The sequence below is a fragment of the Eutrema salsugineum genome, unplaced genomic scaffold (genome assembly GCF_000478725.1).
Source record: "Eutrema salsugineum unplaced genomic scaffold, Eutsalg1_0 scaffold_4, whole genome shotgun sequence".
In the NCBI taxonomy this organism is placed as follows: Eukaryota; Viridiplantae; Streptophyta; class Magnoliopsida; order Brassicales; family Brassicaceae; genus Eutrema; species Eutrema salsugineum.
The window spans coordinates 5,992,683-6,133,600 of NW_006256686.1; the positions used below are offsets into that span (position 1 = coordinate 5,992,683).

General features: G+C 38.6%; 12 protein-coding genes and 4 non-coding genes across 24 annotated transcripts; 11 read left to right on the top strand and 5 right to left on the bottom strand.

The window, feature by feature from the left end:
* Window positions 1-6,272: 6,272 nt before the first annotated feature.
* On the top strand, window positions 6,273-12,159 carry LOC18013747 (probable serine incorporator). 6 transcript variants are annotated; one of them, XM_006418683.2, is made up of 12 exons: window positions 6,273-6,439; window positions 9,572-9,978; window positions 10,069-10,142; window positions 10,240-10,399; window positions 10,507-10,531; window positions 10,616-10,705; window positions 10,799-10,970; window positions 11,068-11,141; window positions 11,269-11,338; window positions 11,418-11,647; window positions 11,777-11,850; window positions 11,960-12,159. In XM_006418683.2, exons 2-12 carry the CDS (start codon window positions 9,768-9,770, stop codon window positions 12,019-12,021), a joined length of 1,242 nt encoding a protein of 413 aa, XP_006418746.1. In that variant the 5' UTR covers window positions 6,273-6,439; window positions 9,572-9,767; the 3' UTR covers window positions 12,022-12,159. The 6 variants fall into 6 exon arrangements, with proteins under 6 accessions (XP_006418746.1, XP_024009682.1, XP_024009680.1 ...); XM_024153914.1 differs by lacking the exon at window positions 6,273-6,439 and adding an exon at window positions 8,923-9,017; XM_024153912.1 differs by lacking the exon at window positions 6,273-6,439 and adding an exon at window positions 8,947-9,072.
* A 1,976-nt stretch (window positions 12,160-14,135) lies between these two features.
* On the top strand, window positions 14,136-14,711 carry LOC112084415 (putative G3BP-like protein). Its single transcript, XM_024153543.1, has one exon. The coding sequence runs from the start codon at window positions 14,136-14,138 to the stop codon at window positions 14,709-14,711; it is 576 nt and encodes a 191-aa protein (XP_024009311.1).
* A 19,739-nt stretch (window positions 14,712-34,450) lies between these two features.
* LOC18013528 (heavy metal-associated isoprenylated plant protein 8) lies at window positions 34,451-35,850 on the top strand. Its single transcript, XM_006418684.2, has 3 exons — window positions 34,451-34,774; window positions 35,151-35,226; window positions 35,633-35,850. Exons 1-3 carry the CDS (start codon window positions 34,547-34,549, stop codon window positions 35,755-35,757), a joined length of 429 nt encoding a protein of 142 aa, XP_006418747.1. The 5' UTR covers window positions 34,451-34,546; the 3' UTR covers window positions 35,758-35,850.
* A 1,447-nt stretch (window positions 35,851-37,297) lies between these two features.
* Window positions 37,298-39,843, top strand: LOC18013539 (VIN3-like protein 1). Its single transcript, XM_006418685.2, has 3 exons — window positions 37,298-37,967; window positions 38,045-38,337; window positions 38,451-39,843. Exons 1-3 carry the CDS (start codon window positions 37,543-37,545, stop codon window positions 39,581-39,583), a joined length of 1,851 nt encoding a protein of 616 aa, XP_006418748.1. The 5' UTR covers window positions 37,298-37,542; the 3' UTR covers window positions 39,584-39,843.
* A 308-nt stretch (window positions 39,844-40,151) lies between these two features.
* On the bottom strand, window positions 40,152-41,580 carry LOC18013540 (putative inactive serine/threonine-protein kinase At5g11400). The gene is made up of 6 exons (XM_006418686.1): window positions 41,508-41,580; window positions 41,209-41,426; window positions 40,960-41,098; window positions 40,739-40,872; window positions 40,554-40,659; window positions 40,152-40,459 (listed from the first exon to the last, which is right to left on the bottom strand). Exons 1-6 carry the CDS (start codon window positions 41,578-41,580, stop codon window positions 40,152-40,154), a joined length of 978 nt encoding a protein of 325 aa, XP_006418749.1.
* A 6,181-nt stretch (window positions 41,581-47,761) lies between these two features.
* LOC18013555 (probable esterase KAI2) lies at window positions 47,762-50,033 on the top strand. Its single transcript, XM_006418687.2, has 2 exons — window positions 47,762-48,197; window positions 49,378-50,033. The coding sequence occupies exons 1-2, from the start codon at window positions 47,809-47,811 to the stop codon at window positions 49,808-49,810; spliced, it is 822 nt and encodes a 273-aa protein (XP_006418750.1). The 5' UTR covers window positions 47,762-47,808; the 3' UTR covers window positions 49,811-50,033.
* A 5,199-nt stretch (window positions 50,034-55,232) lies between these two features.
* Window positions 55,233-58,598, top strand: LOC18013556 (proline-rich receptor-like protein kinase PERK2). The gene is made up of 8 exons (XM_006418688.1): window positions 55,233-56,112; window positions 56,486-56,995; window positions 57,074-57,160; window positions 57,250-57,320; window positions 57,414-57,490; window positions 57,728-57,875; window positions 57,963-58,124; window positions 58,251-58,598. Exons 1-8 carry the CDS (start codon window positions 55,233-55,235, stop codon window positions 58,596-58,598), a joined length of 2,283 nt encoding a protein of 760 aa, XP_006418751.1.
* A 566-nt stretch (window positions 58,599-59,164) lies between these two features.
* On the bottom strand, window positions 59,165-61,616 carry LOC18013557 (tryptophan--tRNA ligase, cytoplasmic). 2 transcript variants are annotated; one of them, XM_024153827.1, is made up of 11 exons: window positions 61,576-61,616; window positions 60,976-61,263; window positions 60,710-60,895; window positions 60,555-60,606; window positions 60,318-60,470; window positions 60,077-60,169; window positions 59,885-59,965; window positions 59,715-59,786; window positions 59,487-59,546; window positions 59,295-59,414; window positions 59,165-59,215 (listed from the first exon to the last, which is right to left on the bottom strand). In XM_024153827.1, exons 1-11 carry the CDS (start codon window positions 61,614-61,616, stop codon window positions 59,165-59,167), a joined length of 1,197 nt encoding a protein of 398 aa, XP_024009595.1. The 2 variants fall into 2 exon arrangements, with proteins under 2 accessions (XP_024009595.1, XP_024009596.1); XM_024153828.1 differs by having other exon boundaries at window positions 59,885-59,961; window positions 60,073-60,169.
* A 2,757-nt stretch (window positions 61,617-64,373) lies between these two features.
* On the top strand, window positions 64,374-68,119 carry LOC18013548 (3-hydroxyisobutyryl-CoA hydrolase-like protein 4, mitochondrial). 3 transcript variants are annotated; one of them, XM_006418691.2, is made up of 10 exons: window positions 64,374-64,717; window positions 64,804-64,905; window positions 65,090-65,154; window positions 65,872-66,006; window positions 66,081-66,177; window positions 66,459-66,588; window positions 66,748-66,926; window positions 67,196-67,326; window positions 67,410-67,511; window positions 67,866-68,119. In XM_006418691.2, exons 1-10 carry the CDS (start codon window positions 64,465-64,467, stop codon window positions 67,965-67,967), a joined length of 1,296 nt encoding a protein of 431 aa, XP_006418754.1. In that variant the 5' UTR covers window positions 64,374-64,464; the 3' UTR covers window positions 67,968-68,119. The 3 variants fall into 3 exon arrangements, with proteins under 3 accessions (XP_006418754.1, XP_006418753.1, XP_024009594.1); XM_006418690.2 differs by lacking the exon at window positions 65,090-65,154 and adding an exon at window positions 65,450-65,502 and having other exon boundaries at window positions 64,389-64,717; XM_024153826.1 differs by lacking the exons at window positions 64,374-64,717; window positions 64,804-64,905 and adding an exon at window positions 65,450-65,502.
* Window positions 68,120-68,764: 645 nt separating this feature from the next.
* LOC18013549 (syntaxin-32) lies at window positions 68,765-70,920 on the bottom strand. Its single transcript, XM_006418692.2, has 5 exons — window positions 70,473-70,920; window positions 69,857-70,107; window positions 69,560-69,732; window positions 69,142-69,354; window positions 68,765-69,045 (listed from the first exon to the last, which is right to left on the bottom strand). The coding sequence occupies exons 1-5, from the start codon at window positions 70,720-70,722 to the stop codon at window positions 68,886-68,888; spliced, it is 1,047 nt and encodes a 348-aa protein (XP_006418755.1). The 5' UTR covers window positions 70,723-70,920; the 3' UTR covers window positions 68,765-68,885.
* Window positions 70,921-71,395: 475 nt separating this feature from the next.
* LOC18013778 (SNF2 domain-containing protein CLASSY 4) lies at window positions 71,396-75,500 on the top strand. The gene is made up of 3 exons (XM_006418693.2): window positions 71,396-73,069; window positions 73,184-73,303; window positions 73,410-75,500. Exons 1-3 carry the CDS (start codon window positions 71,603-71,605, stop codon window positions 75,258-75,260), a joined length of 3,438 nt encoding a protein of 1,145 aa, XP_006418756.1. The 5' UTR covers window positions 71,396-71,602; the 3' UTR covers window positions 75,261-75,500.
* Window positions 75,501-76,163: 663 nt separating this feature from the next.
* LOC112084416 lies at window positions 76,164-79,433 on the top strand. The gene is made up of 5 exons (XM_024153545.1): window positions 76,164-77,126; window positions 77,236-78,006; window positions 78,297-78,499; window positions 78,611-78,695; window positions 78,807-79,433. The coding sequence occupies exons 1-5, from the start codon at window positions 76,164-76,166 to the stop codon at window positions 79,431-79,433; spliced, it is 2,649 nt and encodes an 882-aa protein (XP_024009313.1).
* A 12,130-nt stretch (window positions 79,434-91,563) lies between these two features.
* On the bottom strand, window positions 91,564-91,669 carry LOC112084840. The gene has a single exon (XR_002898499.1). It is a non-coding gene; the product is annotated as a small nucleolar RNA R71 (small nucleolar RNA).
* A 16,592-nt stretch (window positions 91,670-108,261) lies between these two features.
* Window positions 108,262-108,368, top strand: LOC112084736. The gene has a single exon (XR_002898397.1). It is a non-coding gene; the product is annotated as a small nucleolar RNA R71 (small nucleolar RNA).
* Window positions 108,369-130,677: 22,309 nt separating this feature from the next.
* Window positions 130,678-130,784, bottom strand: LOC112084744. The gene has a single exon (XR_002898405.1). It is a non-coding gene; the product is annotated as a small nucleolar RNA R71 (small nucleolar RNA).
* A 2,253-nt stretch (window positions 130,785-133,037) lies between these two features.
* On the top strand, window positions 133,038-133,143 carry LOC112084886. Its single transcript, XR_002898542.1, has one exon. It is a non-coding gene; the product is annotated as a small nucleolar RNA R71 (small nucleolar RNA).
* The last annotated feature ends 7,775 nt before the right edge of the window (window positions 133,144-140,918 follow it).

Here is a 140,918-nt window from a genome sequence, read left to right on the forward strand (position 1 = left end):
CGTGTGTCTCCTGTTTATCAGATATTTGTGGCGACAATTACATCCACAACCGATCCTGTTTACTACAAAGATGCGGTTGGCATCAAAATCTGGGATGACGCAATGGACACTGAGATGACAGCACTTGAGAAACAGGGTACTTGGGACGTCACAGATTTGCCTCCAGGAAAGGTTGCAATCGGCTGCAAATGGGTTTATCGTACCAAATACAAATCAGATGGCACTATTGAGCATTACAAAGCTCGACTGGTTATCTTGGGAAATCGACAGAAAGAGGGTGTTGATTTTAAAGAGACGTTTGCACCGGTGATCAAGATGACAACGGTTCAGATCCTTCTTAATATCTCTGCAGCCAAAAATTGGGCGCTTCACCAAATGGATGTTCATAACGCCTTTCTCCATGGTGACCTAGCTGAAGAGGTTTACATCAAATTACCTCCAGGTTTTAAAGTTGATGGTCCCAACAAAGTTTGCAAATTGAAGAAATCGCTTTACGGATTACGCCAAGCGCTGAGATGTTGGTTTGCAAAATTGTCTACTGCGCTCAAAGCTTTTGGTTTCAAGCAAAATTATTCAGACTACTCCTTATTCACGCTTCAAAAAGGGAGTTCTATTGTCTATGTGTTAGTTTACGTCGACGACCTCATTATCGGAGGCAATGATTCGGCTCTCATTTCCAACTTCAAAGCTTATCTCGATCGCACATTTCACATGAAGGACCTTGGAGCTCTGAAATATTTTCTTGGGATCGAGGTGTCTCGCAGCAAAGATGGTATTTACTTGTCTCAGCAGAAATATGCGTTGGACATTATATCAGAATGTGGTCTCCTTGGTTCAAAGCCGATTGATATACCGATAGAGCAGAATCATTCTCTGGCCCGGGAAACTGGTGAATTTCTCTCTGATCCATCCCCTTACCGCCGTTTAGTAGGACGTCTGGTCTATCTAACCGTAACCAGACCCGATTTGAGTTACGCTGTGCACACCTTAGCACAGTTCATGCAGAAACCCCAAATGAAGCATTGGAGTGATGCCTTGCGTGTGGTGCGTTATCTGAAGAAGTCTCTTGGTCAGGGTGTTCTTCTCAGTTCCAAGAATGATCTTTCCTTATCTGCTTATTGCGACTCTGATTGGACAGCTTGTCCACTTACCAGACGATCACTCACCGGCTACATTGTTTTACTTGGGCAATCTATCATTTCGTGGAAAACCAAGAAGCAACAGACAGTGTCCAGATCAACCGCTGAGCCCGAATACCGGTCAATGGCGATCACTTTGTGTGAGCTTAAATGGATCATCGAGCTCATGCGTAGCTTGGGCATTCAACAGCAGACGCCAATACCTCTGTTTTGTGACAGTGAAGCGGCGTTACACATTGATGCAAACCCTGTTTTTTACGAAAGGACGAAGCACATTGAGGTCGATTGTCATTTCATACGTGACGTGGTTCAGGATGGTTCGATAGTTACTAGCCTTGTTAAGACAACCGAGCAGCTGGCGGATATACTAACCAAGTCACTGGGCTGACAACAGTTCACATATCTTTTGTGCAAGATGGGCGTTCGTGACCTTTATGCACCACTTTGAGGAGGAGTATTAGAGATAATGATAGCACATTAGCATATTCTTTGTGATAATATCAAATCTTGGATAGATAGGATCGGATCTCCCATTTGTTAGGGATTTACTTTTATCCGCTAATGTGTATATAAGCTTGTACTTGGTCGATGGTATAACATAACAGAGAATTCACATATTTACAAATAGGAATCCAAAATACATGACAAAATACCTGAGTAGCAATCAGAAAGATAATAAGCAGAATCGAGATGATGATCTCTTTTGTTAATTTTCAAAAAGATTTGTAATGTGAGATTTGTTAGCGATAATTAAGGATCTCAGGATATGACTGCTTATTTTCTCAAAAAAAAGTGTCAACATTACTTGTCATCGATTCTGTTATTGAACTAAACTTATGATCAGGGTACCCTTGCAGTGTCCTCTAACTACAAGTCGATTTCAGAAACAGTGATTTACCAAGTGTGTCACTAGCAGAGCCATGCCTTCCCTTGTTCAAAAAAGGCATTTGCCTTAGGGCATCTCCAAAGACAACTTCAAATCTTCAAATATGAGGTTTTGTTCACTCCAAAGGCAACTTTAAAACCTCAAATTTTGAGGTTTTGAACAGTAGAACCTTATATTTGTGGTTTCACTGTTCAAAACCTCTAATTTGAGGTTGCAGCTTTTTATTTACATTTTAGTCTTTAAAATTATGTATTTCATAAATAATCATTTTATTTTTAATATTTATCATTTTAATCCAACAATTTTATATCTCATTAATATTATACATTTATCTTTATAAATTTTATATTTGCATATAAAATAAATTAAAAATAGAAATTAAAACTAAAATTGATCATATTTGAAAGCATTATGAAAATAGTTTTGTTGAATAATTTGGTGAAATATAATCATTTATAATTTAGTTTGTGTGTTTTCATTATTATGTTTTTGTAATTTTATCTTATAATGTAATGTTTCTGTGGTTTGTGATATTTTTTATGTATGTTTTCGGTTATTTATAAAGTTATATGATTTTTATTGATAATGATTAAAAGTAGGGATTATAGTACGATATTTTAAATTTTATGAGATTAGATTTGAGGTTTTGCCTTTGGAGACAAACATCATCAAACCTCAAATTTGAGGTTTGACCAACCTCAAATTTGAAGTTGCATTTGGAGATGCTCTTAGGCCACCAACAAATTTCTATACTTGAAGGCCACATCTTTATATACAAATAGATTATCTAGTAGGTTGAATTAATTGTATAGTTTGTTTAACCATTATTAGTTGATAAATTGTATGATTAAGTTGTAGGATTAATAATTCTAGGAAAGTTTCTTAACAAAATTGTATGTTTTCATGATTTCTTTTAAACTAAAAATTATAAACTTTTACATTTAAAGACTTATATCATATTTACAAATACACATGTAAAATTAAATAAATGATTTAATGTTAAGTACATAAAAATAATGTTCTGAAGTTATAATTTTGTGAAATAAAATTTGTAATACTGCTAATAAATAAAATTTATAGAAAATATGTGGTTAAAAAAATACAAAGTTCCTTAGAGCATCTCCAAGAGACACTTCATATCTTCAAATTTGAAGTTTTATGCACTCCAAGAGAGACTTCAAATCTTCAAATTTTGAAGATTTAAACAGTGACACTCTATATTTGAAGTTTTACTATTCAGATCTTCAAATTTGAAGATTCATCTTTTTTATTGCATTTTAGTCCTTATAATTAACTATCTTTATAAATATTGTCTTTATTTATGTGTCTTTATCATTTTAATTTTATAATATATCTGATAATTATTTCATATATATTTTTATAATTGTAATTTCAAATTAAAGAAAACAACTTCAAATTAAAACATCACATAAAAACATTACAAAAAATAAACTACAAATAGATATAAATAAAACATAATATTATTATAAAGATTTATTAATACAACATAAAATTCTTAAAAAAAAATTACAAGCACACATAAATATTACACAAATTAAAATACTACAACAATACCAATAATCATGCAAATTTGATCCTGAACCTCTAAGACCACCAAAATGTTGTCCATATATATTTGGAGTTGGAAGTTGTTGTTGTTTTTGAGTTCTTTTTTGTATGATTTTTGTTTGTTCAGATCGAATAAACTCACGAATATTACTATCAACAATAGAGTCTAAATTTGTTAGCGATCCCCAAGGTCCAAAGAAAAAATTGTTTGCAGCAAGACAAGAAGCATGCCGGAAAGATGTTGAACGTGCATTTGGAGTTTTACAATTCAAGTTTGCTATCATAGCTGAATCATCACGTTATTGGAAAAAAGAGGTTTTGCATGATATAATGACAGCGTGCATTATAATGCATAACATGATAATTGATGATGAATGTGATATCACCGCACCGATTAAAGACGCAAGAGCAGCACCAGAGGTTACAGTTGAAATGACAGTCAATGAGAATACCCGATTTCAACAATTTTTAGCTCGTAATCTACAAATAAAAAATAAAAAATCACATTTATCACTTCGAAAGACATTGATTGATCATATATGGGAGTATTACAGAAACAATGTTAGTGAATAATTTAGTATTCTATTTTGCTATTTCTAATTATGTTTGTGTGTTTTTTATAATATTAATGATGTTTAATTAATTAATATTATCTGTAATTTTTTAATGTGTGTTTTATTGTTATTTATATTATTTAATGAGTTTAGCTAATTATTCTGAAAAGTAATGATTATAATGCAAAATATAAAGTTTTTAAAGTTTATTTTGAAGTGTCACTCTTGGAGAGAAACAGCTAAAACTTCAAATAAACTTCAAATTTGAAGTTTCTGGATCTTCAAAAATGAAGTCTCTCTTGGAGATGCCCTTAGGCCTCTAAAAAACTAGGCACGGCACTGGTTACTAGCTAATTTTTCTTTTCTAAGTTTAATTAGAAAGAACTAGATTTTAATCAGATTACACAGAATGAGAGTCTTCAAGTATCTCTGCTTCTTTATCAAGAAAGTACGAGTCTGGAGCGAACCTTTCTATTTCGTTAGGGCATCATCAAAATTAGAGTTATTGGAACTTTATATATATAACATAATTATGTTCATGATCCATATATTCAAAACAGTCGACAAGTACTATATAAAAGTTATCAAATATTGAAATTGATATCCTGGTTAGAGAAAGTTACGTTGTATGATCTTACTAGGTCCAGGATGTAATTTTTGATCATTCCTTTTTTTTTCTCTCTATGTATTTTTCAGTTTACTTTATAAAATTTCTCTATTCAAATATTTTTTCTTCATTTTATTCATTTTCTCTTTACTCTTTTTTTGTTTGGATCGAACTCATTTCCTCTTTACTCTAATTCTTCTTGTAGTGCCTAAAATTCCACAAGCTAAGAAAGTCTCCACATTATAAAAGATAACGAGTAACATTAACATTTAAATCGATCGTAATTTTATGAGAAAAAGAATGAAACAAAAATGCCTTGCTAGTTAAAAAATTCAACATATCTAACTACAGCTAGGAGGAGTCGCCAATTACCAAATCTTCTCAACAGAATCCTACAAGCTCTTTTGCTTTCCATTTCGCAGGTAGGAAACATCCCTATCTGGTGGCATGATTTAAGCATGTGGTTCTCAGCCTCTATGATCTTGAAGCAACTTAGACCGAAGAGAGACAAAGCGTTGTTTGGAGTCGGATTGTTTGGTTTCCCCAAGGGGTTCTAAACTTTTTCTTCAATCACATGGCTTGCTGTTCGTGATCGGTTATTGACCGCTGTGAGAGTATGCATGCCTTTATACATTCATACATACATAATGTTTATTGTGATAGAGTTGAAAAAAATTAGCATTGAATGCATTTGTGAAGAATCCCAACTAGTAGTCAGCCTTCCAATCTGAACTCCAGGTCCTCAGTGAATTGAAACTGAGGCTCACAAGTCACAGGTTTGATCTTATTTTCTATTTGGGATAATGAGACTCTTATATGTAAGGTTTTTTTTTTAGTTTCCTATTTATTTTGTTTATTTTTACTGGAATGGTTTGCCACGGAACCTAAAAAAACTTAAGAAAATCAATAAGCGTCGGAAGAAAGATTTATATACCAAAAAATAAAAATTTAATTTTATCTGACACCACAAGAAAATAAGAAAAAAGTCGAGATATAAGGAACAATAAATTATCACAGAGCACGTTCACGTCTGATAATAGAATTATAAAGAACAAATCTGAAGTCAGACCTAATAGTTTAATGATTTTTGGTAATTAATTGTATGTTTATTACTTATATTGGTTATGACTTTAATACCATGCATGACTAACCACTGTCATTAAATTAGAAAGAAACTAACCAAAACATATTACAGATTTTTTTCAACAATAATTAATTACACCTTAGAATTATGAAACAGATTATTAATTTATTATTACTTGTTTTACTAATTTATCAAATATATTGTTATATATATATTTTTGTTATTATTGGTTTTTCTTTCTTAAAAAGATACGAGAGGATGTAGCGGAAAGAGGAAGCTAACGGCGGGAAAGCAAGAAATAAAGAAAATATAAAACAAATTATAAAGAAAACAAAAATCAGCAGAAAAATAGATCTTCACAAAAAAAGCAGTCTTGTGTATGTATATAAGTACAAGAACTGTTTTCTAAAAAAACCTGAAACAATTCTCTTTTCGTTTTCACATTCCTCTCTCTCTCTCTCTCTCAGATTTTTGTTTATCTTCTTCTTGTTTGATTTGATTTCACATTAGAAGAAGCTTGTGGAGTAAAAACACACAAAATTCTCCACATTATCTCCAGATCTGATCTTGCTTCAAGAACTTCTACATGATCAATCACAGGTTTCTCCTCTCTCTTCTCTGTTCTTCGTCCTCTTTTTTTTTTCTTGGATCTCTGAGATTTACAAACATGTGCGTGTTCTTACTTGTTATGACTTATTACTAATACTTAATTATATGTCTCGCGATTTTCTCGGAAACGCAAATGGCAATAAAGTCTGTGAATCTGTGATGCAATCAAATGAAAATTCATTCGAATTTTCCTCTGTTTTCGCGTAATTTTTTCCTCTGTTTTCTAAGAATCCAAAGTTCTGAAACATCAAAAGATAATCGGTAGAGACATAGAGGGACCCACTCGTTCCTCACTTTTCCTTTTTTTCTTCTTTGCTTTCTGCTAATTATCTCACTTTGCTAAAAGAATTAGCCGTAACTCAAGCTTAATTAGGAGTTTAATCATGTTTAGCTAATGTTTATGCCGAAAACACATAAGAGTAAGTAAGAACCTAGAGAACAAGCTATTTGACGGTTTATTTATTTATTTTATTTGTCAAATTTAAGTCGTTAAGAAATTAATGTTGTTTGACTTGTGTAATTAATTAATTAAGTATTGTTTTACGTTTGGTTTTTTTCCGTCTTTTACTAACCAACTCACTTCCTGCGGCCGCTAAATAATCTTCTAATTTTCTCGTCGTTGAGTCAAAAAAGAACACAAAACAAAAGACTGTGTGGAGTCAATAAAAACATACTCGCAGATGTTGTTGATCAAAAAGTAAAAATACATAAACGTGATTATATATTTTTTCTGATTTATGGTCTTTAACAAAAAAAGGTATTATGGTTTAATACTCACTTCATGGTGCAAGATTGGTTATTTCGGGGTTTGTTATCTAATTTAGGTGAAACGAAAACGATTTGTTTTTGGTTTCAAGAGTTGTCTTTTTTGGCACGAAATATTTGATGAGGCCCATATTAAAATGGAACCTGATTTGGCTACCTAATATAGGCCAGATACCCAAGTAAAATTTGGGTAAACATTCTAATGATAAAATTTACTATGTACATAGATTACAAATGCCAATATTATACTCCTTCACATGCTACATCCATCTTAGGGTCGAATTTGCCATTATTTTGTCCCTCTAGATTTCATATTATTATGTATTTCATTATGGCAAGGCCATGGGTCATTACTCCTAGTCTCTTAGTGTGTATGAACGTGGAAACATGAGATGAGCCATAATTGATCACAAGATATACAAATTTTTTAATCTTACTTATATAGATATATATAGAAGTTTCATAGCAAAGTTAATCCGCCTTTGTTTAACCCGTAATCCGTTTTATATCAGTTTTAAACATTAGATAAGTCAATCTTAATCTGTCTTATGCAATCATACGTCCGGGGCCTTTGCCTATTAACCCCGGATTCCTACAGTTTTGATTTTCTATTGTTATTTTTTTAGTTGTAGGAGCACAATTTTATGTATTACAATATGGTGGACAATAACATCAATTTACTGAATCATTTATTTTGTTCGTTCAAAAAAGACTATTTTCTAAACTCTATGTTTTTAAATAAAAACTTTAAAATTTTGTTAATTTTAATTTAAACATCAATAGCAATCCACTATAAGCGCGGTTAGCATGTTAGAATGGTCGTTTATAATGGACCTAATATGTGAAATTCACTTTTCTAAAATTTTAGAAATTAGGTTCATGGTAGAATGGATATATCAATCTATGTTTTTATGACGTCCATTTCTCGGAAGTACAAGAGTAATCCAGATAAACCAAAACAATTTAGTCTGAAGTTTTTTTTTTATTTGTTTAAAATGGTTTTACGTTTTAGATATTCGAAAAATAGAAACCAAACTGAAAAAGGAAAAACAGTCGAATCCAAACTTAAATTCTTTTGAAAATCAAAAATATATTTAAATGAAAAGCTGCATTCTAACCAAACATAAAATCACATAAACCGATCTACATTAGATTCGGGTTTACATTCGTTACTATAAACTAAAAAAAAACAACAAAGAAAGAAAGGATAACCCAAACCAAACAAAAACCAAAACCGTACCAAAATTGGGATTGAATACCCCAACTTGAAAGTTTAAGATTAATTAGATGATGATTTAAGGGAAAGTAAAGAGAATATCAATCTCAATGCAATGAGACTTTAAAGATTTTATAATTTATGTTATCCCAAATTCCCAATCTTGTAGATGACGTTTTTCTTTATTAGATTTTTTGGGTGGATAGTTCTATCAACCATCCCACTTTTTTTCTTTCAAATAGTTTTAAGTGGAGGCATGTGTCTCCACTCCATTAAGTGGACCTGTGAAGCCCAAAAAAGGGTATCTGATGTTGCTGCTTAGCATAACCCATTCAGATTCGTAAAAGGAAAAGATTCGTTTGCCCATTTGTTTCCGTACCAACACGTTTCTTTCTCGAGTCCCCATTTACATAAACTTCCAGATTTTTCATTATATATCTCTCTATCAGATATTGATTCTTTTTCGTTTTCTCTTTTGATCTCTTAACCTTTTGTTTCCTTATGTAATAAAGTTGTTTTGGGTGCTTCTTTGTTTATCCACGCCTCTCTTTTTGCATGAGGGAAAAATTTTTAGTTACTATCCAAAAGGTTTCTTCCTTTTTTTCATGATTTTAAGTTCTTGCCAAATCTTTGACTTTGGGAGGTTTAAGTCTTGAGAACTCTTGACTGTCCACAGATTTTAGCTTGATTTTTAGGTTTGGTATGTTTTATCTTTTTGCCCTTTATAATTCACATGGTTAAGATACAAAGTTGCAGTCTTGGATTAAAATGAGCCATCTATTGTGGATTCTCGTTGACGCTTATAAAGGTTGCTTTTTTAGTTTAGGCAAAAATAAGGCAAGGAGTTTACTTGCACTGTACGTATTCTCTGTCATGTTCGGTAGAACAAAAAAGAAACGAGATGCTTTCTGTTGAAAAAACGGATTTTGTGTGATTTTTGTTTTTGAGAATACACTTCAGATGTTTCTCATGTAAAACATGAATTTTTCCTCTTCAAAACTACAAATTGCGTCTTAGATTTGTATGATCCTTATCTCGTTTATTTTTTGATAACGGAATTGGATTCTCATGCTTTGCTTCACTCTTATGTCTTCTTGTTACCTTCTCTGTTTTGGTAAATTCTTGAATTTTCATTTTCATAGGTTTTGATCTGAAGGAAGAGAGAGCGACAAGGCGGATTTCACGCTCCTGTCTTGAGCCTTTTTAGCGTTCTTGATCATTTCTAAGAAACTGATATCTGATGCAAAATCCTCCCCCATGGAATGATCTGTTTCTTGAATTTTTCAAACTTCTAATGTCATGAAGAGGAGGAGAGAGTCTTGGTAAGTTTAGAGAGTTATGGAGACCGGTACAAGCAGCGTTGGCAACAGCGGAAGCAGCAGAAACGAGAGCTATGAAGCAATCAAGAATGGATCATGGTTTAATCAGTTCCGCAATGGCTGCAATCCATGGATGGCTAGATATGTATACGGTCTGATATTCCTCATCGCGAATCTACTAGCTTGGGCTGCTCGTGATTATGGTCGGCGTGCCTTAACAGAAGTGACAAGTATGTGCCACTAAATCAGGTTTCATTCTCGTTTCCTTGTCTTACAAGTTGAACGATGCTGATACAACTCCTCTGTTGTTAAAACTGCAGAATTCAAGAATTGTAAAGGCGGAGCAAACTGTTTGGGGACCGAAGGAGTCTTAAGAGTTAGCTTGGGATGTTTTGTATCCTTCTTGGTTCAGTCTTGAATACTATATGTTTACTCAGTCATCTTACAACACTTTATCATAAAATGTTTTCTGCTTAACCATGAATCCTCAGTTGTTCTATTTCGTTATGTTTCTATCAACACTTGGGACGTCCAAAACGCATTCGTCAAGAGATAGATGGCATTCTGGATGGTGGTCTGCTAAGCTTATTATGTGGCCTGCTTTAACCATCATTCCTTTCTTGCTTCCTTCTACCATTATTCGCCTTTACGGTATAATTAAGGCTTGATAAGAAAGGTTCCTTTGATAATAATTTCTCTAATTCAACTGGCATGACGAGTAATCAAAAACGTTTTCTTTTCTTTGGTGTAATTTGCAGGAGAGATTGCCCATTTTGGTGCAGGGTAAGATTGATCTGTCCCTAAACTGAACAAAATGTATATATGATGTGAAAATCCCAAAGCTTATAATTGTTGTTTTCTTTATAGGGTATTTCTACTGATACAACTAATTAGTGTAATCAGTTTCATTACATGGCTCAACGAATGCTATCAATCCCAAAAAGATGCAGAACGATGGTTAGTTTTGAATACACATGGAAGTTTTAGTTTTTTCTTTTTTTCTTGAAGTTTATTACTAATCAAGCAACAACACACTCTTCATGTTTGTAGCCATGTCCATGTGATGCTACTAGCAACTACTTCATACACAGTGTGTATAGTTGGGTTGATTCTGATGTATATATGGTACGCGCCAGATCCTTCATGTCTTCTCAATATATTCTTCATAACTTGGACTTTGTTCCTCATTCAGCTCATGACAAGCATCGCTCTCCATCCTAAAGTAAGTTATCCATTAGTATCCTTCATTGTTTCATGAGTGTGTACGTTTAAATGTTTGAAGTTATAAAGGTTTTTATTGTGGTTGCCAACTCCAATAGGTTAATGCTGGTTACTTGACTCCGGCTCTTATGGGACTCTATGTTGTGTTTATCTGTTGGTGCGCCATTAGAAGGTATGTTATTTTTTTTTCATTTATTTCTCTGTTTTCTTAAGATTCTTGAACTATTAGTGGAGAGCTATTTTATGTTGCAAAAGACTATAATTGTGAATTGATTTATCTCCAAAAAAATGTTGTGCAGTGAACCAGTGGGTGAAAGTTGCAACAGAAAAGCAGCAGCCTCAGACAGAACAGACTGGCTTACCATCATTGTAAACTCTTTTTAATCTCTCAACTATTTGTTTCATCTAAAAGTAGTATGTTTTGATTCTGAAATATAACGTTGCGCAGAGCTTTGTGGTTGCACTACTTGCAATGGTTATTGCGACTTTTTCTACGGGAATAGACTCTCAATGTTTCCAATTCAAGAAAGATAAGAACAATCAAGGAGAAGAAGAAGAAGAAGAAGAGGAAGATGGTGTTCCATATGGATATGGCTTCTTCCACTTTGTTTTCGCCACAGGAGCAATGTACTTCGCTATGCTACTCATCGGATGGAATACTCATCACCCCATGAAAAAGTAAAGTTTTTCTTAAATATCTTTATACATACATTGAATGCATAAACTAGTGAGAGTGTTTCTTTAGAATTTGTATGTATTTTAAAAGTTTGAGAACTCAAACTTATATTGTTTTGTTTTTGTATTCAGGTGGACGATTGATGTGGGATGGACGAGTACTTGGGTAAGGATTGTGAACGAGTGGCTTGCGGTTTGCGTATACAGTAAGTGAAAAGAATTGAATCATAAGACACATTTTGAAGGCTTCATCCTCAAAACTCTGAGATTGCGAGACAGATCTTTAATGTATTGTTTGATGAAATACTGTGATAGTTTGGATGCTGGTGGCTCCAATCGTACTCAAGAGCAGAAGACAAACGACAAGTGGGACATGAGAGATTGAAATGTTTGGGAAACGACAGAAAACTTTGTCGTTTTTGATCTCTGTTCATCATGTGTGGGCATACAACTAAACCGCTTTTTTCACCTACGACCAGGACGGAACGCAAACATGCTCTCATGGATTTGGTGGGAAAAAATAGTATAGACGGTTAAAGATTGGGGAATGGTCGGAAATCAAATCTTTGTAAGTAGATTGTTGTAGGAAGTTTGATACAAATATATAGTTATGGTTATTATTTTGTTCTCTCATTTGTGATCTTCAAGGGTTTGGATGATCGCAATTCGCATGATGGACAGTGTCCATATACTGCTTGTTACACAAAATTACAAGCATTATAGTGTAGGAATGTAAAAGAATAGCCATAGAGGAGCAAAAGGTATCGAGGTTTAAAACCTAGATTGGAGTTTGGACAAAAGATCAAAGAACAAAGGAAGTTCTTGATCTTATGGACTAGAGGAGAAGAAAAAAAAAAAGTAAAAGAGGAGAAGAAATGTGAAAGGAAGGTAGGTACCATTGGGACGTTTAAGTAAAATTTGTTCCATATGTAGCTATAGGTTTGTTAATTAATATAAGAAGAACAGAAAAATTATGATTGTACCTAAATATAATGTCTCAAACTATCGCTAGCCCTGTTCAAATTATTTATTAAACGTTTATTCAATATGGTATATATATATATTTAAGTATTGTATATTATATACATAGAGCTAGGGCTGGAACGGAGCCGGATATCCGGACTTTTCAAAGTATCCGGATCCGGCTCCGGATTTGACGGATAATCAATTTTATTATCCGAATCCGGATCCGAAAACTCCGGATATCCGGAGACCGAATATCCGGTTTGAACCGAAGATTTACGGATATCCGACCGGATATCCGGTTTCGTTGATTTAAAAAAAAACTTCAATTTTTAAAATTATAATGAGATAACATATATAATTAAAATATATCATTATAGCAAAAATTACAAATACCAAAAATTTAAAAGCATTCAAGTAGCATTCAAATAATACAAAGTTTAAAAATTTACATAGCAAAAAAGAAAATAGTAATAGAGAAGTTAATTTATCTTCATATCCTTGTGTTATCTATTTTCATGGTCTTCTCTCACAATCTGAAATAGAAAATTATCATGCAATATAAATTTCAATCATGTGTAAAAGAGTTAAACCAAAAACAATTTTCAAACATAATTAAAACAAAAAATTAAATACATATCCAAAGATTTCAAAATTTTCAAAATCTTAATAAACGGATAACGGATAACGGATATCCGAGTTTAAAATTTTCTATTATCCGGATCCGTATCCGAAATAACCGAATACTTAATTTCACTATCCGGATCCGGATCCGAACTACACGAATATCCGATTTTTACGGATCGGATAGGATCGGATACCAGATCGGATAACAGATACCGGATAATAATTCCAGCCCTACATAGAGCTAGCTCAACCAAGCAAGTTACTAGTTACTGCCATAAAAGAGCTCAACCAAGAACATAATTTCTTGGGTTTTAAAGTAAGTTTAAAGGGGTTTTAACCCCAAGTTCAACCTTTTTCATCATCTAAATTATACAAATTATAGGATTATATATGGTTTTAGTTAACTTGAAACAAACCCTTAAACATGAGCCTGAAAAAACCCATAACGGTGTTGAATGTTGACTTTAGTCATTGACCGTTTAAGAGGAAGTTTTCTGGTCACCTTCATCATCTCCAATGAGTTTTATGATCCACCTTCAAGTCTTAGGTTGAAGATTTTGATTTACATTATAAAAAAAAAAAAAAATCGGATTTGGTTCACTAAACCAGATCAAATGACTTTTCTAAACCGGTTTAAGTTTTGGACCGAGTAGGTAAAACCGGTTGGTAGTCCAAATATAAACAAAATCATAGGTAACTTCTTTAAAGTTAATATGGTTTAGGAGTTAGAAGTCGAGAAGGATTAGGATTTAGTTTGATTTGAGAGTCCTCATCACTATATAAAGTGGTGGAGAAATTAGGTCAAAAATCATTCTTCAGTCAGTTTTTGAAATTTAGTTGGAAATTTATTTATTCTGTTCTCAAAACTTCTGTCGTCAGATCTCTCTCAGTCCCTGGAGATATGTCAGAGGAGGAGACTAATTATGCAGAGATTTTTAGTCGTGCCTTTGTGAAGCAATATTATCAAACTCTTAACGAATCACCTCAGTTTCTTCATATGTTCTACAGTGATTACTGTCTGTTTAACCGTCTTTATCCTGAAACACATGTCAAAAAAACTATTTGGACTAAGGAAGAGGTGAAAGATGAGTTTCTTGCTGTGAGATTCGAAGATTTCACCGCCGAGATTGAAACTTCACTTGGTGTACCATATCCTATGGAACATGGTTATGTTATTGTATATGTCAAAGGTTACTTGACAAAGAAGAGAGACAACGTTGGTAACAAGTTTACGCAAACGTTTCTTCTAATTCAGCAAGACACCGGCTTCTGTATCGTTAACGATATATTCAGGTATGAAATAGAGCAGACACAGATCCAGACCTGTCTTAAAGAGTTGAGGTTGGAGCCTGAGCCGGTTGCTTCAAGTCAGCCACTTCCTCACGATCACGAACTAGCAGCAACGAAGACCTCAGTTTGCCTTTTCCAAAAATCTTTATGCAAAGGAGAAGTTCATGATGAATGGTTTATGGTTTAGGAATCTAGACTTATGTGAGCCAGGTTCAGTTTTGTGTTAGGTTTCTCGGTTTAGGGATTCTAGAAATTGAATCGAAAGATCAAAGATGTAGATCCTGACAAAAAATATATCGGTCGGTTTTCTTTGTTTTTATAAATTTCATTGTTATAATATTATAGGCTGTTGAAAAAATGGAAAATTTTATTAAAAACTAAATAAAAATCACGATATATTTTCATAGCAATATACAATTTTTTTTTGAATAGTAGAGTTTAGGTTTAAATGTTAATCTCCTTTAAGCTCGTATATATTTGTACCCGTTTAAGCCCACTTAGTTTGAACGTGGGGATTAAAGGAGAGCTTAAAGGAGATTAACATTTAAACATTATAACTAAAATATTCTATTAACTCTACTATTAAAGGAGCTTAAAGGAGCTTAAAGGAGATTAACATTTAAACATTAACTCTACTATTAAATGTTAAACGAGGCCACCCGTTTAAGCTCGTATATATTTGTACCTGTTTAAGCCCACTTAGTTTGATTTCCCTGGTGCTTAAACCAGTTCGTTTAGGTTTTTTTTTTTTTCATTTTATGTTACATTTGAGTTATGTCCTAAAATTAAAATGCACTAGATTGTTAACCCACGCTTCCGTAGGGAAAGTTTTTTTTTGTTATGTGAATCTATATATTACTACACAACTAATTATATATATAAAATTTTATATAGTGTTAATATATATATATATATATATTGTGTTAAATGAGTTAACTCATGCCTCAAATTTATTTTTAATAAACCAATCCGTAAAGATCACTGATTATAAAAATATTATTCTAATTTGTGCATTTTTATTATTGTATAATATAAATTTGAATATATAAATTAACTCTAAACTATTCACTATTTTTTAAGATACATTAAAAAGTAATTTTTGAATTTTTTTGATAAGTAATATATTACCTAGATTTGAGGAAATTCTAAATAATCTAAATTAATATTAGAATTTTCGAAATTAATTATAAATATAAGATAAAATCCATTTTTTATTAATATTTGATTTGATTTTTTTGTTAACTGAAACAGATTTTATCCAGAAAACTTATCATAATATAAAGTACTTCTTGTTAAAGTTAATATTAAAATAGTTTCCAAACAGAATTTCTAAAAAACCTAGAATGTTTGGATGCAATAATTAAAATATTCTCTCTAGAATTCAAATGTGTATCACTTTTAATAATATAGATAGATGTTACCTTTTTATTTACATATTTTGTTGAAAATAATGTTTTAAAGAAAGAAAGCAATCTTGTAATTTTTTTGAAAAAACTAGTACACATCATCAACGAAATCCAATAGGCTTCATAGGTAATAGCAAAATCCAATACAAAATCTAACAGAAACGTTTTGTTTTAAAAACACAAAATAAAAGAAATGTTTGTAGAGGTCATTTTGGACTCAAACTTAATATTTTTCTTCAGCCTAAACTGCAAATAAAATTCAGAAATAGCACTTAATTCATCAACCAAGATAATTTATAAACAAGTTTCAAACACAAAAAGATTTCAGAAATACCTTTGTTACGTTCTCATGGCATGTTTGAATCTCTTGATCTTTTTTTTAGCCAACGAATCTCTTGATTTTTTTCCTTCTATTCCTGAGCTACTCAGCTCTTTCTAGCATCTTCAATGTTAGCCTCATTAGTATCCTCTATGGTGCCGACAATTCAAAGTGCCAATTAGTTTAAAAGAACTTTTAACTATAATATTTTTTTTGTAAATCTTAAAATTTTACCTGCATATTTTGCAAAACCACATCGCCAACTGCGAGTTTAGATTAAAACTTGAATTTTCTTTGAAAGCAAGCGATTTCTGTACAAAATCAAACTTCAAACTCCAATGCTAAAAGCTGATTCTGATGCTATTAGTGTAATTGGAATTGTGAGAAAATCACATGTCATTTCACCTAAACCTCTATAAGTCGATGTTGATTATCTTTTCAGTGGCTCAAAACATCCAAATCTGGAAAAGAACTTCACGCTAGCCTCCGTTCATCCAAATAAATATCCAAATGTGTCTTTATGTTGCTCACACCAGCTTCAATGCTTCTTTGTAACTCAAAAAGGCAAAAGTGAGAACTTGCTGCTCTCATCCTCTCTTTCAAATGCAAGTTTTAATTGTAGTTAGCTTTTTCTTAAACCAAAGCTTAGATCTGATTGCTATAATATGGTAGATATTGGTTAGGGTTTGCTATTCATTTATGATTGATGGTTGTTTGGGAGAAAAGTATAGAATATGGATTTAAGAACTATGGAACATTGTTTGATAACCTGTTTAAATATCTTCTTTCTATAACTTGTTATCGAATGTGCATACTAGATGAATGAAGAATTAATATTAAAACTAGTATTAATTGTTGATTGTTAAGGATACTGATATACTAGAACTGTTTAGGAACCTGCCACAGGAGACCCCTAAGGGTCGGGCTTGCTTGTTGGTTCTGTGTGACCTCTGTGTGACTGTGTCAGCAGTATACAACGTCGAGAGGTTATGTCAAACCTCAAGATTGTCTATGTGACCTGGTTAAAGAATGGTGGCAGATCGACTGGCGAGTCTTAATTATAGGAGGGTTGGGTGTCACGGGTGGCAAGACCGTTTTGTCTGTCTTTGGGGAAGATTTAGATTCGGGTGACATGGGTGGCAGGTCATCTGTCCTTGGGAAAGATTTGGATTCAGGTGTCATCTTCTGTAGAGTATTTTTCTCTTGTTTGAAAATTGAGTTGATGATTAATTTTGGGAAAAAATAGAATTAGGATTAACTCATGTACTTGAGCTTGTTTTAGGATTAGACTTTCATAGGGTTAACTCATGTACTGTTACATGGTGAATTGTGAGCCTCTTTAAGGTTATCCTCACTGAGTTATCCCCATTATTCACCCCTTCTTCATCTCTTTGTTTCTTTCAGGTTTGATGGATTAGCATTAAGTATATGTTGTTGTTGTTACCTAGGCATTTTTCTTCCTGGCAGACTTGAGGGTCATCAAGGGACGAAACCAAGTATTTAACTGAATAGGGTTAAATTACCAACCTAGCATGCCGATTCTCTACCTTTCTAGGAAGTAGGGGATAGGGATATTACACTTTTTAAGTAAGTTAGAGGAGTCAAACAAAAATCAACTTCTAACTCAAAGCAATCACAAAATAAGCTAGAGGAGAAGAGTAAGTCACAGTAGTTATGTAAGTTAAAGAAGAATAGTAAGTCACATTTTTTAAATCATTAAAAACTAGAAATCAAATACCAAAATTTTTACTTACATTACAAATAAAAAAATTAAGAAAGAAAAACATCTTTAAGATTAGAATAAGAAAATTAAACAATATATAAAATCTTAAAAAGAAAATGAATAAAAAGCAAAACATTTTATTAAAAATATATATTTCAGTTTAGAATAAAAAAAATCTTTTTATTATATAAAACTGAATGTTTTATGGCTTTGAATGGTAGCAATGCAGATCAATTTATGCAGATTAAAAAAATATTATTAAAAAAATAAATTAGAACTGGATGCAGAACTGGGTGGACTGCTCATATTTTAGAGCAGTTTTGGGAGAAATTTTTTTCTTTGGTTTTTAGGCAAGTAAATATCTGCATGCAGATTTTCCAATTTTATATTAATTTTTAATCTGTGAATGGTAAAAAATTGCAGATCATTTTAAATACAGTTTAACTGCAATTATTCTGCATTTATTCTGCATTCCATTCAAAGCCTAAAGTTACTAACTCACCTGATTACAACATGTTTCAAGTCAAAGTTGAAAAAGTTTTATAATCAATTAATAAAAAGCATAGAAATTCTAAAAATTTAATAACAAATTCATGCATGATCTTAAAAGGTAAAGTTACTAAAAAAAATAAAAAAAAATTATATCCTGAAAACAAAATTAGTAGAAAAGAAGAAAAACTTCTGTAGTTTTTTTTCCATTTAGATTAAGCAAATTAATCACACAAAAAAAATTCTATTTTTTTTACCTCTATATAAACCTTATATATACAACAACAAAAAAATAGAAAAGTTCAATAATTGCATCCTAAGATATTTACTGCATATGTTTCACCAAAACTTTTCTTTTACGATATATATTTATTTTATCGGAAACACTATTTAAAATTTTATGTATTATATTTATTTTACGAATGATCTAATTTTTTTTCTAAATTTATGTATTAGTGCATCGAGAAATGTCAGAGAACATTTAGGATGGAAGAGTAGGATTCTCCCTTCTCAGTAACAATTATGGTGAACTAAACAGTGAAGACAAAGTGACAAACGCTAGAAAAGAGTGGAGAATGGCGAAAGTGAAGGGCAGCGTGAATCTGGAAGATCCGACTAGTGAAAAGACATGAGTAATAGTATCTGAGTCGGGATCTTGGATGTAAAGCAAAACGAATTACACTATTACCAATATTTACGATGGAGGAAGGACAGCAAATACGGCTTGAAACGCTGGAATGCTGGAATGCTGGAACAACAATTAGTTCTTCAACAAATTTAATTTTCGATTAAAACTTTTTTATTTACGTATAATCCCCGGCCAATAACAAAATTTTATATTGTTTATGAGTTTTTGCATTCTCTATTCCAAGTTTTTGTTTTTTTTTCTCATTTTTTTAAATTTTCACAATCCCATCAATCTTTACTACATTATACATTTAGACTTGAAATATATAAAAAATTAATGTAAAGACAAAGGGAGATAAAACAAAGCTAAAACAAATAATAAAACACGTCAAAACAAAATATGGACCGTAGACAAGATAACAAACATATATACCAAATTTTAATCAAACCTTTTTATTGACGATGATTTATTCTATCTATTAAATTAATCAATATTAAGGAATCTCCAAGTTGTAGGTTGAAATTCAGCATCGGTAACCCCGTCCAGGTTTTGAGCATTCACATTTTCTTTCGGAAGAACCGTCTTTCCCGACGACTTTACATACTCCTTCTTTATATTTTTGTGTGCAAACTTGTTGGCAAAACAGCTCATCTTTTGGTCCCTTGCAGGTAAGACCGATTTCTGCTGTACATGGTATAATAGGAAGCTTTTCTGGTTGCACTGATTTAAGAATAATAGATAAGTCAGAAATATTAAGATATTTTTGATAAATGCACATTTTAGTTTTAACTAGATCTTTATGAATACCTTTTATTAACTATTATCTATTGTTTAGCTAAAAGTAAACAGTTAAAGTCAATTGTGGTTGCGCTTAGGTTTTAAAAATGTCAAAAAAGAAATTTAAAAATAAGGACAGAACAATTAATCATATATTTGATAATTTCTTTAAAAATAAAAATAGTATAAGTCGGTCCTAAATTTTAAGTGGCCGCAAGTTAAAGTAAAAAATAGACCGTTTTATAAAAAAAACATAGGTTTAAACTGATTCACTAAAAAAATTTACAAAATTAATATTTTAATTCAAGAAGTCTCAAATACTAAGTAAGATCAACTTTACAGTATACCACTAGACTACAAAGATTTTTAAGGATTTGAGAACCAAAAAAATTATATAAAAAATAGGGTTACAAGCCCATGCTTGAACTGTTTGCCTTCACGCCCGGCTCTGTGTAACACATAAATACTTAATCCAACAAAAATGAAGAAGAAAGGTTTGTTTGAGTTACTGTTTACAGTTATTCATTAAAAAATTGTTTTATTTATTCGACAAGTCAAACGAATATACAAATAAATAATGAATAAATAGTGAAATGACTTTTTTTGGGTCAAAATAGTGAAATGATCATATGTCATATTATTTAGTGAAAATTCCTCAGACTAACCTTTAAGGTTAATGAAATGACAAACATAGCCTAACATATTGAGGGGCTTACTAGACTAACCTTACAAAGTTGGTTTAAATCCATTTTATCCAGATGTTGAATATTATTACGAAAATGCCATTATGATTTTTTTTTTATAAATTTTTTTTTTCGAAAAAACTTTAATTTTGAAAAAAACTTTTTAAAAAATCGAAATTTTTTTTGACGAAAAAAACATTTTTTTTAAACGAAAAAAGCAAAAAAAAGAAAAAAAAAATACAAAACCAAAAACTAAAAAAAAAGAAACCCTAATTCATCTTCTTCTCTCTCTCTTTCTCATGTGCCGTTTTTTTTTCTCCCATGGAGCTGCTCTTCTTCTTAATCTTTTCATTCCTCTCTTGCTCTCCTCTTTATCTTTTCTTTTGTTTTGTTAAATTTTGTTGTATGAATATGTATTCTTTATGAACTTCAAAGCTTCAATGTTTCAGATCGAGAAAAACACAACTAGTTCTACCGATTTTTTGTATCAAGAAGCCTCCAACGTTTCCAAGCTCGGAGATCTAGATCTCCCATGGTTTCTACAATTTATTCTGCTATTATGTGAGTTTTTTTTCATTTTTTTCGAATTCTTTGATTTTTTTCTAGATCTGGGTTTTTGGATCTAATATCAACGATAAACTATGGAGATGTGGCGGTTGGCGGTGACTCTTAAGCAGCATTCTCGCTGCGTCGCGCACAACCGCAGTGGATAGACGTTGTTCGATGGAATGGTGGTGTTGTGGAGGTTGTCGGCGGCATAAATTTTTTTTTTCAGGTACGTTTGGTAGATATATTTGGAAATCGATTTTGTATTTTTTTGGTTGTAAAGTTCATAATGTGTGATGGTAGATTTATTTGAAAAACGGTATGTAATTTGGTAGATTATTAGTTATTTGATGGTAGATATATTTAGAAAACGAAATGTAGTTTGGTAGATTTATTAGTTATTTGATGGTAAAATTATTTTAAAAAACGATGTCATTTGGTAGATTTATTAGTCATCTAATGATAGACTTATTTGTAAAACGATGTGATTAGGTAGATTTATTAGTCATTTAATGGTAGCTTATTTGAAAAATGATATGTGTTTGGTAGATTTATTAGTTATTTATGGTAGATTTATCAGTCGTATATATTTGAATTTTATATATGAATAGCAATACTTGTTTATTTTTTTCTGACAGATTATGGGCTTTGCCATGGTGAACAAATCTTTGAAGGGATATCCAGCACCGATCCGACATGTTTTACTATGAATTGTAGATTTACATTTGATAGATTTGTTTTGTATATCTATATTTGAATTTGTAAAAATGATAATTAGATTTTGAATGATAATATTTTTGTTTTCAAATTATATTTGTCGTAAAACATTGATACAGACATTTCACATTTTTATCACATTTGCTAGTAATGTTATTATTCAATTTAATTTATTTCTTTATTTTCACTATGATGTATATCATAACTGAAATCATTTGACATTGTGATGTTGTAAAAGTTTATGTAAATAGAGTTAAATGTAACAAATATTCAAAAATAAAAATCAAAAGATCATAAGTTAAGAGAAAACGTCAATGGTAACAAAACCAAGTCAAATATAACCATGGAACAAGTTTACCATATGTACGAAACCTGTTTAACATACAACATTCCAAAACAAGTCTACCAAACCGCTGGTTTTTTCGTAGATAAGAGAATATATTTAGGACAAAAAAGTAATTTCAATCCAAAAAGTCAAATGTCTGCCAAACATTAACAACTAAGTTTACCTCAAGCATGAAAAATAACTCTACCATATAAACAAGTCTACCATAAGCATGTCATATGTCTACCAGATCAAGGTTATCTCTGTAAATACCAAACTTAATTAATCTACCACATTATTATTTCAAGGAGTCTACAATACGGTCGATAAGTCTACCAGATTACATAAACTCTACTAAACATACAAACAAATCTACCAACATCTTGTAAGTCTACTTCATGTCATTATTAATCTACCACAAATCAGAATGAAATTTATTTAAAATATAAGTCTACCACAAAACAAACATATCTACCACAAAACAAATAAATCTACCAACAGTTTTTAAGTCTACATCATGTAACATATAATCTACCACTCACTGGAATGAATTTTAAGTGATATAAGTCTACCACAAGTCAAACAAATCTACTACAATAGCGAAAACTCTACCAACTATATAACACTCTACCATTAAACAGATATATCTACCGCACGTATTGACAACTTTTTTCACATAAATCTACCGCTAAAGGAAATAAGTCTACCAACTCAGAAAATAAATCTACTTCATTGTCAATAAATCTACCGAAAAAGTCAACTATGCGAGAAAGTCAACGCTTTTTTTAACAAGTCTACCAAAACTTTTGACAAGTCTGCCATTCATAACAACAAATCTACCGAAACATAATAAATCTACCTCTCATCGTCAAAACTCTACCAAAAAAAGTCTACCAACAGTTAAAAACTCTATCAACTCTTGAATAAATCTACCATCGCCCTAATAACTCTACCAACAAAATTTCTGCGTTGACCAAATTTTCATAAGTTTACCGCCATTGCTTGGTAGACTTATTAATTTTTGAGCGCATAAATCTGCCTACGTGGCATTAAAAAAGTAATGGCATTTTTGTAATAAGGTTTTTTTCAACAAAGGCGAAAAGGGTGTTTTGGGTATGCTAGATTAGTTTTGTAAAAAAAATAAAAGTGCGTCGAATAAGTAATATAGATACGTTCTAAGGTTAGTGTAGTAATACTTCCTATTATTTATTACCTGTTGAAATGAACATGGCGATAATCACAAAGATGACGAAGTTAGAAAGTTGTACACCCGTGGCCATTTTTCTTGTTTTTTTTTTTTAAATATCTCTTTCGTTTTTTTATGGGATGTTTTGCGTATGTAATCGTTCGAACTTCGAATGCATGTTATATATAAAGGGTTTTGATTTATATTTTAAGAGGAGTTATCCGTAATAAATGCCTATAGAACAGGCAAAGAAAATAAATAGTAAAAATCTGATGATCTCCATTCTTTTGCTATATTTGGTGTAGAATAAATAGTATGCAACTATATAATATTTTTCTTTCTAAACACAATATTTTATTCGCATAAACTTATAATGCGCATATTTATAAAAAATCATATTTTCATTTAAAAGTTTAATTCGATGAAAGAGACACTTGTGGTCTACCAGCGTAAAAATATCGATTGTGTTTTTATAAAAGATTTGGTGAAATGGAGTTTGTATTGAATTGAGTTTTGGATTCACAAATTTCCAAAGAGGATCGACTTTGAATGAATGTTCACTTATATTTCTTGATAGATAACCAAGAAATTCTAAATTATCTTTACTCCTCGATCTTGCGAGCCTTGATTGATTTGTTAGCAGAGTTTCGCACATACTCAGGGTTAGATATGGATCCTGCAAAATGTGAATTCTTTTCTCTGGTTATGTAGATGCTGCAACTTCAGGTCTTCAGCTATGTGCAGAACGATATTACTCTCGAAAGCTTTCCCACTTGGTATCTTGGCCTTCTTTTATCTCCTTCCAAGTTGGCATCCACGGTTCTCTAACCATTCTTCAAAATAATTATTAATAAGCATTTCTGGATTTCTAAGTTCCTCTCTTTCGCAAGAAAGGTACACATCATCTCATCTGTTATCTATGGAATGATCCCTAAGTACTTGTACTTCCAAAGAAGTTCTATGAGATGGTGGATTCACTGTACTCCAGGTTCTTGGAAGAATCCTACAATCTCTGCCTCAGGTGCACGTGTAGCATGGCTTGATAAGTGCAAGCAAAAAAGCATAGGTGGTTTGGGAATTCTACCTTTGAAGGATTTTAAAGTAGTTTTCATTTGAAGCTGATTTAGAACCTCTTCACAAGATCAGGCCCCTTATGGATGGCTTGGGTAAATGAAAATATGTTTGGAAAGAAGAGTGCTTTTGAGATTTCTGAAGTACGAAGTTAAAGATGAAAAATTTACCTCATTATGGTTGGACTTATCTTGGGCCGTTAATCTCTTATCTAAGTGAAAATGGACCACCTCAGCTCAGGGTCCACACTAGGCTAAAATCTTTGTCTATTGATCTATTTATTTTTGGGGCCTCTAAGTTATAGGTTGAAATTCAGCATCAAAAACTTCTTTTAGGTTTTGAGCATTTGTATCGGCGAATGACCCTTCCCCACTCCAAAAAAAAATTACATTTTGTTTTTTTTTAAGGAAGGACAAAAAGCCTGACCGTCAAACCAACTTAGTGCAATGCACGTCTTTGCACCACCAGTTCAATGCCGTCTGAATGACCTAAGATTACAAATAGGATATTATAATTTCCAAAACGAACTAATCCTTATGCGTTGAGTGAAGCAACTAAGCAGTAAAAAACTACGTTTTTCCTGTAAGCTGTAACTTGTAAATCCTTTAAACAAGTTGTACGTGTAGATATTGTAAAATTGAATTAACCAATCAAGATTTGACCCCCAATAAACAACCAATCGAGGACAATAAAACGTTTTTCAGAAATGATATTTGTTATCTCTATATAAATCAATATTGGTTTATGGTCGGTTTGCATCCATGATTAAGCAGCATATCGAACTGGTTTGATTCCAGAAGTTATGAGAAATTGGTTCTTATAATTTCTATAAATGAAGAATTGTAACTTTACAAATTGTGTTACAAATTGTGTTATATATATGAGACATTGTAGAGAGAAGAATGTGTCTGTTTACACCATTTGGTGATTGTTGGTAAACAAAGAAATTACATAGGAGAGAAAAAACATTTTTAGAGAGAGAAAGCTTGGAGAGATCAATTGGAAGGACATTTGAACGGTGATAAGTAGTTGATTTTCATATGTGATCTCTTTTCCGATCTCTGCGAATCATATTCATCACTAAACCAGGCAAATATATGTGTTTGGTTTAAATGCTTCCGCATAAAACTCTTACAATCATGCTGCAATTTTCAAATATTATCTAGGTCAATTATTAAGATTAGTCAGGGATTGATATGAGGTTGGTGTTCAACCAAAAAAAATATATATGAGATTGGTTTTCAGTATCTTTTTAATTATGTTTGATGAATGCTAAAAAAAATGTAAAAATGTATTGTTCTATAGGTTTTGTGTATTTTTCTTATTTTCTTAGAAATATAAAGAGTGCTTTTAAATGTATTAATCGGCGGCCTAGAACAACACAAATGTGAACTCAAAAAGCACCACTAGACACCAATATTGATGGTTGATTTGCTAAAACTGAACATTTAAACACTTTGTTTTTAACAGAAGTTTATATCTTTGGTAGGGTCACCTATTGTGTGGTAAGGCCTCATCAGTCCTACGTAGTTAAGAATCTCTCCGGCAGCAGTGAACTATAAGCAACAGACGAGACAGAACACTTTGGTAGTCACTCAGCTATAGTGTTCGATATGGCCCATATGCATTCATTTAAACAAAAGTTGTGACATTTCAATTTGGAAAAATTAATATATATTTTCTTAAAAAATTATAGTGCGATCCTACATCCTGTAATGAATATGGTTTCTATCTGATTTATATAAACGTGACAGTAGATTCTTCAAACAGTCCAGACAATTACCGTGTAAGTATAGTCTTCCCCGGGTCTCAAAATTAGCTTTTAGATACTTCGATTTTTTTTTTAAAGGAAGTTTAAAATACGAAACATAAGAGAATCAGTGCCGTGCCAAGACTTATAGAGATCTAAGACAAACATTTTATCTTTGTTTTTTTTTTGTTTAAACATGTTTTTTAATAATTTATGTATAATTATAAGCTAAATTCTATTTTTAAATAAGAATTTAGTCATTTATTCCATTCTACGTGTGTATTAATATACTGATATAGGTCTATAAATGTAAAAGTGTATGATATTTTGTTCAGTATCTTAAAATTTAATCATAGAATCCTAAAACTACATATAAAAATTAACTCAACCTATTAAATCAGATTACTTGTTACAAAGGTGTGGCTCTTAATTTTAGAAATTTTGTTAATAGCCTAAAGCAAATGCCTTTTGTTGAAGATCTGTGACGGTCAACGCTTGTTAGAGACTTTCTCTTAACCGGTTCTGGTTAATTAGAATTAGTCTGGTACAGAGTTAGATTGGTAGTTATTGGTTATTAGCTGGAACTGGTTTGATTCAGGTTGTACCGGGTATTTTCCTTAGCATATAAAAGGAAAGGAGATTAAGGTTTGTTCGGTGTGCTAGAGAGTTGTGTTACGAGAGAGAGAGAGAAATCGGATTGTGATCGTTCTCGGAAATTCTCAGGTGTACATTCTTGATCTAGTGGATTGCTTGGTGCCACCAAGCCCCAGACGTAGGGATCTCGTTTTGGATCCTGAACTGGGTAAACAAATTGTGTGTGTCGTTGTTCTTTCAATCTCTTTTTTGATTCTTTACAATCGCGATCGATCCTGAGTGAAATTGGTGAGCTGAGTGCGCGGAGCAAGGAGCTTGATTTCACTACAATTGGTATCAGAGCTTAGGTTGCTGAATCGGAGAAGATGACGAAGATATCGAAAGTCGAAGTTGAATGATTCGACGGGACTGGAGATTTCTCCATGTGGAAGAAAAGAATGATGGCTCACTTGAGCGTCATGGGACTGAAGGATGTGCTTAGCGAAGCACCGACGGTAACGATTCCGGCAGATGAATTCGAAGAAGATAAAAGCAAAGAATCCACGATGAGAAGTCGAGGCTTGAAAGATGCGATAAGGCGATGAATCTTATCTTCATCAACGTTGGAGATCAAGTTCTAAGGAAGCTCGATGCCTGTACAACCGCAGCATCCACGTGGTCTACCTTAGAAAGGTTGTATCAATCCAAATCTTTACCTAATCGCATCCATTTACAACACAAGTTATATACATTTAGGATGGCTGATTCTAAAAGTATAGATGATAATATAGATGATTTCTTGAAGATAGTATCTGCACTGAGTAGTGTAAATGTTTCTGTGACAGATGAAGTCTAGGCTATCTTGCTGTTGAACTCTCTATTACCTCAATACAGTCAACTCAAGGAGACGTTAAAATACAGATGAGGGAAGGAGACACTCTCATTGGACGAAATCATAGAAGCAGCAAGATCAAAAGAAACTGATCTTAAGGAGACGACTGGACCTGCGAAAAGCAGGGAGGCTTACGCTGTATGAGGAAGATCTGAGAAGAAGGATCAGCACAGCAACCATGGTCGGAGTAGATCCAGGTCAAAGACAGGGTCGAAGGTCACATGCTGGTACTGCAAGAAAGAAGGCCATGTAAAGAAGGATTGCTTTGCTCGCAAAAAGAAAATGGAGAGCGAAGATCACGGGGAAGCAGCAGTAATGGTGGACAGGCTGCATGAGATTGATGCACTAACAATCTCAGAACAGAATCCAATAGATCGTTGGATTATTGACTCCGGATGCTCATATCACATGACCTCCATGAAAGAATGGTTTCATACATTCGAAGACATCACTGGAGGACAAGTTCTGCTAGCAAATGACATAGCTGTCTCAGTTCAAGGGATCGGGACTATTCACATCAACCCAAAAGGAGGAACAGTCAAACAACTGATAAACATCAGGTATGTTCCAAACCTTAAAAGAAATTTAATATCTGTTAGCACTCTTGACTTGCAGGGTTTCAAGCACGAAGGCTCAGGTGGAAAAACCAAATTCTTCAAAAACGGAAAGCTGGCACTTCAGGGTACTCTGAGTGGGAGTCTGTATCTACTTGACGGTGATACAGTAACTGCTGGATCTCTCTCTGTGGTGTCCAAGGACAAAACGGCTTTGTGGCACAGTCGATTAGGCCACATGAGCATGAAGAATCTGAAAATCTTGGCAGAAAAGGGGTTTCTAGAGAAGAAAAAGATTAGTAGTCTAGATTTCTGTGAGAGCTGTGTAATGGGTAAAAGCAAAAGGCTCAGTTTCAACATTGGAAAGCATACTACAGAAGAGGTCCTCAAATACGTGCACGCAGACTTGTGGGGTTCTCCAAATGTGCATCCGTCATTATCTAAGAAGCAATACTTCCTATCAATAATCGACGATCACTCAAGGAAAGTATGGGTGTTCTTCTTAGCTACAAAAGATGAAGCCTTCAGTAAATTCTGTGAGTGAAAGCTACTGGTGGAGAACCAAGTAAATAAAAAAGTGAAGTATCTGAGGACGAATAACGGCCTAGAGTTCTGCAACTCTGAGTTTGACAGTTTCTGCAAGAAACATGGGATTGAGAGGCATAGAACTTGCACATATACGCCACAACAGAACGGGGTGGCAGAGCGTATGAATCGCACCATCATGGAAAAAGTGATGTGTCTTCTAAACGAGTCAGGCCTTGAGGAAAAGTTCTGGGCAGAAGCTGTTGCTACTTCAGTATATGTGATAAACAGAACACCATCATCTGCAAATGACAGTAATATTCCCGAGCAAGTCTGGTTAGGCAAAGAACCAGGATATTCACATCTGAGAAGATTTGGATCGGTGGTTTATGTTCATACGGATCAAGGCAAACTGAAGCCTCGGGCTTTGAAGGGCATATTTGTAGGATACCCTCAAGGGGTAAAAGGATACAAGATATGGTTGCTCGAAGATCGGAAGTGTGTGATAAGCAGGAATGCCGTGTTTTCTGAAGACAAGATGTACAAAGATCTTCTCAAGGAAAAGAAAGAAACTGATGAAGGTACTGCAAGTGGAAACAAGGGGTCTACAAGTGTGATCATTGAGACAGAGGAAGAATCTCAAGATTAAGAAGGTATTCTAGAAGATTCAGACGGTGAAGCTGAAGGTGGAGTTACCGAGACTATTCCAGGCAGTGAAGAAGAATCAGATAATGAAGAGGAAGATCTTACAAACTACCAACTTGCAAGAGATAGACCTAGAAGGACAATTCATGCTCCTGCAAGATTCACAGATGATAATGTTCTTGCATTTGCCTTGTCTGTGGCTGAAGAGGTGATCTCTGAGGAACCGAAGGACATTCAAAAGGCACGAAAGAGCAAGAATTGGGATAAGTGGGAATGAGCATGCGATGATGAAATGGAATCCCTAAGGAAGAATCGCACATGGGACCTTGTAAAGAGACCTAAGAATCAGAAAGTCATCGGTTGTAAGTGGGTCCTGAAGCTAAAACCGGGTATTCCTGGAGTGGAAGAACCACGATACAAAGCGAGGTTAGTCGCGAAGGGATACTCACAGCGTGAAGGTATTGACTATCAAGAGATATTCTCTCCGGTCGTCAAACATGTCTCTATAAGACTTATGCTGTCACTAACCGTGAACTTTGATTTTCATCTGGAGCAACTTGACGTGAAGACCGCGTTTCTCCATGGAGACATAGAAGAAGATATCTACATGAGTCAACCGGAAGGATATGAAGTAAAAGGAAAGGAAGAACTTGTTTGTCACCTGAGGAAATCTCTGTATGGGCTAAAGCAAGCTCCTCGACAGTGGAACAGGTGCTTTGATAGATTCATGATGAAGCATGGGTTTAGAAAGAGTGCCTACGATAGCTGCATATATTTTAAGGAGTTTGAAGAGCACAAGTATATCTACTTGTTTCTATATGTTGACGACGTGTTACTTGCATCTGAGAGTATGACAGAGATTCAGAAGGTCAAGGTGTTGCTAAACAGTGAGTTTGAAATGAAGGACTTAGGTCTAGCCAAGAGAATATTGGGGATGGATATAGAAAGAGATCGAGCAGGTGGAGTTCTCACACTTTCTCAATCTTCTTATAGTAAAAAATTCTTTCAAGTTTTCAGGATGGATGAGGCAAAGAGTGTTTCGACACCCGTTGGAGCTCATTTCAAACTTGCGAGTATAAAGGAAGAAGAAGAAGAAGCACAGCGCGAGGTTCCTTATTGCAATGCTGTAGGGAGTGTTATGTACGCGATGATCGGAAGTAGACCAGATGTGGCATACGCAGTGGTTCTGGTAAGTAGATTTATGAGTAGCCTTGGAGCTGTTCACTGGTCTGCTGTTCAATGGTTACTCATGTACTTGAGGTTCTCAGAATAAGAAATTGGTATTCATAAAGGGTTCAGGCTTCAGAGTCGAAGGATATTCAGACTCAGACTTTGCTGGTGATCTAGATCGTCGAAGGTCTACAACAGGTTACGTGTTTACTGCAGGAGGGAATACAGTGAGTTGGAAGTCAGGGTTGCAACAAGTGGTGGCCTTGTCTACAACAGAAGCTGAATATATAGCGTTATCAGAAGTAGTAAAGGAGGGAATCTGGCTTAAGGGACTAACTGAGGAACTGGGCTATAAGCAGGAGGAGATAGTCATTTGGTGTGACTCTCAAAGCGCGATTTGTCTGGCTAAAAATAATGTGTTTCACGAAAGGATGAAACACGTAGCTGTGAAGTACAATTTCGTCAGAGATGCGATTGATGCTGGAACAGTGAAGGTTCAGAAGATTCCGACCTCAAGAAATACTGCGGATATGCTCCCAAAAGTTATTTCTGTCCAGAAGTTTGAGCAGGCTTTGGCCTTGCTCAAAGTGACCAGGTAGTTGTATTGGTCATGCTTGGTGGTACTTAAGTAGAACGAACCCTATGAAGAACTGCGTTGACGTCAAGGTGGAGATTGTTGAAGATCTGTGACGGTCAACGCTTGTTGAAGATTTTCTCTTAACCGGTTCTGGTTAATTAGAATTAGTCTGGTACAGAGTTAGATTGGTAGTTATTGGTATTAGATGGAACTGGTTTGATTCAGGTTATACCGGGTATTTTCCTTAGCATATAAAAGGAAAGGGGATTAGGGTTTGTTCGGTGTGCTAGAGAGTTGTGTTATGAGAGAGAGAGAGATCGGATTGTGATCGTTCTCGGAAATTCTCAGGTGTACATTCTTGATCTAGTGGATTGCTTGGTGCCACCAAGCCCCAGACGTAGGGATCTCGTTTTGGATCCTGAACTGGGTAAACAAATTGTGTGTGTCGTTGTTTTTTCAATCTCTTCTTTGATTCTTTACAATCGCGATCGATCCTGAATGAAATTGGTGAGCTGAGTGCGCGGAGCAAGGAGCTTGATTTCACTACACCTTTTTTAAACAAGGGAAGGCACGGCTCTCTGAAGAGAATAAACATAATTTCTGCATGTTCGATTTCATTTTTGTCGACCTTAATGATCTTCAACGCAGCGGTATATATGTAGCTCGAGCTACCTCTCATCTGTATATATGTTTCCACAATTCCATTTCTCTTGTCTCTCTATTATGCCAATTCCGGCAATGAGTATTTATGATATCTCTTTTCGATCCAGATTTTTTTTCTTTTTTTTTTTTGGTAAAGTCTGATTTCTTTTTCTTATTAGTATTTTGTTTCAGCGGGAGAGCTTTCCATATTAGCGAGAGTCAACTATGTTTAAATGCGTGGAATGTCGAAATAGGAGGATTGAGGAGTATATCATCAATTTCTATAAAAAATTTGTTTAGAGAAAACTTGCGATATATTTACCAAATTGATTAACCGTGTTAAGAAGGAAAAGGAGAACCAAATGGTTTCTGTTTTTGTTTTTTCTTTTACTTTTTCTTTTTCTGGCACGACCGAATATAATAAAATGTTCATGCCATGCAAGTATGCTACGGAGAAATGTTAAAAGGAAATCTAATAAACATAAAATAAAATAGTTGGGTGGACCAAGTGTTGCCATGCCTCTCCAAATCTCCAATAATTGGGGCGGTGCCGATGCCAACTTTTTATAAATAAGAATTAGTATTAGTGACATATTTGACGCATGATTTTTCGTTTTAACTCGGAGACCAATATATAGTACTATTTGTGACATATTTTCAATACGTTAATCATATCTTCTTAGAGGTACCACTAAATTCGAAAATATGTGAATTATTTAGTAGGAATTAAATATTTTGGATTTTCATATTTTTCTTTGAATAGAATAATATGTTATAGAAGTTTCTGATTAGATTTCTATGAACTATCTAGGTTCAATTTTTTGGCTTGGCAAAATAAAAGATTAAAAAACATATACAATGATTTGCAAGGTCATAACTCATAACTCATTACAAAATTGATGTATGGTGCGATCATACTAACTAGCATTAATGCATCCGACCCCATCAGAACTAAGCAAAATGTTTGCAATGCACTTTTACTTTAAGAAAAAAAAAATGATGTACGAGTTCCAGCCTCTTGTCAGTTGTGTTTTTAATCATTTTTTGGTTTTTTGTTACGTATTCACACATTTCCTAACAAGCTTCAAATACATCAAAACTGAGAGAATTGAGTAAACAAGCTTCAAATTCATCAAAACTAAGAGAACTGAGCTGGTTTAATTGATTAAAATGTTGAATTTATTTATTTTTAAATTGAAAAAGGATTGTCAGCTACATAAAGTATTGTCTATTTTAAAAATATATTTATAACTATACTAGGTATTATAATTATATGATGATATGTATGCATAAACTAATATAAGTTATGCTGTCAATACCATCAAATTATACATTATCAGCGTTGATATTTGATGGAATTATCTAAATTTGATTAATACAATTCTATTTATACCCAACATGATTTCAACCTAACTCGATAAAAATTGATTTCTGACCCCAATATGTTTGTTAATGTTAATTACGTACATTTTAACAAACATTAACAAACAATTATAATTATCAATGTTTGTCCCGCTCAGGGTGATTATGCGTCTAAAACTCGATCGGAATTTCCCTGTTCAAAAAGATTAAATATAAGGATATAACTATTTGCTAATGAAATATAATTAACCAGCTAAAAAGCACATGAAGTAGGAACATAATTAATGGAGCTTGGATAGTAAGCATGGAAATAAAAGAACATGTTTTGGCATGCAGAAGGAGAATTATGCATTTGTCTTTTTTCACGTGATTAAACTAAAGCACTTAGCATATAATACCATCTTCCCACATGTTGTTCTTCATAGGCTCATCAATCGTATTTTAATGGTTTTATAACCCCCCTCTATTTTTCTGGTCGGAAGTTCATGTTATCAGGTTCATCTTATCTATGAAAATGAGAGATTAAAATTAGGGGAAAGAGATTAAAAAAGAAGAAAATTTTTACTACTTTTTTCATGTTTTTAGCTGAATCGTATATATAAACAGCGAGATGGGGGAATCAAAATAGATTTAAAAAGAAAAATTAGAGAAGCGGAGCGGCGGGAGTGGAGCCAAAAGAGAAGATGCTTATCCACTCTTCAATCAATTAAACAAAACTACAAGTCACACTAACTTAGCTTGCATCACATGCCTCATGCCTCATGCCTCATGCCTCACTCACTAATTCACTCTTATAGTTTTATGAATATCGATTTTTCTTTATTTCCAATGACATAAGAAAATTGGTGTCAATGTTGGAGAGTTGTTGAGCGTGAGATGTGACCTATGTCTTCTTCTTTGTTTTTTTTTTCTTTTATCACTTGTCAAGTCATATTATATAACATATAATTGTATGCTTGTAAACAGTTTTTGCACTTCCATTGGATGACATTCTGTCATAAGTTCAGTAATATGCAATTTAAAAGCAACAAAAAAAAAGCTTCTTAGAACTGATATATAAAGAAAACTATTTTGTTTGATTAAAAAAAGGACTACTTCTCGCCATACCAATCAAGATCTATTATTGAATTGGTTCACCACAATGGTTTAAACTCAATTAAAGAGGAAGAAAAATGACTAAAGTAACATAAATCTAATGATAGATTTAAGTATTTAACATTGTAGTTGATGAAATTATGATAATAATAAAAAACTATAGTAAATTTATCGGTTTCTACAAAATCATTTCAATGTTTGACTTCTTCACACACCTTATTTCTCTCTCTCCATCTCTTTAAGACAGTGTAAGTGTGTAATACAAGCAAGTATTTCTCTCCTCTCTCACCCAACTTCTCTTTAGTCTTCCCAACATCACTCAGAGAGTAAGCTCCAGAAAACAAACCTTAATTACTTTTCAAAATCAATGGGTAAGCTCCAGAAAATTGGGAGATTATGGGATTGTCTGTTTCTTCCGACAAATCAGTGTTCATGTTTTTGTCTAAACACTCTAGAAAACGATGAAGAAGAAGAAGAGTTTGAGAAGAAACCACTGATAGATTCTTCAACAGAGAATTCTGGGAAGATCATGAGATTGAAAGATGTAGTAGCTGATGATCATCGTCAGACTCTTGCCTTTCATCTTAAGCCTAAGGTACCCACAGATCATCCTCAACATTATTAGCCTAAGATAATTTCTTGAGCTTTGAAAAATGCTTATGACAATGCAAAGTTTTGGGAAACCGTGAAATAAATGTTTTATTAGCACTTAAAAATTGTGTGGGGTTTTTTTTTTTTTTTTCTCTTCTATGGTGTTGTGCGGTTTTCTTGTTATTCGAAGTTAGTTTTTTTTTTGGGTTCTCCCAAAATCATATAAAAATATCGTGATGCTTATAAGTTATAAAAATTCGCCAACTAAAAATAAAGTTATAACAATTCAGATTTCATATAAGATTTTAATTGAGTCATTTCTAGTGTTATATTAGCAATAATCAATTAAATTGTCCGGTTGGTGATGGTGATGTATGCAGGTAGTGGAGCTAAAGGTGTCTATGCATTGCTACGGATGTGCGAAGAAAGTCGAGAAGCATATTTCTAAATTAGACGGTAACGCCAAATCTTCTTTATTATTTTGGGCATTTCTTTTAGGGAAATGCAATCACAAGACATGAATTCAATTATTGCATCTAGTTTATTTATCTTTTTCTTCCGTCGCTCAAAAACTTACAAGAACGCGTTAATATCAAAGATATTTACGTAAGATTACATATAACAAAAAAATAACATTAATAAATATTTATTAAGATGATAGTTGCAATCATTTGTTGGGAAAGAAAAAGACCTTAAAAAATATTTCTCCATTTCTTTTATTAAAAATCCATTGGAAACTGAAATAGAACAGAAATTAAAACATTATAACTGTTGGTTTGTGTATGATTCTTGGATTTTCTGAACAGAATAAGTTTGTCAAACTAAGATGTTATACTAATGGATTTATTTCAATTATAAACAGGAGTGACATGGTACAAAGTGGAGCTTGAAAGCAAGAAGGTAGTGGTGAAGGGGAACATAATGCCAATAGATGTGTTAGAGAGTATTTGTAAGGTCAAGAATGCTCAGCTTTGGTCTTCTTCTTAATTTCTTTCTATTCCACATGGGCCTTTCATGTCCATCTCCATCTCCATCTCCATGTTATGTTATTATCATTATCTAATTATGCTTAGGTACACACATGCACGCATCTATCTTTCTAATCTATCCTTCTTTTTGGATCCATTCAATTTGTAATATCTTTAGCTCATTATAGTATTATATAAATGAATGAGGATGACTGATTAAGTTTAAGCATGTGCTTGTATTTACTATTTAATGAGGACTGGTTCTTAATTTCCCAAAATATAAAAACTGCGAGACCTAAATCATTTGAAAACAAATATATGAACACACATACTAGTTATGATGAGTATTAAATTGGAATATATAATTCTTTAAAGTGATATATAAAAATGTCCAGTTCACTTACTATCAATTGGGGATTAGATTAAAAACCTCTCGAGTTCTGATACGGAATCAAAATCGAGTAAATCCACACGAATATCGCCAGTAAAAACAAAAATTTGGTTTGATGAATGAATAAAATATAGTCATCACTTCAATAATGCGTGTTAGTGGATATGATTATTTAGGCCTATGATTAGTTATGGTATTCAGTCATGGAAGTGTAATAACAAAAAACATTATATTTCTTTCATTAAGAAGTTTATATTGGGCCACAAATCTATATTTAAAACTATCTAGTAATACATATCTAGTAATACATATCTTTAGAAAATCGGTAAATATCAGTCGTGTGAAGTGTGGACCATAGGAAGCCCCCTCCTATGCCCATAGCTGATACCTAGCCTCGTTTACCGAATCTTGCTTTGAAATGGATCAGCTGGTCTCCATGTCAGATTTAATATTGACTTTTTTTTAAAAGTAAAAAAAAGTATTGAGACAATTTTATGAAATCACTTGTTTGCATCTTCTAAAATCCAACCCACGTTCTTGTTTCAATATAAACCATTAAGTAACCGAGATTGCATTAAGTTCAGTCGTAAGCTGTGAGAGTCTTCACATTTATATATTTGTTTTTAGTTGGTTTAGTAGTCGTTAGTGGACTTTGTTGTTTTGGTCGACGGTAACACAAAATTTTAAACAATTTGATCCAAGATATCAAATTATTGGAAAAGCTGATTTGCATGAATAGAGTTTAAGCAGGTGACACGACAAAGCAACAATGTGGCCGATACAATTGCTATTTTTGTTTTGGTGGATTTTCTTCGACATGATGAACTCGTTAGTGAAAGATTCTTCCTTCTATCTACTGGTTTAGTTGGATTAGACTCCATCACCTATATAAAAAAAAACAAAACAAAAAAAACAAGGCAAATCTTAATTCTCTTTTGTTCAAATATTATTTAAACATTTTGAAAAATGAGAGGTTAAGAAAAAAAATTATTAAAATAAAATAAGCTATAGATCAAAATTTTTATTGTTAACAAGAGTTGAAGCTAAAGCTGTGATTAAAAAAAAAAAAAGGAAAACAGGGCTCCCTAAGGAAAATAAAAGCACCTTATGAATTAAATTGTCTTTACCAAGCTACAGAAAAAGAAAAACAAATTACAAAATATTAAAATTACACGTGTGCCCTAGAATCCCTAACTTTCTCTCTTTTTTCCCCAAATTAAGCCGCCGCGGCAAAATCATTCTCAGGCGACGCTGAAATCTACAGCGACCTGAAAACTCTGCTCGCTTCAATCACGGAGACATGTCTCCAAATCTCGACGCAGGACGAGACGATCATGGTTTCTCGACGGTACCGACGAAGGAGTCTGCGAGAAGAGCTAAGAAAGACTTTTAATTCCTGAACAAGAAACAAAAATGGATTCATCATCGACGAAAACGAAGATCTCGCAATCCCGCAAGAACAAAAACAAGTCAAACAAGAAGCACGACGCAATCGAGAAAAAATCCAGCAAGAAACAACAACACGGCGATGGTGGATCCTTGATGAAATCATGGATCTGCAAGAACGCATCTTGCAGAGCCAATGTGCCCAGAGACGATTCCTTTTGCAAGAGATGTTCTTGCTGCGTCTGCCATAACTTCGACGAGAACAAGGACCCTAGTCTCTGGTTAGTTTGCGAGCCCGAGAAACCAGATGATGCCGAGTTCTGTGGCTTATCTTGCCATCTCGAGTGTGCCTTTCGAGAAGACAAGGTTGGAGTTACAAGTCTTGGGAATCTGATGAAGCTCGATGGGTGTTTCTGCTGCTACTCTTGCGGCAAAGTTTCTGAGATTCTTGGGTAAAGTTTTCACCTTTTTCCTTCATTAAGTTTCTGAGATTCTTCATTAATGTGTGTGTGTGTGTGTGTTTATGAAGATGTTGGAAGAAGCAGCTTATGGCAGCAAAGGAAGCCAGAAGGAGAGATGTATTGTGTTACAGGATAGAATTGAGTTATAGGCTTCTGAATGGGACTTGTCGGTTTTGTGAGTTACATGAGATTGTAAAAGCTGCTAAATCTATGCTTGAAGATGAAGTCGGTCCTCTTGATGGGCCATCTGCGAGAACTGATCGTGGCATTGTTAGTCGGCTTCCTGTTGCAAGCGAGGTGCAAGAGCTTTGCACTTCTGCTATAAAAATGGCAGAGGACTGGTCAGCCAATGCAGCCAGAGGTTTGTGTTGGAGACGTTTTGGGTTTAGTTTTGGCAATGTCTTGTCTTAAAAGGATTGGCTTTTATTGTTTTATTGCAATGGCTTCTTGCATTAATTTGTTTTTTTTGCGCAGTTTCGATTCCTGCTGCTTGCAGGTTTCGTTTTGAAGATATTGCACCTACACAAGTGACTCTTCGTCTGATTGAGCTTCCTAGTGCTGAGGAATGTGATATTAAGGGATATAAGTTATGGTGGTTCAAGAAAGGAGAGACGCCAGAGGATGATCAGTTTGTTGAGCTGAGTAGAAACGATAGGAGGATGGTGATATCTGACCTCGAGCCTTGCACAGAGTATACATTCCGTGTTGTATCTTACACAGAAGCTGGTTTATTAGGCCATTCTAATGCTAGGTGCTTTACCAAGAGCGTTGAGTTATTGCAACAGAGTGGTGATAGCTCAGTGGATGGTAGGAAAAAGAGGAGAATTGATTTAGTAGAAAAGGATCAACCTTTGGATCGAGAGGATAAAAGTAGCGTTTCCTCGAGATTCAAGATCGGACAACTTGCAAAATATGTGCAGTTGGCTGAAGCTCAAGAGGAAGGCTTGCTTGACGCGTTCTATAATGTAGATACTGATAAAAGCAGTGAACCAGAAGAAGAATTGCCAGCTCGGCGACCACTTGGGTTTGATCTAAATATAGTTTCAGTGCCAGACTTGAATGAGGAATTCACTCCACCTGATTCTTCTGGAGGTGAAGACAATGGTGTGCCATTAGAATCACTTGCTGAGGCTGATGATCATAATAATGGTAATTATGATGACGATGAGGTAGATGATGATGATGATGATGCAGTGTCTAACGGTACACAGAAGAAGAACAACTGCTTGGTGAGATCAGATGGAAGCGGTGATGATCCCGAGTTTGATTTCCTCACGACCAGGAAGAGGAAAGCAAATTCAGACAGTCACGAGTCAGAGAACCACGAGTGTGACAGCTCGCCGATCGATGACACTATTGAGAAATGTGTGAAGGTGATCAGGTTGCTAGAGTGTGAAGGCCACATTGATAAAACGTTCAGGGTCAGGTTCTTGACATGGTTCAGCCTGAGCTCGTCCGCTCAGGAGCAATCGGTCGTGAGCACATTTGTGCAGACTCTAGAGGATGATCCAAGCAGCCTTGCTGGACAGCTTCTTGATGCATTCTCTGATGTTGTCTCCACCAAAAAGCAAAGCAATGGATTTTGCTGCAGCAAGCTCTTGGAGTAATAATAATAATCTCACTAATCAGCTATTATTCAACGATATTCTTTCTTAGTATTAGTATTTATGAATAATATGATTAGAACAACAAATAGTCCATGATTCCTCTAACATGGATTCGGATATTTTATGGTCATTTGGTGGACCACAGGATGACCCCATTGCAATCTCTTTGGATTGGATTTAGGATTTAGGATTTGACATAATAGACTCTTGAGGGCAAGTGTTTTGCCTTAATTCCTTGGTTTCTGTCCATATCTGTTAAATGAAGAGTTTATGAACTATTTGTTATGTTTTGTTGTCTTCCTTCCATAACCGGTTTGTTGTCTCTTTGCCATGGTTTAAAGGTCTTGATATGAGCCAATTAATTGTATAGTAGCCAAATAATCAAATACTGAATATAATTTGCTGCCAATTTGAGTTTTGCAAGACAAAGTGGGATTAAGCAGATGTTAATTTATATAAACAATGGTTGTACTAATAGGCTGAAGATTACTATGAAATAAAGTTGAGAGTATACAAAGACTTGTACCACTTAACTATTCCAATATCAAATATGAGTAAGCTCTACACATTAATCCTTAATCTCTGCAATGTAATTTAGAGTATCCAAGACTTCTTGCATCAATGGTCGTTTAATCTTGTCCCACTTGGTGCATCTTCTGATGAGTGTGCCCATCTGTGTCACCGCATTCATGGGACAATTATTCCCAAGTCGCGGATCGATTATTTCCCCAATCTTATGATCATCGGACAATAAAGATGTCCATACACATGCTCTTTTGGTAATCTCTTTTTTAACTGCAGATTTTGAACCAGTTAAAAGCGCAAGCAAGATCAGACCAAATGTGAAAACATCTGTCTTAGCTTCCACATAATCACCTACATACATTACATGATTAGTCCAAAACATTGAATAATGAAAAGATTAATCAGAATTTTTCCAAACAAAAGTTTAGATTTTGGTGTACGGTACCTTTGATCCATTCAGGAGAGTTGTATACATCTCCTCTTATGATTCGTTCATCATCATCCAAATATTGTTCGTTTGGTACAAGATAAAGCAATTTTGCATTGTTTTGCTGACGAAATATCCAAACTTAGGGTATTAAATTCTAAGATCATAGAACTAAAACAAAGTATGGAAATAAAAATCATTACCTCGTCAAGCATAATGTTATGCATTCTGAGTTCTTGATGTAGCGGGATGTTCTTGATCGAGTGGATAAACACAAGACCTCGAGCTATTCCAATGGCGATATTGACCCGTATTTCCCATGTCAATGCCTCTTCTTCTGTTGAGAGAAACATGAAACTATAAGTAAAAGCAAAATTGTCTTATATATACCGATTCTTGGAATGGACACATGAGAGATCTTAACTTCCGTAAATGTGACGGTCCAAACTTCCTTTGTGAAAGTATTCAAAAACCAAGAAGTTTGATTTGTTATCTTTACAACAGTAACCCAAAAGTTTGACCAAGTTAGGATGATAAATCTGTCCTAGAAACTTCACTTGTCCCTGCAAATCATAGGTTTTGTGCCCATCAGATACACAAGTGAGACAAAGACATATAAGGTTTTGCTACAACATATTACTTGCATAAAGTTGGACAGACTTTGCTTGATTACCTCACATTCATGTAGAGTGTGCGGTAAACTATCACAATCCATGACAGAAACAGCGGTTCCAGTGTCAGTTCTTGATAGAGTAAATGTGGTACGGTCTATGTAGCACTTGTAAAATGTCCGAACAGACCAACCGTGGTCAACTACGACCATGTTTCTTCTAAAATTCTTCGTTGCTTTCTTCAGTTCGGCGAAGCTGAAGACTCTCATGTTCTCGTTTTCTGTCTCAAAGTTAGGTATATAGATACTACATTATGTAAACAAAAACGTTAAAAAGTTGCATTTTAAAAACAGAGATGTACCTGAAACAGAGATGAGAGGCTCGTAAGCCGTTGAATGAGGTTGTTCTTTGAAAGACTTTAGAGAGTTTCCCATTGTTGATGGAGATTGATGATGAAATCTGTAGATTTTTTTTTTTGGTTTTAAAGAGGTTGAAAATGATTTTCAAGTGTACAAGAATCGTTGGGCTGCTTTTGGAATTCAACACTTGATCAGTTAATTGCTCACTTAGGCACAAACAAAGGAGAATAAGTAACCACAACACTGACTATGATTAGATCCTTTTAAGGCAAATTTGGGTAGGGAAATTAAGTCTAATAACCATACAAAACTTGACATTTCAAGAAATGACTATAAAGAAATTTGGCTGGAATATGGCGTGTATGAGGTGAAATCTATTCAAAAATACCATTGTGTGCATGTGGTTTCTTCTCATTTTTTCTTATTCTTTGTTTTTTCTTGTTAAATTTTCTCCACCGATTTGACTTGCTTTGAATGTAGATTGCGGAGCTCCATCAAATCAACTGTCCACAAGGACTTGTTAAAAAAATTTACAGCGAAATTTTATATCAACCTATCAACTCGTTGGCTTCTTAGTTGGAACTTGGAAACAACACAAATCTTTTATGCAATAAAAGAAGTTAATGAGACATTTAATTTCTACTTTTTGCTAAGTATGACATGTTTTTTCTTCCGATACTCATATTCCCTTCTTTTGTTGTTTTTAGGTTACTTAAATTCAATTGATGTACTGCTACGAGGTACTTCTCAAGCGAGTAAAGAAACAAGCCGAATGCATCACCAGTTTTAATCTTATAACAATTGGGTTTTGATACAACATAAATGTGAGTTTTAAAGGTTTATATTCACACCTTAAACAAAAGTAAGTAATATTAAACACATATTTACCCCAGATCATTTTTCTCTTTACATATTTTGATTCCTTCTTACTTTTTTGCAAAATTCACAATAATATTCTAAAGAAAATCACATGTCAAGAAACTATGTTTGTCTACAACACATAAAAACTTTACAAAGATTTCTACCCTGGTCCTCACGATTTAGCCTCATCTCTTTGTAGTATTTAGAGTATGGATGATTCAATGGAACATTGAACACGTGGTGCGCATGTGTATATACATACATTATTGTATTGTAGGATAAATGACGGTTAATGCGACATCATTTATGGCGGGGAAGGAGAGTAGGAACCGGCTTTTAAAGGCAAAAGGCAATTTGCTCTCTATCTCTCTCACTTTTCGATCATTTAATTGCTTGTTTCTATTTCTCTCTTTTTATTCTTTTTTTATGCTTTTTTTTTTGTTGCTAAAAACTCTTTCTAGTGTTACAAGGATTACAATTTCCTTTCACAAATTTTGGGGACCTTGCGTAAAGAGCTCACATCTTAGGAGGTAGGAAAAGTTCAGAGCTATTAAAATTCAAATATTTTGGGGCCATTTCCATTAAGTAATAATAAATTGTTCTTGTTTTTTTTTTCTCTCATATGAACTCTCTTTTTTTCTCTTTCCTATCTAATTAATTTACAAATATCAGTAGTTTTCAAAACTGATTGAGTTATTTATCTGTATGTAACTGCTAGAAAGTCAAAAACGTTTCTTCACTTTTGTTTGTTCGTTTTTGACCGAGACACTAGTTTAACATCAACTGATTTCGCATGTTGCTTTTAATTATTTATGATAATTGGATGTAAACTTTAAAACTGTGAAAAATAATTAGAACATCCATTACATCTATACAAGTAAAAAATTTGACATAATAAAAAGTTATTTGTTTAAGACTTGTTTTCTAACAACTTAACCCCTAAGTTTGGGATAAAATCCAAAGATAAAATATTCGATCTAGACTTAAGGTTTTGTAAGACCAAACCAGGAACATCATGTACTTATATTGCATGATGCACTGACTTTTTCACAGAAGATTCAATTTTCTTTATCAAAATCTTTGTAACCTATACTATTTCTTTTTTTTTTTCCCCTCAAAAATATTTGATATGGACTGCATGTTACGGTTTATAACGGTTATTAATAAATAAAATCTAGTGTGTGCCAACTGCCAAGTCATCGCCCAAATTCACGTTAGATAATGAAAACGATAACACAACACAAAGTGAAGTGTAATGTTCACAAGAAAAAAAAAACACAAAGTGAAGTGTGACAATTATGCCATCGAGATAAATTGATGGTTTGAAATGATGACACCGGGAATATATTGCAATTAGGATTTTTAAAAGTTTAGTTTTAGAAAGTTTAAAGTTTTTTCATATGTGATCAGTTTCTTCTTCTACTTCTCTCTGGAGTGGGTGGGAAAAGTAAATTACAATCTTCAAATCACTATATATAAAATATGGAGAATTAATGATGCGAAAAGATAATTTACTAATTAAATTGGGTAACGCAATTGAGTGGTGGAGAGGAAAGATTGGTCATGGACTTTAATTACTACACGACGAAACCCAACTTTTTGGCATGCGTTTCACTTGGCCTTTTGTAATTGTGCAAAACGAAATCATTATGTCACATACTCTCCCTTCTTAGCTAATTGAGAATAGTAGTCATGTTTTTAGATTTCTCTTTTTTTGATAAAGATATTCTTTTTATACTTTACCTCGCCTGTTTCTGAGAAGCATATGTGTGACACGGTTGATTAAGGTCGTCTCGAACTATTCGAAAGTCAAATGTAATATGTATATATAGTTTTAATCAAACAAATACCGTACATTTACGTTACTACATAATAACGTTGTTGTTTTTTTAGTTATCCTTTTATCAAACTCAAACGTATATATATATATATATATATATAGTTTTTAGTTACCAAGTTAAAATTGCTAACAGAAAACATTACCATCTTTTGTAAAATCCATACATGCACGCACAACAACTACAAATAAATTACCCGAATTAGAGTCAATAAATTGTAATATACTAAGAATTTTTCAATTTTTTAAAATCCTGAAATTGACGTAGGATAATAACCGGTCCAAATTTGGAAGAAGAAAAAGACAAGGTATGGACAAAACCAAACTTTTTGGGTCTGGTCCTCCAGATTCCTCATGTGCGGTTGTGTGCTTCTTGTCTTCTTTTTCTGACCAAAATATCTCTCAATTTTAGGCTCTGGACCAATTTAAGCCTCATCTACATTTGAGTAATTCGACTTTAGCAAAAATATTGCGACATAACATTCTCGGTTACAACAGTTTAGACGGTAAAGTTTTTTATTTGCTATCACTAGATTAGTGTTAGGTTGGACGCTTGTTCATTTGTTTGTTTTTGTTTGGGTATCTTTTCTTATTGCTAAATGTCAAAACGAATCAGATTGGCAAGCCCCCACTATTCCCAATGATTTCTTAGACGCGGTTCGATTTTTTTTTTTAATAAGAAAAATATTGTATTCATTTAATTTACTTTACCGAATATCGTTTATCCAAAAAATGATCGATATGATTCTGATAAACTTGGTATAAGTTTAGATCGATGGATAGTTAAATGGATTAATTCGTTATGTGAGTTTTGGTTTTTCACATGTGGACTAGGTGACAATTAGGGACGATTGGAAGATACTATTAAGCATTAAAAAAAACAATTAAAAATCACCTTTAAAAAAAATCTATTTGAGTGACTAATTTTAAGGCTTTGAGCTTAGCGAGTAATCCCCACTAACATGAAGATTTTTTTTATTTTGTTAATCCATCGTAAGTGTAGTAGATGGTTAGTGACTTAGTGTCTAAGGATGGGTTTGTTTAAAACGTAAATAAATATGAGTACAAAACTTATGCTAGCGACAAGATTTTGTTTCAAGAGAAGTCAAAAGTGTAGACATCTGGCACATAATTCCGACTAGACTGCGGCTCCTTCCACACAATTACGACTCATGGACAGATCTTATCACCTGGACCACCGTCCAAAGAGCATCCTCCCCATCGATTCTCCGGAAATTGGCGGCTCGGTCAGTGGTCTATCATATTTGAAAACAAAGAAACAATCTTGTTCACAATCAGCCAGTGATACTTCTTTCGCCCATCTTTCAAGAAATTGATCGAGATTTTCGCAATACAATCACGACTAGATGACATAGACGAAAGTTCTAAGATGTGTTGATACTTTGGATTGAATAAGGAAATCTTCCTTTCCTTACTCACACTTGTTCACTTGTTAATTTATTTTTCTTTCTTGGCAAGACTTCAAATTACTAGGTTAAGCTCTTTTGTAAAACCTCAACTTTCATTCCTATAATGATCCTTCTCTTTAGCAAAAAGAAAAAAAAGTCAAAAGTGTACAACTTATTATCATCTCCATTTTTATACAATATGTTATACCATTTTCCCGGTTGGTGGCAAGATTGACTCCACGCACAGCTACTAGTTTCGAAATAACAAATAAATTAATTCAATACATTAATATATTAGTGATATGTGTTTGACAAACTAAGGTGTTGATTGGTTCATCCGCTATCACTCGCAAACGCAGTGTTTGCGGTTGGTAGCGGTTAGTGGCGTTTTATCACAATCATAGAAATCGCTGCAAATCGTTTTGTATCGTTATATACCGCTGAATCCAAAAGCTGCTTCCCGCCAGCGTTTGCGGTTGCGGGCGGTAGTGGTGGGTAAAAAAAATAAAAAACAAATAAAATCACGCTAAAAAATAAAATAAAAAATCACATTAAAAATAATTATAAAACCATAATCCTAATAATCTTCTCCTATATGTATAAACCCTAACCTCTCAAGTTCTAGTCTCTAATCATGGCTTTCATATCAGTTGAAGAAAATTAAAATACAAGCATAAGTGTCATAAAACTTTGGTTTAATTCATTTATATTACTTGTTCTGTTTCCACTTTTAAAGTAAGAAATTATAAATATGTATCTTATTAATAACAAAATTAGTTTGTTATAATTTTTTTTTTGTTATTTAGAAAATTACATGATCAAACGAAATGACATGTGCGTTATTTCAACGAATTATCGTGGAAAAACAAACTCAAGATAAGTATCGTAGAGTGCACTCCAGAAAGAACGTATTTTGAAGAATACTAATAAACAATTTGGAGTTGATTTGAGTTGCGGTCGTGCAAAAAATCGATTAAAAAAAATTGAAGAAATTTTACATCATGCATAAGAAAAATCCAGAAAATCCACATATTGGAGCAAATTTTTTCTAGTCTATTACATTACTAGATACAATTTTGAGTGATGTTCCCAATAATTGAAATAAATATATTATTATGAAAATTATTAGTTTTTAAAATAATTATTTAGTATTTATTTATAATTTTTATTAATTATTTTGAACTAGTGATTTTGATATTAATCATAATAATATAGTTTTTCTGTTTTTTTTTTATAATTATATATGATGTTTATTTTGGCAATTTTATGTTTAACCGCTAAAACAACCGTTGATTTGCCAGTCAAAAATATCCGGCAAACGGATATGCCTTAAAAAATTTAACCAATCGTACAAACCGCTGAATAACGCTCAAAACCGTAATCACCCGCTTCCGCAAACTCCCGCACTCGCAACCGCAACCGCTGCGTTTAAACCAGTCAAGCCCTAAAAACGTTAACTTGTTAATATAGTCTCTTTTCATATTTAGTTTTCTTAAAGATTAAAACTCGATATATTTACAAGTCGCTTCTATTTCCATTTTTTTTTCTTCTTATATGTGTAGACCCTACGTAAGTTTCTGAAGGAGATAAACAAAACTGATATACAGTAAGATGATATTAATTTTGCATTATTGTCTATTAGAAAGCAAAAAGGTCATTTTAACATGTTCATATACTCACTTTTACTATGATTATCAAAGGATACATAATTTATTAGAATTAGGCAATTAGCCGTATCTGCTTCCATTTTATTAAGACATTAACTAGATGATTTGATCATTATATCTATTAAAATTTATGATTATGATAGTGTATTGCAATCATGTCTACACGGCTTAATAGTTAATGCATTTACACGTACAAACAAAAGTAGTTTATGTAAGCTTATTTTCAGTCCAAATAACTATACCTTTTTAATACCAAAAAGTAAAGATTCGTTTTCATGTGTATTTATTTATGATTAATAATTGTTTATCCACTTATAAGATGCTATGTAGATGGACAATGAATACAAATACAGCCATTGTTGAAAAGGCCATAAATGTTTGGATGTATCAAATGCGAGCCTAATAAAATCGGTGGTTGGATATCAATTAAGAACCACAGACTTAGTCCACCTCTCTTCGCCCTTTATATAAACGCACACAAGTTACCAAAGCGCTTGTCTCATCTCTAAAAACACTCTAATAGTTAAACATGGTGGTTAACCAGAACATATCCGGTCTTGCAGCTGCTATGAACGCCAAGATCGTCGGGTCTGGTGAGAGGTCGATGGTCTTGGCACACGGGTTTGGAGGCGATCAGTCGGTTTGGGACAAGATAATACCGGTTTTGTCCCAGTCTTTTAGAGTTTTGGTCTTTGACTGGCTTTTCTCTGGAGCTATCAAAGACCAAACTCTTTACGACCCTTCAAAGTATAACTCCTTGGACGCCTTCTCTGACGATCTTATTGCTCTTATGGAGGAGCTGAAGTTTGGCCCTGTTGTGTTCGTAGGCCATTCCATGTCGGGCATGATCGGTTGTGCTGCTTCTGTTAAAAGGCCCGACTTGTTTACAAATCTTCTCCTTGTCGCTGCTTCTCCCAGGTAAGCTCACTTTTAAATACCACTAGTAAATACTACTTCCCCATAGTTAAAATTAGAAGTAAAACAAATGGTTGTAGTCTCTAGAAGCAAGAAAATCGTAGAAAACAGAATATATATATATATATATGTAAGTGTATTCTAGTTCTGTGGATATAAATATCATTTAATTAGGTCTATATATTGGATACAATTCTTCTCAAAAGGTAGATATGCTGCGTATGTATCTGTAAATCAGTAAATGAGTGAAGACAGATAATAATTAACAATTATAATTTACGTTCGAAAGAGAATTATAAGCACATGCAATAAAAATTTAAAAGGTAATACGTACCATCTCATCGATGATATCGATCGTACAATATTCCACATGCAATCAATTTTTTTTCCTTCATTCAAAATAAAATATTCCTTATGAATACGGGTTTCATGAAAGAAGACGAAAAAATTATGCTTTACGATAATATACTTTATTAGCCGATAATTATTGGACTTTATGTGGATAGTGTTTGCATATTGCATATAATGAAGTGTAACTGTTACCAAGTGTTAAACATGTGGTCATGATCAGCTTCTAGCTTGTTGGATGGATATGACATATGATCATATCTTGTCTTCTTTCCCTGCAGCCTATATATGCATGCTATATAGTCATGTACTCATATCTATGTATTGTAGATTCATTTAAAGAAAGTAATAACATATAAGATAAGAGAGTAGATATGTGCATATATATATATATATATATATGATGTGGACCACTTAGCTTTCCAACAGTTACTGTCCGATACTACATAGAAAATTATTGAATAAGAGTCAATTATGTGATTTTTTTATAATGAAAATCTTTAGACAATCTTTTTTTTTTAAAATAGATTGTGTGTCATCATCCTTACGTATATGGCTATCTTTTCGTTCCAATTTTATCAAATATATCTCCAAAAGGACAAATTATTCAGTGATGAAATTAGATATATTTATTATAGTTATAGGTGAGAAAGTCGGCCATAATTTAATGCAACCGTTGGGAATGTTTGACTATATATATCTCTAATGCAATGTACTTATATATATATATATATATATATGTCTAATGCAATGTACTTATTATGTAAAAACAAAACTTAATGAGATGATCAAATATAGTAATGTTGTTAATATAGATTGAAACGTAAATATATAGGTATATAAACAGTGAAGATTACAAAGGAGGGTTTGAGTCAAAAGATATTGACGCGATCATCACCAACATTGGTTCAAACTACGAGGCTTGGGCTGTTGCTTTCTCCTCCGTAGTGGTTGACTCGAGAGACTCTCTCTCGGTTCAAAGATTCGAGAAGTGCCTTAAGAAGATGAATCCTGAGACGGCTCTTGCCTTAGCTAAGATAGTGTTTGGCAGCGACGAGAGAGAGCTATTGGGGCAAGTGTCAGTGCCTTGCCATGTCATACAGCCAGGAAACGACGTCGTTGTACCTGTCTCCGTCGCTTACTTCATGCAGGAGAAGATCAAAGGGAAATCAACGGTGGAGATCATGGAGGACGCGATAGGGCATTTCCCACAAATGACGTCTCATATGGAGCTGCTTGGCGTCATGAGGCGCCTCCTCGAGTTTTGAGGTAAAAAGAAAAGAGAGCTTTGCGTTCGTTCCATCGATCGATATTCTTCTTGTCTATAGACTATAATAGTGTATTACTAATATAATGGAGTTCCATTATATTAGTATTCATATATATGTTTGTGTAATGTCAATGTCCTTTCCATTATTAGTTGAAAAGATAAATGGAGTGAAAGTGGTAGGTTTGTATACTATCATCGATAATTTAAAACCTTATAGTTAACTTGTATTGCCAATATAACCGAACAAGAAACTGAATGCCCGTTAATTCAATGTAAATCATCTACTATTTTTAAGGGGGAAATTGACTAGAATAATCTTAATTTTAATTATAATTACTAGACTAATCCATGAAAAGTATAGGTTTGTAGTAAATTTAGTACCTAAATTGCTCTAAAAAACCTGTTATAACAAAAACAATATTATAAAATTGCCATTACTATTTAATTTTCACATCAGCAAAATTGTCCATTTAATTATTATTTAATTAATTGTGGCTATTTTTATATCTGATTTTGACAAGCTTGTCCACTAAAAACATTTTTATTTTGGTTGGCCTCTTCCTAAACCAGTTCTCAGTTTTAGAAAGCCCCAAACTAAAAAAAGAGTTTTGAACTCATTACCTTTTGAAAGAAATTTTTCATAGTTCTACAACTAGACTAACAACATTGTTTCAAATTTAAGGGCCAACATTTTTATTTTTAAAAAGGGGCCGCAAACACGAAATTGCTTTGCTTGGACTCAAAATCGGCTCTGCTACTGTAAGACACTAGAAAAAACAAAAAAAACTAATGACCAACATCGATTGTTCCTTTAGTTATGCTCTAAAATCAAATACTAAATCCCAACCATTGGGACAATAACTATAAACCAGAAAAGAGAAATTACCCTTGTTACCAAAAAAGAAAGAAAGAAAGTAGAAACTAGTCTTGGGCCTTCGGGTCCGTGGTTCAGGTCGGGTCGGGTATTTCATGTATCAGGTTATTCGGGTCTGAACGAATTAGGCCCATTTGGTTATTTTGTAAATTTTGGTTTGGTTCGATTCTTTTCGGATTCGGGTTCGATTTCGTCTTAAAAAAACTGAATTGGACCCGAAACTTTTTGGATTTAAAAAAAAAACCCGAATAAGACCCGAATAGATCCGAATAGACCCGAGGACCCAATAATATTGCACCTAATATGAAACTTTCGCTATGTAAAAAGTTAAAAACAAACAAACACTTTGAATAATCCGAAATATAACAATAAAACTTCAAATAAAAGTGTTCAACAACAACAAAGCCAATATTCAAACTTAGTCCTCCAAAAGAAGCTAACAACAACAAAATCATCCAAAACATTACCATGTTCCAAAATCTATCCAAAAGCATTTCCAAAGACAAGTTACAAAGTCTAAATGAACACAAAGAACACAAACAAAAAGAAGATCAGTGTCTCACTGTGTTATCTCAGACTCTCAGTCTCTTCATTCCGTGTAAGTGGTCTAATGTCTACCACTTGTGCTGCGAAAAACGAATAGGATTAAGTCTCACACTCTCACTCACATATAAGAAAAGTAACAACTAGCAAACCAATCATAAGTAATCGAATAGGATTATAGTCTCATACCTTATTGCAGATGAAAAATCAGTCTTCTTTTTCACCACCATCTTCGAACTCTAAAAAAAAGAGTAATGAAGCAAATGTAATTTTGTTTTTTTTTATTAGAGTTCGACCAACTGAAAAAGACTTGAATGAATGTAATGTTTACCTCTCTGTAGTTTGTCTTCATATTCAGTCTCAGCAAGCAATTGCTCATTCGTAACAGCAACTCCCTTCTCATTGAAATGCATCTCAGTCTTCATCCATTGCTGGGTCAACATTATAATTTCTATCATATAATGTGTTAAGAAACTTCTAGAAGGACTTAATATCCGGTTGCTTGTGCTGAAAGCAGACTCTGAAGCAACAGAAGTAACCTGCATTGCTAGAACATCTCTTGCAATCTCAAATAATACAGGATATTTTTGGCGGTTGAGACTCCACCAACCCAACACATTATACTCTACACCACCCATAGTTGTCTTTGGATTCTCGCTTCTCTCCTTCAGATACAAGTCTAACTCGTTACTTGCATCTTGAAACTCAATTTCACGTGCCATCTCTTTGTATAAAGAGTCCATTCTTTCATATCCCAACTCTGACTGTAAGTCGAAATCACCAGCTACCAGCTTTTGAGAATATTGTGCATTGTGATTCTGAGTCTAAGATAATGATGCTACAGACTGAGAAGATGAGGGGTTCACAACTGGGATCTGAGCAGCGCTGTACTCATCAAATAACTCATTCAGAATATTTACAACTGAGTCATGAAGTATTCTAGCTTCAACACTGTCTTTCCCGTGAAGCATATCAAAACACATATCCGCAAACTTCATCTTGTTCCTTGGATCCGAAATACTAGCAACAATCAACAGCAAATTGATTTTCTTGGTTCCACCCCAATACTTATCGAATTTTTCCCTCATTGCTCTGGCTTTTCTCATCAGCCCCTTATCACCCTCATTGCTAAGCTTAATGAAGTTTCTTTCAATCGTTACAATTTTGTTGTAACACTTGTAAGAGTTGACAGAAGTCGAAGCTGATACCACTAGAGTAAACTTGTAAAAAATGATAAGAAACCTTACTAACCTTGCCACAGAATCCCAATCATCTGCTGTAGGCGGTCCAATCCTTTTCGTTCCATCAACCTTTTCTTGAAAATAATCAGTGTACAACTTGTCTTCTTCAGCCATCTGCATGAAGGCAGACTTGAACTTAAGAGCTGTCAAAAGCATCAGATATGTGTAGTTCCATTTGGTTTTGCAGTCCAGAGTTAAACTCCCCCTTGTCATCCTCCGTGACTTAACTCGAAGATCAAAAGTGTTCACTTTATTCGTCAAAGCTCTTACATAACTGACACTATTACGAATTGCAGTCACGACAGCATCCATTTCACCTAAACTATCCCTTACTACTAGGTTGATAATATGAGCAGAGCATCGAAGATGCATATACTCACCTCCTAAAACCATCTTACCTCCTCCCCGAACGAATGCCTCCCTGAACCTCCTCAAAGCTGACGTATTTGCAGTTGCATTGTCCACCGTAATGGTGAACATCTTGTTTATACACCATTCAGCTAAAACCTCAATCAGAACAGCACTTATCGTTTTCACATTATGGTCTGTGACAGGCCTTAACCTATAATTATCTTCCTCAACTTCCAATATTCATCGATGAAATGTGCAGTAATCACCATATATGAAGATGATGTCGTTGGAGGAACCCAGATGTCTGTTGTCAAGGAGATCATTTGCTTATTAGCCTTTAAGATCTGCATCATCGCTGATTTCCTCTTGACAAAAATCTCCACGATGTCACGAGTAGCTTGTCTTCGAGAATGTGGTTTAGGGAGCTTCATCCTTGCACAGAAATGTCTAAAAGACAAACTCTCTACAAACGCTAAAGGCAGCTCACCCAAACCATCATCTCATTACAAGCTTCACAGAAAACTTTCTTGGAAACATTCGATAACTTGAGCTCACCTTCGTTACCTTCCTAATTTAGAGTGTGCTGGGATTGAGCTTTGGTCGCACTCCATGACGCGTATGCCTTGCAACACAATAAATGTTTCTTCAAGCTTGTTGTCCTGGATGTTGTCTTACATCCCATCTCTTTCCTACAGTGGTTGCAAGTGCACTTATTCACTTCGCGAGGTTCAGTTCTTGTGTAGTGTTGCCAGACGAACGACGTTGGCGTCGTGTTACACCTCTTCTCCGCCAGTGTAGCTTTCCTCTTCTTACTTCCACACGCGGATGCAGGTGCATGAGCAGCAGTCTCGAATTCCTCTCCTCTATCTTCTGGTTTGTAATCACTCGGGTGAGGTGATGAAGAACCCATCTGCAAAATCAACTCGATGAAGCTGTGTCGGTACTCGGTCTCGGTCCTTATCGGGTTATCCCCAAATCAAAAGAAAAAAGAGAAACCTAGGCCTAGAAGAAGATTCAACAACCCACTACTGCGAATAATTCCTGGATGATGCTGTGTCGGGATTTCGATTCCGAAGAGATGGTGTTGGTGACTAGAGGTGGAGGCGTCGATGTCGTTCTAGGTCTTCCAGCTTGAATCTATTTACAAGAAAAAATAAAACAAATAAGGTAAAGTGAGAGAGAAAAATCGAAATGTTTTTATAAGGTCGAGTCTATTTGAGGATTTCATAACCAAAAAATGAAATAATCACACAATTAACATATAACTAACTAAACTTTATGTTCTAAATCTATATTATTAATCTCTAATGTTATTTTTTTTGCAGGTTATTCGGGTACCCAAATGAATATCGGGTTTTACTCGAACTGTTCCAAGACCCGACATATATTTGCATAAGAACCAATTGGGTAATTTGGCTGAACTGAATCTGAATCGAACCTTGATTTCTGGTTCGAGTCTTCTCGGGTCGGTTTTTAAGCCCAAAACTAGTAGAAACTAAGGGTAGCAAAGGAAAAAATATGTACTATGGGCCAAACGACATTTTAGTGGACATTCAACCAATCCTAAGAGTATTTTGGTGTTTCAAACACAGTTACTAAGTGCATGTACTGATGTACATTTACCTTCGCAAGCTTGATGTAAAAAACAATATAATTTATGCTATGTTACGAATATTATAGCCAAATAGAAGTAGAAACAATTTGACATTGAAAAAAAGAAGAGTTTTTAATTTTTTGACTAAACCAAATTTGACAAATTCTAATTGCAATTACGCCGTTGACTTCTGGGTTTTTTCTCATTAGATTACGTGTGTCGTGGGGTTGTTGTAAGATTTCAAAGTTCAAACTACATATATAGAATAGAATGATAGGACAACGACCTGATACGATAATAATTATTTACATAAACTTGTATTACCTTTTGGAAATCTGACCAACTCCCATTGATATATAAGTTGGCCTGTTATTAAGAATCTTGATTGAATATGATTAACAAAATACTTTTATTGCCTATTTCAGTTTTACTGAATTAATTTTTGGTGTACTTGATGTTAGATAATACTAAAAACCTAGAGTAACTGTCAATCTAATAGGTGATCTTGAATTTGTGCGTGTACACTCCTGTAATTTGTTTCACTTTGGATCTAGAATAATCCCCAACTATTTTCCATAAATACAAAAGTAATATTACGCATTCTCCTCAATGAAATTAAATATTACAACAATAAATGTTGAGCAGTTTGTGGATAATTTTTAGACCAAGGACTTTTTAAAATAAAACTAAGAGCATAAAGAGTGAATAATTTTTGTTTTTTTCTTCAAATTATCGTCTGGCTTCAAAATAACCAAATTCAGATAGAAATAATCAAAACTCAACTAAATCTTTTCCCGCTCTTTAATTGTGGGGAGAGATGTCATCGGCACCGTCTCCGGGTGCTACTCCGTCATCTCCGCCGCCGTTTACCGCCATCCCTCCTTCATTTCCCCTGACGCCTCCTCCTCCGCCGACGGCCATTCCTCCATCAGCTCCCTTGACGCCTCCTCCGCCGCCGACGGCCCTTCCTCCTTCACCTTCCGTGACGCCTCCTCCTCCACCACCGCCTATGGCCATTCCTCCTTCACCTGCCTTGACGCCCTCTCCTCCTCCACCGACGGTTATCCCTCCTCCACCTCCCGTGACGCCTTCTCCTCCGCCGCCGTCTACAGCTGTTCCTCCTTCAGCTCCTGTGACCCCTCCTCCTCCACCAACGGTCATCCCTCCTTCACCTCCCTTGACACCTTCTCCTCCACCGCCTTCCACTAATTTAACGTCTCCGCCTCCGCCTTCTCCATTGACTCCTTCTCCTCCAGCGCCGTCCACTGATTTGACGTCTCCGCCTCCACCTCTGTCTTCTCCCTTGACTCCTTCTCCTCCACCGCCGTCTCCCGCCACTCCTTTAACTCCCTTGACGCCGCCTCCTCCACCGCCGTCTCCCGCCACTCCTTCAACACCACCGCGATCTTCACCATCTCGGCCGCCTCCCTCCACACCACCTCCGCCTCCGCCGGCAACTCGGAGCCCTCCACCTCCTCCTCCCAGTCCCTCAGGCGGGGGATCTCCTAGAACTCCATCTATCACACCAGGCTTTTCTCCTTCGCCGCCGCCTTCTTCCTCCGGTGGACTATCAACGGGAGTGGTGGTCGGGATCGCATTAGGAGGAGTCATTGTCCTTGTGGTATTGACTTTAATTTGTTTCTTGTGTAAGAAGAAACGACGAAGAGACGATGATGAAGCACGTCCTGCTCCCAATGGTAAAACTTTAATATCTTGATTAGTCTAAACCAAGAAACCAAAAATCTTGAACTATCTTGTTCCTCATTTATATAATCAAGAAACCAAATCTTGAACTATATTGTTCCTCATTTCTATAATCAAGAAATCAAATCTTGATCTATATTCTTCCTCACTTCTATAATCAAGAAATCAAATCTTGAACTAGTGTATATTGTTTCTCATTTTTATAACTTATCTACATTTTTCTGATTCTTAGTTCTATATATATATATATATATATATGAATATACATTTGCGGAGAATTATATTTCATTCTTTTGGCATCTTCAAACTTGTATATGAATCAATACAGAAACCGTTTTTCAGATTTCATGTTCCTGTGTTTATCAGCTAGAGGCCCTTACGGTGGACAGCATCAACAAAATGCATCGCAGCAACCGTTAGATCACGTGGTGACGTCACTTCCACCCCCTGCGCCACCACGTCAGGCGGCTTTCATGAGCAACAGCAGCAGCAGCGGCGGCTACGACTCAAACTACTCAGATCAGTTGGTTCTGCCTCAACCATCTCCAGGGCTTGCATTAGGCATATATCAAGGAACTTTCACATACGAGGAGCTATCTAGAGCCACCAATGGATTCTCTGAGTCCAATTGGTTAGGACAAGGCGGGTTTGGTTATGTGTACAGAGGTATATTGCGTAATGGAAAAGAAATCGCTGTGAAAAAGTTGAAAGCAGGGAGTGCTCAGGGAGAGCGAGAGTTTCAGGCAGAGGTAGGGATCATTAGCCGAGTTCACCACAGACATTTGGTTGCTCTTGTCGGTTATTGCATCGCCGATGCTCAAAGATTGCTTGTCTATGAGTTTGTTCCAAACAACAATCTCGAGTTTCACCTCCATGGTTAGACAAAAACTAAAACCTCTTCTATGGATTATTACATGCTTTGTTGTTTTCAATTTAGTGATGAATTTGGGACAGGGAAAGGACGGCCTCCGATGGAATGGAGCTCGAGATTGAAGATTGCTCTTGGATCTGCCAAAGGATTGTCTTATCTTCATGAAAATTGTAAGTCTTTTTTAAGATATGAAAAATATGTAAAGCTGTTTAATAAATATTTGTTATGTTTGTTTATATGATGCACTATATATTTGTAGGCAATCCTAAAATCATTCACCGTGATATCAAGGCGGCAAACATATTGATTGATTTCAAGTTTGAAGCAAAGGTATGATTTATCTTCATTTTTTTAAGGTTTGCATTAAGGCATTATATGGCATCTTTGTATTTTGTGTCACTAAAGCTCTCTTCTATCTTTTAGGTTGCTGATTTTGGTCTTGCCAAGATTGCTTTGGATACAAACACTCATGTATCGACACGCGTGATGGGAACCTTTGGGTATAAGATAATTTTGAAGCTAAATAATATGTAGACTTATGTTGTTAGAAAGATGCATTATATAGTTTTCTGCCAAACCCGCTGGCAAAAATCCGCTCGCAATATCATACTTCGATCAATAGAATTCTTTCCGGCCGGTTCCTAAACTTAAAATTTATCAAACAAAAAAAAATGATATGTATAATAATATTGTTTGCAAAGTGTATATGAATCCTTAGCATTAGTCTTTGATTTTAGGTACTTGGCTCCGGAATATGCTGCAACCGGAAAACTCACAGAGAAGTCGGACGTTTTCTCATTTGGAGTTGTACTTTTGGAGCTAATAACCGGACGTCGCCCTTTTGATGCAAACAATGCCTATGCAGATAACAGCTTGGTTGATTGGGTAAGTAATATAATCGCAAACAAGATTTGTTTTCAAAACAATTTGAAAGTTAATTAAAGCAAATATATGTGTGAATAATTGGAACAGGCACGACCATTGCTTATGCAAGCACTTGAGGAAAGCAACTTTGAAGGTTTGGTTGATACAAAGCTGAACAATGAGTATGATAGAGAAGAGATGGCTCGCATGGTTGCTTGTGCTGCTGCTTGTGTTCGCCATACAGCTCGCCGTAGACCTCGCATGGACCAGGTAATTTGATATTTCTTTTCTAAGAGGTGTGCATGTGGTTTCTTTTGCTTCACTTTTCTTTTAACTTTGCCAGATGTTAGTCATTTAAAATGTTAATAATGGTTGATTGGTCTACAAAACGAGCAGGTTGCGCGTGTGCTAGAAGGAAACATATCGCCATCAGATCTTAACCAAGGGATCAGACCAGGTGATAGCAATGTGTACAGCTCGTATGGAGGAAGCACTGATTATGATTCGAGCCAAGACAATGATGGCATGAACAAGTTTAGGAAAATGTCGACACTTGGGACACAAGAAGAGTTTGGTGCGAGCAGCGAGTACAGTAATGCAACCAGTGAGTATGATTTGTACTCGACTGGTTGGAGCACTGAGGGTCAGAGTCGTCAGACCACACGGGAAATGGAGACTGGCAATGTTAAAAGAACCGGTCAGGGTCATGGTGGACACTTAGACCATGATTATCAAAGAAATTGAGATAGGTTTCTTCTAATAAAAAAATCAGTTTTAATCAAAAAAGTAGATTAAATGAGAATGATATTCCTATATAAGGATTGGAAGGAGCGATGGGGCTGACGTGCTGATGTGGCGCCTTCTTATTAGATAGAAGTTACTTTTGGGTTTTGATGTTTTTTTTTTATTTTTATTCTCTCAACTTTATTAATATAATAATTATTAAGAAATTTCAATGGATTTCTTTCATAAACATGCTCTTACACTCTCTTTAAAAAACTAGAGTGGAGAAATTGCATGGTTTTTTGAATTCTTTTTTTTTTCTTTAGATGTAAAGATTTTTGGTACTTGGAATTTACTTTGACGAACCTTATACTTGGAGCTATTAAAAAGAAGAAAAAAAACTAATGATAAATCATATTTCCTAACAATCAACTTATATATTTTATAGTTCAATTTCAAGATCAATTCATCCATTCTTTCAAATATCTAGATTTCTAAATAGTTTCTGAAACACTTATAGACCCAAGATGTCTATATAAGTGAAGTTGTGAGAAGCTGCCAAAAGGGTTTCTTTTGGTTTCTGAGTCCTACTCGAACATTCTTGGGAGAGGTCTCACAGTCATGAATGCATCCACCATCTGTGAAATTTTTAGTTTGTCAAATTCCTTAAAAACAGAAATTTAAATCTTGATAGTTTGAGAATTAACGAGTTTTTACCTCATCGGTAACAGCAGCTCGAGCCCTGCGGTGTCTCTCGACTATCTCTGTCAACACTTCAGCGAGTCGCGCCTTTACGGCTCCGGTTAGCATACTTCCTTCTTTATACTCCTGAAATATGTATTACAACATTCAGAAAAGTAAGATATGGCACATTCAATAACAAAACTTATTGAAATGGGTATTTCTAATTTGTTCAAGCTCAGCATCATCTTCGAGGAAGAAACTCAAATACTTGAATGATACGTCTACCTGTGATATAGTAGAAAGGAATTTACAAGAAAAAGAGTTAGGTTTACACTATAACACCAAGAACCGATAGGATCAAGAATCAAGAAAACAGTTTTGCAAGAATCCTGCTATTGATACGAAGTGGCTACTTAGTCAATTAGTAAACAGTAAAGTCCAGGAATTTGGTACCTCAAGATTTGCTCCGACACCTTCTTGCTTCTTCGAGGAGTCTTGACCACCACTAAACGCACGTTTCTTTATCTGCATATGGAACCGCATCAAGATTACATATTGGAAGCAATGATCTGATTTCATTATTAGCGTGGATAGCACAACAACTTCAAAATTACAGAATTCACCTTGTATTTAATGTCTTCCGCGGAATCAGTCACATATATTGCGGAATTCGGGTTACTAGCAGACATTTTTCCATTCTCTCCCTGCGAAAAAGTGACTAAGGCGTTCAATAGTTTAAAAGCAAAGAAAGTGTAGTGTAGAAGGCGTGAGTACATATCTATAACTTGCAATAAACTAGTTAAGAAAATACTTGCCTGAAGATCAGGAAAGAATGATGACTCAATTAGAGCTGGCTTGCGATAGCCTAACCGAGGTGCAACGTCACGAGTCATTCTAAAATAAGGATCCTGAACAAAAACCAAAACGCAAAAGATTAGTTGTAATATATAAATACAAAAGCAGCACAACATAATGATAAACAAATAACACAAAGAGACTAAATTTGGATGAGTGTGTTCCAAGCAGGTTAAGATATATAGTAAGAAAACAGCACACCTGGTCAATTGCACAAGGAATCAAGCAACGGAGATTGTTCATGCCAGGAAACAAATGTGGAAATGAGCTTGGAAAAGATGGAGCTGCCTGCACCGGAGGGAAACCGATTTTTGCGATACAATCTTGGCCGGAAAAGCCAAAGATTCCGGTAGACTAGCAACGAAAAAGAGATAAGAAAATGAAAACCAGGTACTCAAAGGAGCTATTCAATTCAAGGAGATAGAGAGTTAAAGTCACCTTATTAAGTGTAACACACTTTCCAACCTTCACCATATTTTCATAGAAAGCACTACACACACACACACACAAACAAAAAACATATAAAGAAATCTTCACCAAAGCAAACAGAACGTTGAGCTATATGCACAATGGATTCGAAAATGTGACTTTACCCTCCAACATAGTCGAAATCCGAGAAAATGAAGGTCTTTGTTACATCGAATCCACAAGCAATTATATCTTTCGCATTTTCCCTTGCAAGTCTTTTACTTTCCTTCACTGATATGTTCTTCCATATGCATTTCTCATCATCCGTGAGCTGTATAACAAGAGGAACCTTGAAAGCTTCTTGCAAGTATCTACAAGCATAAAGAAACAAGTAAGAACCATCCCTGCATTGACTACTTTAAAATAAAAAAGCTTCAAAGATCTAACTTACTTGGTAAACATGAAAGGAATCAAATGCCCCAAATGCAGAGCTTCTGATGAAGGCCCTCTTCCAGTGTAGAGATAGAACTTGTCTCCTCTCTCATACGCGTCCAAGATCTCATTGAAATCCCTGTGAGCGAAGAAGACACCACGGCGGAGGAACACGTGTGGCTGACGAGAAGTCAGTCTTTGAACACGATCAATCATTGACACGTCGAGCCTTTGGCAGCCAAACTTGTCTATAAGCCTGTCGTAATCGATCTTCCCTGATACTTCCCATGGATTCACCACTTGCTCAAAAGATTCAGAGCCTTTGTTGAGTAAACCTTTCTGCTTAAGTTCAGCTTCTTTGGAATAAGCCGAAGCGACAACTTCTTTCACGGTAAGTGTCTCTTTCTCTTGGAGAGTGTGAACCAATGGTTCATAAGCTGCTGGAAGTCCTGACAAGAGTTGAATGGCCTGATCTTCATCCGAGATGGTAACCTTGAGACTGTCCAAATCTGAAATGAGCTTCAAGAAGATGTCAACATTTTCTTCTATCGTCTTGGCCTCTTCCATCTTGTAGCAAGATAATTTCTTCTTCAAGGAGATTCTGTTGGGAAGAGACATGGAAGATTCAGACTCCTGCTCATCCTTCTTTTCCACAGCCATCGCGACCGCTTACTTCAAGCAGATTCCTTGCTGTGGGATGTATAATGGAATCAGCTGATTCAACGCTACAAAAACCTTGAGTTTTGAAGATTAGCCTACGAGCAAGAGAAGCTGCCATTGAAAGCATCAAACTTTGTGAACACGAAGATACAATAAACTCCACAGACAAGAAGAAGCATCAAGACCTCTCCATGTCTTTACAAGTCGATGCCAAGCTAGCTTGATCACGATAATTCAAACAGGTAAACAACTGAAGCATTGTGTCATAAGGCCTACTAGTCCAATCAACAAAAACATCAAGATCAGGAGCTACTAAACAATTAAAAAGTTCTAAACTCTAAACTCTAAAATCTGAATTCTAAAACATAAAATCATGAACGACTTTTAGTTTGGTTAGGATTGGTTCCGTTCGGGTTTAAAAAATTTAAACAATTAAAAAGTTCTACACTCTAAACTCTAAAATCTAAATTCTAACATATAAACTCATGAACGACTTTTACAAATTGGAAGTTACTTTTAATCAGTTTGTGGATCAAATATCAAACAAATAGATTATATACTCAATATTAAAAATAGAAAGATATATAAAAAAACATTTGTATGTAATTATGTATAGATAGCTTGGATCACAAGTTTGTGGAAATCATGATCTAGAGAGAAGAACAATATAGAACAGAGAGTTGGAGAGATGAAACCGAAAGTTGGAGCCCAAGATTATGGAGTAATGATACCTGGAATCACGCTATGATGTGTAGCTAGAGTCGGCTTAACTGAAAATGGTGGCGTTAGCCGTTAGGTTTTGGTCACGACTCACGAGAGACGTAGAGCCACCTTAGAAACGTACGTAGAACTGTAGAAGTGTAATCGAGTATACTTTTGACGGCACTAAAGAACAATTACTAAACATACAACCCTAAATTTTGTTATGGAATTTAATTGTGGTTATCCAATCGAATAATTTGGTTTTCGGTAAATATACCAAACCGAACCAAAAACCGAATTAGCCTCATGTATATGTCCATTTGGTTTATTCAGGTTATCCAAACCCGAATCAAATTACATTATTCGGTTTGGTTCGGGACGGTTCGGTTCGGTTCGGGAAACCAAGACACAGAAACAAAAAGTCCAAAACTTTGAAAGTCCCAAATTTTCACAATTTAGATACTTGGATGGGCGCGGGCGCGGACGCGGACGCGGAACGGATATCATCAATTTTGGATATCCGTGAGCCGTAGGATAATTATTTTTTCTGATCCGTATCCACTTCGTAATTATCCGGATATTCGTTTTTCGAATATCGCCAAAAATCTGAATATTTACCGATATCTGATCTACTCATAAAAATATTTAAATAATAATATATTTAAAAAAGTTAAAAAATTCAAATTTAGCTAAAAATGACAATATTTTCTTTAAAAAAATATTTTTTTTCTTAACTTATTAAATTTTAATATTTATAATAATCAAATTTATAAACAAAAACTCACAAAATTACATTTATATATAATAGTTATACTTTATATGAATTATTATCTATATATATATATATTTATACCGGAACAGATATCCATCTTATTTTTTTAGTATTTGTGATTTGCTCCGTTTTTAACGGATATTGAATTTTAGTATTTGTTTTACTCCATAAAATTATGAATATCCAGATTTTCCGGATCGAATCGAGATGAATAACAAATCAAAGCAGATATAACAGATATTTTGTCCAATCCTATTTGGATGGCAGTGGCAGTGTGGCACGGAAGACTTTTTCAAATCAATGACGTATTGCACAATATGATTGGATAAAAAGCAACTTCAAGAGCTCGACACAAAACCTCGATAGAAAATGAGGATTAAAGAAGACACAGACACAACAAAGACACTCACAATTAAATAGAGATAGAGATAGAGGTAGGTCAATTACTTTGTACCAGAGGATTATTAGCTGCAGCACAGGAGAACCTTCTTAAGCTAATTAAGCCGCTAAGGGATGATTAATTTACCCTTAGCCCTAGGAATTGATGATGGTATTAGCTGCAGCACAGGAGAACCACTCGGAATTGATTATTAATCAAAAGTTAATTAGGGATTGTTAATTATATAGTCCTTGAACTTAGGCATGGGCATTCGGATATTCGGTTCGGTTTCGGTTCGGAACCAGTCGGTTCCGGATATTTTGGGTAGAAGAAGTTAGGATCTATTGGGTATTTTTATAAATTTCGGTTCGGGTTCGGTACCTTTATTTCGGTTCGATTCCGGTTCGGATAATCGGATCCGGATCTTTTGCCTCAAATTTTTAATTCGACTCACACTTTTTTAATAACAAAAATTCAAAAATATATATATCAAAACTTAAAAATATACCCAAAAGTCTCAAAAATAAAGAAAATATATCTGTAAAACCAGAAATATATACCAAATATCAAAAATATCAAAAAAAAACTAATATTTAGAAGGATATATAATTATACTTTGAATAATTCGGGTACCTAATCGGTTCTCGGTTCGGTACTAGTTCGGTTCCGGTTCTTCGGGTATAAGAGTTTAAGATCCATCGGATATTTTTAAAAATTTCGATTCGGATTTGGTACCTCTATTTCGGTTCGGTTCCGGTTCGGATATTCGGATCCAGATTTTTTGCCCAGGACTACTTGAACTCGTGCAAATTAATTATTATATAATTATATACTTTAGTTTTTTTTTCGGTCTCTGTTTAAGAAATTTGTTTATATTAATAACTATTGGGCAGGTTATTGGGCCGAACGGCACATTCCACAGTCACTCACTGTCACTAGTGTTTGGTTCCTCCGACGGATGTCGTTGAGGTGGAATTGGGAATCACAACACAACAATGATCAAAACTCTGGGTGTGTCTTCTGCTCGCATCTTCTTCTCCAAACATCCCTCAACGACTTCTCTTCCTCTTCAGAACCTCTGCTTCTCCTTTCCTTCCTTCATTATTCGCTCCGCTTCGGATCGCCGGAGATACACCGTGATGGCCTGTGGAAGCGGCGGCGAAGATTTCGTGAAAGGAAATGTTTATCCAAATGGCGTCGCTTTCATCACTCTTGATCGACCTAAAGCTCTCAACGCGATGAATCTAGGTCCTTTTTACATAAAAAAAGGTTGTTTCTTTATTGAGTTAAACCAAATTCAAATCTTGAAACTTTTGGAGTTTTTGATTATACAGAAATGGATTTGAAGTACAAAAGCTTGCTTGACGAATGGGAATCTGATCCAAGAGTCAAATGTGTTATCGTCGAAGGCAGCACACCTCGGGCCTTTTGTGCAGGTAAAAAGAAACGATCTTGTTCTGATATGTTGATTCTGGTTTTGTAAGATTTTAGGACAAAACTGTGGAAAGTATGTTGCATCTCTGGTCTTATCTTAGTAGACAATACGGCTCTTCTTCAATGCTATAGATTCTTTGTTTCCCTTTGGGAAGATTTTGGAGTGACCATTTATGAATGGTGCAGGGATGGATATTAAAGGAGTTGTTGCAGATATCCTTATGGACAAAAACACACCACTTGTGCAGAAGGTTTCTATGTGAATCATTGTGTTATGGACTATTCCTTTCTTAATTCATGTAATATCCATGAATTTTGCAACTTCTTGGTTTTTTTTTTTGGTGCTGTGTGTTATGTTTTTTTTGTGAGGGAGTGGGATTTTTTTTTGGATTTGTTCTCTTGCGTAAAAGGATTCTTCTGATCCAATCAAACCTGATTGAAATTTTATAACCATGGTCGTAGTTTATCTTCTTGCATCAAATGAGTCTACTTTATCTAATCAAACCGGATAGAAACTTTTTAACCATGGTCTTAGTTTATCTGCAGGAGGTGATGTGAAGCAGATTACAACCAAAAATCAATTGTCAGATATGATAGAGGTCTGGTTGTGCAACAGTTTTCAGTTCAGTGTTTTAGGAAAACCAAAATTGCTACCTGATATTACAGAAAAAGCGCACATTTTCCAATAGCATTATACAGTCGTTCTTCTAAACATACTTAATGTATTGGGGAATACTTGGTGAGATCTAAGTGGTCTATTATTTTGATCAAATTAATCTATTTGGCAGCACTCTTAAGTCTAGGCTTTTGCATGTTTATTCAATGCTTGTTTTATTTTTGCTTGGATCAACCCATTTTTGAAGTACTCACTATCAGTTTCTTACTATTTTTCTGCATTATACATTTTCACATGATTAGCCTGCAAGATGTATATTATGTCCTAACTTCATAACTTTGCTTCCTTTTAGGTATTTACAGCTGAGTATACCCTGATATGCAAGGTTGCTGGATACAAAAAGCCATATATCTCTTTAATGGATGGTATAACAATGGGATTTGGCCTTGGTCTTTCTGGACATGGGCGATACCGTGTGATAACAGAGGTACAAATAGTATATCCTGTTCAGATAACATTTTTAGCATGATTTTTTTTTACTGTTGTATTATCCATTTCCAGAGGACGGTCCTCGCAATGCCAGAAAATGGAATCGGCTTGTTTCCAGATGTTGGATTTTCATATATAGCAGCTCATACCCCTGGTGGAGGATCTGTTGGTATGTTCATATCTCAGCTTCCTAATAGGATCCTTAACTCTCTATTTGGCTAAGGCTGGTTCTTTCTCAAAAGTTACAAACTTGTGAAAAATGTCGAATATTGGTATAGTACCTCGCCATTGTAGAAGGAAGTTTATTGCTTTCATGTCAATTGTTGACCTGGTCATTGTGTTTACTGTTCAAGGAAGTGTGTTTCATTAAGCTTTAGACCCTTTACAATCTTACAAACAACTGCTAAAGTATTCTCCACCTGCAACTTTTCGACCTTTCAAATTCTGCAGGTGCTTATCTTGGTATGACTGGGAGAAGAATTTCCACACCTTCGGATGCACTGTTTACAGGTCTCGGTACACATTATGTCCCATCTGGAAAGCTGGGTTCACTCAAAGAAGCACTTTTGTCAGCTGACCTGTAAGCCCTGGCAAACTTCCTTCCTCAAAAATGGAACATTTCAGCTTATTTCTATTTATTTTTGCTTCCATTGATTTCATGTGCATAGCTCAAGTTTAGGAGCATTTGGTATATCTCTGTTTTGTTGTATCTCAGAAACCATGCATTTTGGTGATACAGTTCCAAGGATCCCCATCAAGACATCCAAGCAACTTTATCAGAATACAGCAGCGATCCTGAATCTAAAGCCCATCTCAAAATGCTTTTGCCTCAAATAGAATCAGTTTTTGGTGGAAGTAAATCTGTTAAGAAAATAATCGAAGAGCTGAAAAAGTACCAGCAGAGCAGTGAGGCTTCAGGTATGATAGGCATTCTTATTTTAAAGGTTGGGGTTACTCTGATTCCACTTTCTCTATAGCTTTTTTTTTTTGTTATTAATAAAAATATCAAAAACCCTTTTGAGGTTGTGATAAAACTCTTGATTAGTAGTGGTCACTTGTCAAATAGCTTTCTTTGTTCTTATTAATATATTCTCTCATCTTCCAATCCTAGTAGCCAAAAAAAAAGCAATTTCATGTCAATTAGAAGTTTGATAGAAGAAAAAGAATTGAAAATCTTTGTTGTACAGTTGCGGAATGGGCTAATGAAGCACTTCAAGGCCTTGGAAAAGGAGCACCGTTCTCTCTTTTCTTAACACATAACTACTTCTCTAAAGTTGCTTGTGCAAAGGGTAATAAAACCAACAACGAGATGGCAACAGTGAGTTCCAAATTTCATTGTTTGCAATTACGTCACTGAGTTTTTTGCTAGTAATTACTTACTGTGGTTTTCATATCTTGAAGCTTAATGGTGTGATGAAAACTGAGTACCGCTTTGCTCTAAGATCTGCCTTGCGCGGTGATTTCACTGAAGGTGTTCGAGCAGTCTTGATCGACAAGGACCAGGTTTTTTGTTCGCTTATCATTCGATACTTTTTGTTACATTTTCCATCATTTCTCTCACGCGTCAGCTTCATCTTTCTGCTGCTTAATCGTTCATTTTATTCCCTCACATGATTTTTGAGTGTCGTTCTAGAGAAATCGACAAAGAACAAACAAAGTTTATAAATGTATACGTGTTCCTTATATCAATCACACATTTGTATTAAGTCAGGTTTTAGAATAGTACACGAACTATGATGCAGATTTATGATAATCTTCTTGCGATTCACTCTGTTTTTATTTTCGATTTTGGTCTCTGTTTTCTGTTGTGCTACTCTTAAGTTCATTTCAGTGAGTGGTTTTGTCTTTTTCTTGCAGAATCCGAAATGGAAACCAGCAAGCTTAGATGAGGTAAATGAAAGTGAAGTGGAGGGTCTCTTTAAGCCATTAAGTCCTGAAGTGGAAGAGCTAAACGTGTGAAAACAAACTCCACTTTAATTGTTCTATCAATGAAAGAAACGTGACATGTTGTTACTGTATTGACTTTCAAACAAGTTGATCGCTCTTGTGTTGCAGCTTCGTACACAAGCACATGTCCCATTTATACGTATATCGATAACTTTTAAGTCGTAGTAGTTGTTGGTTGAATAACTTGCAACAGAAGCAAACTTAGGTTAAGCAACTGGGAGGTAAGTCTGGTTTTCTCGGTACGGCAACATTAAACCGATTTAATTTGGATTTAATACCGAATCAGACTAAATTATCGTCCGAAAGTGGCGTGACGTCAACGTCGATACCATATTCTTTCCCAAGAGAATTAGAATGCATGCATAAGCTCTTACAATAAAGTTGCAGAATCTTAGAAGTCTCTCCCTTATTTTATTTTGGGCAAAGAATAACCTCTCTGACTAAAGCTGCTTTTGTAATAATTTACAAATCCGGCATTACTTAATGGAATTCAAGTGCATATAAATAAAAAAAAAAATTTAAAGGAGGAGAGAAACCCTAAAGCCTTTTCTCTATCAGACCAAATGAGCAAAGCCCTAAACCCTAAAGCACTGCAATCAATGCGGGTTTTCCTGATAATCCAAGAGAACTTTTGTTTAGTTATTTGATTTTGTATTATTTACATCCGCACAATCCTGGAGAATTATAAAATGTTTTCAACTATCAAAAATTGAAAAATAGATAGAATAGAGTTTGAAAAACATAATCACAAAAATGTTTGGGAAACGTAAATCAATTTTACATAAAAAGTGGCATATATATTATCTCCATTAATCTGAACAGAGCATAAGGATCACTTTCTCTTTAGTCTTTACATGTCAATAAGATACGAGAGAAAACGAACAGTGTCTAGATGTTGAAGCTCTTTTAAAATCAATTTTTATCTCAATATCAAGCCACGAAGAAGAGGAAAACCATGAGAAATGCAATCAGTACGAAGAAAATCTTTATCATTAGCCACCGGTTTGACGATATACTGTTGAGATACCTGGCCAGTTGGCTCTGTGCGCCTTCCACATTAGCCAACGTATCTTCCATGTTCTGATCGATCCTGTACAAACCAAATTTTATTATAAAACTTCCTTTACACAAATGTTCAATGAATCTTTTCAAGACATAAGGTGGTTTACTTATGAGGAAGACGAACCTGATAGCAATCTCCCCTTGTTGAGAAACCATGGTAGCTAATTGTGTGAAGATATTGCTTAGCTCATGGATTGTTGATTCGACGTTGTGAAGAGCTTCTGCACGGCTCTGCATATACGTGTCTTGCAACGGGACCATCTGTTGCTGCTGTTGTTGTTGTTGTTGTTGTTGACTCTGCTGCAACAATGGTGAAGACTCAGCTTCTCCTTGGTTCCTGTAAATGAAGAAAATATAAAGGGTCTTGAATTCATGAAAACTCAAATCTTAAATCAGCAACGACTGACATGGCACAGATGAGACTTTAGTAAATCCATAGCAACATTTTCGACTACAATTCGAATAAATTCTTAGCCAGGTTCCAAGAGAAATGAGATAAGCAGAGTTTTGCAACTGTGGTTAACAAATCAGTAGTACTTCACCTAGGGACTAATTGAGATGAAGATGAAGAAGACCCATTTGCCCATGGAAGAGGAGCAAGTTGACTAGCAGCAGGCCTAGAAGCCAAAGGGCGCTGGCGAACGAATGGGTTTGTTGATTCTTTTGAAGCGTTTGAAGAGAAAAGTTGCCTTCGATTTTCATGGATCTTCATGTTCTGCAACACCAGACCAGTAATCATAACTCAGTCTAGCATCTTAGTACTGAGAATACTGTCAGGGTCGCGTCTGGATACTCATGTTCTATTGGAAAAAGACATCTAAAGGAAACAAAGAAAAAACCTCGGTTCTCATGGTGAGGACATCCTTAAACTCTTTGGTAGTGTCCATCAGGCGGTTCTTTAGATCGTCGACAACTGTTGCGGAGTGAGTAGTTGTGTCTCTAGAGTTGTTCCCTTCATCATTCTGGGCATTGCGGATAGCTTGAAGGTCGAGCAGAGCGGTATTTAGTGCAGAGATCTCTTGTTTGATGACCACCGTCAGCTCTTGTATCTCCTGGGTAGGATCATCGAATACTGATGTCCTCTTTGCCACTGATTTTGCAACAAAATGTCAAGTTCATATAGTATGCTGAAAATATATGAAAAAACAACAGCTTCTTCCATTTCTACCATAACAACGAGACGCTCTGAAGTATTATCTATACTAAAGGTTCCAAAGATAAGCATTTAAAGTATTCACTCCACAAATCAAACGGTGAATCTCTACCAATACCAGATAGATCTTATCCTATGTGGCTATGATGCTTCAATCTAGCATTTTTCTATCATAATCTAAGCAAATTCTACCAGTGATTACATCTTAGATCAAGCCATTACAGTTTCACGGAGCAACTAGATTAAGTTTATTCCAGATTCACGAGATTTCACTGATCAATGAGCGAACTTATAAAACTTACGTTTCGCCAGCTTCGTTAGCTTCTGCGACGTCTGGCTAATAGCCAAACCGATTTTACCAGCTCTCTTCCTGAACTCCGATTGCAAACTCGCGGCGGATCTCGGATCCTCTCTTCTCCCCACATCGCTCCTACCACTAACATACGGCGCATTATTCGCCGCCGGAGCCATCGATCTCCTCAGGCTCTCAACGATGGCGAAGAACTCGTCCGTCCGATCTCGATACGACGATTGCCCATGCTTTACCGGCATTTTCTTCTTCCTCAATTACGTTCGAGAAACTTCGGATCTGGTTTCTCTCAGAACCGGAAAACTAGAGATTCAAACACGAAATCGATTGAGTTTTTGCTGATTTGAAACGAGAACAATCACGCACCGTGTGGCTGTAGAGGGGAAATAATGATTTTACGGATTCAGTGAATCGTGAAGAAACCAAAATCAGAGGAAAAGAGCTAAAACCGATCAAACGCGTCGGCATAGTATTCTCAATTTTGTCCAATGCGTTTCTAATTATCAAATTTTGCCCCTGAGTTTTCTAATTTATCATAATGGTGCCTAAATTATTGATTCCAATTCCCATTTCCGACGTATGTTACTTTGCTGGGTTAATTACTGGGCTTTGCTCATAAAACACTATAGCTGGGCTGGACTTCTAACATTTTTTTTCTCATACAATCCATATGAATGATACGAAAAAAAAAGATAATGTACACTTGCAAATATCCCACATCGCTGGCCAAAAGGAGGAAGGTAACTAAAGTGATATATAAATACTCACACTTCCTTTGCTGAAGTCATCCACACGTGGGCTTCTGATAAGTGCAAATTCTGGATTATGTGTTCAGAATTTGTGTTTTTATTAATCGGATAAAATCGGTAATGAACCAATCACTCGGTTAAGGTGGCCAATCAATATAATCTGCTCAAATAGGGAAACGGAAAGTAAACCCTTTTTTAAAGGCTTTCGAGAAAGTTAAATCGTTACCGCAAAAAAAATAAAATGACAAGGCAAAAAAAAAGTACACAGAAGATTCCATAGAGTCATCTTCTTCTTCCCTCCGTAGTCAATACTCTCTCTGCTAGAGTTTTCGATTTTCTCTGTTCCTTTTTTTTTCTCCTCTTTTCTTCAGCCATGGATATGGCTACTTGCGTGGCTAGAAGAACTCGTTCGAGGACGGAGTCTTACTTGAACGATCTGTTAAATAAATCAAAGGGGATTTCTGTCGAAGAACAATCTAAAGCTAGGAGAGAGAGGCAGAAGAAGAGAAATTCAATACGCGATGCTTGTTCTTCACAACCGCCGGCGAAATCGAAACGGTGCCGAAAAAAGGCGAGCGAGAACGAAGATGTCGAGTTTATCGAAACTATCTATCCGGGAGGTAAGCGAAAAGACGAACATGTAGTAGTAGAGGATGATAATGTAGCTTCTCCTTCGTTGATTGCTCCTACTTTAGAATCGAGATCGCCTGATCCCGATAGGGTTCGTGATTTGCCTGTGGATGATGATGCGAATTCAAAGGGTGTTGAGAAAACTCATGCTTCGACCACTCCAGCGCATGATGTTGTTGATGATGATGATGATTTTGAATATCTCGGATATTTCCCGAGAGAGAAAGAACATGTAGATGATTACAATGTCGATAAGGTTTGTGATCTTTCTGTGGATGATGCTGATGATGTTGAATATCTTGGATCTTTTCCGAGAGAGAAAAAACATGTAGATGATTGCAATGTCGATAAGGTTTTTGATCTTTCTGTGGATGAGTCTAATTTGAGTGTGGAGAATGCTGATTTGAATGTGAATGATACTGATTTGCGTGTAAATGATGCTGATTTGAACGGTGAGGAGAAGACTCCTACTTTGACGCCTTCAGCTCCGGTGAATTCAGAGACCGATGAGGTTATGAGTCTTAGTTCTAGTTCTCAGGAAGGAGTTTCTACAGAGGACGATAGTGATGAAGATGTTGAGTCTAGTGATGAGGATGTTGAGTCTGACTCATCCGATTACATGGAGGAAAGTTCAGATTCTTCTTATAATGAGAGCTCTGAGAGTGATTTCGATTGCTCAGATGACGATGAATTCGGTGCCAGAGACACTGCAAAAGTCAGGAAGAGTCAAAGTGAAAGAGTATATACAGGGGAGAAGCAGAAGAATTTTCCTAGGAAGAATGATATGGATGTATTTAGGCTACTAGCAAAATCTATTTGGAACAAAACGAAGATTTTTGAGGAAGACATCTGCTCAGGGGACGAAACAGCGGAGGATGATTACAGCGAAGAACCTATAGTTAGAGAGAGCTCAAGTGAAAAGGTATATAAAGATCAGAGGAAACGAAGGAGGTCCCATAGGGAGAAAGAGAAAAACCACCTGAATGTGACTGATCTGCTAGGAAACTCGTTTTGCGGGGACGGTGAGAGTTTTGATGGTGGCGAAAAACCATGGCGGGATTTGCCGCCTCTAAACCTGAGATTTGGCTGTTGTGAGGAGCCTGAGCCAATTGAGAAGACAGAGGAGGAGATGGAAATAGACAGTTTGTGGGAAGACATGAATTTAGCTCTAACATTGGAAGGAGTAAACTCGTCTAGTGCTCCTGCTAAAGTAAGACTACTAATTCTTCTGTTTTTTCCCCCGAGCTATACCTGACGATTATGCTTTTTTTTTCTTAGCATTGGTAAGGCATGAATTTAAATCACATGATCTTTGATGTATCAGAGTAGAGAAGTGCCATGCACCAACGGGAAGCATGACTTTATTCTTGATGAGGAAATCGGTCTGAAATGCTGCTACTGTTCTTATGTGTCCGTGGAGATTAGAGACATCTCACCTGCCATGGTAACATCCATTGCGCAAAGAGATCCTAGATTGAGTTGTACTGTTTTGTTGATTTTCTTTTCATATTTAAACTACGTGACATGTTTTTTTTTTATGCATTGCGCAGGATAAGTATCGTGGTAATGTTAACGAGAAGAAGACATGTCGTGACAAAAAGTGTGACCCTTTACTTAACGGGCTTGATTTTGAAGCTTCAGACCGCAGCAATTATGATGCCTCTTTAAAAGATACACAAGGAACTGTCTGGGAATACATCCCTGGCGTCAAAGAGACTTTGTACCCACACCAACGAGAAGGCTTTGAGTTTATCTGGAAGAACTTAGCCGGGTCAACAAAACTTGACGAGCTGAAGAGCTCGGTGGTAAAAGGAAGTGGGGGATGCATTATTTCGCATTCTCCTGGAACTGGTAAGACGCGGCTGACCATCGTCTTTCTTCAGTCATACCTAGAACAGTTTCCAGATAGCCATCCCGTGGTCATAGCTCCCGCTAGTTTACTGTTTACATGGGAAGAAGAGTTCAAAAAATGGGATGCAAGCGCTCCGTTTTATAACATGAATAATATGAAGTTCTCAGGGCAAGAGAACCAGTCAGCTATCGCACTTCTAAAGGGAAATAGTCTCCATAGGAGCAACAAGCATTCCGTTCGTATGGTTAAGCTATATTCTTGGAGGAACAAGAAAAGCATTCTTGGAGTTAGCTACAATCTGTATGAGAAGCTCGCGAGGAATAAGTACGCTGGAGAGATGGAAGAGTTCAGAAGGATGTTGCTAGAATTGCCAGGGTTACTGGTCCTTGACGAGGGTCACACCCCAAGGAACCAGAATAGTTGCATCTGGAAAGCGCTTTCTGAAGTTAAAACGGAAAAGCGCATCATTCTCTCAGGGACACCATTCCAGAACAACTTCAAGGAGCTTTCGAACGTTTTATGCCTGGCAAGACCAGCTTATACAGACACGATTTCTTCGAGGCTCCAGGATCTTAGCAAGTTGAGCCAAGAAGGCAAAAACGGCAAGTTTGATGAAGAAATCGGAATTGGGGAGCTTAAGGATATGATTGCTCCTTTTGTGCATGTCCACAAAGGAAACATCCTTCGTGAAAGCCTTCCGGGTCTTAGAGACCGTGTCGTGGTGTTGAACCCATCTTATCTACAGAAGAAAATCCTGGACAGAATTGACCATACTCAAACCACATTTGAACTTGAGCACAAGCTTTCAGCTGTTTCAGTACACCCATCTCTGTATACGCTCTGCAACCCGACAAAGATTGAAACCCTCACCATTGGGCCAAAAACATTGGAAACCCTTGAGAGGCTTAGACTTGACTCCAAGGAAGGTGTGAAAACAAGGTTCCTGATCAACTTCATCCGATTCAGTGAAACAGTGAAAGAGAAAGTGTTGGTGTTTAGTCAATACATCGACACTCTAAAGCTGATCATGGACCAGGTCTGCGCAGCATTTGGCTGGAGGGAAGGGAAAGAGATTCTCATTATGCATGGTAATCTTGAACAGAAAGACAGACCGCATCTGATACACAACTTCAACAAACCAGACAGTGAATCTAAAGTGTTACTGGCATCGACAAAAGCGTGTTCCGAGGGTATTAGTCTTGTCGGGGCTTCAAGAGTTGTACTTCTCGATGTTGTTTGGAACCCTTCTGTTGAGATGCAAGCCATAAGTCGAGCTTACAGGATTGGTCAAAAGCGGGTTGTGTACACTTACCATCTCATGGTTAAAGACGCATCTGAGTGGGAAAAGTATCGTAAGCAAACCAAGAAACATCGCATATCCGAAATGGTCTTCTCTCCTACCGATGACAAGGATAAGCTGGTTAAAAACCAAGTTGTCTCTGAAGATAGAATCCTCGACGAGATGGTTCGGCATGAGAAGCTGAAAGATATGTTTGAGAAGATACTTTATCGCCCAAAGGAATCTGATATGTTTACCAACATCCTCTGATTGAAACATTCTTTGCTCTCTGATGCAGAGCATTCTTATCCATTTAGGATGGGCTCGTCTCGTTGGTGTTGACGTGTCCTCCAATTCATGTTTTGTTTTCCTTTCCTATTTTTGTTGGATTTTAAGTTTTCCTTTTCGTTCATGGATTTTTAAATAGCCTTAGGTCATTGTTCGTGGCTATATGAAAGGATCCATTGCTTTGTTGTAAACTCACCCTTTTGTTTTTGATAAATTAATAAAAAACCAAAAAGAGGAAACTCAAGTTTTTAATGTATCTTTACAAAAATAGTAAATAATTTAGAGTTATATATTCAAATTTAGGGTAAAAAAAATTAAATTTTAACTTTAAAATACAGCAACAATGTATATTAAATAAAAATAAATACAATAAAATAACAAATAATAAAATTAAAAATATATAATCAATACTAAAAATTAAAGAAAGATAAAAAAATACAAAATAATTGTCTTAAATAAAAATCTTAACACAACATTTTAGACTATAGTAATCTAATAATCTGATAAGTTGCTTTGATTTCTAATGAAATGTTGAAAAAAGAAAGAATAATTATAACAAATAACCATCCCGCCATAAGTATTTGCAGAAATGACCAAAGCCAGAATTGGACACTATTCCTTTTCTTTTAATACGTATTAGCCCCTATATATCTATAAGCATACTTAAGACATAGGTAAATAATTTGTCAGATTATGGACGAATAAAATATTAATATAATACATGCAATGAATACATCCCACTGGGTAAACGAAACATCTTTCCGGTCAAAAGGCGTATATTATGCGTCCAACTGAGCCGACGGTTCAGAGAGAGCACCCTTTTTATTTTTGGGTGAATAATTGTGTACTACGCATCTGTAAACCAACGGAGAGGCAGAACCAAAGATGGAACCATCCTTACCGGAGAGGATTTTTGCAGCCGGCGAAGAACCAATCGGCGAGAGGATAAACTGCTATCACAAATCTAAGGCCATCAACAACATTCTGAGCGCCTTGGACGAAGAGGAGAGAGATTTCCTAAAAAAATCGCCATTTGGGAAACTTATTGCGACGGCGGAGAAGCCTGCACTTTCCGGCAGTTTCAGACATTTTATCATCACGCGGCTACTAAAGGTTAGCAAAAAATACGAAATATGGATTCTGTTCGCCGGGAAACCGGTTAGGGTTTCTCTCAGGGAATTTGCGATAATCACCGGTTTGCCGTGCGGAAAATATCCGAGGAAGCAGAAGAAGAAAAAGAGAAATCCCGTCTTGGTAAAACCCTATTGGCCCGATTTGTTTGGAAATCTAAAAGCATGTAGCATCGACCTGGCAGTCAAGATGTTGAAAAAAAGGACCGTCGTCGACCACGAAATCAGGCTGAAATACGCCTGCCTCGCTATCACCGGAGCAGTCTTATGCCCCACAAACCATAGGTCCAAAATCGTATTTGAGCACGTGGAGCTGATCAGAAGTCTCGACGAGTTTTTCGCGCACCCGTGGGGCCGTGTGGGGTTCGAGATGTTGATGTCCAGCATCAAGTCTAAAGACGAGGTTGCACTCGCTCAGAGTACGGTAGCCGTTAAAGGTTTTTTTCACGCGATACAGCTTGTGCTAGTGGAGGCATGTCCATCGTTAACGGAGGTTGTTCAGCTGAACGAGTCGTCGTCTGAATCTGAAACCGAGGGGGAAGACGAAGATGGTGAGTCAGAGGACGCCGGAGCTGCTATCTTGCAGGAGAACACCAACACCGATGGTATTTTGGATGGTGAGAGTGACAGAAATGCTCCCAAACCAGCGACACGGACGACGTCGGCGACGGTTGGACTTAGCCCAATTCACGCGAGGGACATCGACGAAGAATGCAAGGTACCAACACAAACTCTAACCGGTTTAGTGGACTACAATCCATTTATGTAACCGTTACCAATCATGTTAACGAACCAACAATAATATTTACTGATAACATTAAATGTAGGTCGACATTTTTAGCATTATCCCCGACGATACAGATGCTGGTACGGAGGGAAAAGACTTCAGCTGGTCCGACGATGAAGACGATCCCAGGGTTGAACATATGTTACACCTGATTGGGGAGGACTTCGAATTCCGCAAACACATGTTTAAGGGTGGGTTGACCCAGGCCGAGTTGGCCAAGATGCGACTGGAGAGGAAAGAAATCAGGGAGCGAAAGGAGAGGGAGAAGGAGAGGGCCCAGGAAAATGTAACAACAACCGGCGGCCAAGCTGCATACGCTGCAGTACCTGATAATATTGCCCAATTATTGTCGGCGTCGGTGAAGGCAGAAATGAGACCTTTTGAGCTTAAGATGTCAACCGCTATTGACCAAATAGCGACACTCGAAGCAAGTCTGTCCACTCTTGGAACGTCGGTGACGGCGGCTATAGAACAAAAGTTCACCACAATGCAGGAGGAAGTTATCAAGAATATTCTTGAATTTTTGGGGAGATCCATTTCCGGATTTAACAGGCATGATTCACCGAGAGAGAGATCCATGGCACGTGAGTATGAGAACAGGGCTGACGATGGGCTTCAGGCAGGCGCTAGAAGTGGTACGAACCAGGCACAGGACAAGGCTTTGGCTGATGCAGTTATTAACGCGGCCGTTGCGATGGCTTCCAACATCAACGCCGATGTACCCAACGATGTTCAACAGCAGAGGGGCGAAGGAATGGCCGACTTTACTTCAGAGGTCGGCGAAACTAATGACATTCGGACGGAGGGACAAGTAAGTTCTAAGCTTTTTGCAAGAATATAGGTGACTGAACAAAAACATTTTTAGCTGCCTACAAAATTACATACACTTGATATATGGTAGGGTAGTGGTCTAACATAACTGGTAGGTGGTCTAAGTTTCAGGTTATGTATATCGTAGATGTTGTCTGTGGTTATATTCTTTATTACTTGATAGCGTAGCAGTCTATCATACTTGTTAGTTGGTCTAGAGGTCCGGTTAACTACGTCGGTGGTGTTACCTGTGATTAGGTTTCGTTTATTCTCATGTCGTTGTGTGACCAGGACGATGGTGGTCTAGGCGAGGGAGATGGCGGCGATCATGCTCTGGATAATGGAGATGAAGGGGAATTCCCTCGGCGTGGCAAGAGGGCCCGGGTGCAGACATCGTTTAACGATTTCCATGTAGACCCCAAGTGGGTATCATGCACCCTGGGTAGCCACCCCTTCATATGCCACCCAGACGAACAGTCTGCGTATTTTACAAAGTTTGCTCGGTTGCACGGGATTTTGCAAAATTACCGGTGAATCTCCAGTTTATGTTAAATTATTTATTACACATTAAAATATTTTGTTGACGGTTGTTTTATAATAAACAGGCTCATCAGCCTTGGCAGCGGAATCTCTATTAACAACAAGGAAGTACTTGAGATTGCTGATAGGACAAAGCCTATGATGCCCAAGGTATTCTTTATCTTTTCACGTAGATATGGCTGTTTTCAAAGTTTAGGTGTAACTTGATTGTTAGACGCTAACATTTTACAAGACATCGCTAATTTTTTTTTCTTTATGAAGATGATGGACGCCCTCCTCTTATACGCCCACACAGTATATGTTCGACATTGTTCCGAGCCTCAGTTGAACAAGGTTGCCTTTCTTGAAACCAAATTTACGACTGCCTTAATGAAGTCATGGACAAAATTTTCCCGGGTGGCTGTGAAAGACCGACATAGGTTCAAGTTTGGGGATTGTGTAATGGATCATCTTGAGTTCGACAGTGTAGATCTCCCTCCACCTGAGCGCCTGTACCTGCCTTTCAATTTTGACAGGGACCATTGGGTTGGCATTGCTGTTGACACCATTGCGGGAACTATGACCGTAATTGATTGCAACTGCTCACTGAGGACGGATGGCGCAATAAAGAAGGAGTTGGCCCCGTTGTCTCTTATGTTACCACATGTAATTAGACAGAGTTCGGCTAACAAACGAGTTATCGAAGCTAAACCGTTTTCTATCCATCGACCAAAGGGCATACCCCAGAACTCCATCATGTCTGACTCTGGTGTAACAACAGTTCTCCTCTTAATGTTCCACTCCGTGGGAGGGATTGATCGTTGCAAGACGCTTACACCCGAGGAGATGGCCAAGGAGTCTCAGGTGTTGGCTGTCAAGTTTTTTGAGGAGTTTGACGTCCCCTCCTAAGTGAAACATGTGTTACGGTGTCATCTAGAACTTTTTTCATTGCGAGGAATGTATTTCCTTTTACAAACTTGTTTGAGTTTCCTAAATTTATGTGAACATGTACGAGGTGTCTAGTTCAGAGCTTAACGTTATTGAGTAAGTCAGAAACCAGTTATTTTTTTTTAAATAACACTAGTCAATCAGGGGATAATCAGTTTGTTACCAATTCTATGTCAAACAATAGACCACCAACATTTTTATTAGGTCCACAGTCAATTTTGGTATACGAAAACAGATTGTTACCATTGCTACATCAAACGATGGATGACTAACATTTTAATTAGTCCTGCAAACAGTTTTCTTATCCAAAACCGATTATATTTTGTGTTAGAAGAGAATTGGATCTGGAGTCTGTTGAAATAATAGTAAATGGTCGAGACGTATGTTAACATATAGAATACTCTAACATATAAGAGTTTTAAGTGAGATATTCATGGAAGGAGTGTAAATTGAGGAGTTAAATAAGGTCTCACATCGTTGTGGACCCCCTGTAAGTAGATGTGAAAATATCTACCAAAATCCTGCGAGCTGCAATATGGACCACTCGTTGCTTTCCGCGCGAATAAAGCATTTAATGCAGAGATGTGTGATAGATCTCATTGACCTCTGCGCCATATCGCTATATGTCCGTATGTATAGGTTATACTGCTCAGTTGCTCCACTATATAATGTATTAGCAGCTTGAACCCATACCACGCCACTGTTAGACCTGCAAACAGGAAGTAGGAGAGAAAAAATTTAGGTCGTGCCAACAAAACTACAGAAGTCAAGTTCCGTGCGAGGAAACAAGGTAGGACCACTGTATCTAGTTTTGTTTGTGCGTTTATGTCGTTGTCTCTTTTGGTTATGTTCTTGACAGTGAACATGTAGTTTTAAATGCAGATCTCTTAACTTGCTCATCCCTCGGACCAAAATAAATGCTTTGTTGCTTTGATTTTAGAGTAATTTCATGATCGGATTATATATGGATATAGTACTAAAGCTTCGTCATGCTTCTATTTCAAGAAAAGGAAAATGGGTTATATGCTGAAATATTCTAAAGGAGTGTGGAACCGATCTCCGAATGGAGAGTGGGATTTCGAGACAGACACCAACGACGGAGGGTACGGACTAACGGTGATAGAACGGGAAACCTTCGAGTCACTAGACGGAATGCTCGGTTCAGTCTCCATCCACACACGATGATGGCAATGACTTATCAACTCCCAACAAGCTCGTCTGTGCCACAAGGACGCAAGGCAGCCCCTTTCGACATCATCAACAACAGCGATGTCGACCGCTTCATGGCTTTGCGCGTCGAGGTGGAGACTCTCGCCATTTGTGTGACCATAGGAGAAGAGAATGTTCAGCGTTACCTTTCAATGCAAAGGTCTACTGATCAAGTTACCGGTCCGCCTCTTGGCATTATCCGTACAAATCAAGCGTTATTGGGTAACCTTTCTGGTAACATCGATAAACATTTTATTAGCGTCGTAATAAAAAGGTTATCTGACGATACTTTTTGGTGGACTTGTTGATGTTAACAACTTTTGTGAAGAGCTCATCAAGGGACCGACAGTGCAAATTGCTGAAAGTGTCTTCCACGAGATCTTCACGGAGGACGAACAGCGTGTCATCCTGGATGCCCATAACGCACTCACTCAACTGGAGGCTTCTCGTCGACCGGCGGGAAAAGATGATGGCAGATCAACCCGCCGGTGAAGGCAGCAACCAGCCGGCTCCGCCGGTGATGGTGGATGAGGAGGAACTATCCGATGATGAGGGCGACTACATCTCGTTATAGTTCGATATATGTCTTGTTAGGTGTAACGTTTGGTGATATTGTGTAACTTTAGTTATGGACATGTGAACAACTTTTTTAGCATATGCTTACATCTGTTATAACTTTGTTAGCTCGTGCTTACATCGCTATATGTCTCCGAATGGTGAGTGGTTTTTGGCTCAGGAGATGGCCAAGGAGTCTCAGGTGTTGGCTGTCAAGTTTTTTGAGGAGTTTGACGTCCCCTCCTAAGTGAAACATCTAATGTGTGTTACGGTGTCATCTAGAACTTTTTTTATTGCGAGGAATGTATTTCCTTTTACAAACTTGTTTGAGTTTACTAAATTTATGTGAACATGTACGAGGTGTCTATTTTAGAGCTTAACGTTATTGAGTAAGTCAGAAACCAGTTATTTTTTTTTAAATAACACTAGTCAAACAGGAGATAATCAGTTTGTTACCAATTCTATGTCAAACAATAGACCACCAACATTTTTATTAGGTCCACAGTCAATTTTGGTATACGAAAACAGATTGTTACCATTGCTACGTAAAACGATGGATGACTAACATTTTAATTAGTCCTGCAAACATTTTTCTTATCCAAAACCGATTATATTTTGTGTTAGAAGAGAATTGGATCTGGAGTCTGTTGAAATAATAGTAAATGGTCGAGACGACAAGGTAATCAGTTTGTTACCAATGCTATGTCAAACAATAGACGACCAACATTTTAATCAGGTCCACAGTTAAATTTGTTATACTAAAACAAATTGTTACATTGCAACGTGATGTAAGAAACAAGGGGTTCCCACGGGTAACTAGGTGGTGGTGAGACAAAGCAGGCGGTCGCCCTCTCTTTGGCTCGGCGAATGATGGAAGGATGGGGATCTGACACGCAGGCGGTCGCCCTCTCGTGTGGGATCTAGAGATGGTGTGATGGCGGAGTGAATACACGACACAGAGGGATGGTGATTCTCTGATATGGTGCAGGGGCTCACGCTTGCTTGAATCTCACAAGGAAGCCGTGAACAAGATGAGAAGCTGCTTCTCCATAAACTTTGAAGAAAGTTCGTTCTTTTATTGATAATGGGAAAAAGGTTGGTGACTACAAAGCTGCGTGTGGGACTTTATAAATAGTCCGTCAGCTTGAACCTTCTAGGGTTCGACTCAAAGAAAAGAAAAGGACTCAAAACGACAGGAATTTGAAAGAAATAACAAGAAACAAACCTAGTCTACGAAAACATAAACTCATCGTTTCATTTATTACAAAAATGGAAAGTTTGCTTAAGACTCTTTAAACTAAACTACTGACGTCGTTTTGATGTTGTACTTAGCCGTTGTGAGGGCCGAGATCACCTGCAAGAACGATATAATAATTGAAAAGCTTACCTTGGTGTGAAGGGTTCAGGTTGGCCGCTTGTGTGGCTGTGGTGGCCGAGCTTGAGGCTGTGGCGTCCTTGGCTTGGAACCTTCTTGTAAAGTCCTCTAAATGATTTTCCAATGTAGCTAAGTCTTTGTCTTCTCGTCCCCAAGCCTTTTGGTGCTCCGTCCTTGTGTCTTGGTGTTCTTGGCCTTTCTCGGGTCCGGATGGTGTGTTGTGAAGCAACTCCAAGTCTGTTCGCTGGATGGACAAGATTCCACGTTCATTAGTCTCAGTATATATACTTGGACGAGAGATCTTACCTTTGTTGGAGGTTTCCAAGTCGTCTGGTGGCTCCAGCCCGGGTGTCTTTGATTTATCGACTAAATCTTGTATGGGCTCGGCCATCTCATTATCCGCTCGGGCATACGTGCATCTGTCTCGTCCATTAGATTCAGCTGGTGATTTTGGTCGAGCAATGTCAGCTTCAGTACGACAGATTCCATCGCCAGGTCGGTCTGGCCGAGGTGACCCTGATTTCTCGACTAAATTCTCTCGCGTCTCGGCCAAAGTTTCTCGCGTCTCGGCCAAAATTGCTCGCGTATCGGCCATTTTGGATTTCTTGACTAAAACCTCTCGCGTCTCGGCCAAAGTTTCTCGCGTATCGGCCATTTTGGAATCATCTTTTAGTTCTTCAATTTCTAGGCCTGAAAATGAAATTCTGCTCGGACTGTTAGCATTTAAATCAAAAACTGGTCGAGAGATAACCATTTTGGCCTGAGAGATTCGGTCATCTGATGGGCCATTTCTGGATCCCAAGTATTCGGCCCCGGTTTGGCCGCAAAGCTCGTTTAGGCCGTATATGACATTCAGGTCGGGCAACAACGGGTCGTCTGGTTCTAGGGAGTTGATAAAGATGTGTAAGGTCCTCTTGTATCTATTTCTGAGCTGTTTAATCCTGGAGCATGTCATGGCCCCGTCTTGGACGGATGGCATTAGCTCCGGTATGGTCTTAGGGTCGATGTCCACATCACAACGTCAAACGATGGATGACTAACTTTTTAGTTAGTCCTGCAAACATGTGTGTTATCCAAAACCGATTATATTTTGTGTTAGAAAAGAATTGGATCTTGAGTCTGTTGAAATAATAGTAAATGATCGAAACGACAAGGTAAATAACATAAGTTTATATTAAGGGGCAACATTGGAGATCATCTTACAAAGTATTTTACAGAAAACCGAAATAGAGCTGCTTAGAAAATACAAAGCATGATAGCATATTCATAACACATAAAAGCCAGCCATACAGGCTCATTAACGATAAATGCAGTTAAACAAAAAGGTAACATACTGCATTGCTTGATTTGCCCCCTAAACCCCTGCATTCCCCCTTTTATTGGCGCTATATGGCCGCCTTACATGACGCACGATTATGGCCGAAGCCTCCACAACGTCCACAGACAACCAAACGCCTTGGCAAACCCCCCTGTAACAGTATAAGGAAAATGTTCGATAACCAAAACAATTATATGCGAGACAAAACATGTATTGGATGGATAACTATGAAGATAACATAGTAGAATTATGCGTGTTACCCCGAATTCTCCACGTGAACGGATGCGCGATTTGCGTGGCCTGCCTGGGGGACGACGTGTGTTAGGTGGCTTAAGGTTCAGAGAAGTGAAGTCGTCGCCCACTGGGAGAGTTGGTGCAGACATTGTAACGGGATAGATGCTGCACTCGTAAGCTTTATTCCAGAAAGCTGTGGTGTATTCAACCCCAACCAAGGAGTCAACTCGGGTTTCAGATCTCAAAGCCGCGACAATAGCGTGGCAGCAAGGGACCCTCAACGTCTGGAATTCGAGACAGCTGCATGACTGCGTCTCGAGGTTAACAAGGAAAGGCCGCCTTCTTTGTTCCGTATCTCGAATTCGTCCTGGTTGATTCGACGGAACGAAAACCCGGTTGAGAGTTCGAAGTTGCTAGCTAGTATCTCCTCTATCTTGGGAGTTAGAGTGTTATTTGTTTCCGAAGCAAGGGCACGACGACTGTTGAACCACCCCATCAGAGTCGCCCTAATGTACTCGATCAATGGCACAATTGGGTAATCTCGTGCCACCGCAAGCACATTGTTGAGGGATTCAGCCACATTGCTGGTCATGATATTGTATCGGAGTCCGTTGAAGTGCGACCTAGCCCAGTGTTCGTATCTGATAGCGGTCAAGTAGTCAGCACAGCCTGAGTCAACGGAACGAATCTGCTCAAACAGGTCGTAGAATTGGGAGGGTAGGTATGCCCTGGCCGCCTGAGACACCATGTAGCTAAGGTGCTTCTTCTTAAAGATTGCCTGAATGTTACGCTGGAGATGAACAATACAGGCACAATGCCGAGCCATTGGGTACACCTAAATCCAGAACATAGTTGACTTATCATTATGGGAATAATGTATAGAGGAAACAACAGCTATAACACGATAAACATATATATCACCGTACGACTAATAGGTTAATGTTTTAAGTTCAATAGATATCCGAAGACAAGAAACAGAACACGTTCACAGCTATATATTAGCTAGTTAACAAAACAGATACACTAATAATGAGATGGATAGTACACTAAAAAACTGTATAACGGTACAGATGAGTTGTTAACGAAACATGGCAACCAGTGTCAATGGAAACACCCCCAAGTGCATACGGTTAACTTAAACGTTAATCATTAATATATCTGTTACCCCTGCTAACTATATTATTAGATAAACTCAGATAATTTATAACCGGACATAAGAAACACAACTAATAAGATTGATAACACGCTAACTATATATATAACGGTACTAATAAGTTTGATAACAGTATCTCAATGTTAACAACCATAAGCGCACCCGGTTAACTATAACGGTAATCATATAATATATATGTTAACACTGCTAACTATATGTTTAAATCATCTCACATATTTGAGTCTAGCTAATACCTTTCGTAGCCCGGCGTAGATCGAGTTATGCCTGTCAGATACAAACACCAGATCGTGGCTGTCCGGCACCACCTCCTGAAATTTACGGAAAAACCAACTCCAAGCCTTGTCGTTCTCACCGTCCACAATCCCAAAAGCAATGGGGTATAGCTGATAGTTTCCGTCTTGGCAACTTGCTGTGAGGAGACACCCCGTGTATTTTCCTTTAAGGTGAGCGCCATCTATGATGATGACTTTGCACATATATGGATAACCGTTGAGACAGGCTCCCAATGTGAAGAACAGATACTTGAACCTCTGCCCCACACCCTCTTCGAAATCTGTTTCAAGTGAAACAACTGTTCCGGGGTTTGACATAACAAGACGTTGTAGGTAGATGGGAAGCACCTTGTAAGAGTTTCCAGCAGTTCCCAAACCGGTGTCCCTTGCCAAATCCCTGGACCTCCACGCCTTCCAATATGATATGGGAACGTCATGGTCATCACGCATGAGCTCCCGAATTTCATTAGGTTTTGGTCCCTCCCCACCGGCGTACTTGTTTTTAAACAAATCGCCAATCACACTTGTCCTTGCCTGCACGTGAAACCGCCCTCGTTCATCAATGGTACAGTTATGGTCGAGTCTGGCACGGCGAATCTGGAACCACTCAATGCCTTCCATCCTGACGGCGTACACCCTCCATGGGCAGTTATGCCCGACACATTCAAGGTCCATTCTGCTTGGTGTGGACTTACGTGTGTAGTACTGGAACTTCTTAGCCATTGCATACAGAGACATATGAAGTTTGAAGGCGTCTTGGTCCTTGAACACCATTCCCACATAGAGAGTGCCTGGTTTGTTAACACCGTCCCCTGCATCACATGATAGTCTGCTTACGTATCTAACTATACATATAAGGGTCCAACAACAAAGTTAACAAACCAAAAATAATAGTAACAACGTACCAATGTAGTCGCACTCCTCGTCTGAAGGTTCATCGTCTCCGGAGTCAGGTTGGTTGAGGTGCACCCTACTAGGTCCCACACTGCAATTCATCGATAACCCCAAGATTGGTCCATCATTGATATCCTGGTCCACCTTCGCCTTGCCTTTATCCACCCAGTTACGTGCTGGCACCTTTCCCTCACTCGTAGACCCCAACGACATCGTGGGGTTATTATACTCTGTACGCGATAACATATAGATTAATAGGACATAAACTGATTGGTTGCCTAAGAAAACATGTACCTGTCTAATACATATTGTAGACGTTTACCTCCACATGATAACGGTCGAATGGATAGGTGTGCAACCCCTGCGGTAACACCTGACGGCTGCACTCTTGTGTCTGGGTCGCCGTCAATATTCCCGATGGTAGTGATGTTCAAACTTGTATCTGGGAGCATCAAACACAAGTCACCAGATGAGTGGCTAGACGAACTGTTCCCCCCTCCCTCAGCTTCTGCTAAAGACGTCTCCATCTGTGTCATAGCGTTGTGTATTTCTTCAAGGACACGCCTTTCTTCGTCGGTGAAAATCTCCTTTGCGACACTCTCTGCGATATGGAATACAGGCCCCTCGACAACCCCTTCCCAAAAGTTTTTAACATCGTCAAGTCCCCCGCAAGTTGGGCCAGATAATTTTTCGATTTTTACGTTAACATGATTATTACCGGTGTAACTTGAAACGGGACGTGGAAAGGTTGGTTGTACCCCCTCGAAACCAGGTGGGGGACCTCCAACAGTCAGGTTGTGACGTTTCTGGAACTTGTATCGCTCCATGTTGTAAACTCCGAGAGTTACATAAACAGCAGTGAGATCGAAATCGACTTTGACGGCCATGAATAGCTCGACGTCGCCGTTGGTAGCGATGTCTTGCGGCGGCGTTTTCTTCCCTAAAGGCCCCACCATTGCATCTGGTAGCTTGTAGGTAAGCGCCATCATCTCGTACTTTGGTATCCTGTAGCGCTCCCTCACCATGCCGTCAAGGGTTTTGAACGTCTCGTTCTCCTGCACCACCATCCCGTACGCAGTCTCGGTTGAATCTTCTTGGAAATACCATTCCCCAGCAGCAGTTTTCTTCCACACTCCACGAACAAAGCTTACAACACGACCCATGTTTGGTACTGTTTATCGGTCAAAACATTTTGTTAGAGGCTAACAAGAGATGTTACATATGTTCAATACAAACAATGAAATCTACAAACACTAGGCCATTAATTTGATTTCATTCCCCTTCATAAAAGCTGTACGAGGATACAATAAGTGTTGCAATAAAGTCGGACTTTCCAGATTTGCATACGGACAATAAATGTAGGACCATCACGAACTATTTTTTATAAGCTCACGTGTTCTTACCTTCTTTGGATGAGAGCGAACTGGTTCTTCTTAATCTTCTTCTCTTTTAACTTCTTCTGTTCTAAGTGATTTTTAACTTTTAATCTCGTTAACCGACGCTCTGTTTGTTGCCAACGATAACTCTTTATATAGCAGACCAACAAACCCTAGTCTCCTTTACATACACACATATGTTGCATATACGTCCAATTATCGAAGCAATCTTACACATATATTCGTATTTAATGCTCCTTCGGCGCGAAAATTATATGTGGCTCTCGTTAACTCTACAAAATCTCGCCTACTCTACAAAATCTCGTCGCCAGTCTATAACTACACAGTGAACATGTCAGACACCTTTTTTGCAACTTGAGGGAAAATATCAGCGGGGTAACGTTGTCATTTCCGCTAACCATGAGCACAGTTCGCTTAGTTTTAGGAGTGAGTTTGGTCAATCTGCTAATTTGCCTTCGCTTTTGGTTTATTCACCCAATTAACTCAAAAAAAAAAGCTTTACTTTTATATGTTAATGTTGAATTATTGTTTAAAAATAATATAATTAAAAGAAAAGAATAAACTCTGTGAAAATGATACTACTTTAAAAAAGTATCTAAATTGTAAGAAAATAATAAATAATAAAACATCCAGAAATCTTTTTTGATATACAATAGTACAATACAAATTTTTTTAATTTTTTTCACCAAAAAAAAGAAAATTCTTAACTTTTCTTACATACTAAACAGTATACATGTTTTACAAACCCTAAATAATGGCTAAATCTACACAAATTATTGTAGATAATTTCGATTTGTTAGCATGTGGTATCCATGACTTTTTTGCAGATATAACTCCTGAACCAAATTAGGACCGGTTCGAATCTCTAGCCTAATACATCATAAGTTTATAGCACCGGATCTCGAATCTAGTTGGATTCGGGAGATCCGACACGATATGCCACCTATTCTCGGATTCCTTATTTTTAACAGTACATGTCACGTTGTCAGAAACTGAATGGTCAAGAGGAGGAGATGTCACATTCTTTATGTTCTAGACCTAATGTCGGTGATCCGGAGGGATCAGAACATAAAGATGAGTGACCCCTCAAACACTACTTCCACTAAAAATTAAGTGAGGGAATGAGAAAAACCCAGCAAATGGCATTTGAGAGTGAACCCGGGAGGTCAAACACTTCTTCATTTGTGAGGCCGAGTGAGATCAAGCATGCTACGCTTTTTGATAACACCAGATTTTGACCGTTTTTATGGATCATTTTAATATCTTTTACATGTGTTTTTACTCCATTTTCAAAGGTTTTCAAAGGATTTCTATGTTTCCGGATTTTAAAAGACTTTTCAGGTAATTTGGGATAAAGAGACACAAATTGAAACAAAAAGACTCTTTTGGATAAATGCATACCGTCAGAACTCTCATGGAGAGACGAAGACCTTCTCACCGTCTGATCACCCTCAAAATTGGACAACTTATAGAAGAATCAACCAGCTTTCAAATGCACTTGGTTTGGAGACATTCCAACGGTTGGATCTCAAGATATTTCATTAGCCCCGGAGCCACTCGAAGACGGCCAGCAAGTCACGCGACCGCGGCCTACAGCCTATTTCCCGCGGTCAGAAGCCTCCCGACTGCAGCTAACCACCCAATCCCCGCAGCCATCAAGCTCCGAACTAAAGCCCATATTTCTGAAGCCTAAAGTCATTCTCAGCCTCAATTCCGGAACCCTAGAGACCATGGAGTATTGAAGACTATAAATACTTGTCAATTAGGTCATTTTTAGAGAGAACCTTTCATACTTTACAGAAACTCTTTTCCTTTAGCCGTTTTTATGCGATTTTTGTAGAAGATTTGTTAAAGTCCGAGTTCTTCAATAGAGAAAATTTCTTCATCTCTTTTCTTTTATGATGTCGACCTCAGCCATGTCTGAGTAGATCCCGAGTTGGGCTTAGGGTTCCCGAAAGGGGATCTCATAATCGATTAAGACATCTAGGTTTATAGATCTGGGATTTCGACTTGTTCTCTGTTTATTGTTGTTCTTATTGCATGTATGCTTGATTGATCACCTAGTATCTGATCTAGATAGTTAGTGTTGCGAAAGGTTTCATTAAGTATCAGCCCTAGAATGAAACAGACGATTTTTCCGTAGGAGTGGAAACCTACCTGCGGTAAGATCGTGAGTATTCATGAGTCTTGTGCAGCTCTTGCGTTCTCTCCCTTCCAGGGCCAGAGTGGAAACCTAGTGGTCAGGGTTACGAGAAACAGTTGGTTATGATCACGACAGTGACGTAGTCATACCGCTGTACTCTAGCTCTAGAACCCCCATATATCGATATCCGTCAATCCCAATCTATCTACCCTAGTGTTAAAACCGATTATGATCCCTTAGAGTTCCCAAAAGCTCAGCGTTTTTAGCCATAGTTTACAAACCAATCGATTTTTATTTGCTCATTTAGATCTGCATTTCAATTGCTTTAGTTCAATATTTTACTTACTTACTTGCTTTCCATTTGATTTCTTTACTTGCTTTCTAGGATAGATTTATTTGCTTTCTTTAAGTTTTAGTTTAATTCGTGACAAACAACCAACTTTTAAAACCAATCTAGTCTAGATATAAAGTTAGAAACCGTAGAAGAATACCAGGCACACAAATCTCTGTGGATTCGATCCCTAAATACTACAACTGATTAGCTGTGCACTTACGGCTTTTATTTGTTTTGTTAAGGGTAAAACTTGTTCCCTCACGCAGTTGACACGACATCAAGTTTTTGGCGCCTTTGCCGGGGATTTGTTTCGCTGCCTTTTGCTATTTTTCTTGTTTTAACTTCTGTTCTAGACACCTGATCTCTAGTTCTTTCTTAAAGTTTTTATGAACTATCTTTCCCTTCTTTTGTTTTTCTCTGAATTGCATGAATACCAGGCACAGACCTGCAGAAGACATTCCAATTCTAGACGAGATAGACAGACACGAAAGAGAACTTCGAAGACTTAGACGAACACACGGAATGGCCAACGACGACCAGCCTGGAGATCCTATAAATCGAACTTTAAATATGGACCAAGACGGGTCCGAACATGGAGAAAATGAAGAGAATGATCACAGAGGAGGTGATCATGCTCGACAAGATGGAGAGGAGGATGAGGTTCCTCCAAGAAACCACCAGAACCGCGAGAGAGAATAGCGTGAAGACCTTGATGCACCCATCAATGCAGCCGATGGTGACCACCAAGGAATGCAGCCGAATGGACGCATTAACCGCCCTGTTCAGCAAGCAAATCAACACCGAAGACAAGCCAAGAACCATCGCATAGCTGATTTTGATGCACTTACTCAAAATTTTCAGAACCGATCTGCAATTCAAGTCCCATTTCCGAACCGGAATGAGTTTGAAGTCAAGCCTCAAATCATCTCATTGGTGAAGCAAAACCAATTCCATGGAGTTCCTTCTGAACACCCAATGGACCATGTCAAGCTCTTTGAAGAAATCTGCAGCATGATGAGAACAAACCAAGTTCCACCAAACTATTTAAAGTGTAAGTTGTTCCCTTTTTCATTAGCAGATAAAGCTCACCGTTGGTTGAAATCTTTGCCTGCAGGATCGATTACTAATTGGGAAGAATGTAAAACTGCTTTTCTGAACCACTTCTATACTAAGTCAAGGTCGTTTCAGTTGAGAACAAAGATCTCAAAATTTCAACGAGGGCCAAGTGAATCTTTCTATGAAGCTTGGGAACGTTTTAAGGAGTATGAACGTGATTGCCCTCACCATGGATTTCATGGATCAAGCCTGCTGAGCACATTTTACCGAGGTTTGCAACTAAAATGCAAACTTTCACGTGATACAGCTAGCAATGGAGATTTTGGACAAAAGACGATAGCACAAGGAAGAGCCCTCATCGAAAATTTGGCTCAAGCCAATAGCAATGATTGTCCTGAATACGATCGATCGACAAAGCAAACTGGAACAGACAACAAGGAGATAACCGAGTTGAAGAACATGATGAGCCAGCTTCTGAAGAGCAACAATCGCCCAATCCATGCTTGTGAGACCAGCAATGGCGCAGAAGATGAAGGACTTAGTGATATCGATCACATTAATGAAGCCTTTCAAGAAGAAGATGTGAACTATGTAGGAGCACTGGTGCCATATCAAAATCGCTCCAACAATGGCTTCAACAAAAACTTCCGGAATGCAAACTACAACAATCTCTCTTACCGCAATCCAAATGTGGAGAATCCTCAATATCAGTACTACCCACCTCAGCAAAAATCCTTCCAAAACAAGTTTCAAGGTGGAAACTTCGGAGGAACAGGACCATATCAACCGCGACAGCCATATAACTACCAAGGTACGGGTTTTAACAGTCAATTTGTACAACAGCAGGGAGTCACGACGAACCAGCTAGCTTCACAAATCGGTAGACTTGAACAGTCCATCCAACAGCTCGTTATGACGAACGAAAAAGCATCTAAAGACGTGAACGTGAAAGTTGACTGTATGTACAATAATCTGAACGGGAAGTTTGAAGCTTTATCTTCGCACATCAAGAAGCTAGATGTGCAAGTCGCCCAAACAGCCGACTCTATGAAGAGGCAAAGTGTAGTTCTTCCAGGAAGAGTTGAAGATAACCCTAAGAGGTTTTGCAACGCCATAACCCCATTGCCCGAAGAAGAGGCCAGAACCGATAGAAAGAAAGAAAAAACCCCAATCTTTGTACCACTGTACAAGTATGTCAATGCCAAGCAGCCACCATTTAAGGTACCTGAACGATCACCGTTTCAAAAGCTTACAAAAGCCGATGATCCAGGACGTTTTGTTTTCCAATGTTTCATTTCAGGAATCAAGTTTACAGACTGCCTGTGCGATTCCGGAGCCAATGTCAACATCATGTCTAAGACATTTGTCGAGAAATTGGGCATAAAAACCTTAAGGACATCGACGGTTATGGTTATTTTTGGAGATTCATCTCAAAAAGATACTGAAGGGGCGATTCATGATCTACAAGTTTTAGTGGGAGACAAGATTGTTCCAGCAGATTTCTAGCTACAGTAGGAGCAGTAGCAGTAATCGATCACGCAAACCGGCATGCTGTCTTCCTCAATGTGGATCGCAGAAGGTACTATCCGACTATCTTAGACGATTTTCCAAGCAAGGGAAACAGGCCCAAGGAGAAAGAAAGAGAGAAGCCGAAAGCTTTTGCGAAGATCAAGATTATCATTCCACCAGATGCAACAGAAACTTGTGAGGACCAAATCTAGGAGGTGATCGAAAACACAAAAAGGGTTTTAAACAATGTTAAAGTCCGAAAGAAGAGTAAAGGAAAGAAGACGGCTCCTCAAGGAGAAGAAGTAAAACCTCCAGCGACCGAAAGTGATAAAGGCACATCAAGTGGAGTGCCATTCAAATCAGCCTAATTCTTGATGCCTACGTCGAGCTAAACGACTTAAAACAAAAGCGCTTAATGGGAGGCAACCCATTTAGGTACTCTTTCTTTTAGTTTTCTTTTCCTTTTTACAATTTATGCTTTCTTTTTCTTTTTTTTAGTTTCAGGTATTTTATAAAACAAAAACACAAAAAAAAATCAGAAAATTAGAAAAACCAAGAAGAAAAGGGTAGGTTTTTAGCTGCTCGGCCCGACAAAGACCAGGAAGTTGGACAAAGGCCGCAAGAGGAAGAGCCGCGGTCGCGACCGACCGACCCGCGGCCAAGGGTGCATCGACCGCGGCACCGTGAATGTGACAGCGGCCGAGCCCTCAATCACCGCGGTCGCGCGTCTTCTGACCGCGGCCGTTGGTCATTGAGGTGATGTCGCGGATTTCTGCCGCTTTTTAAAGTTTTCCGGTGATTTCTGAAGTATTCCCGGTAAAACCCGTAAAGATTTTCTGTAAGTTTTAAACTTTCCAAACTTGCAAGACAAGAAAGGTAAGTTCCCGTAAACTTAAAAATTCCCAGAAGTTTTCCGTTTTTGCTACAAAAACGCTTTTTAAAGAAAAGAAACACACTTTTTGGATCAAAACTCCTTTTTCTCTTCTCTTCCAAAAGATATGGAGATTTAGGAGATAAAACACATTTTTCAATTCTTAAGCTTTTTAAGAGGTTCTTGGCCCAAACCTCACTTTTTTCGAGTCTGATTTCAATTCTGCCATCAAATCTCTCTTTCCAGCAAGGTATGAAGCTCAAACTTGCCATTTTTATTTGATTTTAGAACTTAGGGTTTTCTTTAAAAACCCAAATCTTGGTTTATTGATGGTGGAAATAGCTTAAGAACAATAGATTATCCTTTTAGGTTATCTAAAAATCGATTTTAACACCTAGCTTAAGAGGAATTGAGATTTTTGAGATTTGGATTCTACATGCTTTATAAAAATCGAATTTGGAACAGCAAAATTGATGAATCTGATTTAGTCTCGTGTGATTAGTGATTAGTATTGGGTAATCTTTAGATTTTGCATGGAAATTGCTCATAAAAACCGATTTTTAGAAGATTTCTAAGTTGAGAACACCAAAAATCCGAATCTAGTCATGAACTACTTGATTTCTATGATTTAATGTCAATTCTGCTTGCTCATGGTTTTAATTAATCTCTTTATACTAGTATTAGTATAACTGATCTTAATGTGTTAAAATCAGCATCCATATTCACTCTTTTTCCAAGAATCATTTCGTTTCGCAGAAAAATGGAACAAACCAGATCCCGAAGAAGCTGTGGCACTGGTGACAGCTCTAAGGACATTCCCGATGATGCTACTCTAGGAGAGTACATGCTGAACCAAGCCAGACCGAGAAGGAGAAACTATGTGATGAGATTGCTCCAGCACTCAAGAGAAACACGATCAGCTCCTGAGCCACCACAGATTCGATACATTGGCAGGGAGACAAACCCGATAGTGGACTATGCAAGAAGTTTCAAGAAGCTGAACATCAAACCCACGCCTTGCATTGATTATCATACACTTGAGATGCTTGGAATCAGAGAGGATGTGATCTGGTACATCGATGCACTTAAGCTGAGACCCTACATGGAGCTGAACCTTCCAACTTATCCTGAGTTAGTCTGCGAGTTCCTAGCAACTATTACACTCCACCACACGAAGAGGAGGGACCCCAGAGCATCAGATGGCATCTTGTCAATTATCTATCCGCGGACAGCCTTACTCTCTCACCATTTCTGAGCTTTGCGATGCTCTTAATCTTCCATACACTGATGGCATTTACCTTGAAGATGAACCGGATTTTAACTTGTGGAGAGAGATGGGTCATGGAGTCTATGATAGCGGGAGATCCAAGTCAGCCCTTCTTACTCATCCAGCAGTGAGAGTTGTGCACAAACTCTTAGCACACACGATCTTCTCTAGAGCCAACATGGGAAGTGTTTTGAAGACTGAGCTCATTACACTTCAGATTCCATTTATGGACGATCCACGACTTGCCTGCTTTGCCTGGATCATAGCACAGAACATGGTAAAGGTGAAGCATGATTTACATGGTTGCGAGGACGCTAGTCGAACTTACGAGAGTGCTATTACAGCGATACTACAGGCTGTAGGATTCGACTTCTCATCTGATGATCTACTTCCCGATGTCTGGTATGACCTACTTTATCTCTCTCGCGATCACACTATCTCTTGTGCCGCTTTCGATCCAGACAGGTTTGGTTACAAGTATTGCACTGGCACTGAGGAGCACCGAATCTGTTTGCCTTCACCATCTGTCCCGAGATTGTGTAACGGAGGACGTCCGCGATGGACTCCGGAACAAAATGATTTTCTGCCATCTGTACCTCGTCTACCATTCACCATTGGCCAATACATAGTGGCTAAGGCGAAGCGTGATGCAGATGCGACCCGTGCTCACTTTCAGCCATCTGTTTCGACCGGTCACACCTCATCATCTACATCATCACACACACATTCTGATCTGGAGCGCAGAGTTGAGAGACAGGGACGACGCACCAGAGTTGTCACCTTCCTACAGGAGCAGCACCAGTTCGCAGCAGACACATCGGAGGATGAGTGATTGATCAGCACTTCACTACCATCACGGTTCTATCATCATTTTCTTTTCTTTTATCTTATTTTATTTCGCTTTTATTCACCATCTTCTCACCAACTTTTTCACACTGGGGACAGTGTGATTTAAGTCTCGGGGAGGATGTCTATCCGTACTAATCATTTTCTTGCTTTTGCTTTTTAATTTCAAGCAATTTTTGAATTTTAATATGTAACCTATTCGACATTGAGTATTTTTCAGGAATGTTTGACACAAAACTATGATGATTTAGACCTGCACACTTCTACACTATGCATGATAGCTCATTTGTGGTTAGCACTAGACTAGGCGGTAGCTAGAGTACTTGCACTATGAACTCCCACCATAGCAGTTTTATTCATGGAGATTCTTTCTGACAGGATTTACTAGCTCATTTTATTTGGACTTAATATTGATATCTAATTTTCTCATCATTGATTTTAGGCAGACATCGACATACACATCTAGGACGTCTTTTACCCTCACTTTTACCACTCTTTGTCGTCCTAGATGACCAGTTGATAGACAAGAATTTTTAGGGTCTCAGGGCTATCAATCCCTTTGTCAAAGTAGCACAAAGAGGTTTATCAATCCAGATGTGGTGTTAGACACTAAACTATGTGATCAGGTTCTTAATTCAAGCAAACAAGAGTGATTTTGGTTATCTAAAGACAACTACAAACTTAAACAGGATTAAAGACTAATGAAATGATTAAACAAGAACTAAGCAATGACAAATGATGAGAATGTATGAATAATGATGAGAAAGGTCTTAGACATGATAGTGGATTAGGGTGCCTTCAGTGATAAACTAATGAGCTAATGAATCAAATGATCAAGCAAGCCATTCAACATTAACATCTTTAATTAAGTTAATCCTCTCATGAAGGTATTAACTTCTATGCTAAAACAGTTTCTAACCCAATCATCATCAGTGAAACATGAGTTAACAAGCATTAAGAATCAGTTTAATCTGTCATTTAAGCATTTAAACAATCATTCCCATGATGAATAACACTTAAACCTCTAACAACTTTGGTTCAGGCATTTCATCAAACACTTTTGGTGCATAAAATGCCCAGAATCTAGACCACATATGATTTGTATGGATCTAGCATAGAGAACAAGTTGTAGAGAATGGAATATGCATGATCTAACCCCTAAGCTCACTAATCTACCACCTAAGCACCCTAATCTACATATCTAACACCTTAATATGGGATTTACTCACTAATCATGATTAACACACTAGATTCTTTGCAAGATGTGTTGTTAATTATGATTAGAAGTGTGATTTGATGATAAGAGATGATGGAACAAGATAAAAAGAAACTTCAAATCGATATTAAGCTCTCAAATCAAAGTGTAACAAGTAGGTTTTCACAAAAGGGGAAAGAAAACTAAAAGTAGATAAAAAGGTCCTCTACAAATTAGGTCTAAAAACCTTATATAGAGGACTTGGGCGAACCGGGTCAACCTGGAACAAACCGGGTACTGACCCGGCCTTGATGGGCAAAGATGGGTTTGCCACGGTCTGGTGTGTTCCTGGTGTGACCGTGGCAACCTGACCGTGTCAAAGCCTTCTCTTTTGTTCTTGGTCGCCTTTTGATGCCACGGTCTGATCAAGCTTTGTCCGAAGCCCGTGGCAAGTCACCGTGTCAAACGCCGAGGATGTGTAAAAGTTGCCACGGTCAAGCCCCCAGACCGTGGCATTCAGACCGTGTCAAAACCCGTATGCATGTGAAATCTTTCCCAGCCTAGTAATTGTTTGCCACTGTCAAGTCTCAGACCGTGGCATTGAAACCGTGTCAAAACTCGAAGCTATGTAAAAGTTGTCTCCAGCCAATTGTTCATTTGCCACGGTCAAGTCCCAGACCGTGGCATTCAGCTCGTGCCAATCGCCGAAGGTTTGCAGGAGTTGCCACGGTCAAGCCTCAGACCGTGGCATTTAGGCCGTGTCAATCGCCGAATGGTTGCAAAGTTCCTCTCAGCCAAGTGTATGTTTGCCACGGTCAAGTGTAGACCGTGGCATGAAGATCGTGTCATTTGCTGAGGGTGCACAAAAGTTGCCACGGCCAAGTGTGGACCGTGGCATTCCATCGCGGCATGTTTAACTTAGTCATTCTGGGCTGTCTGGACCATCTCGCATTCCGGAGAGTGTAACTTCCTGGAGACTTGTCCTAATTGAGTGATTCCGGTTGCAGAAGACAGAGGACTCATTTATCTACAACTTTGGTGAAGGAAGTTTTGGTGTTTGGGAAGTGGAAGGCTTCCTGGAGGGCTCATCTTTGTAATGCATTCACACGATCAGAGAAGGCCGTCTATACATACGTCCATTCCAGAGACCGTATCTTTCTGCCCAAAGCTCCGAATTGACTGATCTCGGATGTTCTGGAAAGAGGACTCAAGTTTCTCTGATTCTCATGAAGGCCCCGAAAACTGAATCGGCCTGGGAGTACTCCGTCCTTCGCATTTTTCAGAACTCGTCGGCTCGGTCCAAAACAACAGCGATACAGGGGTTCCTTCCGACGAGCTTAACTTCCTGCTCAGGCGTCCGAATTCCGTGATTACACTTGCTATGAAACCATGATCAAGTCCTCTCCAACTTCTATGAATCACCCGCCATCTGAATCGGACCGGAAGGTTCCCTGGACAGGCGATTTCTGAGGCATGTTTGCACCCAGAGATTTTGGCCGATACACTTTACTCGTGGTACATGAAAATGGCCGGTAAACTCTTCCCGCGGTACATAAAAATGGCCGAGAAAACCTTCCTGGTCAGCGAGAATGGCTGATAACCTCCAAAGATCCAATTTTGCCACTTTTCAAGCTTTGCTCACCATTCCACCTCCTGGATTCATCTTTTCAGCTCCAAATACACCTGATAAACACTCAAAACATGCAAAGACTCATTTGGACCTAATGCATCTCCTAAGTTCTAAAACAAACCCTAAGGACTTAAAATGCCTGGAATAAAACATGATTTAGAATGAATTATGCAACCTAAATGATGCAAATTATGAACATATCAACTCCCCCACACTTGTCCTTTGCTTGTCCTCAAGCAAACAAGAACAAATGAGAGAAAGAGGTTGAATGCATGGGAGTTCATATTTCCTTTTTGAGAGAAGTGGTCACAATGAGAATTCAAGTTCATGCTCAATTATGCAATGCAAAGCCATACTCAGATATATATCAACTCAACAAGGAATCTCCACAAGTTCTTCTCTCTCTCAACTCTTTCACATTCATTAAGCTTTTATCAGGTGGATCTCATGATGCAATGTTTGAACAAGCTGGCTTGGCTAGGGAGAGGCTATGAGATTAAAATGATCTCATCAGTGCTCAAGTGGGTTTAATGCAACAAAGGGATCTCTCTATGAATGATCAAACTTTGGCAGAATGCTAAAGGTAAAAAGTAACCTATGCATACAAGGGCAAAGACTCATCACACCCCACCCTCTACTCAAAGCTTCCTCACTTGCTCAAAAATCCTCACTTTTCACTCTCATTTTCCTCTCACTAGGGGATTTACTTTTCACTTTCACTCTCAAGTCTTGGAACTCAAACTTTACACAGCTCTTTTTCTTTTACAACCTCTAGCCTCTTCTTTCTTTCTTTTCAAAACATTTGAGCCTTTTGGCTTCTTTCCTTTTTACTTAGAGGCTAGACTCTTTCTTTTCAACAAACCAGAGCTCACTTTCTCAAAACACCAAGAATGATTTCTTTTTTCTTTCATTCCCCTAGCTATTTCCACTCTCTCTTTCCCACTCATCTCACCTTTTTCCACTCACCAACAAGTCTTTTCCCCCACACTTATTCCTCGCCAAAACTCTCAGTTCCTTGATGTTGGAACACAGCACTCAATAAGACCTGCCCTTGTCGCTCTAAACCTAACACTTTCTGCTAAGTTTGATCCAAGGTGGCCTTTCAATTCACACACAAACATTGGCTTGAAAGAAGGATGGGTTCAAGGTGAGGGAACTGATCCATGATGTGGATTCAGCTACTTGAGCTAAGGAAAAAGAGTGGTAAAAACAATGGTTCTAGCTCAAGTATGTATATCGGTATCCACAAGCTTTTTCAAACAATGCATCACAAGATATTTTCAAGTCAAGTTCAAGGTTCTCACTTAATTAGAGTTGAGTTCAATTCAAACTTGCTTCTCAGATTCAGATCATTTCAGACTTTGCAAGAATAGAAAAAGATTCACAAGCATATTTAGTTCAAGTTCTCAAAGTGATGTACTCTCTAGGAAACCTATCATTACTCCTTGCAAGATGCAACCTACATGCATATGCAATCTAGACTCAATCCTAAAAATGAGAATGCAACTACATGATCATTTTTTTTGTGTAAATTTTTCAGATTTTTTTCATTTTTTTGGTTTGGTTTTGATATGCACTTAGATGAGACTACATGTATATGCAACTAGAATGTGACTCAAGACTCAAAGTGTAAAATAAGAAAAGAGAAAACATGATTAGTAAAGGATGAAACTCCTCCCCCACACTTAAATAACACAGTCCCTTGTGTTATAGAAGCATGAGAAAGGAGTTAAAACAAAGTAAACAAGTAAAATGCAAAAGAAAAAGAAAGATCTACATGCTATTTACAAGGTTTTGAGTGTTTACCTCAATCGCTGAGGTCTGATCCCAGGTAGTGGGATGGGTTGGAGGTTGAATATGATGGAGTAGAGTATCTGGGTGGGCTGCTCTCAGGTGAGTCTGGTAAGAACACAGTTGCTGGGCTCACCCAATCTTCTTTTCCTGGTGGTAGCACAAGGTCATTGGCAGCTGAGCTTTCTCCCACCTCTTCTCTTGTATCTCGTTTGGGTGAGGTGGCTGGAGCTGTGAGCTTCTTAACCTTCTTATTAAGCTGCCTAACACAGTCAACTAGCTTGTTGATCGTTTTGTCTTGCCATTTGCACCATTTCTGAAGGGTGTTAACTCTGGAATACAGCTTCCTTGTGTGATAGTCAGGCTCACCCCAAAAGTAAGGATCAAAGTGATACCTCCCTGCTCCCATCCTTCTTTCAAAATCTCTTGGCACCTCATTCTCACAACCAGCGGTCCTAGTTGTGTTCTCCTCTTCAACTGGCTCTTTACCCTTAGAACTAACGGTTCTCTTGCATTTGGGAATTGGAGGGTGAATGGCTGGATTGTAGAGCTGATCTTTTAGGACAATAAAGGAGACATTGTGCCTTTTTGTGAGAGTGGTGATGGCTGGGTGTGGCAACAGAACATGAACCTTTTCATCTTGTAAGAGCTTGAAGGTGTACAAGAAGTTTTCACCATTGCTTGCTTTTAAAAACCCAACCTTGGTGAGGGTAGCTTCATCAATCAACTCAGGCCTGACCTCAACATCATCAAAGACAAAACCTCTTGCTTTCAGAATCTTTGTCACTAGCCATCCATTGTGCAACTTAGTGAGCTTCTTTCTTTTACCCTCACTCCAAGCTATGTCCTTGTAAATCAGCATTTGGCGCGCTAAGAATGCACCACTAGATGGGATGTAGTGTAAAAGGCGAAACTCTCTCTTGCTCTTCAAGTGACTGATGAGAGATTGAAGACCCATACCCAATAGCTCCATGTCAGCTAGATGCACCACTCCATCATTGTGCTTGGTAAAGAACATTTGGCAAAGCACCTTGTGAGCATAGCGGATTGCTGGGTTTCTTATCCATGAACTCTTGCATCTTCCTCCTCTGAAGCTCCCAAAAGCAATTGTGTCCCACAAGTCAGTAATCATGTGATCAGGGTATGTGAACTTCACTGTCTGTTCTTGTGCAGGTCTTGGAAAAGCAAAGATCTCATCTAGTTCCTTGAAGCTTACATGGTGTTGTGTACCATCCATTGTGAACTCTATGTGCCCAAGACCATTACCCTCTTTGATTCTTTCATATCTTGGGCCATACCCACAATCTTGAAGGGATGCAAGAAACTCTTATGTAACACCATCATGAGCCACATCTCTCATCTCAAAGAATGCACCAAACCCCATGTTGTTGAAAATGAGCTGAACCTCTTCAAGAATTTCCATCTTCCTCAGCAGCTCCATATCAGGGAACTTGGTTTGCAGCACTTTTACACCCCTGAACATAGCAAAGTAGTCATCAAAGGTTGGTTCACTATCCTCAGAACTTGTCTTTGCTTTCTTGACTCGCTTCAATGCTGTTTCAGGATCACTTTCTGTTTCTTCTTCATCCTCAACCACAGCCACCTCTTTTCCTGTCCTGTGAACGACCTCAACCAATGCCAACTCGTTACCAGAAGTTTTTGATGTAGAGGCCTTTGTCTTCTTTGGTGCAGCAACCTTCTTTGTTTTCTTCTCAGCTGGATCCTTTGGCTTTCTCTGCCTTTTCTGTTTCTTGAAAACTTTTTGTCCAAAAGGCAGAATCTTATCCTCTGAAGCCCCAGCTTTCTCTTTTCTGGCTTTGTCCACGGCTGCTTGTCTTTTTGTTCCTGCCATCTCGCGATGAAGAAGAAGGAGTGGTGGGGAACAGCTGGCTTGGCGCGTGTGTTGACCGGTCAACGTCCGTACGGTCAACCAAAATTCAAATTTTGGTCGCGCCTGGTTGACCGTGGCACGTGGTCGTGGCAAGAACTCATGAATGCTTCCTCTTTGCCGCGGTCTTGGTTTGGCCATGTCTTCAGACCGTGGCAAACCCCGAACTATGTCTCTTTTTCTTTCTCTTGCCACGGTCTGGTCTTGAACCCGTGCCTTCCAGCCGTGTCATGCACCGAATGGATACTCAGTCTTCATTTCTTTGCCGCGGTCACCTTGTCTTCCCGTGGCAAATTTCTCGGGGCAAAATCCGAATCGAAGTTATGCACCGTTTCCTTTGCCACAGCCAAGTTCCTTAACCGTGTCTTGTGGCCCGTGTCAATCGCCGAACGTTGGGCATTTCTGTGTACCTTGCCACGGCTTTAGCTTCTTCCCGTGGCAATCTCAACCGTGGCAAACCCCGAGCCTTGGTCATTCCTCTTTTTCTTTTGCCACGGTCGCCTACGTTCCATGTCACAAGGCCGTGGCAATCGCCGAACATATGCTTCCTTTGCCACGGCCTGGCCTTGAGACCGTGATTATCTCCCCGTAGCAACACAAAGAGTCTTGCCACGCCTTGTTCTTGACCGTGGCCGGTGCCCATGTCAAAGGCCGAGCACAAGCTTGTCTTCATTCCTTCATCTCTTTTCATTTTGCATTCACTTTCCAAGGGTTCAGACTCACACCTAACACCTGTAGACACTAAACAAACCCATCAAAACATCCTAAAACATAAAAAGAAAGAAATCAAAAGATCAAAAGCATATTTACAAAGGATAAGCTTGGGGTGTCTCCCAAGAGCACTTTGTTTAAAGTCTCTAAGTTTGACTTTGGAAACCTGATTAACAGGCTGGTGGATCAAGAAGGGGAACTGATGTAGCTTCCTCCTTCCCTTGTAAAACTAAGTAATGCTTGATTCTCTGACCATTCACCACAAATTCTTGACCATTCTTCCCTTCTAAAACAATGGCACCATAAGGTCTCACTTCAAGAACTTTGAAAGGTCCAGACCACCTAGACTTAAGCTTTCCTGGAAACAACCTAAGTCTAGAGTTGAACAGCAACACCAAATCACCATCCTTGAACTCTCTTTTCAAAATCTTTTGATCATGCAGAACCTTGGTCTTCTCCTTATAGATCTTTGAGCTTTCAAAAGCCTCAAGCCTAATCTCCTCAAGTTCATGGAGTTGCATGATCCTTTTCTCTTGAGCTGTCTTGATATCAAAGTTCAGCAACTTCACAGCCCACATAGCCTTGTATTCCAGCTCAACAGGAAGGTGGCAGCTCTTCCCATATAGTAGACTGAATGGTGATGTCCCAATTGGAGTTTTAAAGGCAGTCCTATAAGCCCACAATGCATCATCTAGCCTTTTGCTCCAATTCTGCTTGAGCTAACAGTCCTCTCAAGAATGGCTTTGATCTGTCTATTGGATACTTCAACCTGGCCACTAGTTTGAGGATGATAAGGAGTAGCTACCTTGTGTTTCACTCCATGCTTTCTCAACAATCCCTCTAAAGTCTTGTTCACAAAATGAGATCCTCCATCAGAGATGACAACTCTTGGAACTCCAAATCTTGGGAAGATAATGCTCTTGAACAGCTTCACTACAACCTTGGAATCATTGGTAGGGGAAGCAATGGCCTCAACCCATTTGGACACATAGTCCACAGCAACAAGTATATACTGATTCCCATAGGATGAAATGAAGGGCCTCATAAAGTCAATCCCCCAGCAATCAAAGATTTCAACCTCTAGAATGGGGTTTTGAGGCATCTCACTCCTCTTAGATATGTTCCCATGCCTCTGACAGGCATCACATGCTGAAACCACCAACTGGGCATCTTTGAACATTGTAGGCCACCAAAACCCACTCTGAAGAACCTTTGCCACAGTCTTGAATGCCCCCATGTGACCTCCAAAAGCAGAACCATGACATTCTTCCAACACAGGTTGCATCTCCTCTTCAGCAAGACACCTTCTATACAGCTGATCCTTGTTCAGAACATAGAGGTAGGGCTCATCCCAATGGTATCTCTGGACATCTCTGAAGAACTTCTTCCTCTTGTAGGCATCTAAATCAGGAGGCTCCACCCCACATGCAAGATAGTTCACTATGTCTGCAAACCAAGGCATCCTCCTATCTTGAATGCTCTCTACTTCCTCAAACTCCAAGTAGGAATGGAGTACCATCAGAGACTCTTCAGGCAAAGCATCATCTATGGGGACCTTTTCTTCAATCCTCAGCCTTGAGAGATGGTCTGCAGCCCCATTTTCTATCCCCTTTTTGTCCTGTACTTCCATATCAAACTCCTGAAGTAGAAGAACCCATCTTAACAGTCTTGGCTTGACATCTTTCTTGGTCATCAGATACCTGAGGGCTGCATGATCAGTATATACAATGACTTTTGATCCTACCAGGTAGCTTCTGAACTTATCAAAGGCAAAGACTATTGCTAGCATTTCCTTTTCAGTAGTAGCATACTTCTCTTGTGCAGAGTCAAGTGTTCTACTGGCATAGTAGATCACATGCAGCTTCTTGTCTTTCTTTTGCCCAAGCACTGCTCCAACAGCAAAATCAGATGCATCTGTCATGACCTCAAAAGGAAGGGACCAGTCTGGTGCCTGAACTATTGGTGCACTAACCAATGCCTCCTTGATCAACTTGAAGGCTTCTTCTCATTCAGCATCAAAGATGAAGTCCACTTCTTTACACAACAATCTTGTCAAGGGCCTGGCAATTCTTGAGAAGTCTTTGATAAATCTTCTGTAAAACCCTACATGCCCAAGGAAACTCCTTATCCCTTTGACTGAAGTGGGGGTTTGCAGGTTCACCATTACTTCTATCTTTGCTCTATCAACCTCAATACCCTTCTCAGATATCTTGTGCCCAAGAACTATTCCTTCTTGCACCATGAAATAGTACTTCTCCCAGTTCAGCACCAAGTTGTGCTGCTCACATCCCTCCAACATCTGTGTCAAATTAGAGAGACAATCCAAGAAGGAGGAGCCATAGACACTAAAGTCATCCATGAACACCTCAACTTTCTCTTCAATAATGTCAGAGAAAATGTGCATCATACATCTTTGAAAAGTGGCCGGTGCATTACATAAACCGAAAGGCATTCTCCTATAAGCATAATTGCCATAAGGGCATGTGAATGTTGTTTTCTCTTGATCCTGGGGGTCTATGGGAATTTGGAAGAATCCCGAGTACCCATAGAGAAAACAAAAATAAGGATGATTAGCTAACCTTTCAAGCATTTGATCAATGAATGGTAAAGGGAAATGATCTTTTCTAGAAGCAGAATTCAATTTCCTATAGTCAATGCACATGCGATGGCCGGTTATGGTTCTTTGAGCTATGAGTTCATCCTTATCGTTTTTCACCACTGTGATCCCACCCTTCTTGGGCACAACATGAACAAGAGACACCCATCTTGAGTCAGAGATTGGGTAAATTATCCCTGCCTCAAGAAGTTTTAGTGTCTCCTTCTTAACCACTTCCCTAAGGTTGGGGTTAAGTCGTCGTTGATGCTCAATAGAGGACATAGATTGGTCCTCTAGGTGGATCCTGTGGGTGCAAATGTCAGGAGAGATCCCTCTAATATCAGCCAAAGAATACCCTATGGCTCTCCTGAACTTTCTTATTTCATTAAGCAATGCACTCTCTTGATCCTCTAATAGGCTATCATTGATGATGACAGGATATGTGGAGTTTAAGCCCAAGAAAGCATACCTGAGCCCTGTTGGTAGAGGCTTGAGCTCAACAGGGGGTGCATCAGCCTCATTCCAATCCTGGTCCAAGCTGCTTTGGCTGGTGTCTGATCCTTTGATTGCAAAAACCTCAGAACCACTTTGTTCCAGCTCCAAAAACCTTGTCTCAGGACCCAGCTCTCTTGCATTGTCCAGATACAGCTTATACCCTTCACTTGCTTCAGCTAAGAGCCCATTGTCTCCTTGTTCTTGAGTTAGAGCAGCTTGAAGAGGATCCTCAGTGTTCAGTTCCTCAAGCAACTCATCAGCCAACTGATCCATTGTCTCCACATAGAAACATTGACCTTCAATGGTGGGTTTCTTCATCATCTCATTCACATCAAACTTGAGCCTTTCAGACCCAAGTTGAAGCTCTATTATCCCACCTCTCACATCAATTATAGCTCCTGCAGTGGCTAAGAATGGCCTGCCCAAGATAAGAGGATCTACTGGTTCCTCATCCATATCCAGCACAACAAAATCTGTTGGAACCTCAAAACCACCAATCTTAACAGGTAGATCTTCCAACATACCAACAGGCAATCTAACTGATCTATCTGCAAGGATAAGAGAAATCCTTGCAGGCTTGAAAACTCTAAAGCCCAGCTTCTTTGCTATGGAGAATGGCATCAAGCTGACTGATGCTCCTAGATCACAAAGACATCCAGAGAATAGAAGAGGTCCAATGGCACAAGGGAGTGTGAAACTCCCTGGATCAGTTAACTTCCTTGGAATGGACTTCTTCTGAATGATAGCACTGCATTCATGACTTAGTACCACCATGCCTTGAAGTTCTTTAGTTTTGTTCAGAATGGCATCCTTTAAGAACTTCCCCATCTTTGGCATCATTAAGAATGCATCAATGAGAGGCATTGTGAGTGGTGTCTCCTTGAGTGCCTTCTCAAATACAGCTCTTGCCTTATCCACAAGTTGCTTCTTAAATCTCCCTGGAAATGGGAGCTTGGGTTGGTATGGAGGTGGTGGCACATATTTCTTTTCTGGTTCTGGTTCCTTTGCTACCTCTTTACCCTTTTCTGTCCTTGGTTTCTCAGCAACTTGATCATCCTTTAAGGCTGCCTCCCCCTCAGTTTGATCATTGTCCTCAATGATCACTTTGTTATTCTCAATACCAGGTAACTCTTTTCCACTCCTCAGTGTAATGGCCTTGGCATATTCCTTTGGGTTGGGTTCTGGTTTTCCAGGTAGGTGACCTTGGTTCCTTGAGCTTGATGCCTGGTTTTGCTTCAGTTCCTTGATTTCCTGTTGCATGGCTGCATTCTGGCTTGCAAAGATTTGTTGACCCTGAAGTAGTTGTTGCAGAATACCAACCATATCTGTAGCATCTGTGGCTGTTGTTGAACCATTGGTGACTGAAACTGTTGTTGAACCGGCGCCTGCTGTTGGAACTGTGGTGGACCAAACCCTGGTGGTGCCTTTGGCTGCTGTGAAGTGTAACCAGTGCCCTGAAATGGTTGCTGTTGCTGACCAAAACTCTGATTCTGACCAAACTGATTCTTGTGTTGGAATGACCCTTGAAAGTTGTTCTTGGGAACAAAGTTCTTTGGAGCTTGAGAATTGGGATAGACCTGGTCTTGTGGGTTAGCTACATTGGTGTTCCTGTAAGAAAGGTTTGGATTGACATTACCATACTGATATCTCTGGAACCTCTGATTCCCAATGTAGTTGAGCTCCTCTTGGGTAAGACCCTCTTCACTTATGTTCTCAAAGATTTGAGATGGTTCCTCATACTCTCCAACAAAATGCATTGGCTTGTGAGTTACCAACTTCAACTTGTCTAATTTACTTCTCAACTCCTTAACTTCTCTGGTGAGCCTCTGTTCTGAGCTTGAACCTTCAGACCTATTTGATCTGTCATAGTCTTACCATAAGTATCATTGCTCAATGCTAAGTTCTCCACTAGCTCTAAAGCAGCATGTATCTCTTTACCCAGAAAGTTCCCATTGGAAGCAGTATCCAGCTGGTTTCTAATTTGGAAAGAGCTCCTCTATAAAGTGTGCTGAGAAGAGAAGCCTCACTAAACCCATGGTGTGGGCATTGGTTTGTGTAGCTCCTGAATCTCTCATATGCTTCACCAAAACTCTCATTGCTGTGCTGAGTGAAGCTAGAGATTTGGTTCCTCAGTTTTGCAGTTCTTGAGGTGGAGAAGAACTTAGATAAGAAGGCTTGCTTGCATTGCTCCCAGGTTTGAATGGAGCCTCTTGGAAGATTCTTCTCCCATTGATGAGCTTTGTCACCAAGACTGAATGGGAATAGTCTTAGCTTAAAGCTGTCTTCTGAAACTCCATTAATCTTGGTCAGATCACACACCTTATCAAACTGGTCCAAGTGTTCCAAGGGATCTTCCATTGCTAACCCATGGAACTTTGAGTTCTGGACCATATTCAGCAATGATGCCTTCACTTCAAAGTTGTTTTTTTTGCACAGGTGGTGCCTGAATACCAGCTCCATACTGATGAGCATTGGCCCTGTCATTCTCTCCAACATAGACTTGGGGTTGCTCATATCTTCTTTGCTGTTGTTGGAAAGGGTGGGGTTGGTGGTGCACTTGTTGTCTTTGATGAACATTGGCCTGATGCCTTTGTTGATGAGCTTGAGCTTGTCCCTGGTGGACATAAGCTTGTTGATGGTGCACCTGTTCCTGATGAACATTACCCTGATGAAGCCCTTGACCAACTCCATTACCAGCTCCATTACCCTGAGCCTGTTGCTCTTGAACCGGTTGTTCTATATCTACCACGTGATCTCTTTGTTCTTCCATGTCAGCCTGATCAATCTGTCTACCACGTCTGTCCCTTCTCCTCCTTGGTACCAAAAGGTGGATGTTGTCGTTGAGAGGGAAAGGTGGACCACAGCTTCTTGATCTAGACCTGGTGTTCATACACCTGAAATCACAAACAGAACTTGAAAGTAATCAGTAAAAACAAGAAAGTAAGCACTTGATCTCAAGAACAGATCAGAGCTTAATGCTAAACAAACCACAATTTGGCAACGGCGCGAATTGATAACAAGACTTTTTAGGGTCTCAGGGCTATCAATCCCCTTGTCAAAGTAGCACAAAGAGGTTTATCAATCCAGATGTGGTGTTAGACACTAAACTATGTGATCAGGTTCTTAATTCAAGCAAACAAGAGTGATTTTGGTTAACTAAAGACAACTACAAACTTAAATAGGATTAAAGACTAATGAAATGATTAAACAAGAACTAAGCAATGACAAATGATGAGAATGTATGAATGATGATGAGAAAGGTCTTAGACATGATAGTGGATTAGGGTGCCTTCAGTGATAAACTAATGAGCTAATGAATCAAATGATCAAGCAAGCCATTCAACATAAACATCTTTAATTAAGTTAATCCTCTCATGAAGGTATTAACTTCTATGCTAAAACAGTTTCTAACCCAATCATCATCAGTGAAACATGAGTTAACAAGCATTAAGAATCAGTTTAATCTGTCATTTAAGCATTTAAACAATCATTCCCATGATGAATAACACTTAAACCTCTAACAACTTTGGTTCAGGCATTTCATCAAACACTTTTGGTGCATGAAATGCCCAGAATCTAGACCACATATGATTTGTATGGATCTAGCATAGAGAACAAGTTGTAGAGAATGGAATATGCATGATCTAACCCCTAAGCTCACTAATCTACCACCTAAGCACCCTAATCTACATATCTAACACCTTAATATGAGATTTACTCACTAATCATGATTAACACACTAGATTCTTTGCAAGATGTGTTGTTAATTATGATTAGAAGTGTGATTTGATGATAAGAGATGATGGAACAAGATAAAAAGAAACTTCAAATCGATATTAAGCTCTCAAATCAAAGTGCAACAAGTAGGTTTTCACAAAAGGGGAAAGAAAACTAAAAGTAGATAAAAAGGTCCTCTACAAATTAGGTCTAAAAACCTTATATAGAGGACTTGGGCGAACCGGGTCAACCCGGAACAAACCGGGTACTGACCCGGCCTTGATGGGAAAAGATGGGTTTGCCACGGTCTGGTGTGTTCTTGGTGTGACCGTGGCAACCTGACCGTGTCAAAGCCTTCTCTTTTGTTCTTGGTCGCCTTTTGATGCCACGGTCTGATCGAGCTTTGTCCGAAGCCCGTGGCAAGTCACCGTGTCAAACGCCGAGGATGTGTAAATGTTGCCACGGTCAAGCCCCCAGACTGTGGCATTCAGACCGTGTCAAAACCCGTATACATGTCAAATCTTTCCCAGCCAAGTATTTGTTTGCCACGGTCAAGTCTCAGACCGTGGCATTGAAACCGTGTCAAAACTCGAAGCTATGTAAAAGTTGTCTCCAGCCAATTTTTCATTTGCCACGGTCAAGTCCCAGACCGTGGCATTCAGCTCGTGCCAATCGCCGAAGGTTTGCAGGAGTTGCCACGGTCAAGCCTCAGACCGTGACATTTAGGCCGTGTCAATCGCCGAATGGTTGCAAAGTTCCTCTCAGCCAAGTGTATGTTTGCCACGGTCAAGTGTAGACCGTGGCATGAAGATCGTGTAATTTGCCGAGGGTGCACAAAAGTTGTCACGGCCAAGTGTGGACCGTGGCATTCCATCGCGGCATGTTTAACTTAGTCATTCTGGGCTGTCTGGACCATCTCGCATTCCGGAGAGTGTAACTTCCTGGAGACTTGTCCGAATTGAGTGATTCCGGTTGAAGAAGACAGAGGACTCATTTATCTCCAACTTTTGTGAAGGAAGTTTCGGTGCTTGGGAAGTGGAAGGCTTCCAGGGCTCATCTTTGTAATGCATTCACACGATCAGAGAAGGCCGTCTATACATACGTCCATTCCGGAGACCGTATCGTTCTGCCCAAAGCTCCGAATTGACTGATCTTGGATGTTCTGGAAAGAAGACTCAAGTGTCTCTGATTCTCATGAAGGCCCCGGAAACTGAATCGGCCTGGGAGTACTCCTGCCTTCGCATTTTTCAGAACTCGTCGGCTCGGTCCAAAACAACAGCGATACAGGGGTTCCTTCCGACGAGCTTAACTTCCTGCTCAGGCGTCCGAATTCCGTGATTCCACTTTCTATGAAACCGTGATCAAGTCCTCTCCAACTTCTATGAAGCACCCGCTATCTGAATCGGACCGGAAGGTTCCCCGGACAGGCGATTTCTGAGGCATGTTTGCACCCGGAGATTTTGGCCGATACACTTTACTCGCGGTACATGAAAATGGCCGGTAAACTCTTCCCGCGGTACATAAAAATGGTCGAGAAAACCTTCCTGGTCAGCGAGAATGGCTGATAACCTCCAAAGATCCAATTTTGCCACTTTTCAAGCTTTGCTCACCATTCCACCTCCTGGATTCATCTTTTCAGCTCCAAATACACCTGATAAACACTCAAAACATGCAAAGACACATTTGGACCTAATACATCTCCTAAGTTCTAAAACAAACCCTAAGGACTTAAAATGCATGGAATAAAACATGATTTAGAATGAATTATGCAACCTAAATGATGCAAATTATGAACATATCACCAGTTTATCTTTATGTGGTACCATACCTTAAACCCGAAACCCTTGTTTTCAATCCTCATGCATTCTCTCTTTAGTTTAAATCAGCAGATATGTGCAAAAACGTCGGAGAGAAGAGGAGCGACGCAGTTTTCAGTCACTCACAAAAGAGACTGAATGGGATTGGGAAGGAAGAGTATCAGAAACCTCATAAAGCTTTACAAGATAGATATTAACTGGTAATTTCGTGCTTTCTAAGACTTTATATCTAAAGGTGTTCCCTCTCTTTCAAAAAAGAAAAAAACGAATGAATGAAAAGAGAGAGGGAAACAAAAAGCCTAATGAGTCCTAGATTGTCGAAATTTGTGGAGCAAAAAGCATCCTCTAAGCGTTTATAGAGCTATGGTTTTGAAAGATTTACAAAAATCTAAGTCTGGGGGAGTTAGGAGATAACCTGAGGAAGAAGACCAAGAATCTATGGCAAGAAGAAAGTGACTGAAAACTGTGGATACCAACAACTTTCACTCTCTCTTGCGGTTTTGCATAATATCCTGCATCCTCCAGATCTTCAGATACACCGTAAACACTTTAAGCCTTACCCCTAGAATAATCCTTTTTGACACCTAACCTAGATTGCCTTGCCTAGAATTTCTTTGATGAGAACCATCGAGATTTTTAATGAATAAGAGCTAGTTGACTCGAAGTTAGATCTTAGTGCATAAATTTCCGCATGACGGATTAACGGACTAGTTATGCCTGTATTGCTAGTGAGAATTTTCTAGGCTATTCCCGATTGATGCATACTGATTGATATTGGTCTAGAAGTTTGGTCTCTGAGATTTTGTTTAGTTCTTGCGTTTTCAAACCTCTCGCCGAGATTCAGCCTTTGTTTTGTTTGAGGACAAACAAAAGACTAAGTCTGGGGGAGTTGATAACACCGGATTTTGACCATTTTTATGGATCACTTTAATATCTTTTACAGGTGGTTTTACTTCATTTTCAAAGGTTTTCAAAGGATTTCTATGTTTCCGGATTTTAAAAGACTTTTCATTTAATTTGGGATAAAGAGGCACAAATTGGAACAAAAAGACTCTTTTGGATAAATGCAGACCGTCAGAACTCTCATGGAGAGACGAAGACCTTCTCACCGTCTGATCACCCTCAAAATTGGACAACTTATAGAAGAATCAACCAGCTTCAAATGAATTTGGTTTGGAGACATTTCAACGGTTGGATCTCAAGATATTCCATTAGCCCCAGAGCCACTTGAAGACGGCCAGCAAGTCACGCGACCGCGGCCAACAGCCTATTTCCCGCGGTCAGAAGCCTCCCGACCGCGGCCAACCACCCAATCCCCGCGGTCACGTCACTCCCGACTGCAGCCATCAAGCTCCAAACTAAAGCCCATATTTCTGAAGCCCAAAGTCATTCTCAGCCTCATTTCCGGAACCCTAGAGACCATGGAGTATTGAAGACTATAAATACTTGTCATTTATGTCATTTTTAGAGAGAACCTTTCATACTTTACAGAAACTCTTTTCCTTTAGCCGTTTTTATGCGATTTTTGTAGAAGATTTGTTCAAGTCTGAGTTCTTCAATAGAGAAGCTTTCTTCATCTCTTTTCTTTACTGTTTTTCATTACTTTTATTAAAACCGATGATGATGTCGACCTCAGCCATGTCTTAGTAGATCCAGAGTTGGGCTTAGGGTTCCCGAAAGGGGCTCTCAAAATCGATTAAGACATCTAGGTTTATAGATCTGGGATTTCGACTTGTTCTCTGTTTATTCTTGTTCTAATTGCATGTATGCTTGATTGATCACCTAGTATCTGATCTAGATAGTTAGTGTTGTTAAAGTTTTCATTAAGTATCAGCCCTAGAATGAAACAGGCAATTTTTCCGTAGGAGTGGAAACCTACTTGCGGCGAGATCGTGAGTATTGACGAGTCTTGTGCCAGAGTGGAAACCTACTGGTCAGGGTTGCGAGAAACAGTTGGTTATGATCACGACAGTGACGTAGTCATACCGCCGTACTCTAGCTCTAGAACCCCCATATATCGATATCCGTCAATCCCAATCTATCTACCCTACTGTTAAAACCGATTATGATCCCTTAGAGTTCCCAAAAGCTCAGCGTTTTTAGCCATAGTTTATAAACCAATCGATTTTTATTTGCTCATTTAGATCTGCATTTCAATTGCTTTAGTTCGATATTTTACTTGGTTACTTGCTTTCTTTAAGTTTTAGTTTAATTCGTGACAAACAACCAACATTTAAAACCAATCTAGTCTAGGCATAAAGTTAGAAACCGTAGAAGAATACCAGGCACACAAATCTCTGTGGATTCGATCCCTAAATACTACAACTGATTAGCTGTGCACTTGCGGCTTTCATTTGTTTTGTTAAGGGTAAAACTAGTTCCCTCAGCAGTTGACAAGACATCACTTTTGAGACAGCCTTTTGCCTTACTTGTTTTTAAGGAAGCTTTGGCTAGCACTACTGACCTTAAGCCGGAACTCTCGAGCAGCATTTCTTCTGTCTTGCAGGATTTTGCCGATGTATTTCCGGAGGATGATCCAGGCGGCTTACCACCGATCTGAGGGATCAAACATCAGATCGATTTCGTGCCTGGTGCATCACTACCAAACCGTCCTGCTTACCGAACCAATCCGGTGGAGACTAAGGAGCTGCAACGGCAAGTCGACGAGCTTATGGCCAAGGGTTATATCCGGGAGAGTATGATCCCATGTGTTGTACCCGTGTTGTTGGTGCCAAAGAAGGATGGAACCTGGAGGATGTGCGCGGACTGTAGAGCCACCAACAATATATCGGTTAAGTATCGCCATCCCATTCCTAGGTTAGATGATATGTTAGACGAATTGCATGGGTCTTGCATATTTTCTAAGATTCATTTGAAAAGTGGATATCACCAAATCTGGATGAAGGAAGGTGATGAATGGTAAACGGCTTTCAAAACTAAGCACGGTCTTTATGAGTGGTTAGTCATGCCCTTTGGTCTTACCAATGCACCTAGTACTTTCATGCGCCTGATGAACCATGTCCTTAGGTCTTTTATAGGTGTTTTTGTTGTAGTTTACTTTGATGATATTTTGATTTATAGCAAGACCTTAGAGGGACACGTTTTGCATTTGAGAAAGGTGTTAGATGTGCTTAGGCAAGAACGACTGTTTGGAAACTTTAAGAAATGCTCTTTTTGTACGGATAACGTTGTCTTTGTAGGCTTTTGATGTGGTGTGCTGTCGAGTGAGGGTTGTCAAGTTTTACCCTAATTGAAATCAATAGCCGCAAGTGCACAGCTGATCAATTGTAGTACTTAGGGATCGAATCCACAGGGAAGGAGGATCTTTTGCTGCAAAAAGCCTTTGAAAATAAGTTAAAGTAAGGAAGTCTAGAACTAAACGGTTTAATGGGGGTTTGGTGGTGTCTTTAAAATGTAGAAAACGAAATCTTATAAGAGAATACGGAAATTAAATGACGCAATAACTAAACTTAACGAAAATGACTAAAAATGATAAAAACGGATATTCTAATGCTTAAATGAAAATGAACTAAAAAGGAAAGACAATATTGAACTAAAGCTTAAAGAAAATCGGTGTAAATCAATGGAGAAAAAGGCGTTGGGCTTCAGGGAAGTTTTCTCAGGGGTACGAACGATTCAAAACATTGCTAGAGAGGAAATTTTGTAAGATCTTAGCTTAAACTTTTCGAACTGGAGTCACGGACGTATGAATACGCCACTGTCGTGATCATAGACAACTATCTCTCTCAACCCTGACCAGTAGGTTTCCACTCTGGCCCTGGAAGAGAAGAGATGCATTATGTTTAAGACTTGTCCTAATTCACAAATCGCCCATAGGTAGGGTTTCCACTCCTATGTTTGTTTTGCTCTCCCAAACTAGATTTGATACCTGATGAACACTTTCGTGTCACCAAGCATCTGGATCAGATTGTAGTTCATGACGCTACCCTCATGCAGTAAAAACGAATTCAGAAGAAAAAGTTCTAAGATTCGGCTCAAAAGGTCATGGAATCCTCATTGAACATATAAATCCCCATCGAAAATCCCTTAATCCCAACAATAGAACTACTCAGACATAATGAACGAAATTAAAAGCATAGTAATAAGAAGTAGAATAGAAACCGAAATTGAAAAAGAAAGAACAAGGGTTCAAGAGAACAAATCTCTCTCTCCCTAAAAGCTAAAGCAAAAACAATAAAAGTTTGAAGTAATGAAAGATGATATGAGGTTGCCCGTTATTCTAGGACTCCTAAGACATGTATTTATAGTGCTCAAGACCTCTCTGGACGTCACTTAGGGTTTCTCCAAATGTGGGCTTCAGAAATGGGCTTTTTGGGCTCGGAGGTTGATGGCCGCGGTCGGGAGGGCTCTGACCGTGGGGAATGTATGGTTTGCCGCGGTCGGGATGCTCCTGACCGCGGGAAAATGCTTGTTGGCCGCGGGTGGAAGTGCTGGCCAGCTGGTTTACGGGACATCTTGCTCTTCGCGTATCTTTTGATTGTACCGTTGGATTGCCAAGCTGTAAAGTGCACTGGAAAGCTGATACTTCCATATTGAAGGTCTCCAAATTTGAGCTGGATCAGACGGTGAGAAGGCCTTCAATCATGGGTGAACTTCTGACAGTTTGACTCTGAGCTGAAATCTGGTTTTCTATCCATTTTGTTAAGCTTTTCCCTAAGTTTCCTGAAAAGAGTCTTGGAACTACAAATACTAGAAAAACGTGATAAAAGTACTTAAAAGCAATTAAAAACATAGAAAAAGTATTTCAAAACGATCTATAAAAGTGGTCAAAATACGGTGTTATCAACTCCCCCAGACTTAAACCTTTGTTTGTCCTCAAACAAAGCAAAAGCCTAAACTGGTTAAGTGAAAACAAAAATAGAGAATGCACAAATCTCATAGACATGAACTCTAAACTAGGACCAAAGATAGTGCATCAATCCACAACTTAGTCTAGAAAATTCTCACCAAAGCACAAGAGATACTAGTCCACTTTTTCCGTCATACAAAACTTAAACAATCTAAATCTTGATTTCAGTCAACTAGCTCTCTACATTCATTAAGTTCAATAGCGAGTTTTCATTAAAGACATCATCCAGGGTAGACGGCGTTTGACATTAAAGGGCTATTTAAGTGGTGGAGTTAAAGTGTTTTGGGTTACCTGAAGATCTAGAGGATGCAAGATAATATGCAAAACCGCAAGAGAGATAAGGACCTATTGATGACCACAGTTTTCAGTTACTTCTTCTTGCCAAATGTTGTTGCATAATCCTTCTTCCTTTGTTGTAAACAGCTGTTCCCCCAGACTTAGATTCTTTCCGGGAATCAGAAAACAATATCCAAAAACTCCATAAAATCAAACTCCAGTTGCCTTGGGATTTAAAATTCGACCTCTCTAGACTCTCTAAGGCTTTTATTTCCTTTCTTTTATAATTTTCGGATTTTTTTTTGTTTTTTGTTTTGGAAAGGAAATGCCTTTTAAAGAGAGAGAGACTAGAGGACGAGATTGTACCAAAATTTGAGATTTTTCTAAGGCAAACTGAGCTTCCTCTTGTGTTGAATCCTTCCGGGAACTTTTCCGGCAAATCGCAGGTCTCTGTCCTTGGTGACTGAAAACTGCGTCGTTCCTCTTTCTCTCCAACGTTTTTGCACTTATCTGCATATAGACAATAGAAAACAAGAGTGCATGTGGTTTGAAAGAGGATTGGTTAAGGTGGGGAACTAGCTAAAGATGAACTAGCCATTCAGGATCAACAGAGAGTGGTAAAAGGATAAAGGAGTCCTGAATGTATGATTCGTTTCCCTGGTCTAATGCTTCAATGAGAAAATTAAGACCAAATTAAGTCCAAATAAAACAGAGCTAGTGTATCCCTTCATCTAAATCGAAATCATTCAAATTCCTCTGGGGTACTTCGTTTCAAATGTGCTTAGCTACCGCCTAGTCTAGTCCTAAATCATGAATGAGCAAGTCACTAGGAACAGTCTAAAGCACACAGTCAACTATCATTGATTCATGTTCACCATTCCCTTTAAAACGTATTTTGTTTTGAAAACCGATTTTGAAAAACTTTAAGGAAAATGCAAAAAGTGTAGATAATGCAAGACTCATGAAAAAAAAGTGGTTAGAAAGGGATGAAATCCTCCCCCAGACTTAAATCACACTGTCCTCAGTGTGAAACAAGTCGAGATTGGATGAGAAAAATGCATAGATAATCGAATTGGTAAGGACAAAGAGAACTTACCTGGATCCGGGATGCTGGTGGAGATGAACCGGATTCATTCGAAGGGGTTTGGGAAGGTGATAGGTGGTGATGAAGGTGGTGGAGGGTGATGAATGAGGTGGAGGGTGATTGGTGAGGTGAAATGGGGTGAAGGGGGTGGTTTGGGTCGGGTTTGATGTCAACGACCATTTGCCGCGGTCAGGGGCTGCACGACCGCGGTAACCAAGCGCTTGGTCGCTGTCAGGATCACGCGACCGCGGTCGATGAGTAGTTTCCCGCGGTCCAAACACCTGTGACCGCGGGGGCTTATTTTGCGGCCTCTTCCTGCTTCTCCTTGGTTCCTGCTGAGCCGAGCAGTCAGGTACCATCCTTCTTTTTGGTCTTTTTGGGTTTTTTGATTTTTTGGGCTTTTTTGTTTTATAAGAAACACCTGAAACTAAGAAAAAGAAAAAGATCAAAAGAAAAAGAAAGAAAAATCCTAAAGAAAACAATACCTAAATGGGTTGCCTCCCATTGAGCGCTTCTGTTTTAAGTCGGTTAGCTCGACTTTTGGTGTTGGACGTGACTTATTCCAATGAAGAAGACCTTGTCCTGAGACAAGTCTTTTTCGACATCTCCTTGCTTTGCCTAGCAGGTTCTTCGTCACTCCAAAGTTCTTCTTCAAACTCTTCTGCTGCAGAACGTTTTCCTGCTTTGCTGTTGTATGGAACAGCTTCTGTAAAGACATCTTTGTCGATATTAGCAAATGAAATCCTCCGGTTTGGCCAGTCCATTATAGCTTCGGAAGTTGCTAGAAAAGACCATCCCAGAATCACTGGATAAGTTGCATCTCTCGTCTCGACAATGTAGAAGTCGACAGGCACAATGCAATCTCCTATTCTCAAAGGCATTTCATGAGCTATTCCTTGAGGTGTTGCATTAGAATCATCAGCTAGGCAAATCTTTGCTCTAGTCCTGCGCAGGTGTTTGATACCAAGTCTCAAAGCAATTGCCTTGGACATCATGTTAAGACAAGCTCCAGAATCACATAGCACGTTTTTAAATATTTCTCCTCTAATAGAACAAGAGATAAGAAACTGACCTACACCATCGATTTTGTGAAGTGTTCGAACAGGTTTACCTTTTCTGGCATGATTGAACAAGTCTTCTATCTCAGGGATTGATTCTTTGCTCTCACAGAAGTAGTGGCCTATCATGAAGTCCTTGCAAGCTCTGGCAAACGTGATTCCTTCAGGAAAATTTCAAACCACATCATTGAATTCATCGAGCTTTTCTTTGCTGATTCTGTTGGTGTAATGGCTGCACTCTTCCGGTCTCTGGAGGTGGATTGAATAAACAGCAGCATCAGGTGATGTCCTGGGAAAAGTCAGACGTCTGGCCCTCTCAAAATAGGTTCTGATATCCTCCTTTGTCTCCTTGCTGTACCTAAAGAAAACTTGCAAACAACCAAGATGCCATATATCATCGAAACCTGTGTAAAGAGGGATTGATTTCACAAACTTGTTGAATTCAATGAGCCTTTCTCTGGAGATTGGTGCTCCTAATTCCACCATTTTGTCTGGATTCCCTCCTTCTATGAACAGACGATAGTCTTCATCTTCGAGGTAGTGCCCTTCATATTCATCCTCATATGCTAAAACTATGTTGCAAGGGAGTACCTCATTTTCTTCTTGAGATGTTTTGGAGCTGAGAGCATACACCGTTTGCTCCTGAAGAGGGGTTTTGACCATCCCAGCAGTTGTATCAAATGAGCATTGATCTGTAGGAGTGGGAAAAGGCTGAAAGGCATCTGAAAGAGTGCTGGCCGCGGGTAGAAGCTCCACGACCGCGGGTGAAGAGGGCTTTGCCGCGGTCAGGATGCTCACGACCGCGACTGGAAGCTTGTTGGCCGCGGTCACGTGAGTTCCGACTGCGGGAATGGGGCTCCGAGTCGTTTCTTCAGTTTCGTCTGCTCCTCTGCCATCTGAACTGATTCCTGCACCTTCTAACTCCGTCTTCTCCTCTTTTAGGCGTCGAACCATTCGTTTCACATCCTTGCATAAGCTTTTCGACCTTCTTTTCGATTTCGTTGAGGGTATAGACTACTTCGTCCACAGTTGAGTCTATTGTCTCTGCTTTCTCTTGAACCATGTGTACTCCATCCCAAATCTCTTCCACGTAGGAATAGGTTTGGTTGTTGTGGTAGTTAATAGTCTCTTCTGCTTCACCAAGTTGGATCTCTAAGGTGCGGATGCTCCAACCGGCTTTGCGAATGCGAACTTCGTGTGCTCCAACTCGTTCTTCGATTGCTTTCATCCTCTCCTGGATGGTCTCAGCACCTTCGTTTAGCTGGCTTTCGACGGTCTTGACTTGAGCTGAAAGATCTTCAAGCTTTCTCTTAAAGAGTATTGACAAGTCGTCAATTCTCTCGTCAATTCTCTCGTCAATTGTGGATCTTGCTTGAACGTCGAGTAAGTGCGAGACTGCCAATTCTAGTAGCTCCAATCGGTGAATGGGTTTGACGTTTTCATTCTTGTGAGGCAGCCGACGAGCAGGTTGTTCAGGGTTGGCCATTTGAGGTGCGCAGGGTTCCTTCTGGGACGTTCTGTTGTCTTCGCTTTGAGTTTCTTCGTAGAGATCGCTTAGATGCTTCTCTCTGCGTCTGGTGGCTTGAGGAGTGTAATAGAAACCTTCCTCATTTTTTTTATTTCAATTTATCGGATCCATATCTTCTGAAATGGAAACAAAATAACCGAAAAATGGAAAATTGCAGAAAAGGGGTTCTAGAGTCGATTTACTAACCTTTCTCGGGGTTTTGCAGAAAAGGTAACGCGTGCCTTCCCCGGCAACGGCGCCAAAAACTTGATGTGGTGTGCTGTCGAGTGAGGGTTGTCAAGTTTTACCCTAATTGAAATCAATAGCCGCAAGTGCACAGCTGATCAATTGTAGTACTTAGGGATCGAATCCACAGGGAAGGAGGATCTTTTGCTGCAAAAAGCCTTTGAAAATAAGTTAAAGTAAGGAAGTCTAGAACTAAACGGTTTAATGGGGGTTTGGTAGTGTCTTTAAAATGTAGAAAACGAAATCTTAAAAGAGAATACAGAAATTAAATGACGCAATAACTAAACTTAACGAAAATGACTAAAAATGATAAAAACGGATATTCTAATGCCTAAATGAAAATGAACTAAAAAAGAAAGACAATATTGAACTAAAGCTTAAAGAAAATCGGTGTAAATCAATGGAGAAAAAGGCGTTGGGCTTCAGGGAAGTTTTCTCAGGGGTACGAACGATTCAAAACATTGCTAGAGAGGAAATTTTGTAAGATCTTAGCTTAAACTTTTCGAACTGGAGTCACGGACGTATGAATACGCCACTGTCGTGATCATAGACAACTATCTCTCTCAACCCTGACCAGTAGGTTTCCACTCTGACCCTGGAAGAGAAGAGATGCATTATGTTTAAGACTCGTCCTAATTCACAAATCGCCCATAGGTAGGTTTCCACTCCTATGTTTGTTTTGCTCTCCCAAACTAGATCTGATACCTGAAGAACACTTTCATGTCACCAAGCATCTGGATCAGATTGTAGTTCATGACGCTACGCTCATGTAGTAAAAACGAATTCAGAAGAAAAAGTTCTAAGATTCGGCTCAAAAGCTCATGGAATCCTCATCGAACATATAAATCCCCATCGAAAATCCCTTAATCCCAACAATAGAACTACTCAGACATAATGAACGAAATTAAAAGCATAGTAATAAGAAGTAGAATAGAAACCGAAATTGAAAAAGAAAGAACAAGGGTTCAAGAGAACAAATCTCTCTCTCCCTAAAAGCTAAAGCAAAACAATAAAAGTTTGAAGTAATGAAAGATGATATGAGGTTGCCCGATATTCTAGGGCTCCTAAGACATGTATTTATAGTGCTCAAGACCTCTCTGGACGTCACTTAGGGTTTCTCCAAATGTGGGCTTCAGAAATGGGCTTTTTGGGCTCGGAGGTTGATGGCCGCGGTCGGGAGGGCTCTGACCGCGGGGAATGTATGGTTTGCCGCGGTCGGGATGCTCCTGACCGCGGGAAAATGCTTGTTGGCCGCGGGTGGAAGTGCTGGCCAGCTGGTTTACGGGACATCTTGCTCTTCGCGTATCTTTTGATTGAACCGTTGGATTGCCAAGCTGTAAAGTGCACTGGAAAGCTGATACTTCCATCTTTAAGGTCTCCAAATTTGAGCTGGATCAGACGGTGAGAAAGCCTTCAATCATGGGTGAACTTCTGACGGTTTGACTCTGAGCTGAAATATGGTTTTCTATCCATTTTGTTAAGCTTTTCCCTAAGTTTCCTGAAAAGAGTCTTGGAAATACAAATACTAGAAAAACGTGATAAAAGTACTTAAAAGCAATTAAAAACATAGAGAAAGTATTTCAAAACGATCCATAAAAGTGGTCAAAATACGGTGTTATCAGCTTTGTTCTGAGCTCGCAGGGCATTCAGGTCGATGAAGAAAAGATCAAGGCCATTCGGGATTCGCTGAGTCCAGAGACGGTTGGAGAAGTCAGGAGCTTTCACGGACTGGCTGGGTTCTATCGGCGGTTTGTCCGAGATTTTAGCACCATAGCCGCACCATTGACCGAGGTCATCAAAAAGGACGTGGGCTTCAAGTGGGAACAGGCTCAGGACGACGCCTTCCAGCTTCTGAAACACAAGCTTACTCATGCACCCTTACTTGTCTTACCAGATTTCCTTAAAACTTTTGAAATTGAATGTGATGCATCTGGTGTAGGTATCGGGGCTGTGCTAATGCAGGAAAAGAAGCCGGTCACGTTCTTTAGTGAAAAGCTGGGTGGAGCCACTCTCAACTACCCAACCTATGACAAGGAGCTCTACGCCTTGGTCCGTGAACTCCAAACGTGGCAACATTACCTCTGGCCGAAAGAGTTTGTGATTCACACAGATCACCAGTCACTCAAGCATCTTAAGGGGCAGCAGAAGCTGAACAAGAGACATGCCCATTGGGTGGAGTTCATAGAGACGTTTCCGTATGTGATCCAATACAAGCAAGGCAAGGAAAACGTCGTGGCCGATGCTTTGTCCAGGAGATACACGCTGATCTCTACCCTGGATGCCAAGGTCCTTGGTTTCGAATTTATTAAGGAAGCTTATGCTTCTGATCCATATTTCCAGGGAGTTTACGAATCCTGTCTTAAGTTTGCTTTGGGAAAATACTTTCATAATGATGATTATCTGTTTTATGAGAATCGCCTTTGCATACCTAACGTTTCTCTTCGTGATTTACTTGTTAGGGAGGCTCATGGAGGCGGTCTTATGGGACATTTTGGAGTAACTAAGACTTTGGCTGTGGTTCATGAACACTTTTTCTGGCCACACATGAAACGAGATGTGGAACGGATCTGCAGCCGGTGCACGACCTGTAGGTACGCTAAGTCCAAAAGCCAAAACCAAGCTCTGTACTCTCCTTTACCCATTCCTAGTGCACCTTGGACCGACATATCGATGGACTTTGTGTTACGTCTGCCTAGGACTAGACGTGGTAGGGACTCGGTCTTTGTTGTGGTAGATAAGTTTTCGAAAATGACCCATTTCATACCATGTCATAAGACCGACGATGCATCGAATATTGCTGATTAGTTCTTTAGGGAAGTTGTGCGTTTGCATGGAATGCCTAGGACCATTCTCGGATAGAGATATAAAGTTCCTTAGCTATTTCTGGAAGACCCTCTGGTCTAAATTAGGAACCAAGCTTTGTTTCTCTACGACTTGTCACCCACAGTCCGACGGTCAAACCGAGGTGGTCAATATGACCTTGTTTACTCTTTTGAGGTCTCTGATTAAGAAAAATATTAGGACTTGGGAAGACTGCTTGCCTCATGTTGAGTTTGCTTACAATCATGTTGTGCATTCTAGTACTTTGTATTCACCATTTCAGTTTTTTTATGGTTTTAATCCGCTTACTCCTTTGGATCTAACTCACTTACCTCTGAGTGAACGTGTAAACATGGACGGCAAAAAGAAAGCTGAGTTGGTTAAGCAGATGCATGAGAAAGCCAAGAAGCACATCGAGCATAAGACGGAGCTGTACTGGAAATATGCCAACAAAAGTCGGACCGAGAAAATTTTCGAGCCAGGCAACTTGGTGTGGATTTACTTGAGGAAGGAACGATTTTCGGAAAAGAGGAAGTCCAAGTTGCTGCCAAAAGTGGACGGTCCCTTCACCATTTTGGAGAAGATCAATGACAACGATTACAAAATTGATCTCCAAGGTAAGTATGCTGTTAGTTCCAGTTTTAATATTGCCGACCTTATCCCTTTCGTGTCAGATGGAGTCGACTTGAGGACAAGTCCTTTTCAAGAGGGGGGGGATGAGCGATCATGGAACCAGAGGCTGAACCACGGGTTAAAGATGAGGACTTGGAGCAGGAACCAGACGTGGCCTTGGTCATTCAGGACGCGGCCTTGGTCATTCCGGACGGGCCAATGAGGAGATCACACATCAGGAGGTTGGCAGGAGCTGTTCAGAAGCTACTTACCGAGCTCAGGAACCAGAACATGGAACCAGCAACAACTAAAGCCGTGACCCTTCTCATGTACCAGGGTACTTACTGACTTCGACCTGGTATAGTTTTTGGTACTCTTTTTCCTTACATCCGGGTTTGTCCCAATGGGTTTACCGGGTAGGGTTTTAATGAGGTCAAAGGCTATACCAACACACGGCTGTAGTTCAGTACATGCTTGGTTCACGGTTCAGTGAGTTCAAGAGTCATTTTCGCTGGAGCAGCTCAAGGGTTAGTCAAAGCTAGGCGAATAGTCAGTCCAAGTTTTAGTCAAACTCATTTATTATCTTTGTAATTTCCTATGCATGACCCTTGGTCTGATCCGCCCCTATATAAAGGGAGGAACCCTTCTCATTTTGATTCATTCACTTTTCCTTAATAAAATTTAAGATTTTTCTCATTTGTTCTTTTGATAACTTCTTTTTCGATTCTTAGGTGTTTAGCCTAGAATTCTTTTCGGTTTATCAAGTTCTTCTCATCGGACTTGACGCAGCCTTCACTTTGCAAAGTCTGAGATTTTCGTTAGTAGTTTTAGGGGCTTAGGGAATTTTGGGAACCTAGTTCTCACGCCCTAACATCCTTTAACCGGCAATTCTTTCTTTCTTTGTTTCACCCCCCTGTTTCAAATTGTTCTTCGTGAGTTTGGGCCTAAGGATTTTCGGGAGTCTTTCTCTCATGCCTTAGCATTTGCTCCAAGAATCGTTCGGAGTCAAGGATCTATCAACCCAACCGGACCAAGTGTGTGATAAGCCTTTGGGAGATCGTATCAGAATGAGACATGTTTTGCTGCAGCAAACTGATTTTTCACCTTACTTTTATTATTTGTTCAAGGTTTTTTGGCGAACATTTTGTTTGTAGATCTAGTCTTATATTTTAAGGATCTGATTGTTGCTTTCCTTCCTTTAATTGTTCATTTTTTTTGTACAAGGGTTACTGACGAGACCAGAAGTTGATTATCACCTTATATACCTCTTTTATTTGGATGATTTCAGGAAGACATTCCTAAACCAATAACATACCTTACATGATTTAAAATTTAAGAAGGCCTTCCTCATATTCAGGAAAGGTTCGTAACAGTATAGGAATGTTTTTTTAAATCACTTATGTGATTATTTGAATGTTTCTCATGTTTTTGGGATGTCTTCATACACATTTATGAATGTATATGAGAATGAGACATTTTTTCTGCTGCAGCAAAAATGATTTTTCACCTTTAGTTTTACTATTTGTTCAAGGTTTTTCTTCAAATATTTTGTTTGCAAACTAGTCTTCTGTTTTTTTTTGTTTGGTCAACAGCCTAAGTCCCTAGAACGCTTCGGCTAGTCAAACTGGTGGCACTGAGTTTACATAGATGATTTCCTGAAGGTAGACACGAGTCTTCCTTGCTAAGTTGTCTGCCTTTGAGTTCTTTGCGCGTGGGATATGTGATAAAGTGAAAAAGCTAAACCTGCCCTTCATCTTCACAATCTCCTCCAAGTGTAGAGCAAATGCTGGCCATTCTTCTGGTGCAGACACTATCTTCACCAACTCCGAACAGTCTGTTGCAAAAGCTACTTCTGTCTTATGGTTCTCTAACATGCAATGCATATCCCATATGAGGGCTTCCGTTTCTGCATACAGAGGCGATAACTTTGTCTAACATTTTGTGCACCCATGATATTGTCCTTGATATGTTCATAATCTGCATCATTTAGGTTGTATTCCAAATCATGGTTTATTTCATGCATTTTAGGCCTTTAGGTGTTGTTTTAGGGCTTAGGGGTTGCATTAGGTCCCAATGAGTCTTTGCATTGTTTGGAGTGTTTATCAGGTGTATTTGGAGCTGAAAAGATGAAACCAGGAAAAGAAATGGTGATCAGAGCTTTAAAAATGGTGAAAACAGCCTTTTGGAGGTTCTCGGTGATAGCCTGTACCGCAGGAAGCTTTTTCTCGGCGATTTTAACGTACCGCGGGTGGATTTCTTGGCCAAAACGCGTACCGGCTGTTCAAGTTTCTCGGCCAAAAATCTCGGGTGCGGATACATTTCCGAAATCGCTTTACCGGAAGGTCTTTCCGGCCGATTCAGCCTCCGGGATCTTTAGTAAAGATTAAGATAATTGAGTCAAGATTTTAGAACAGTTGGAGTCGATGAACTTGGAGTAGCGAGCTGAAAGATACGGCCACCGGAAGACAGACCTGTCTCGCATCCATTCCGGAGTAATCCGATACGACTGGAAAGATCGCCTCTCCAGGGAGTTTTAACGTCCGATTCAGATTACATGGTCTTAATAAAAGTTGGTGATTATCAGGTCACGGATCAGGAACAGGTAAAATCATTTGATTTTGAGTCGTGGGCAGAGAGTTAAGCTCACCGGAAGACACACCTGTCTCGCAACAGTTTCAAGACAAAACCAATGAGTCACAAAGATTGCATAGGACGATGCCTTTTCAGTGTTATTCAGTTGCCGGGGCCTTCATCAAGATTTAAGGTCTTTGAGTTTTCTTTCCAGAACCTCTGAGATCATCCAGTTTGGAGCTGTGTGCTGAAACATACCGTCTCCGGAGTGAACACTGGTCCAAGAGCTTCTTTTCGATCGTTTCAATGCGCTGCAGAGATGAGCCGTCCAGGGAACCTTCCACTTCCCAAGCTCTGAAGGTTTCTTCACCAAATTTGAGATATTTGAGTGCTATTTCCAATGAAGTTGATATGTTCATAATTTGCATCATTTAGGTTGTATATTTCATTCCAAATCATATCTTATTTCACGCATTTTAGGTCCTTAGGGTTTCTTTTAGGACTTAGGAGTTGCATTTGGTCCCAATGAGTCTTTGCATGTTTTGAGTGTTTATCAGATGTATTTGGAGCTATTTGGAGTTAGAGAGATGGATCAAGGAAGAGAAATGGCAACCAGGACTTGAAAGATGGTGAAAATGGGTTTTTGGAGGTTCTCGGCCATTCTCACGTACCGCAGGAAGGTTTTCTCGGCCATTCTCACGTACCGCGGGTGGATTCCTCGGCGAAAACGCGTACCGGCTTAATGAATTTCTCGGCCAAAATCTCTGGGTGCAGACACATTTCCGAAATCGCCTGTCCGGGGAACCTTCCAGTCCGATTCAGCTGTCGGGTGCTTCATCAAAGTTGGAGAAGATTGGATCACGGTTCCAGAGCAAGTGAAATCATAGAATTCGGACACGTGAGAAGAGAGTAAAGCTCGTCAGAAGGAACTCCCGTCTCGCTGCCGTTTTAGACCGACCCGATGAGCTCAGAAGAATGCGAAGGACGGTGCATTTCCAGACCGATTCAGTTTACAGGGCCTTCATCAGAATCCGAGTTATTTGAGTCCTCTTTCCAGAACATTTGAGATCATTCAATTCGGAGCTGTGAGCAAGAAGATAACGTTTCCGGAATGGACACACGTCTAGAAGCCTCTCTCTGATCGTGTCAATGCACTGCGAAGACGAGCCCTCAAGGAAACCTTCCACTACCCAAGAATCGAAGCTTCCTTCACCAAAGTTGAATATATATGAGTCTTCTGTCCTCTGAAACCTCATACAATTCAGACCAATATCCTGGAAGTTACGCCTCCCTGAATGCGAAGTGGTCCAAGCTGCCCTGAATGCTGCGAGATAGTCTTGCGTCTTGGTTAACTCGCAAGGCCTGAAGATGAATGCCTGGAAGTTGAGCTGCGAGTTGAGAAGTGCGGGTAAGCTATCACTGGATAATGTTTGGGGCTCCCGAGCAATAAAAATGCTAAGTCCACAACCGTGCGACTTAGGCATGCGAGTTGGCCGCGCTTGGAACGAAACCGCACAGACGTTCGCAATCTACACCGACTTGAGCGTGCGACCTGGGAATAATGGAGACTAAGCCGCACACATCTTTGAAGGTCCCTGCTACATGGTCGTGCGAGTTAAGGATCACAGAAGGCTTAGCCGCACAAAGACTCGCAATTCACACCTCGATGGGCATGCGGCTGAGCTTACAAGGTTCTATCTCGTTCAAGCCCCTCTCCTTGGTTGTGCGACTTGGGCATGCGGCTTGGGACTAAGGGATGACCAAGTCGCACATGTACTTTCCCCAGATTTTGCCTTGGTCATGCGGGTTGAAGAAGAAGAAGTTCAAGCCGCACAAAGACTCGCAAAACACATCTACTTGGGTGTGCGGCTAAGACCAAAGGATTCAAGTCTCACAAGAGGGTTTCTTCATCTGTGCGACTTGGGCATGCGACCTGGGAGACACTTGAACAACTCGCACATTCTCCACTTTACCCACTAGAGCTGGGTCAGGACCCGGTTTGTTCCGGGCTGACCCGGTTCGTTTTTAGAGACATATAAATAGTTTTTAGGGTTTTTTCCCAAAGGACTAAGCTTTATTCCCTTTGTCTCTTGCCTCTTTTGTGAAAAGACTCCACTAAGAAGAGAAATATAGATATTTGAGTGTTTAATCAAGAGAGTTTAAGAGATCTTTGTGTTTAAAGCTGTTTTCTTCTGAATCTATCATCTCCATCTCAATTTCTCATCATTAATCATGCCAATCTTCTCAACTTGCAAAGGTTTAAGAGAGATTAGTATGATTAGTGAGTAGTCACCTTAATGAGGTTCTAGATGTGGAGGTTAGGGTGCTAAAGTGTTAGATTAGGAGTGCTTAGGACTAGATTCATTGATTCATCTCTCTAAACAGCTGTTCTCTAGGCTATATCCTTGCACATCACTTGAGATCTAGATTCTGGGAATTTCATGCACCAAAAGTGTTTGATGAAATTCCTGAAAGAGCTGTATTAGAGGTTTAAGCATTTGCTGCATGATGATGTATTGTTATTTGCTTGAATGATCATTTAGAACTGTTTATTAATGCATACTGATTCATATTTCACAAATGATGATTTGGTTTGAAAATGGATTAGTATAGGGGTTAATACCTTCATGAGAGGATTAATCTAGATTAGAGTTCTTAATCATTTGAATCCTGTCTCATCATTGTCATTAGCATTCCTAGTTTAGCACCAAAGCACCCTAGCCAACTATCATGTCTAGAATCTCATGCCTCCATCATATCATATCCATATCACTTGTCATTGTTTAGTTCTTCTTTAGTTGTTAATCCTGTTTTAAGTTTGTAGTTGTCATTAGTCAATCAAAATCTCACTTTTTTACTTGAATTAAGAATCTGATCACATAGCTTAGTGTCTATCACCACATTCTTGGATTGATAACCTCTTTGTGCTACATTGACAAGGGGATTTATAGCCTTGAGACCCTAAAAAGTATTGTCTATCAATTGGCGCCGTTGCCAAATTGTGGTTTGTTTAGCATTAAGCTCTGATCTGTTCTTGAGATCAAGTGCTTATTTTCTTGTTTTTACTGATTACTTTCAAGTTCTGTTTGTGATTTCAGGTGCATGAACACCAGGTCTAGATCAAGAAGCTGTGGTCCACCTTTCCCTCTCAACGACAACATCAATCTTTTGGTACCAAGGAGGAGAAGGGACAGACGTGGAAGACAGATTGATCAGGCTGATATGGAAGAACAAAGAGAGCACGTGGTAGACATAGAACAACCAGTTCAGGAGCAACAAGCTCAGGGTGATGGAGCTGGTAATGTAGCTGGTCATGGAGTTGGTTAGGGGTTACATCAGGGTAATGTTCATCAGGAACAGATGCATCACCAACAAGCTTATGTCCACCAGGGACAAGCTCCAGCTCATCAACAGAGGCATCAGGCCAATGTACAGCAAAGACAACAGGTGCACCACCAACATCAGCCCTTCCAACACCAGCAAAGAAGATATGAGCAACCACAAGTCTATGTTGGAGAGAATGACAGGGCCAATGCTCATTAGTATGGAGCTGGAATTCAGGCACCACCTGTGCAAAACAACAACTTTGAACTGAAGGCATCCTTGTTGAATATGGTCCAGAACTCAAAGTTCCATGGACTAGCAATGGAAGATCCCTTGGAACACTTGGATCAATTTGATAAAGTGTGTGACCTGACCAAGATTAATGGAGTTTCTGAGGACAGTTTCAAGCTAAGATTATTCCCATTCAGTCTTGGTGACAAAGCTCACCAATGGGAAAAGAATCTTCCAAGAGGCTCCATTCAAACCTGGGAGCAATGCAAGCAAGCTTTCCTATCTAAGTTCTTCTCCACCTCAAGAACTGCAAAACTGAGGAACCAAATCTCTAGCTTCGCTCAGCACATCAATGAGAGTTTTGGTGAAGCATATGAGAGATTCAGGAGCTACACAAACCAATGCCCACACCATGGGTTTAGTGAGGCTTCCCTTCTCAGCACACTATATAGAGGAGCTCTTCCCAAGATTAGAAACCAGCTGGATACTGCTTCCAATGGGAACTTTCTGGGAAAGGAGATACATGCTGTTTTAGAGCTAGTGGAGAACTTAGCAATGAGCAATGATACTTATGGTGAAGACTATGACAGATCAAATAGATCTGAAGGTTCAAGCTCAGAACAGAGGCTCACTAGGGAAGTTAAGGAGTCGAGGAGTGAATTGGACAAGTTGAAATTCACCACTCAGAAGCCAATGCATTTTGTTGGAGAGTATGAGGAACCTTCTCAAATCTTTGAGAACATAAGTGAAGAAGGACTAACCCAAGTGGAGCTAAACTACATTGGAAATCAGAGGTTCCAGAGATATCAGTATGGTTATGCCAATCAGAACCTTTCTTACAGGAACCCCAATGTAGCTAACCCACAATACCAGGTTTATCCCAATTCTCAAGCTCCACAGAACTTTGTTCCCAAGAACAACTTTCAAGGGTCATTTCAACCCAAGAATCAGTTTGCTCAGAATCAGGATTTGGTCAGCAACAACAACCATTTCAGGGTACTGGTTTCAGTTCACAGCAGCAAAAGGCACCACCAGGGTTTGGTCCTCCACAGTTCCAACAGCAGGCGCCGGTTCAACAACACTTTCAGCCAACAACGGTTCAGCAGCAGCCACAGATGGGGTCAGATATGGTTGGTATTCTGCAACAACTACTTCAGGGTCAACAGATATTTGCAAGCCAGAATGCAGCCATGCAGCAGGAAATCAAGGAACTGAAGCAGAACCAGGCCTCAAGCTCAAGGAACCAAGGTCACCTACCTAGAAAGCCTGAACCCAACCCTAAGGAATATGCTAAGGCCATCACACTGAGGAGTGGAAAGGAGTTACCTGGTATTGAGAACAACAATGTGATCATTGAGGACAATGATCAAACTGAGGGGGAGGCAGCCTTAAAAGATGATCAAGTTGCTGAGAAACCAAGGACAGAAAAGGGTAAAGAGGTAGCAAAAGAACCTGAACCAGAGAAGACATATGTGCCACCACCTCCATACCAGCTGTGCACTTGCGGCTATTGATTTCATTTAGGGTAAAACTTGATAACCCTCGACACACACCACATCATAAACTCGCACCCATAAATGTTCAAACTCTGGAAGCAAGCTGCAACTTTAGAGATGCGTGTAAGGAGACTCTGATCAAGGTAGAGACCTCCATAATCAAATTTGGCTAAGTCCAAAAAGCTATGCGACTTGGGTGTGTGAGTTGGACATGAAGTAGAACCATCGAGCACATGTGTTCGTAGATGAGACCGACTGGAAGGGGCAGTTGGGGGCGTTCAGAGTTGATAGCCAATCCAGATAAAAGGCAGATTCAGGGTCTCATGGATTTGATAGCTGGTCCGTTTGGTTCCTGGTCGGGATGAAGGGATCAGGGTCTCATAATTGGTATCAGAGCGTCAGGTTAGCCAACCAGCTTTGACCCGGGTGGCATCTTGGGACGTGGTTGAGAATTCGAGGATTAATTCCTTGGAAGTTGGGGAGAATTATGACATCCCGATTTCCGGTATATGTGAAAAGGCTTATAAGAATTGATTTGGCTACCTATGTCATCAAAGTGCACTTATCTTTTCCGGTCAAGTGTCTTGAGAGAACTCCATGGTTAAGTGTGCTTATGCTGGAGCAAATCTTAGGATGGGTGACCTACCGGGAAGTAGTCTGTGGTACCGTGCGAGTGAGGACAAAGCACGAGGAAAGATCACGTGGTGGTTGCAGGGACAGTAGACAATTCTTACGAGCCTCTCGGACCAAGCGACTCCTGACCGTCGGACAGGGGTGGGCCCATGGACATAGAAAGAGGCCAACCGTCGGACAGTGGTAGGCCAACGAGCCTAGAAAGAGGGTGTTGGGCTCACTAGTAGGGGTGGTTGGTGGGCCAACAAGCCTAGAGAGAGGATGTTGGGCCCCCGATTATACGGCGTTGGGCTCACTGGCAGGGGCAGTTGGGGGCGTTCAGAGTTGATAGCCAATCCAGATGAAAGGCAGACTCTGGGTGTCATGGATTTGATAGCCGGTCCGTCTGGTTCCCGGTAAGGAAGAAGGGAGCGGGGTCTCACAATTGGTATCAGATGTGTCACAGTCTTTAAACTCAAATATCCAATACTGGTAGTGTCAAAAGAAAGTGAATACTTCTGTTGAAATCCTCTGTAGAAGGTGCTTAGCAGGTTTGCTCCAGAGAAACCATGATCAGGGCAATCTCTCGTATACTCCTTGAATCATTCCCACGCCTCGTAGAATGACTCTATGGGGCCTTGTTTAAAACTTTGGATCTTATTTCTCAGCTGGTTCAATCTTGACTTGGTGTAAAAGTGGTTCAGGAAAGCTGACTTGCATTCATCCCATGAAGTAATAGAGCCAGATGGCATAGAGTTCAACCATCTAAATGCTTTATCACTTTAAGAGAAAGGAAAATGCTTACACTTCACATAATCTGCAGAACTTGGAGTGGTTCTCACCATGCCACAGATGTCTTCAAAAAGACTCATGTGATCGATAGGATGCTTAGTAGAGTTTCCATGAAATTGATTTTGCTTCAAAAGGACACAATTTGAGGTTTTATCTCGAAATCACCCTTTGCTGGCATATGTATTTAAATAGCTGATCTATTTTGAAAGTGTGGGTGAGGTGCATCAAAATCAGCAATGATTCTAATGTGGGGCTGTCTTCTTGCAGGATTTACAAGTTGTATAGGTCGTTTGCTTCTCTTCCATTAGGTGGAACAATGTTTTAATTATTCCTTTGCTCTTTGGGATCGGAGCAGCACGTCAAGGGAGTTGATTTCCCTTTTCATCGAGCAGTATCTGGTCATCAGCTTCCTGATCAGCCACTTGTTCATTATCGTGAATAGAATCACAATCATCATCATCTCCATCTAGACCATCTTGATCACGGTTTAAAGTATTTTCCTGATGAGTGAATGGATCGGCCATCTTGAGCATTCTTCGTCTGAGTCTCCAAAGTTCTCTTTCGTGTTTGTCGATCTCGTCTAGGGGTGGTACAATGTTGGGAGGATTTCTCCTAGTTTTCATGCACGTGAGAGCAAAGAAAGCAAAGATAAAAAAAAGAAGTTAGAAAAACTCTAGTATAACTCGAAAATCTTGTGGTCTAGAATTGAAATTAGATTGAGAAATCAAATCAACAGCACACAAATACCCGGAAATGACGCCGAAAACTTGATGTAGGTGCAGTGGAAAACTACATGTTTTACCCTAAACAAAGCTGCAAGTGCACAGCAAACACAGTAGTACTTAGGGATCGAATCCACATGGATTTGTGTGTTGAGGACTCCTAACTGATGCTAAAATAAATTGTAGAACTAATCAAATTATAAGGGTGTTTTGGTTGTCACTGAATCTAAATAACTAAGCAAAGAATTAAAATTATATGAAAAACAGCTCTGGCTTAGGGTTCATCTCTAGGGTTCATGATCTATAACACAGGGAATCAAAGTAAGAATTTTCTATAATTCTGAAACTAGGATAGACACTTATAAAATTAGCCAACTCTCGTCACCCTAATCATCTAATAACTTAATCTCTACCATTAACTCTCGCTCTCATACCAGAATAACATAATGTATTTCAGACCGGGATCTATCTTGGCTTACTTAACCTCCGTAGGTAGCTTTTTTCTCCTATAACGGAGACGTCCATTGATATATTCATAATTTTTCATGCATACATTTAGCTAGTTTTGTTAGAGTTTTTCTTAGGTTCTAGCTTTGTTTAGGATTTGCATTAGGTCCTAGAGTGTCCTGCATTTTTGGAGTGTTCTCAGGTCATTTGGAGACTTTTGGGAGCAACTTGGAGCTGGGATCGTGGAGGAACCCTCACCTGTGTGCAACAACTCGGACAGATGGTTTGGCGCAGACAAAACCCTCACTTTGATCGCGTGGGACGAAGGACTTGCAATGCGATTCACCTTCCAGAGTCTTCATCAAGAATCAAGAGGGTCGAGTTCCAGAACACCTGAAATCGTCATATTTGGAGTTATGAGTTGAAAGTTACGGCGATCGGACGCAGTGCATGTCTCGGAGCTGATAAAAGACCAATGCAACGCGCGTCAAAGAACTGGCAGAACGGAGTCTTTGCCGACGTCGCCTGAGCTCGAGCCCTTCATAAAAGTTGAAGATGTATGAGTATTCTGTCCACTGAAACTGGAACTACACCGTTTGGACCAGTATCCTGAAAGTTACTCTCCTATGAATGTGAAGTGGTCAAAGGAGCCCTGAATGCTGCGAGATGGTCTTGCGACTTGGTTAACTCGCAACGACTGAAGATGAATGCCTGGAGGTTAAGCTGCGAGTTGAGAAGTGCGAGTAAGCTATCACTGGATAAGGTCTGAGGCTTCCGAGCAAGAAAAATGCTAAGTCCACAACCGTGCGACTTAGGCATGCGAGTTGGCCGCGCTTGGAACTAAACCGCACGAGGACTCGCAATCTACACCGACTTGAGCCTGCGACCTGGGAGTAATGGAGACCAAGCCACACACATCCCTGAAGGTCCCTGCTACATGGTCGTGCGAGTTAAGGAGTAATGGAGACCAGGCCGCAGACGGATTCGCAAATCACACCGAGAAGGTAATGCGGCTGAGTTTACAAGGGTTTTACCTCGTTCAAGTTTCTTCCTCTGGTCATGCGACTTGGGCATGCGGCTTGGGACCAAGGGATGACCAAGTCGCACACACACCTTGCCCAGATTTCGTCTTGGTCATGCGACTTGGAGAGGAAGAGGATTAAACCGCAAAAAGACTCGCAAAACACATCTACTTGGGCGTGCGGCTGAGACTAAGGGATTTAAGCCTCACAATACAGTTTCTTCACCTATGCGACTTGGGCATGTGACCTGGGAGACTCTTGACCAACTCGCACATTCGTCACTTCACCCACTAAAGCCGGGTCATGACCCGGTTTGTTCCGGGCTGACCCGGTTCGTTTTAGAGACATATATATAGTTTTTAGGGTTTTTTTCCCAAAACCTAAGCTTTATTCATTTTGTCTCTTGCCTCTTTTGTGAAAAGACTCCTCTTAAGAAGAGATATATTGATTTTTGAGGGTTTAATCAAGAGAGTTTGAGAGATCTTTGTGTTTAAAGCTGTTTTCTTCTGAATCTATCATCTATCTCTTCATCTACACACTTCTAATCATGATTAACAACACATCTTGCAAAGAATCTAGTGTGTTGATCCTGATTAGTGAGTAATCTCCATATTAAGGTCTTAGATATGTAGATTAGGGTGCTTAAGTGGTAGATTAGTAAGCTTAGGGGTTAGATCATGCATATTCCATTCTCTACAACCTGTTCTTAATGCTAGATCCATACACATCATATGTGGTCTAGATTCTGGGCATTTTATGCACCAAAAGTGTTTAATGAAATGCCTGAACCAAGGTTGTTAGAGGTTTAAGTGTTATTCATCATGGGAATGATTGTTTATATGCTTAAATGACAGATTAAACTGATTCTTAATGCTTGTTGATTCATGTTTCACTAATGATGATTAGGTTAGAAACTGTTTTGGCATAGAAGTTGATACCTTCATGAGAGGATTAACTTAATTAATGATGTTTAAGTTGAATGGTTTGCTTGATCATATGGTTCATTAGCTCACTAGTTTATCACTGAAGGCACCCTAATCCACTATCATGTCTAAGACCTTTCTCATCATCATACATACATTCTCATCATCATCTTGTTATTTGCTTGTCTTTGGTTGATCACTTCTTTAGTCATTAATCTTGTTTAAGTTTTTAGTTGTCATTAATCAATCAAAACCTCACCTGTTTACTTGAATTGAGAAACTGATCATATAGCTCAGTGTCTATCCCCACATTCTTGGATTGACAACCTCTTTTATGCTACTTTGACAAGGGGATTGATAGCCCTGAGACCTAAAAAGTTTTTGTCTATCAATTGGCGCCGTTGCCGGGGATTCAGAAGCTACACAAACCAATGCCCACACCATGGGTTTAGTGAGGCTTCTCTTCTCAGCACACTTTATAGAGGAGCTCTTCCCAAGATTAGAAACCAGCTGGATACTGCCTGCAATGCAAAATTTCTAGGAAAAGAGATTCATGCTGCTTAGAGCTAGTGGAGAACTTAGCAATGAGCAATGACACTTATGGTGAAGACTATGACAAATCAAATAGATCTGAAGGTTCAAGCTCAGAACAGAGGCTCACTAGAGAAGTTAAGGAGTTGAGAAGTGAATTGGACAAGTTGAAATTCACCACTCAAAAGCCAATGCACTTTGTTGGTGAGTATGAGGAACCTTCTCAGATCTTTGAGAACATAAGTGAAGAAGGTCTAGCCCAGGAGGAACTTCACTACATTGGCAAACAGAGGTTCCAGAGATATCAGTATGGCAATGCAAATCAGAACCTCTCTTACAGGAATCCCAATGTAGCAAACCCACAAGACCAGGTCTATCCCAATTCTCAAGCTCCACAAAACTTTGTTCCCAAGAACAACTTTCAAGGGTATTTTCAACCTAAGAATCAGTTTGCTCAGAATCAAGGTTTTGGTCAGCAACAACAACCATTTCAGGGTACTGGTTTCAGTTCATAGCAACAGCAAATGGCACCACCATGGTTTGGTCCACCACAGTTCCAACAGCAGGCGCCGGTTCAACACCAGTTTCAGCCACCACCTGAAAAACACCCCCGATTCGATCTATGAATAGAAAAAACCCAGAGTGCTACAGAATGATAACAGAGACAATCCGGCCAACACATCCCATACCGTCTTGGCTAGACCGCATCCGATACCATGCCTCTCGACCAAGGCCTAAGGCTTTTCAACCCATTCCCGGTCTTGAGTTGTTTCGACCCAGACAAGGTCTAATATCAGGAAAAGCAAGGAGTTCCATAAAAACTCTCTTTTATTATTACTTAATAAAGTATGCTTACAAACAGTTACCAAAAATCATATAATAGAGCTCGAGTCAAAATAGTCTTACATAATACAATCTATTATGCTTACACTCACAACGTCAAACTACTCCGGCGGCCTAACGTCCCACGAACCCTCTAAGGTTTCCTGTCTATAGGTTACCTGCAGGACAAAATTTGTATAATGAGCATTTCTACTAAATGCCCAGTGAGTCCGGAACCCGTCTACGGCTAGTCATCCCGACCCAACCCCAAAATAGCCGAAGCTCAACATTTGTATGAAAGCAATGAACATTCAACATGCACACAAAAAGTTCAATGCAATCATCACGCAATCACACACAACATCAAGCAACAGTCATCGTATGCACATGCGGAAGCTAAACACAACTCAACACACATAAAAAACCGTACGGGATCCCTACATCCTACGTGCCTTACTGCATGATTTCTATGACACCTTCTAGCCCGACGAACCTCCCACACATTCAAAGCCACTCAGGCACATGAACCGGATTCGCTTCCGACTTTGCGGTCCTTCACTCGACCAGTCGGGCTGCATCGTCATGCAGCACTCGGCCATGGGAGCGACCCAAGTATCCCTCCGAGTCTCTGGGCTTGTGTCCTAACACACCACAAGGTTCCACTAACCTTTTCCGTGGTTCATGCAACAAACAAACAAACCACGGATTCCTTACTGAATCTTTACAGTGGGTTTACGCAAACACACATAGGTCCATATGGATTCCTTCCTGAATCCACTCACGACCTTTCCAGTTTTTTAGGTTCCCTGCACAAAACCATTAATTCCTCTCTACCGGAACTCACCCTTTTACGCAGATTCCGCTCCGATCTTAACCTCTCTTGCTCCTAACTCCGAGATTCCCTTAGATCTATAACCATATAGACCTAATGAATAACTAGACTAGGACAAGATCTAAACAGAAAAGGTTTATTCTATGGCTTACCGACCATTCGCTGAGCCAGCACCGCGCTACCATTCCCCGCTAGCTACTCCTACCCGAAATACTCACCATTTCCCTCTTTCTCTCTCTACTTTCTCACTCTAGAATTTCTCTCTGATTTCTAAGTGTGGAAAACTAAGAGCTGAAGGTGGGTATTTATAGGTTTCAGGGTGGTTCTCATGCGCTGACATTTGGCCGAGCACTTGTCAAAAACGCTGCGCATGAGTCATCAGCCTTGGACACTAAGATGCCTTGCTTCCACGCCAAATGTGTGGTTCAGAACCAGCCACACCATTGCATAAACACTAAGCTTACTCCTTTCCGCGCCAAGTGTGTGGACCAAGTCTAGCATTTTGAATTTGATTTTTCCTCTTTCTGATGCTTTTATACCACATGGGACTGTGTTATTTAAGTGTGGGGGAGGGGTTTTGTGTTTACTAATCATGTTTTCTCTTGTTCTTTTTTTGATTTGCATCTTGAGTCTGCATCTAAGTGCATAGAAAAAACCAAAAAAAAGAAATCTGAAAAATTTTCACAAAAAATGTTCATTTTAGTTGCATTCACATTTTTTGGATTGAGTCTTGCATAATCAAATAGGTTCCATCACTTGCATGGTAGTAATGATAGTTTTTTTTTTTTTTTGAGAGAGAGAATCATCTTAAGAACTTGAATTGATGGCCCTAGTTATTAATTCTCTATTGCTTGCAAAACTGGTATGAAATCAAGGATGAACCATGCTTGGAACTAGTGTCTCAATGCTTCTGTGTTAAGTTGGATCAAGTTGTGATTTGACAATCTAATTATCATGTTTGTGCATATCAATGTGAACTCATGGGTACCACAAAACATTTGAGTTCTCTTCTCTCTTTTTGCCACTCTTTGCTAGCTCAAATAGCTGTTCTCTCATCTTGAGACAGTTCCCTACCTCAAACCAAACCTTCCTTAAAGCCTGAAACACTCTAGTGAGAGATGTGAGATCTTGTTCTTAATAAACTTGATATAAAGTGTTGGGTTTAAGGCGACAAGAGTAGAGTTTCATGTAGATCTAGCTCTGCATCATGAGTCTAGAATAGGCTTGTAAGGGATCTTGGGAAACACTGAGTGGAAAAGAGAGAGTTTGAGATGAGAACCAGGGGATGGAAAAGAAGGAAATTGGTTTGGGATCTGTTGTTTAAAGAAAGAAAGCTCTTGTGTTTTGAAAAGAAAGTCTAGCCTCTAATTGAAAAGAAAAGAAAAGAAGCCAAAAAGGCTCAAGTGTTTAAAGAGAAAAGAAAAGAGGCTAGGCAATGCTATGTGAGAAAGAGCTAAGTGAAAGGTTTAGACCTAAAGCCTGAGTTTGAGAATGAAAAGATGAAACCCGTAGTTTGGAAAAGAATGAGAGTGAAGTGAGAAGTGGGTTGAGAAGGCAATGAATGCCTTGAGAGAAGGGTAGTTGATATACTCATATTTTGTCATGTTTAGGATTGCATTTTTTCCAAATATTGAGTCTCATGCATACATTTAGCTAGTTTTGTTAGAGTTTGTCTTTGGCTCTAGCTTTATTTAGGATTTGAATTAGCTCCTAGAGTGTCCTGCATTTTTGGAGTGTTCTCAGGTCATTTGGAGACTTTTGGGAGCAACTTGGAGCTGGGATCATGGAGGAACCCTCACCTGTGTACAGCAACTCGGACAGATGGTTTGGTGCAGACAAAACCCTCACTTTGATCTCGTGGGACGAAGGACTTGCAATGCGATTCAACCTCCGGTGTCTTCATCACGAATCAATACGAATGAGTCTAGTTTCCGGAACACTTGGAATCAGACGATTTGGTGCCGTGAACAGGGAGATATTGCCATCGGAAGGAACCCATGTCTCGCAGCCCGATCAGGTCTTACGCGATGCGCCTCAAAGAACCGACGAGCCGGGGGTTTTTACAATGTCAAACGGGGTTGAGCCCTTCACAAAACTTGGATCTACGGACGTCATCTAGATCGTGGAAGTGGAAGATCGGAGTTCGGACCAGTGAGCCAGGCGTTATGAGGGATTTGGTGCAAGCGGTCCACATTCATACCGAGAAGGAATACCGGCCAAAATCTGGTCGGTATTACCTTGGAACCTTGACGTTTTTGGCTGGCTTTTGGAAGCCCATTTGCCGAAGAAATATCGACGTCATGCAGCGACTGAATTCTGCTCGGTATTGATCCCCTGAAGCTATCCTTGACGCC

Bases quoted from the DNA above. Each gene is read 5' to 3' on its own strand.
- LOC18013528 (XM_006418684.2), top strand. From the start codon at position 34,547: ATGGGTAAGCTCCAGAAAATTGGGAGATTATGGGATTGTCTGTTTCTT. The intron at 34,775-35,150 runs GTACCCACAGAT...TGATGTATGCAG, and splicing joins CCTTTCATCTTAAGCCTAAG to GTAGTGGAGCTAAAGGTGTC. The intron at 35,227-35,632 runs GTAACGCCAAAT...AATTATAAACAG, and splicing joins GCATATTTCTAAATTAGACG to GAGTGACATGGTACAAAGTG.
- LOC18013778 (XM_006418693.2), top strand. From the start codon at position 71,603: ATGGATATGGCTACTTGCGTGGCTAGAAGAACTCGTTCGAGGACGGAG. The intron at 73,070-73,183 runs GTAAGACTACTA...TTGATGTATCAG, and splicing joins CGTCTAGTGCTCCTGCTAAA to AGTAGAGAAGTGCCATGCAC. The intron at 73,304-73,409 runs GTAACATCCATT...TGCATTGCGCAG, and splicing joins GAGACATCTCACCTGCCATG to GATAAGTATCGTGGTAATGT.
- LOC18013539 (XM_006418685.2), top strand. From the start codon at position 37,543: ATGGATTCATCATCGACGAAAACGAAGATCTCGCAATCCCGCAAGAAC. The intron at 37,968-38,044 runs GTAAAGTTTTCA...GTGTTTATGAAG, and splicing joins AAAGTTTCTGAGATTCTTGG to ATGTTGGAAGAAGCAGCTTA. The intron at 38,338-38,450 runs GTTTGTGTTGGA...TTTTTTGCGCAG, and splicing joins GTCAGCCAATGCAGCCAGAG to TTTCGATTCCTGCTGCTTGC.
- LOC18013540 (XM_006418686.1), bottom strand. From the start codon at position 41,580: ATGGGAAACTCTCTAAAGTCTTTCAAAGAACAACCTCATTCAACGGCT. The intron at 41,427-41,507 runs GTACATCTCTGT...ACTTTGAGACAG, and splicing joins GCCTCTCATCTCTGTTTCAG to AAAACGAGAACATGAGAGTC. The intron at 40,660-40,738 runs GTAATGATTTTT...ATATTTCGTCAG, and splicing joins ATAACATTATGCTTGACGAG to CAAAACAATGCAAAATTGCT.
- LOC18013548 (XM_006418691.2), top strand. From the start codon at position 64,465: ATGATCAAAACTCTGGGTGTGTCTTCTGCTCGCATCTTCTTCTCCAAA. The intron at 66,007-66,080 runs GTACAAATAGTA...ATCCATTTCCAG, and splicing joins GATACCGTGTGATAACAGAG to AGGACGGTCCTCGCAATGCC. The intron at 67,512-67,865 runs GTTTTTTGTTCG...TTTTTCTTGCAG, and splicing joins TCTTGATCGACAAGGACCAG to AATCCGAAATGGAAACCAGC.
- LOC18013549 (XM_006418692.2), bottom strand. From the start codon at position 70,722: ATGCCGGTAAAGCATGGGCAATCGTCGTATCGAGATCGGACGGACGAG. The intron at 70,108-70,472 runs GTAAGTTTTATA...TTGCAAAATCAG, and splicing joins GCTAACGAAGCTGGCGAAAC to TGGCAAAGAGGACATCAGTA. The intron at 69,355-69,559 runs GTGAAGTACTAC...CTTCATTTACAG, and splicing joins TCATCTCAATTAGTCCCTAG to GAACCAAGGAGAAGCTGAGT.
- LOC18013555 (XM_006418687.2), top strand. From the start codon at position 47,809: ATGGTGGTTAACCAGAACATATCCGGTCTTGCAGCTGCTATGAACGCC. The intron at 48,198-49,377 runs GTAAGCTCACTT...GTAAATATATAG, and splicing joins CTTGTCGCTGCTTCTCCCAG to GTATATAAACAGTGAAGATT.
- LOC18013556 (XM_006418688.1), top strand. From the start codon at position 55,233: ATGTCATCGGCACCGTCTCCGGGTGCTACTCCGTCATCTCCGCCGCCG. The intron at 56,113-56,485 runs GTAAAACTTTAA...TGTGTTTATCAG, and splicing joins AGCACGTCCTGCTCCCAATG to CTAGAGGCCCTTACGGTGGA. The intron at 57,876-57,962 runs GTAAGTAATATA...TAATTGGAACAG, and splicing joins ATAACAGCTTGGTTGATTGG to GCACGACCATTGCTTATGCA.
- LOC18013557 (XM_024153827.1), bottom strand. From the start codon at position 61,616: ATGGCTGTGGAAAAGAAGGATGAGCAGGAGTCTGAATCTTC. The intron at 60,471-60,554 runs GTGACTTTAACT...TTTCGTTGCTAG, and splicing joins AGTGTGTTACACTTAATAAG to TCTACCGGAATCTTTGGCTT. The intron at 59,547-59,714 runs GTACCAAATTCC...ACTATATCACAG, and splicing joins GTGTCGGAGCAAATCTTGAG to GTAGACGTATCATTCAAGTA.
- LOC18013747 (XM_006418683.2), top strand. From the start codon at position 9,768: ATGGAGACCGGTACAAGCAGCGTTGGCAACAGCGGAAGCAGCAGAAAC. The intron at 10,143-10,239 runs GTATCCTTCTTG...ATGAATCCTCAG, and splicing joins GAGTTAGCTTGGGATGTTTT to TTGTTCTATTTCGTTATGTT. The intron at 11,142-11,268 runs GTATGTTATTTT...AATGTTGTGCAG, and splicing joins TGTTGGTGCGCCATTAGAAG to TGAACCAGTGGGTGAAAGTT.
- LOC112084415 (XM_024153543.1), top strand. From the start codon at position 14,136: ATGTCAGAGGAGGAGACTAATTATGCAGAGATTTTTAGTCGTGCCTTT.
- LOC112084416 (XM_024153545.1), top strand. From the start codon at position 76,164: ATGGAACCATCCTTACCGGAGAGGATTTTTGCAGCCGGCGAAGAACCA. The intron at 78,007-78,296 runs GTAAGTTCTAAG...TTGTGTGACCAG, and splicing joins ACATTCGGACGGAGGGACAA to GACGATGGTGGTCTAGGCGA. The intron at 78,696-78,806 runs GTATTCTTTATC...TTCTTTATGAAG, and splicing joins CAAAGCCTATGATGCCCAAG to ATGATGGACGCCCTCCTCTT.